Source organism: Hypomesus nipponensis, chromosome 14, assembly GCF_054491055.1.
Source record: "Hypomesus nipponensis isolate SF chromosome 14, ASM5449105v1, whole genome shotgun sequence".
NCBI lineage: Eukaryota > Metazoa > Chordata > Actinopteri > Osmeriformes > Osmeridae > Hypomesus > Hypomesus nipponensis.
In genome coordinates, this window is record NC_140374.1 from 6,280,773 (window position 1) to 6,424,951 (window position 144,179).

At 47.7% G+C, this 144,179-nt stretch overlaps 2 protein-coding genes and 2 non-coding genes across 4 annotated transcripts in view; 2 read left to right on the forward strand and 2 right to left on the reverse strand.

The window, feature by feature from the left end:
• tubgcp6 (tubulin gamma complex component 6) overlaps positions 1-9,614 on the reverse strand; it is a 14,984-nt gene extending 5,370 nt beyond the window's left edge. The window contains exons 1-17 of the mRNA XM_084671364.1: positions 9,294-9,614; positions 8,130-8,947; positions 7,786-7,949; positions 7,415-7,628; positions 7,056-7,217; positions 6,821-6,942; positions 6,511-6,574; positions 5,908-6,017; positions 5,412-5,503; positions 4,397-4,536; positions 3,836-3,985; positions 3,341-3,422; positions 2,504-2,592; positions 1,783-1,898; positions 1,101-1,239; positions 845-946; positions 1-548 (exon numbers count right to left, since the gene is read on the reverse strand). The exon at positions 1-548 is cut by the window's left edge and continues 1,421 nt beyond it. Of these exons, the coding sequence (XP_084527490.1) occupies positions 1-548; positions 845-946; positions 1,101-1,239; positions 1,783-1,898; positions 2,504-2,592; positions 3,341-3,422; positions 3,836-3,985; positions 4,397-4,536; positions 5,412-5,503; positions 5,908-6,017; positions 6,511-6,574; positions 6,821-6,942; positions 7,056-7,217; positions 7,415-7,628; positions 7,786-7,949; positions 8,130-8,927 (3,092 nt within the window). The 5' untranslated portion in view covers positions 8,928-8,947; positions 9,294-9,614. The remainder of the gene's footprint in view (positions 549-844; positions 947-1,100; positions 1,240-1,782; positions 1,899-2,503; positions 2,593-3,340; positions 3,423-3,835; positions 3,986-4,396; positions 4,537-5,411; positions 5,504-5,907; positions 6,018-6,510; positions 6,575-6,820; positions 6,943-7,055; positions 7,218-7,414; positions 7,629-7,785; positions 7,950-8,129; positions 8,948-9,293) is intronic.
• Positions 9,615-9,971: 357 nt separating this feature from the next.
• Positions 9,972-10,042, forward strand: trnag-gcc (transfer RNA glycine (anticodon GCC)). The gene has a single exon. It is a non-coding gene; the product is annotated as a tRNA-Gly (tRNA).
• A 10,743-nt stretch (positions 10,043-20,785) lies between these two features.
• Positions 20,786-108,203, reverse strand: plxnb2b (plexin b2b). Its single transcript, XM_084672118.1, has 37 exons — positions 107,853-108,203; positions 84,807-84,984; positions 41,553-42,679; positions 41,140-41,328; positions 40,637-40,762; positions 40,172-40,272; positions 39,364-39,490; positions 38,678-38,837; positions 38,411-38,522; positions 37,725-37,833; positions 37,331-37,432; positions 36,844-36,939; positions 36,244-36,331; positions 35,807-35,973; positions 34,927-35,075; positions 34,544-34,655; positions 33,973-34,109; positions 33,082-33,264; positions 32,756-32,870; positions 31,186-31,395; positions 30,594-30,773; positions 29,990-30,126; positions 29,595-29,695; positions 29,035-29,264; positions 28,366-28,547; positions 27,736-27,802; positions 27,275-27,421; positions 25,888-26,044; positions 25,659-25,759; positions 25,486-25,570; positions 24,540-24,691; positions 24,127-24,287; positions 22,565-22,712; positions 21,932-21,996; positions 21,742-21,817; positions 21,496-21,570; positions 20,786-20,924 (listed from the first exon to the last, which is right to left on the reverse strand). The coding sequence occupies exons 3-37, from the start codon at positions 42,675-42,677 to the stop codon at positions 20,820-20,822; spliced, it is 5,577 nt and encodes a 1,858-aa protein (XP_084528244.1). The 5' UTR covers positions 42,678-42,679; positions 84,807-84,984; positions 107,853-108,203; the 3' UTR covers positions 20,786-20,819.
• Positions 108,204-113,775: 5,572 nt separating this feature from the next.
• On the forward strand, positions 113,776-113,916 carry LOC146258433 (U4 spliceosomal RNA). Its single transcript, XR_014729829.1, has one exon. It is a non-coding gene; the product is annotated as a U4 spliceosomal RNA (small nuclear RNA).
• Positions 113,917-144,179: the final 30,263 nt, after the last annotated feature.

A 144,179-nucleotide genomic window follows, 5' to 3' on the forward strand; every position in this document is an offset into this window, starting at 1 on the left:
ACAGAGGCCTGGGAGGGGTGTCCATGAAGGCCAGGCTTGTGGGGGGCGGCGATGGGGACGTCGGGGGTGTACTGGCCCAGAGGGAAACTGGACTGGGAGGCCTGGCCATGGGGACTGGGCCTGGGGAGACGCTCCAGGACATCAGAGACGTTTTCCCCTATGGGGATGTGGGAGTCTGAGGGGTGGGAGAGTGGGATGTCTGGCTGAATCATGGGCCCCCAGAGAGCCCTGTTCTGGGGCTGGTCAGGAGCCACGTCTGGGGGCTGGTCTGGCTCCATCATTCCCCCCAGAGGACTGAAGGGGGCGCTGAAGTCATAGTCTACATCTGACTGTGGTTGGGATTGGGGTTGGGTTGGGCCTTCGGGGAGGTCAGATCCAATCTCCTGCAGTGCCTGCTCCACCTGCTGGCTGTCCTGGGGCTGGGGCAGGAGCTGGGTGGGCTTGGTGTCCTGGGAGATGAGGGCAGGGTCTTCAGTGGCAGGGGGGGGCTTGAGGGGAGGCCTTGGTGCCCCCAGGGGGAACCCAGATCCCTCCGGATCCACTGACCCCTGCCCAGGAAGAGCAAAGTTTAGGCGACAACCGATCACACATTCAACGGGCAAACCTACAAGATGACACATTTACTCATGCTAACAACCAAAGATCCGTTTTAACAAACGTGCCGACTAGCTGACGCTAATTGCTAACAACCAAAGATACATTGAATTTACACTCGCAAAATGACATAACTAGCAGATGCTAACAGCTAACAACAGAAGATACATTCAACAAAAGGCTGAAACATGAAAACGGCTAGCCAGCTAATGCTAACTGTGGCCAGCCTGCGTTCAGGAACATTCCACACCAGTGCTGGTTCAGGCTCAGGCTCCTGCTGAGCGGAGGAAGCGGACATTAGAGATTCAGGAGGAGGTCTCGTCTGTCCCAGAGGATATTTCTTAAGCAGGGCCTGCAGAAGAAGGACATGAGAGGCAATCCGTCTTTATCAATTTCATATATACATATAACTTCTCAACCAAATATGAATCATTCAACCATCCTCCAGTGGTGCGTGTGTGTGTCTGTGTGTGTGTACGTTTATGTGTGTCTCTCTGTAGGAATACCTCAGTGTGCAGCTGGTCCTGCAGTAGGAACTGGGCCCGGTTCTCATCCAGTCTCATTCGCTGCACCCTCCATAAGGCCCGCCTCTCCCTCCTGGTAGCCTCCTCCGATAGGTGGCTGTACTGAGCTATAAGCTCTTTCCTGATCCAACACAGAACAGGCTGGATTCAGATGTCTAGAGTAGACCAAATCATTTGAGCATTTGTGGAGTTAATAAAGCATAGGACTATCAATAATCTGAATTCGAAATAGCAGTCTAACAGTCCACAAGGGAACTTGCTGTGTAATATATTTTTATTGGTTGCTTTTTTCCACAGGTACACCCTTGCACTTTTTGAGGTTCATGTTGTTAAATTGTTTAATTGTAACTCATTCATCTACATGCTCTTATGGTTCTTCCCTTTGGGACTTATTTCGTTTTCACAATGTATGCGCTTCATGTTTTGGCTACCCGCAATGTTTGGGGCTATCTCGTTGTTATGATCAGTGACCAATGCACTTTTTGTTAGACTCTCTTTTGGAAGTTGCTTTGGATAAAGCAGCTAAAGGCATAAATGTAAATGAGACGACTGTGTCTGTGCGTGTCGAGTGCGAGACGGTGAGTGTAACTTTGATCCCTGGATGTGTGAGTAAGACTGCCTGTATGTGCCTGTGTGTGTGTGTGTGTGTGTGTGGGGGTCAGACCTGGCTCGTATCTCCAGCTGTTCCTCCAGGGCCTGCAGCCTCCTCTCTCTGTCTCTCAGCTCCCGGGCGAAGCTGTAGTCGTCCTCCTGTTCCTTCTTCTTGGCTGCGCTGTGCCACTGGAAAACACACACACACACACACACAGAAACAACCACACGCACACACACGTCATGTAGGTTTAACGTTCCTGCCGGTTTCAGCTGTAGAGGCGAGAACACTGCTGGGAGGAAGAACGCATTTCTCCTCTGTGAACAGAATGAGAAGGTCGGCACCTCTATTCTCTCCTCTCTTACTCAGATGGATGTAGAAATGGGAGGTCAGGAAGGCTACTTGTTGAACAGTGCCATATGTGAATGCTATTTCCAGAGTAACTCCAGTATGGCCCTGTCTATCACCGTCTCCTCCTGCTGATAATGGAATACCAGGTCAGACGAGACACAGGCGAGAGGGGAAACTTGGACTCATTTTCTCAGCTGCGACATCCATCTCCCTCCATCTCTCGCTGCCGAGGGTCAGAGAGCACACACACTCACCGGTGTTTCTCTCGTGCTTCTTCTCTCTCAAACGTTCGCTCCTCTCTTTCTTTCCGTTGCCACGGTCATCTTTTCAATCGGTCTGTTTCTCTCTCTCTCTCTTTATCTCTCTCTCTCTCACTGTATCTTTGTCTCGGTCGGCCTCGGTTTCTCCCTCCTCTCCTCTCCCCCCGGCCCCTCCCGCTCACCTCAAGCTCCTGCTCCAGGTGCTGTCTCAGTTCCTCGAAGCGCTCCCTTTTCTTCGCCTCCTCCGCCAGACGCTGGGACACCTGTCGCCCTGCAGGAAGGGAGGGAGGGGCAGAGGGAGGGAGGGAGAGAGAGAGAGACTGGTTACAACCTACGCAGTGCACTTGCAAGGCAGACACACCAACCCACAAGACACACATATGGACAGTCTCACGCTCACAGTCACGCAGAGGCAAACATTCACAGTCTCTCTCACACACACACACACACACACACACACACACACGCACACGCACACACACGCACACACACACGCACACGCACACGCACACGCACACACACACACACACACACACACGCACACGCACACGCACACGCACGCACACACACGCACACACACGCGTGGGTCTGTCTGGCTCACTTCCCTTCCTCACATCTATTCCAGTAATAAGTTGATGTGAGGAGTTAGGGAAACTATGTAAGCGATGATTTGATTTCACACCCTGCAGAGCTGGAAGCTGTTCAAAGGCTTCTTCTCTCCCTCTTCTATTCTCGTCTCACCCTATCCTCCGCCCTGTGAAGGATGCTCCGGGTTAGCGGGAGAGCACTCCGAGGGGTACTCGAAAGCTCTACTAGGTTCTAATCACTGTTCTGAGTGATGATTTAGAAGTGTTATAAGAGGGTATAAAGAGAGCGTGTGCGTGCGTGGGAGTCTGGGAGGGTTTGTGAACATTGTGTGACGTCTACTCGAGTTCTGTGTTACAGTGTGTGCGTATAATCTATATGTGTGTGTGTGTCTGTGTCCTATAAGTGTGTGTGTGTGTGTGCGCATCACTCACCACGGATGCTCTCCAGGGTCTTGGCTGCTGAATCTCTGACTTGATTGATCAGCTCCTGGCGTGCCTGCTCTGTTCGTAGGGCCTAACACACACACACACACACGCAGAGCATACTGTTTCTGCTGTCCTCTGGCTTGCCTCTCCACAGCCCTCTCAGCAACTCTGGAAACGCATCCATCAAGCTCCATGCTCGACTGGTGATAATATTAATGTTTCTAAATCAAACCTTTTTTTTTTTTCTTCCTTCCCCTCTTCATTTTTTTACAAGCAACATTACTGAATGGAAAAGGGCTACTTATATTCACTACCTGCACAGATTGATTGGGAAATAACAGCTAGATGGGTGATGGGTCGATTTCCCAAACCGTTTAGACCCAGGCGTGGACAGAAAAACGGTTTTGCAGAATATCTGTTTACAAACAGGTGCTTCATCCGTGTGGTGGTGAAGCGGGTCACAGGCTGGTGTGTGTCACCGGTCGGAGCCCGCTGCAGTACCTGCTCCTCCCTGCTGATGGCACTGTGCTTGGCGATCCTCTCCACGCGTCCACGGTACACGGCACAGTCCCTCTCGATCTCCTCCACTTCCTGCAGGGAGAAGGTGACGGAGATACGAGGCACGGGCAGCTCCGACCCGCAGATGTAGTGCTGCAGACAGGTAGGCAGACAGACAGACAGACAGACAGACAAGCAGACAGGCAGACAGTTTAAAGCTTATGAGTCTAGTCTATGGTCTGGGGGTTACGGAGCAACTGCTTCTACAACATACAAGTTAAGTGTTACTATATACTGTAGAGCAGAGGTCTTCAATCCTGGTCCTCAGCGACCCCTCCTGCACGTTTTAGATCAGTGGTTCTCAACCCTGGTCCTCAAGTACCCCCTGTCCTGCATGTTTTAGATGTTTCCCTGCTCCAACACACTCCAACACACAGGGGGTCCCCGAGGACCAGGGTTGAAGACCTCTGCTGTGTGTATATCCAGTGAGGGTCACGCTGTTACGACACTAACCGAGCCTATATTGACGTACGCGTGCGCGTTGCTGGTTGCCTGGACACTGACCTGGGGACAGCAGACCTTGAGCAGGTTGATGGTCTTGCCGCAGACGTAGACGTCGTTGGCGATGTGCCGGAGGAAGACGGGGACGCAGGCCTCGGCCTCCCTGGAGATGAGGGTGTAGCCCTGCACCCAGAAGTGCTTGTCTGGGGGGGGGGGGAGACACAGCTGTTGTTTCAAGCATAAAAACGAGTGCACCTGGAGAGGGTGTAGACTAGAGAGCTAACGAGGCGCGACTTCACTACTGGGCCTGGCTGTGTGTGTGTGTTTTGAAGGATTTAATCATCGTTGAATCGGGTCAGGTAGACCTTGGAACACGCCTACGGTACACGAGCTCAAACGGATCTCTGATCTTCGCGGAGGAGAGGAGAGAGCCGTGTCGTGTTTTGTCATTTCTACCGCCCCGAAACAACGGCTGAGCAAACCCCCCTCCCAGACGACCTCCGCGTTGGAAACCCCACGAGCCCCGGAGGGGCGCACGACACACGAGTCTCACGGCTCTGTTCGTCGTTCGGGGTTTTGCTTTGTTGTTGCCAGGACAGCTTTGCTGCTGATTGCCTCCCTGGCTAACTGTCTTGGAGAGGAGCGCTGACATTTGTGCGTCCTCCAAAAACAGGAGGGAGAACAGTCGAGTGGGGTTCACTGGCAGAGTTGATGAGGTGTAGCTGATGAGCAAATGAACCTCTACACTAAGCGGAGCAAGGCTAGGGTGAAACGGGGGCGTCCTTGACTCCTGGAATAGGGTGTAATAGAAAAACCCTAAATTTAAACAGGATGCAATTATACCGGCTGATCTCATTAAATCAACCACGGGACTGTTATCTTGCCACAAACAGACAGTGTGTTGGAGTGTGTTGCGTTCTAAACGCGGTTTTTAACCGCGTGTTGTTGAAAGCCCTGCCGCCACACGCCCGAGACAACATGCAAATTGAAATGAAGTGTTTGTGCAGCAAGCCGTCTCCTCATGCAGGACGCGCTGTGGAGCGTGTCCTGTGGGGGACCAAGATGAGGACTGGCTCACCTCTGCAGCCCAGGTAGTCCTCGTTGACCTGAATCATAAACTCCCCATACACATCTCTGAACACACCGCTGTATACCCAGTCAGACACGAACCTGTAAAAGCAGAGAGAGAGACAGACAGACAGAGAGAGACCGAGAGAGAGACACACACAGAGAGAGAGAGAGAGAGAGAGAGAGGGAGAGAGAGAGACACACACAAGATCTCAATCACAAACAGTCACCCAATTTGTCATGATTTAACAGCCTTGGACGGGTAAGTCAACAATGAGAAACAGACATCAGCTCCAGGGTCGAAGGTACCTTGTCGTGACAGAACACTCAAGAAGAGACAGCCATGGACGACTGCGTATATAGGTCCATGTTGTCACACGCTTCAGGGAGGGTGGACTCGTTACCAGACTACCTGCTCGCCTCCAGGGTTTAACGGGGGAGGGGAAAGGAGCTAGATGGCGGGACGCGCAGTGTGTTAGCGGTGTCTGAAGAGCTCGGTGACTGACCTTGTGTAGGGCTCACAGCTGCTCTTCAGCAGGGACAGCAGGACCAGGTAGTTCTCATTGCTGCAGTTGCTCTGGGCCTCGTTGTACAGGCAGGACAGCAGCTTCACTCCCTGGGGAGACAGCAGACACGGGACTTATTCAGAGTATAGCTCAGGTGGTAGTCAGGTGGCTGAGCGGGTACAGCATCGGGCTAGTAATCTGAAGGTTGCCAGTTCGATTCCCGGCCGGTGCACATGACGTTGTGTCCTTGGGCAAGGCACTTCGCCCTACTTGCCTCGGGGAGAATGTCCCTGTACTTACTGCAAGTCGCTCTGGAAAAGAGCGTCTGCTAAATGACTAAATGTAGATGTTATGTAAATGCAGGTGGTAGAGCATTTCACGGATGATCAAGAGTTCGCAGGTTTAAACCCCCCCTCCCCCACCCCCCACCCATACGTCATTTCGGATAAAAGCACCTGCTCAAGGACTACATGATTCCTTATAATCACTTTGAGTCCTTTAACACAAATACATCTAGCTTGAGTCACAGGACATAATATATGAAATTATATACTGTGTGGGACACAAAGTGCAGGCAATACATAAAGCTATGAGACCACTCACCACAGGGAACGTAGCCTGGCCAACTCCACAGGCTCCATCCACACAACACAGCTCTGAGAGGTACCTGGAACGCAAACAGCACAGCACACAGCTATGAGTGGCCGATGAATCTGATAGCAGTGCATTAAGCATCTCTAGGTCAAGGTGGAACGACAAGGGCTCCAGTATGTGGCGATTACTTCTCACTTCAGAGTGCAGACTAACAGCTCTGTTTGGTCCTCGTGACAGATTTCCTAGGAGATTACCATTTCCTAGCGCCAGGCGGCATGGTCTGTCTGTCTGTCTGTCTGTGTGTGTGGTGGGGTCTCACCTGAGTTGCCTGCCCACTTTGCGGAACAGGAACCCAAAGGTGAGCAGGCTGAGCGTGGACGGTGTGCTGAGCACACAGGCCCGGTAGTAATGCAGGTACTTCCTCAGTCCGCCTGTGAAGGCCTGGCGGGGGCAGGAGGAACACAGCTGTCAGGAACACCCTTGTCTAGCGGGACCGCCCCGATACCGACCCTAGCCGGCAGCGGTTTGCGGTTGAACGCGAGGAGGACACCCACCTGGAAGACCAGGCCTTTCTTGTGGGCGCTCTGCAGGGAGAAGCGACTCAGCCTCAGGTAGTAGGTGCCGTACTGCGCTAGATCTCCCAGGAGACGGGACACACTCTCCGGAGACGCCCCCGACACACACACTCCGGGACGCACGTCAAACTGCACACACACCTGGAGGGGGGCGGGGGTGAAGGTGAGTCATTACTACTACCATAACTAACGCACTGACCCCCCCCCCCCGCCAAAAAAGGTACTGCATTCCATAAAATAAATCTATACACGTCTACTTCAGATTGGATAAAACAGTATTTCAGCGCAGTCGGCTTCCTCGGGGCATGGGTCTGAGAGATGCCGGGGCAGGGTCGTACCTGGTTAAGGGGGAAGGTCGTGGACGCCACACCAATCAGAACGTTCAGGAGGTCACCGACCAGCTGGGTCTGAGAGTCCAAGGGTAGAGGTAGGAGCGGAGAGGGGGTGGCACAACTGACCACCCTCATCTCCCCCTCCCACAGTCTGTAGAGCTGGTCAAAGGCCTCACGACCCCCCTCGGAGAGGTAGGGGGCCTCCCTCTTGCCTGGGGGGCTGTGGCCATTTGCAACATGGAGGAGGAGAGCAAGCGGAGAGATCCCTGTAGTTATACGTTATACTTTTTTTGGTGAAAACTTAAATATCACCTGCTACCTGTGCCATTTCGCAATGCTAGTTTTGACTACCAGGTCTCAGATGAAGCCTGCCTTACCAGCCGATGCGTTCCCAGCAGCGACGTCTTCCAGGCTCAAAGGTCCTTATGGCCTCCCAGACGTCGAGCTCGGGGCTGGGGCTCGGTTCCGACTGGGAGTCTGGGGTCAGGTTTGAGGCTGACTGGAAACCCTCGTCCTCAGACTGGTCCAAATAAGGTGGCACCTGGATGGAGACCCGATAGCATATGACATGATATTCCATTCATTTAGCCAACACTTTGCAACAAAAGCAGGGTACAAATCGTGCATATAGATAGTACAGCAGAAGATCAAGGATCAGAGGTGCAGTGCTATACTTTTAGCGCTAAACAGATAGGGACAGGAAGGAGAATCAGTCTCTTACCCGTATGGCCAGCCCAGTGACATCAACATTGCTGGGCACAGGCGGCAGGTCCAGTCTGATGTCCAGATCGGAGGTTCGGGTGTGCAGAAGCGCCCCAAACAGCGACATCCTGGTGTCTCTCTCAAACTTCTCTTCCACCTCGGCCCTCCTCCCAAGAGCCAGCAGGCCCGTTCCTGGAAGAGCCTCCATCAGCCCCAGAGTCCCACACATCCCTCCTAAGGAGCCCCACTCCTCCCCACACACCAGAGCCCAGGCCCGAGCCTCCAGCCTCTGGAGCTCCTCACTCTGGTAGCCCCCCAGGGGAGGCCTGCGGAGCACGGGCCTCTCCCTACGCATGTAGTCTCTGCTGAAGGAGGTGGGAGGTGGGGCTGCCGAGCCAGCTAGCTGCACCAGGAGTTCCAACACTGAGTTGAGTTCCCCGAGTCCTGACGCGGGTCCCTCTGCCAGCCTGTCGAGCTGATCCTCCAGCCTCTCTGCTTCGTCCTGGCAGCCAGCCACCCGCAGATCAAAGGAGATCATCAGAACTTTATTTCTGGGCGGCGTGGTGGAGCTTGCATAAGATACTGACGAGGAGGGCCTTTTCAGGGGTCCTTCCAGGAAGAGTTTGGAGAGTAGTGCCCCGTAGGCTTGCTTTCTGAGGGAACGTCGGACTGCATCTCGGGAGATGCCCCCCAGGGCGCGCCGTTTCCATGACACCCCAGAAAGGCTGCTGTCACACAATGCACCCAGCAGTTCGGTAATGCTGGTGCTGCTGCTATTATAATTAAATGGGAGGGAGATGTTAGAGCAGGAGTCCATGGTGACTTTCTTCTTACGGCCTGTGGATGTCAAAGGCGTATCATGTTAGGCACCGCACCACTAACGATAGATAAATACCTGACTTTCGTAGCTAGTTATGAAAAATATGAAAGTTAACTGTTGCATTCAACTAGCTACCTTGCTAACATGTTACCTGTAAAACATGTTTTTTTTGAAGGCCAGTTAAATGAGCTAGCTAGTTAGTTAATACTGCATGTTTACAGCAAGCAAGTCGTCAGTCTACTTCTAGTATTCAATGGGCTTGGCCGATGTTAGCTAATGGCCTAATATTAATATGGAAGTATTCACTGAGCTTGTGACATTGTATACTATAATATGCTCGTGTGGTTTCTTTGCTAACGTTACCTTCAATTCAGCACAGCCAGTGGTGGTTTAATGTTGACAGGTTAGCTTGCACCACCTTCCATGTTAGCTAGCCTATTCTAGTGACGCTAGCTGTTCTGTAGCTAGCTAACTGAGCATCCAATACTAGTCGGGCAATAGTGAACATACTGCACCGTTTTGTAGTAAACAACTATACACTTTACGAGCTGTAGGCTATCTATATTCGCAACAATCTGCCCTGCTTCGGGCAGGTGGATATAAAAGCTTGTAGAACAGACAGCAGTTTACAGTTGATATCTGTCTTCCATTGTGCTAGGGCTAGTTGCACGAAATATCGCCCGCCCACGTGAAATACGATTGGACAATTTAACAGAACATTGTAATCTATTGGACAAACTTCTATGACAAACTTCCGGCAACACCATTAGCGCGCGGCACAAAGCACAGTCACCGTCGAAACAAACTGATTGCGTGCAAACTGCCATTTAGGGAAGTTCGACGACGGTAATGTTCCAACTATATCCACACTAGAAAAACAACACGTCCTGGTAAGAGCGGCACGCTATCTAATAAAATGAGTAGTAGCCTATCATGCCTGTACGATGCGAAAAACCAGCACAATGACTGAACTTTGTGAGATTACGCATTTTCAGATGCTATTCTTCAAAGACTCATAATGACTCGCAGTAAAACATCAAAGCATTGGTGGTTCAGTGGTAGAATTCTCGCCTGCCACGCGGGAGGCCCGGGTTCGATTCCCGGCCAATGCATGACATTTTTTAATTTGGAGATTTCTTTCAGTTAGATGAGGTTGATCAGCTAGATTCTAAACTCAACGATTTTATTGTTGTATCTTTCTCACCTTTTCTGTTTCAGCTGTGCTACGTGTGTCAGAGAAGTCTCGGTAATACCATCTGCTTCTTTACAAGGCAGTGCACGCCCGACTCAATAAACAAACAAAACATTTGTTTAAGGTCACATGACATGAAAACTTCATTTTAGGAGGTTATTTAACATTATTATGAGTTCCCCTAGCCTGCCTTTGGTCCCCCAGTGGCTAGAATTTTCGATAGGTGTCAACTAAGCCCTGGGTGTTCTTCTCCGCCTTTGACAAAATGAAGGCTCAATTGCTCTGTTTGAAAATGTCCTCCGAGTGACGTAAATAGGAGGAAGGTTACCTCCCCTCTCTCTGCTTTGCCCGCCCATGAGAAACTGAGCTACCGCCGTGCAAGGGCAAGTGCGATATTGTTTTTTCCTGGAGAGACATCATGGCGAGCAAACAAACAAAGCATAAAAGTTGCTCAGTGCTTGGATGTACAGATGCAAGCACAAATCTTTATTTAGTTCCTTCATCCGAGCCTCTGCACAACCAGTATCTCAATTTTATTTTCGCTGGAAATGTGCCGACACAACTTCCCAAAGTTTTGCACGTCTGCGCCGAACATTTCAGCGACAACTGTTTCCACAACTTGGGACAATACAAAGCTGGCTTTGCTGGCCGTCTGCAATTAAAGACTGGATCAGTACCAACTCTCTTGGGTCCAGCTACAAACCTCGGACAAGTAAGTCAACTAATGTTTTACTGTATATGTTTACCTAGCTTGTTACCCTTAGAATGTGGCTGTAACATGAGCTCTGCGGCTAGCAGCTAACAGCCCAGTTACTGTTGCTAATGTAAAGGTAGATAGCATGAAATACCGTATTTTCCGGAATATAAATCGCTCTGGATTATACATCGCACAAGTCACACTGGACTATAAGCAGCAGGACCAACCAAACTATCAAAAAAAGTGTGACTTAAAGTCCGGAAAATATGTGTGTGAATACACACTGTAATGCGAGTGTGGTACCCTTCTTTGTTATTTGGATAGCCGTTCTGCTGTTGTTGTAATGGTGCATGCCATGCCATGCCATATCCACCATTCCCCTCATTGAAATGACTGAGTGTGCACCTTTGCAAACCAGGGTGATCAAATGAGACTAAAAATGCTTAGCTTCTATATTCTTGCACTTGGAATATATACAAAGTAATAAATGGATTACTATGTTTTACTTGTTGTCTCTACACAGGCCAGCACATCAAGTGCTTCCAATCAACTGTCTCTCTCACAGGCCTGCCAGACAGACCACCTGGAAACACGCACTGTAGGCACACAGCTATCCTTGAAGACTCTCCAGTCCCACTTTAGGAGTAGTGGTATGTACTTGCCACCTTCAGTAAATTTACTTTTGATATAATTAGTATCTGGCATTTCTCTTAGCTTTCATTGTGTGTTGTTTCATTAGACTTTCCCTAGTAAAATTAATTTTGTTCACAGGTGTTCAGGCAACTGTCTCCTGCAAAGATGTTGGTGTTGGGACGTCCAATGCAGACCCTTTGTGCCTGTCATCGACACCTATAAAGAGACCACCCAAAAGACCTCGTCTAGACCTCGGAATAACGAATAATAAGGAATAACGACCCGGCATTCTGCTTCCAAGGAGGCCCCAGCACCAACTCACACATGAACGATAGGAGAGATACCAGTAACGACTGAAGAATTGATTCAGATATTTAGTCCTGCTGAGATTTCTCTTTGTTTGTGTTGTTATCTAAATAATATTCATATGCTATGAATTCTATGGTTCAGCTTCAATGCTTGTCTTGAGATCATTTTCTGATCAATCTTGAAACTGTCTACACTATTGAATGAATATAAGGCACAAGATTTGTTGGTGTAATAAACAGTCAAGATTTAAGACAAGACTTTTGCTTTAACTTTATTACCTTTTGTAACAAAGCACAACTTGTGTATTCCTCTCATAGTTGGAGGACCATAGTCAGCTCTGTGTATTTGGCTGGCATTCTGCAGAGAGTAGACATTGAGGCAGACAGACTCCAATCCAGGATGGTCAACCGTACATGTGAGCTGTTCTTTGACCTCCAGTAGTCTTCTATTAACCTAATTAGAAATGGTAGGTGTCAGTATAATTGGTTGTCAAATGAAGAGACAAATTTGTTTCTTATTTAGTGGTGAGAATGCTACCTGAGGTATCTCCAAGCAGCAAATGTTCTCTGACTGTTGGCATGGTAGCACGTTTTCCACAACGGCACATCCAAACAGGTACATGTAATAATGGCTGACTAATGTAGTGGCGCTGATATTTTATTTATATATGGCAGGTATTGAGTAGAGGTAAATCTTCAGGAGTAAATCATGGATTATGTGAATCAGAATCCAAAGGGATTTTATTTGCCATGAATGTTTGCACAAACAAGGAATTTACTTTGGCAGGGAGGTGCATACATTACACATATAGGAATATTGAAACTTAAATATGTGGACTAACTATACAAAAGGAGCAAAGTCTAGCTAATACTAAGGGGGGTCTAGCTACTACTAAGGGGAATAAAATAAAATATAAGTAGTCATAATTTACAATCTAACCAAAAAAAAAAACTGATAGTGCAAGAGAACAATACAATAGTGCAAATTGCAATGTGCAGGGTGTCATTGTGCAGCTTGTGGTTTAAAGTCAGTGAAAGTCCTTGGCCTTGTTAAAGTGGCCAACAGCGGATGGGCGTGAGGTTTTGGTCTTGATGGACCGCAGCCTTCTGCCGGAGGGGAGTAGCTGGAACAGGGAGTGTCCAGGGTGGGAGGGGTCGGCCACAATCTTCCTCACTCGCCTCAGGGACCTTGAGGTGTGCAGATCCTCGAGGGAAGGCAGATTGCAGCCGACCACCTTCTCAGCAGTGCGGATGATACGCTGCAGTCTGCTCTTGTCCTTGGCAGTGGCAGCAGCATACCAGATGGTGATGGAGGAGGTGAGGATGGACTCAATGATGGCTGTGTAGAAGTGCACCATCATTGTCTTTGGCAGGTTGAATTTCTTCAGCTGACGTAGGAAGTACATCCTCTGTTGTGCTTTTTTGGTGAGGGAGCTAATGTTCCGTTCCCACTTGGGGCCCTGGGAGAGGATAGTGCCCAGGAAGTGGAAGGACTCCACAGTGTTGACTGGGGAGTCACTCAGGGTGATGGGGGTGAGTGGGGCTGTGTTCTTCCTGAAGTCCACGACCACCTCCACTCTCTTAAGAGCATTGAGCTCTAAGTTGTTCTGGCTGCACCAGGTCACCAGGTTGTCAGCTTCCCACCTGTAGTCAGACTCGTCCACGTCAGAGATGAGCCCAATGAGAGTGGTGTCGTACGCAGACTTCAAGAGTTTGACAGACGGATGACTCGAGGTGCAGCTGTTGGTGTACAGGGAGAAGAGCAGAGGAGAAAGGACGCAGCCCTGAGGAGATCCGGTGCTGATGGACTGGGAGTCAGAGACTTGTGTTCCCAGCTTAACACACTGCTTCCTGTCAGACAGGAAGTCTGTGATCCACCTGCAGGTGGAGTTGGGCACGTTCAGCTGGGAGAGCTTGTCCTGTAGCAGAGCAGGGATGATGGTGTTGAAAGCAGAGCTGAAGTCCACAAACAGGATCCTGGCGTAGGATGCTGGGGAGTCCAGATGCTGTAGGGTGAAGTGGAGGGCCATGTTAACGGCATCATCCACAAACCTGTTGGCTCTGTAGGCAAACTGCAGTGGGTCCAGGAAGGGGTCTGTGATGGATTTGAGGTGTGCAAGCACAAGGCGCTCAAAAGACTTCATTACCACAGAGGTCAGGGCGACGGGTCTGTAGTCATTAAGTCCTGTTGGCCTTGGCTTTTTGGGCACAGGGATGATGGTGGAATGTGTAACATTACTTCAATATTAATGGTCATGGATAACGTTGTAATTGAAAATTAGACAGAGTACAGTCTTCTATAAACTACAAAGATTACTGATATGACTGAAATACATGCTAATATAGCTTTGGAACGATGGCAAATCAGAGCAACATGAAACGCCAACAAAGTAGGCTAGCGTTAGCTACATGATAATAACTGTAACAGCATACATAAACAAACTAAAGTAGGCTATCGTATCTAGACACGATATTTAAAACTAACCATTTGTAAACGTCCTGCTGTAGCCGCTGACTTGCAGCTTGTTCAGGTGCTTCTCCATCTTCAGGTGCATCTGGATCAGATTCTGGGTCAAACTGGAAAGCTTGAACAACTGTGTTTCTACGAGCCATTGCGAAACAACGCATGGTACCTGTCCGTAATCTGTTGAATGCCACACCCCCACCCTCCATCGTGCCCGCCACTCCGCTCCTCATTAGCATTTAAAGCTACAGACACCAAAACATAGCGTTCTGAGGAAAGCTCATTGTGGGACTACTCTTAGTGGCTATAATTCTGCACCATGGCTGAATTTTGGGAAAGCGACTTCAGATACAGTATTATTAGGGGACCACTAAGGCCTATATAAAAGCATCCAAAAACAGCATTTCATGTGACCTTTAAGGCCCTGCACGGCCCCGACATTTTGTAAAAAAAAAAACAACATTTTGCCAATCAGGGGCACCCTACACTTTTTTTGTTTAAGGCCCCCAAAACCCTAGGGCCAAATTACTAATTTACTAATTAGCAATTTATAAAGCCATTTTTACAATGGCTTTAGAAATATTAGACAGCTTCTCCCTGTACACCACCTCACTTGGACCGATCATCACCTCCCATGACTTCTCCTACCACTGCTACGCTGATGACACGCAGCTGTACCTGTCGTTCCCCCAGACTGATCTGGGGATCTCAGATGCAATCGAGGCCTGCCTCACAGACATCTCTGCCTGGATGAAGCACCATCTCCAGCTGAATTTTGCCAAGACAGAACTTCTCATCATCCCGGCCAAACCCTCCATCTCCCATGATCTCTCAATCACCCTGGGATCTACGATGGTGACCCCATAATCCTTTGCCAGGAACCTTGGGGCAACCATGGATGACAAGCTCTCCCTCACAGCCCACATTGCTGCAGTCTCCCGGTCATGTAGATTCACCCTCTACAACAGGGGTGTCGAACTCCGGGCCTCGAGGGCTGCTGTCCTGCATGTTTTAGATGTTTCCCTGATCCAGCTCACCTGATTCGAATTAATGGTCGTTATAATAACGCATTTAATTGAATCAGGTGTGTTGGAGCAGGGAAACATCTAAAACATGCAGGACAGCGGCCCCCGAGGACCGGAGTTTGACACCCCTGTTCTACAACATCCAGAAGATCAGGAGATACCTGTCTGAGAATTCCCCCCAGCTGCTAGTCCAAGCACTTGTAGCCTACTCTCAAAGTTGGACTACTGCAACTCGCTGCTCGCCGGTCTCCCAGCTTGCGCAACACGCCCTCTTCAGAGGATTCAGAACGCAGCAGCCCGCCTGGTCTTAAATCTACCCAGACGCCGCCATGTTACCCCGCTCCTCATCTCCCTCCACTGGCTACCCATCACGGCCCGTATAAGATTGAAAACCCTGGTACTGACCTTCCGAGCTGTGAACGGGACTGCATCCGACAAGTATCTCCTCCAGCCTTACACCCCCACCCACCACCTACGGTCTTCTTCTGACAACCGTCTTGTGGACCCACCTCTCAAGAGCGCCCGCTCCCAGCCCAAGCTCTTCTCCTGTCTGGCCCCCCAATGGTGGAATCACCTCCCCACCTCCATCAGAGACACTGACTGTCTCCCCACCTTCAAGAAAAGGCTAACGACTCACTTGTTCCGGGAGAATAACGGTACTTAGGAATGATTTTTCTGGATTTGATGTTAGTTTTGTTTATTTCCTCCAGGAACACAATGACTCTTATTGCTCTTGTTGGTTAATTGTAACTGATTTAACTTACTGTACTTACTTGCTTGTACTCGCTGTGAATTGTATTATTGTTGCTTGCTTTCCTACAGGTACACTCTAGCACTTTTTGAGGTTCATGTTGTTTAATTGTAACTTGTTTAACTGCATGCTCTTATATTTCTTCCCATTGGCACTTATTTGCTTTTGCAATGGATGCTTCATGTTTTGGCCACCTGCAATGTTTTTGAGGCAATCGTTAAACTCATTGTTTATGATCTCTGACCTATGCACTTCTGTAAAGCTCTTTCTTGGATGTCGCTTTGGATAAAAGCTGGATGAATAAACATAATATAAATATATATATATATATATATATATATATATATATATATATATATATATATATATATATATATATATATATATGCTTGAGCAAACCAAGACGTGGGTCATTGTTCAAAAATTTTGCATATAGCACTTATGTTCATTATCTAGACTTAATTGACATTCTTTGTAATAGACAGCTAGTGTGCAACAAAATAGCAATTGTCAGTGTGTGACCATGCATAAATTCCATGTTAACCACAATTACACATAATATACATGACGTTGAATTGAAGAACTAAGATAAAATATCTATTCACATCACCCCCCACCAACAATCAATTCCTTATCACCTGGTCACGCCCCAATGCGTCATTCATCTGGATATCTTTCTGAAAAAGAAATTGATTACAGTATCACTATTTGTATTCATTTCCACCAAGGTTTTCTCCACATAGCATGGGTTGAAGCCCCCTCTCCACCCACAGGTCGCAGAAATCAAAGCCCAATAATTACGTCGTATGTAACTGGTAGACAATCTCCGTGCCGTGCTGTGGGAGTGTTTGGCCCAGTGTTGTGCTCTGTGTGGGAGCCAGGAGAACAAGGGACGGGAGCATGCAGATTTTAACCCAATTCCTGATCCGCCAAAGACACTGTACAAAAATGCAAATAGAAAAGTTTATGTTTTGGAAACCTATGCGTGGCGTTTTGGGTGCTATGGGTGGGGAGGTGAATGCTCATTTTCTATCTCACATTACCCAGGCCAATCTTAAAGCACCCTGAAATCGTGTAGACATCCAAAAGAGAATTATGTACATATTTAATCAGCTATCTCAAATACAGTACATACATCTAAAAGTGGGAGTTATCAGTGATAGTACAAGAGCGTGTTCAACATGGGGGCTGGTGATAATGAAGGGTAATCAGTCTAGCGTTGGCAGCAGCTCTTGGAAGTTATTCTCTGTGTTGATATCTGCAGATGAATCTCAGAGCAGTTACAGCCAGGCCTCCATGGAGAGCAGAGCTCTCTTTGATATCCCCACCCCTGCTTCGAGGTTTGTTAAGCAACCAGATGAGGCAATTTTGTCTTTCATCTTTCTCTCCCCAAACTCATTCTTAGCTGTCAGGGTTTTAATTAATGTTTTCACAGCAAATTCTAGTTTTCACTAGAGGGTCTCTGAACACTCTGGGGCAGTTTATATGACCAACTTGTGTATCCAGAACTTAGTCTTGTTTGTGTCTGCAGATTGGTTTTGGTTCAGATGGCTGTTCCCAGCCTACGTTGATAACATCTGTAGATCCTCAAGATTGGTGGAGCAAGAATATGACTTATGGCTGTGTAAAATACATCAAGAATCTTTATGAAAAATATCGCCAAGCATATCCCCTGGAAATATGACCGGTCTGGAGTCTGTTCATACACAATATACATGAAGTGTACTTTATTAGTGTTTAAAATGGCCATAAAATGTACCTGTAGTCTGCAGTATTAATCTTATTCAATTGTACACCATTATTAAGCATGTCGGCCTCATCTTGAGTACACAATGGATGATTCCAGTTGTGCTATATATAGTAACCATTCACATATGAAATCCATTGGTTAGTTGCACCAATACATCACCTTATCCACACATATGAAGGTCGGGTATAATCAAACACAGACCGAGGGCATGGATGTCTCTGAGAAGTTTATTCATGGGGGAGTGTGTGATGCAATGTGTGTGTAACTGCCCCATACACTCGCAACCTCTGAGAAAGAAGTAATCCAGTTCAAACATGAAGGCAGGGTCGATTTCTAGCCAGCTGTCTCACACAGAGAAAAACGTTGGCATCCATTAATGTCCTGCTCTGGACTCCACTGTCCCAGTTTCTTGCTTAGTCACGGCACATTCACAAGGAAATGAAATGATCTCGACAACAGCACAACAAACAGGATATTTTTTTTCCCCCAGGACTCGATGCATAGGAGTATACGGATAGAATACAGTATTTCAACATATCTTTACAAAGGTATATGTTATAGGAAACCAAAAAATACAAATAATAACTGCACAGCAGTAAGAAAGGTAATTGTCGAGTATAGATACAGTCGTTTTCCATACACACAGTGGAACATCAGAGAAACACAGGCAAAAAAAAACACCACCTGAACAATTTTGCTCTATACTCAATACTCTACTTGTGTTACCTTTTTAGCCTAGACCAATTTAAGGGAAATGTAGGGAGGAAAACCTTTAAGGTTGGCCATACTGCTTGACATTTATACTCATTTGGGCTGCCACCATAGTCCTACTAAACACACACCACAGACACCCTAAATTGAATGCACACATCAAAACTGCAACCATAAAAACTCATACTGAAATGTGTTCAGCCTGCTGGCAGAGCAAGGCTGCAGCAAAGTCCAAGCATTTTTGACAGCGCACAATTATCACAAGAATCGCAAATACATTGCTGTGTCTCTATTTACTATAAATCGCCTCTATTCACGAAATGACTCAAAAAAGATATTCTCATTGCTAAGGCACATTTTGGTTAAAGAAAGGCTTGAAAGAAGCTTGCGCGCTCCTGTCAGCGGGGTGGCGTTTGCGGTGCACAGCTGAGGCTGCGACGAGGATGGAGCCCGCAAAGTCTGCATGCAATTACGATCAAAAGCATCCCCCGCTGGTTCCATTATGCAGAGTGCCACTCCGGTCTGTGCTGAGTGGGCAGCGCCAAGTGCCGCTTGGTCAGGGTACCATGATGCCAAGCTGTGCAGGCAGGCATGTGGGCAGGCAGGCAGGCAGGCTCTGTGCAAACCTCACTCTATCCAAGGCAGGAATCACCAACATTCTGGGGTCAGGGACTCTCCTATATCTGTCAGTAGACAGAGCCAGATACAGGGAGCCTATGCCCTTGGGTAAATATCTGTGGTCAAGACATTTGCGGTTTGACACCGACACCCACTATGGAATGATGTGCAGTGTACCCAAGTGTGATAGAATGGCCAATATTAATAATAATAATTCACAAAGCATTTCAGTCACCATCCATCCATGTGAACTTAAAAGTATGACATACTGTATTGATTTTGTAACTAAGGACTCACACCTCCATAGTACCAGAAGAATCATCACTTAGCGAGAAACAGAACAGCCATATATGCTTGTTAAGCTAATATTGAAATAGTTCCAACTCATAGAATATGGCACTACAATAATAAGCAAAACACTAATAACAAAACGATGGTACTATTACGATGATGCTAGTTGTATATTGTGAGAATGCGTGGATTCTCTCTGTCATACAGTCCAATATTGCTGCCTGGCTACCGTAGATGACATGACAATTTCTTCTATATAAAATCCATTAAAATATAGCTCATGGTATTCTGATATCTTATTGCAGGGCTGTTACAAGATTTGCTTGTGTCAGTTCCACAAACAGTGACTAACATTAAAGCTTTGAAACATAATAAAACATTTGACTAAAGGGGAGCAAAACTGTATAACTGGTCAAAAGTGCCATAGCCAGCTGTTTTAACCCCCTGTTTTAAACATCATTTCTGTGCTTTACTTCTGAGTGGAATGTATGGCAATGTAACACTTGCGGGGGTAAGTGCTGTGCTATTAGTTTCTGCAGCCATTAAGCTCAAAGCTAAATGAATGAAAAGGAAAAAATAATACAATTAAAACATTAGGAAATGTCAGTAATTGATGCTCCTGTCATTTCCAAGAGCCTGTGCATTGATAGTTAGCCATAGTCCGAGTCATGACCCTTTGGTCTCTGTCAAAGAGATTAGAGGGAGTGTAGACTCCTGGGAGAGTGAAAGAGATTAAAATGACTGATAGGGCCTCCCTGTGCCCTCTAGTCTGACACCAGGCATCCACGTACACACACCAACACACACGCACAAGCCACACACACCCACAGACACACACACCCACACGCAGACAGGCGGGCTAATAGAAACACTATTCACACCACAAAGCGGTCCATTTCAAAAGATAATCTCCTTATAAAGCTTTCCGCGTAAAGACTGCACAATAATAAAAAAAATATAATACAATTCTTAAAACCTTTCTACGCGAGAAGAAAAACACAACATCTGATTATCTCTCAGACCAGTGTTCCCACAGGGGCTTCTTTCTCCGTGATTTACATTGTCGCACTTTGAGAACAGCGGGGCAAGGCTGAGCAGGGAAAGCCCACTTCAGTTTGGCAAGTGAGCTTTAAGGCATTCCGTACCATGGATGGGCATAGCCCACCAATTTCCTCCTCTCCCTTTCTCTTCTCCCGCCTCCCTTTCTCTCTCTGTTTATTTCAGTGTTGCACACTGCTCCACTTTGCAGACTGGCTCTCCCTCGCCTGTACTTGTCCACATGCGTGCTCTCAGGTGTCCCTATAACCCTCCCTCCCCCCTCTTCCGCTGTGTACCGAGAGAACGTAGCCCCTGTGGACACTGGTGCACCGTACCATCTCTGTCCCTCCCTCCCTCCCTCCCTCCAACTGTCCGTCCATCCCTCCCTCCCTCCGTCCCCTGTCCATTGGGTTAGAGATCTGTCACTTTGTGCTCGAGGGCGGCTGCTATCTGCTGTAGCCGCAGGGTCAGCTGTTTGCTCTGCGCTGCCGGGTCCTCGTCCAGGGAGGCGATGATCTGGAGGGAGAGGACAAGGTCATTCCAAGGTCACGCCACAGGCTCAAGCCACGGTGTCTGTGTGTTTTGTTAATGTAAAAAAAAAAAAAAAAACATTTGATGATACGATATGCTTCCTGTCATGCCACTGTCATATTAAGGTGTCAAAGTAATGTCCCAGACAACACCTGGGCCATGCAGGAAGCCCACTAGGAGACTGACAACCCCTTGTCACACTGTCATTAGATCAACCGTTGCAGCATATTGTTTCTGTCAGTGTTTCAGTGCCCCCTCTGAGAGAATGACAGGATATTTGTTTATCTAACTCATTCATTAGTGTTTGTTTACCCTATTTTGTGGCATAGAGTGCTACGAGATGGATGGACCATATAAAAAAAAAATATATATATATATATATTCCCCGGGCAATTTCCAGTTGCAGGCACCACAGAGCTACTTTCAATTAAAGTTATTCATAATCACTCCAGCGGAGATATCCAACTTGAAAAGCTGTGTCTGAAATGATGTTCTCCCTCGTGTATAATACAGAGAGACGAGAAAGAGAGAGAAAGAGAGCGAGAGAATGCCTTACCCCGTCGTAGTATTTGCTGGCGTACTGGTAGAGCTGATGCAGGGCCACTTGTGTGTTGAGCTTGTCTGTGTGTGACTGCAGAGGACACAAAGCAGGGTTTACACTTTCCCCTCACAGCCTCTCTCCAACAGAATTAACATTCCTCCGGACCAGAGGCCGCGTTTCTAGTACGGAGATATCAGCTGGGTGTAAGAAACAGATAATGGCGGTGGGCAGAGAGAAAGGATGTGGAGGAGGTTGACTTACCCGAGATACCTCTGCCAGATGAGTATTCATGTCCTGGTCACTTACTGATACCATCTGCCTGACGCCTTTATAGTAACTACACACACACACAGACACACACACAAGCTGGTTATCACTGTACACTGGATATTGACAAGGCTGTAACAAGGTATCAGCATTGTAAGCAGGGCAAATGTGACAAGACGCTTACTCATCCACCATCTTCTTGTATGTGGAGATCTCCTTTGCATAGAGTAGTTTGTTACTTGGGGAGTCCTGAGTAGAACAAAAACAAAAAGTGGATTCTGATAAATTGATGTTCTTATATGGGCAAAGAGGGATATATATCTATCTATCTATCTATATATCTATATATAGATACTGCTCAGCCACCTGACTCCTTATATCTATCTATATCTCTCTCTCTCTCTCTATATATATATATATATAGATATAAGGAGTCAGGTGGCTGAGCGGTTAGGGAGTCGGGCTAGTAATCTGAAGATTGCCAGTTCGATTCCTGGCCGTGTCAAATGACGATGTGTCCTTGGGCAAGGCACTTCACCCTACTTGCCTCTGGGGAATATCCGTACTTTCTATAAGTCGCTCTGGATAAAAGCGTCTGCTAAATGACTAAATGTAATTTATATATATATATATATATATATATATATATATATTATATACACAGTATATGGTGCAGGTCCAACATTCCTACCACAGACTGCATATGGCACCCCACCCGTCCACCCGCCCACAAAAAAAAAAGAAAAAGAAAACACAGACACACCTACACCTCATGCCCACCCACCCTCCCACCCTCCCTCCGTCCGTCCTTCCTCACCCGGCTCAGCTTGTGCTCGCTCTTGGTACAGGCATCCATGAAGGTCTGAGCGATGACGGACAGCGAGGCGTCCACCACTTCTGTCACGTGGACGTCGAAGATGAAGTGGGGGTTCTTCAGAATGTTCACCCAGAACCTCAACGGCAGGCTGCAGCCAGACAGGAGACACAACAGAACCCAACTGGATGTTCAACACTACATTGACTCTTATCCAAAGCAACTTACAAATAGTGCATACAGGAAGTACAGCAGAAGATCAAGGATCAGAAGTGCATAGTTCAAACAGTATTTTGGTGGTCAGAGCCAAGAAACGGTCTGTATTTAAGACGCACACTGCAAAGTTGCATTCCTTCCGATATCCCTGACATCGGTATGCCACTGAAACTATTTGGCATGTCTAGATTAATTAATTGTAAACAAGAAACAGAGCGGATGTGGGTTGTCTTTAGATCTTCAGAAGTTACTTTAAAAGTAGTATTGAAACTTAAGAGAATTGATTTTATATTGACAGATATTCCCACGTCCCATGTAGTAGTGTAGACATGTGGTGGATGGCTGAATTTCCACATTTTTTGCAGATACAGAAGTTGTCCACAGAACTGAACACACATTAGACACGCTATACTACGCACAAAAACGTTCACCTTTCAAGTGCTGCCTAGCCTCGCAACACAACTACAGCCTCGTTAATGAATGTTTAAGTCAACAAGCGTGCTCATTCTCATTCAAAGCATAAACACAAAACTTCCACCGCAACTCCATTGCAATTCTTACGATACAACCCAATGTTGGTGGCTCGGAATATCAAGCAAGCCGAAAATAGATCCTGACTGATGTGTCTGGTGATCAGTTTAAAAAAGAACTAACATAAGCATTCTTCCTGCATGGACCTGTCACCTCATGGGAAAACAACAGGCAAAGGGGGGGGGGGGGGGGACGACGACGACGACGACAACAACAAACCAGGCAAAACAATGAGATGTAATGTTACATTTATATTATCTAAGGACATGTTTGTTCCTCGTTATGGCTCAGACACACATTGATCTTTCCTTATGCGATCTCAGTCGTGCTCGGCAAACACAGCAAACATATGCAGATCGCAGCGCAGAGTCACCAATTAGTTCACTCTGCGTCCCGTTTGCTGGTGTATCCTCTCCCGTGTATTCTTTGGCCCGTTTGCCAATCCCTGCCATCTATATGCAGCGCATTGTGTCGACAGCTCCGCTCTCAGTCTCAGTAGAGTTGACGTTAATATATGCACTTAAATGTCACACGGGAGCACAGAGATTGCCGATGCAAACGATGTGGGTGGGCTCATTTGTATTCAGCCTTCAGTCAACTTCGCAAGTTTCTTTGTTTATAGGCGTTCTCTCCTTTCAAGTAGCGTGTGCGTCTGTGTTTTTGATGTGTGTGTGCCCATGAGTGGGCTTGTTTCTAAATGTATGTGTGGGTTCTGTATCCTAGATGTGTTCAACAGAATGAATTCATGCATGCCTGTGAGTATGCACTGGATGTCAAGCGTTTGCCTGTGTGCGCGCGTGCGTGTATGCGGAAAGTACCTGTTGGTCTTCCAGATGTGGATGGTCTCTTCGTCCACGTTGTCGTGCTTCAGTGCCTGCTCATCCAGGAAGTCAAAGAAGTACTTGACGGCTGGCGGCACCACGGCCCCGGAGCACAGAACGCCCCGGAAGAAATCGTCCACAAACTGCTGCAACGTTCCCTGGGAGGAGACAAACACGGATGGACATGCACACACCCAGGCACACACGCAGACAGCCATACATGCATAGGACAGAGGAGGGGAGAGAAGACCATGAAAAGGCATTAAGGCACTCTGAAGAGAAGTCAGAAGAAATGACGAGAGGAAGGATAAAGGGGCAAAACTAAAACAACAAAACAAACCACAAAAATCTATCAAAAAGACCGTGGAGAGAAGCGGGAGAGAGAGCCGAGCACAGGAGAAGCCTGGTACCTTGACAGAGAGCAGTCTGGTCAGGTAGATCTCCGTGATGGCTTTGGTCATGGACTTGTCCTTCATGCTGCCTCGCTTAGACTTGATCTCATCCAGCTCATCTGCTGGTCGCACCAGGTGGAACACCTTGTCATCCTCCAGCAGAGCGTTCCCTAGGGCGAGGAGAAAGTTAACCCCTTAAACAGCTAGCTAGGGAGATAACTTAGCCCCATAGATACCTTATACAGCTAGCTAGGGAGATAACATAGCCCCATAGATACCTTATACAGCTAGCTAGGGAGATAACATGGCCCCATAGATACCTTATACAGCTAGCTAGGGAGATAACTTAGCCCCATAGATACCTTATACAGCTAGCTAGGGAGATAACGTAGCCCCATAGATACCTTATACAGCTAGCTAGGGAGATAACGTAGCCCCATAGATACCTTATACAGCAAGCTGGGGAGATAACTTAGTCCCATAGATGCCTTATACAGCAAGCTGGGGAGATAACTTAGTCCCATAGATACCTTATACAGCTAGTTATGGCGATAACTTAGCCCCTTGATACCTTATACAGCAAGCTAGGGAGATAACGTAGCCTCATAGATACCTTATACAGCAAGCTGGGGAGATAACTTAGTCCCATAGACGCCTTATACAGTTAGTTATGGCGATAACTTAGCCCCTTGATACCTTATACGGCAAGCTAGGGAGATAACTTAGCCTCATAGATAACTTATACAGCAAGCTGGAGAGATAACTTAGCAGTCCCATAGATCGATTATGTCAAGTATACCGTATTGTGTATGACATATCAAACAGGTGAGCTAGTAGAAAGACTACAGTTTGTATTGCTGAGATGAGAACAGCTCCAAATGCCTCCAGCTCCATGCCAGCCCTGCCTGCAGACCCCACCCCTGAGTGAGTCTCATGTCTGGGCATGGTGGTGCAGCATACATACTCTCCTCGTGGTTGTCCTGGTTCTGGTCGTAGTTTTGTTGAGTGTGAAGGACTCTAGACAGGACCAGGGTAGCGTTGTCTCGCACCTGAAACACACACCGAGGCGTGAGACCCTGCACGCACGCGCGTGTGGATTGGTAACAGCTGCAGATTCAGGGTGAAGGCAGGACTCACGTTGTAGTGGGCCAGCGTGTTGATGCGCTTCCACCTTCCCTCCTTCTGGGACGTCAGGTCCAGGTCAGACAGGATTTGCCCTGTGGAGCCAGGGCGCCACTCTGTGGTGGAGGCAGGAACAGCAGGCTCCAGTCATCCATGTGTTTGCGTGTGTACTACATGTTTATGTGAAGTGTGTGTGTGTGTGTACAGTATGCATGTGTGTGTGTGTGTGTCCGTCCAGTCTTACCAAGCGTGACACTGTCCACCTTGGGTCTCTGTGAGTGAGTCAAGTTCTTGTAGACCTGCTCGATGATCTTCTCCTTCACCTGGGAGATGGTGTCACAGTTCAGCACCTTGACGGGCGTCACATCAGGTCCCTCTCCATGGACCAGCACCTGCAGGGTCTGATGGACGCACACAGACACACACACAAAACAAACACAAACAGGCATGCAGACACACACACACACACACAGATGGACAGATCAGAGGACAGACAGCGACAAGAGAAAGAGACAGCCGAGATCCGGAGGGTGGGGGGTTGCGCTGCCATGGCAACGCCGGCAGCACAGACTGACAAAATCACAAGAGCCTGTGCGTAATGTCTGTGACACCTGACAGTGAAGTGTCACCTCCACTGGCTAATGAGCGGGGCACAGCAGGGGACTCCTGTGACCTGGTGACACCACTGACAACGCTCTCCCCACCTATAAGAGCCTCCCTCTGCCAAACCCTGACCACCGATACCATACCTGCTGCACCTGCTTCCTCCAATTGTTCCACTTCCTGACTGAATGAAGAAGCTTTTACGGGGGAGGGAGTAATTTCTGTCTTATCCCCATTTAATTCAATCACAGGGTGCACTCCATCGCAGAGGAATCTGTAATTCCCTTTCATTTGATAATTGTCCTTGACCAAACGGCATTACCCCTGGGCTTCTCTGTCTGCTTGCCATTTCTACATTTTCTTCTTTAACCGCAGCTCTGCAGGAGGACTAACCCTAGCATGGCTTCATGCTGTCTAATGAACATTCAATCATATAATAATAATAATGTGTCATAATAATGTATTCATTTCGTATGGGGGGGGGGGGGGGGGGTTAACCTGAGACTTCTTGATCTGCAATCAAGTACTATAACCACTGAGCTTTCCTCTCCCTGATGGGAACAGTAGCAGAGGAGTGGAGTTCCTGGGCAGAGCATTGTGTAAGAAGCGTAAACATCCGACAGACTTAACAGCAGTGTTTTTTCGCTAGTTTTCTAATCGAGCATTGAACACTGGAAAAGGCTGGCGAGACCAACAATAGCAGCTCAGACAGAACACATGGGCTGGTGGCACTGGAAACCATGGTAACGGCAATGTGTGTGTGTGAACATGTATGTGTGTGTGTGCATGTCTGTCTGTGTGCATTGCATGTTTGCATGCATGTGTGCATTGCCTGTTTGCATGCATGTGTGCATGTGTCTCTGGACGTCTGCATGCATGCGTGTGTGCATTGCATGTTTGCATGCATGCGTGCGTGCGTTTGTGGCTGTCTGCATGCATGCGTGCGTGTGTGTGTGCATGGTTGCATGCATGCATGCGTGCGTGTGTGGCTGTCTGCATGCATGCATGCATGCGTGCGGCCAGCTCACCAGGACACAGTACTCCACGTCGTCCCCCAGCAGGCCCGTGTCGTTGAGGGTGTACTTGGCCTTCTTCACACACGCATCCACAGGGCCCTTCTCTATCTGGTGCTTGAGTGCACGGAACAGTTTGTACAAGGGTTCCCCCGCTGAGTCCTACACACAGAACACAAAGAGAGAACGGTTCCTTCACAATCTTTTCGGAATGCTGTTTCATTTGGAGGGAACTGTGGCATCCATCTCTTTCTACCAAACTCTCTTTGCTCATAAGGACATACAATAGTAGTATTGATGCAGTTCATGCAATTAGATCAAAAGTGTACTTTCAGTTATAGGGTGCTAAGTTTAGAAAACTCCATTTGTACTGAACACAGAACATACTGTGGCATCCAAATTCCCAGCCAAAACAATATCTAATATCAGGCTTTGCTTACCAATTACAGGCATATCAACCCATTGATCAGACTTACCTTAAGGAACTGGTAGAGACAGATGGACATCCAGTTGCACAGCATCCTCTCCACCACAGTCTCTGATCTAAGCAAGACAACACAGCAACACCAAACCTTAGGGCTAAACTTAGCCTTCCTACATTGCAACACCCATTGTTAGCCATTAGCACATCTAATTGCCAGTCATGTGTATGGAGGTTGATGTTAGCACAATGGAGTAATCAGCATAATTGGCCTCGCCATTGGGGAATAATTACAGACGTGTACTTGCATAACACCCACTCAGAGATCGGTGCTGAACAGAGTTGACAGTTGAGATGAGTTAACCTCGAGACGTGCTAGACAATAAGAAAGCAACTTTTTTGGACAGCCAACTGGACTGTAGACAATCACAGGAAATTGGAAAGGGGATCGTCCAAAGCAACGCATTCCAATGACAAATATGGCTGGAATGTTTCATAACAATCCCAGTAGGAAAAAACAAACAAATAAGCAATATTATTCCATGACTATAGTGTGTAAACTATTTACACACCCCCAAAAAAATGTCTCGAAAAACGTCCTCGGGTATTTCTTTAATCGTTTGCAGGAGGAGGCTAGGTGTGGGGCTCATGCCGTGTAGGTATGTGCGCGAGGGTGTGCGCTCACCTGCGCAGCATCAGCTTGGGGTTCTTGCTCTGAACATACTCCTCCATCAGCTCCAGCAGCAGGGTCCTCATGATGTCGGTGTAGTACTCCAGCTTGCCGTGGAGGGCCACCGTGAGCAGCGAGGCGAAGTACACCTTGGCCCTGGCGTTGAAGTCAGGACGGCCCTCCAGCGTGCGGATGAACTGGGGAGGGGGAACGCGGAGCGTGAGGCGGGCAAAGCGCCGTCGAACGCGGAGAGAGCGGACGGGCGACCGCCAAGGTCATGCACGGTCATCACAAGCTGACTCCACATTGGCAGATATCCACAGGATGCATCCTCATTACATCACAACTGCCAGACAACAAGGCCCTCAAGGCATCAACTTCCTGTCACCTGACACCGTCAGGGGATGGAGATGACAGTCTTGTCTGGCAGTTGTAAATGTGATGATGATGTCAAATGGGGATAGCTGGGAATGTGGGGTGGTGAGGTGATGACTGAGGATGTTGTCCTACAGCAACAATTAACACAAAAGTAATAACGAAAGACGTGCGGCTATTCTCGGAACAACATTTTTTTTTCTTCCCCACTGGGACTAAACCGAATGGGTTGTTAAGCAAGAACAATGTTCATCTCAGTCAGGGTTAGGGTCAGTGGTCAGGAGCATGGTTAGGGGTCAGGGTCCTCACATTGATGAGGAAGGTCTTGCTGTTGAGCAGGTTGGAGAACTGGTTGAGGGCCTGGGCCACGATGGCCTTGCGGTTCTCAGGGATGTCTAGCTTGCCCGTGATCATGACGTCGTTGGCGCCGTCCTTGGAGGGCAGGAAGAAGACGCGGTCGGTGTAGGTCTTGTAGTCCAGGAATGGGATGCGACCCTCGCTCAGCTCGTTGGTGTGGTCCTCCATCTCAATCATCAGGTCTAGGTGGGATCAGGAATGGTATTAGGCCTCAGCGCAGTCCCAGAAAACGTGCTTTCGTTTCGAGACGTCAACCAAATACACCAATATATTCTCTTAAGAAATGAATTGCTTGACCTCTTAATCATTGCAAATGCATGTATACTTGTCTTTGTGACTATGTGCTTTGTGTCCTAATGAAAACACGGCAACATGGAAAACATAGGGGTTGTCCGTATGCCATTAGCGTGACAAAAGCGCTGCCAGTGCCTGCCAATTACTATCCGTTTTCCTTGTTGTGGCGCATTTGCGTGCGTGCGTGCGTGTGTCAGTCTGCGAAAACAGCGGCCGACCTGTGAACTCCTTCTTGCATCGGTCCCGGACACTCTCCTCCAAGTTCTCCAGTTGGTGTTTGACTTTCTCATACTCCCTCTCCGCCTGCTGGCTCTTCCTCCTGCACACAAACACACACAATACCAAAATAATAGGTAGGCGGCTGGGCAAGGCCTGCATGAGGAACCTGACATGCATTCATGCTCAGAGCAAATCGCCCACATTTCCCAGCTGACTCTTAGAGGACAATGAACACCGGCTACTGTCAATATGTGTCAATTACTGGAGCTCAAAATGGCAGTCTCTGAAGACGACCCCAAGTTAACAGCAGGGCCCCGACAAACTGTCTATACTGTACATCAATTATACATACTCCCCACAGGAAAGGAGCGTATGTGTGCGCGCGCGTGTGTACCTGTAGCAGTAGACTGAGATGGCTATAATGAGCAGCATGGGGATGATGACGGCAGGGATGATGATCAGGAAGGGGACCTCGTACTTCCTCTCGTAGTGGACAGATCCCACCACCCACTCTCCGTTCCCAAACTTGATCTGGACCACAGGAGGCAGGGTCACATGACCACAGGCGTCACAACATGCCCGCTACTCTCACGACCCACACAGGGGGATTGTCTGCTCAGTGAGACAACTGTAACATATAGGAGTTCTACTGCAATGTATTTGCCATGTACCGGTACCAATGGCCTCATTTAGACAGATGATACACAAAGAAAATTGAACAATAGTTGACAGACATGAAAAAGGAAATCAGCTAATTGTGTTGCTAACTAATTATAATTAGGCCTACAGGCTGCATAGCTAATGTGTCATTAAATGTAATTATACAGAGTAAAAGAAGCTACTCCCAATGCATTCCAAATGTGCTCTTGTTACCCAAAATTATAAAGGCAATATCTTCAAATAAGACAACACTAAACTGTGAGGGTGGTGCATGTGTTGGTATGTGTGTGCTGTAAGCCTGTGTGTGTGTGTGTGTGTGTGCCTGTGTGTGCGCTGACCAGCAGGTCCAGGGGGTCAGAGCTCGTGTCCCGGCGTTGTCGTTTGGAGCGGGCCCTTGGCTGGGTGGAAGGAGGTTCTAGAAACATCTTGTCGTCCTTCAGGGTGTTGACCACACAGGGGACGTCCCCGACAAAGGCCTGGGCCTCTTTCTCCGTCATGGCCTTGGAGAACCCTTGTCCCTGGGGGTAGAGGTGGAGGCATCAGCGCTCAAACACACGTCTCCCGCTCGATTACAGACATGTCGGTTTTTTATGGTCACTTAGTCACTTTGATGAGTACTTGTCAAAAAGCATGTCAAAACATACCCAACATCCTTTTTCTACACAGTACATTTCAAACATACCCAACATCATTTTTTTACACAGTCCATTTCAAATATCCCAACAGCCACTGATCAGCCTGCACAGTTTGTTCCTATTTCAGCCTAAAGTGACAGGGCAACCACATACACAAGCTCGTAAATCCCCGCTCCCTCTCCTCTACCGCACCGCGGTAACCATGGCTGCTGCTGCTGCCGAGTGGCACCGTTTCAGTAGCGTTGTTGTTTCAGCGTGAGGTTGCTGGGGAGCGGGGGGGGGTCTGGATACTCACGGTGACGATGATCATGCTGCTGGGAGTGATGACCTTCTTGGTCAGCTCGTCGAAGGTGGGGTCCTGGTGGTAGTCGAAGGGTTTGAGTTCCCTCTCCCAGTTGTCCAGCAGGATGAAAGTCCTGTAGTCCTGGATCTGGTAGGAGCTGTTCACCCACGGGGACTGGAACTTAAGCATGGTGTCATTCTTACTGTGGCACTCCTGGATGAACTGGAGAGGGGGGGGATGAGGTGAAGAGAGAGAGAGAGAGAGAGAGAGAGAGAGAGAGAGAGAGAGAGAGAGAGAGAGAGAGAGAGAGAGAGAGAGAGAGCGAGAGAGAGAGAGAGAGAGAGAGAGAGAGAGAGAGAGAGAGAGAGAGAGAGAGAGAGAGAGAGAGAGCGAGATAGAGAGAGATAGAGAGAGAGAGAGAGAGAGAGAGAGAGAGAGAGAGAGAGAGAGAGAGAGAGAGAGAGAGAGAGAGAGAGAGAGAGAGAGAGAGAGAGAGAGAGAGAGAGAGAGAGAGAGAGAGAGAGAGAGAGAGAGAGAGAGAGAGAGAGAGAGAGAGAGAGAGAGAGAGAGAGAGAGAGAGAGAGAGAGAGAGAGAGAGAGAGAGAGAGATACAGAGACAGAGAGAGAGAGATGCAGAAGGAGATGGAGAAATTAAAAAAGTGGGAGATGGTGAGAGAGAAATGAAAACAAGAGAGAGGAAGAGGGTGAAGGAGTGTGAAAACCCAGAAGGGAAAGAAAAAAAAAGGAGAAAAGGGGTGAGGTAGAGTAAACGTCTGACTGACTGTTAAATCCCAGATAAAATAGCTATTCACATGGATAAGAGATAACATCATAGTGGCTAGCAAATATCTAAGGGGAGCCCACAGTACATATGGAATGGCTTCCCTTGCTATTGTAACTTTCCCCAACATACACTGGAAATATACCGCAACCGGAACCGGAGTCCAGTCACTCGAGTCTGACAGCCCCAGTGGCCCTGCAGCCCTCAATCTTTAGATTGGTTTAGTCAACAGAATGGAAGCCACTAGGAGATTAGGAATGTGACACAGACGACTCTATCATCCGGCAGTTTTGCGGGAACCCCAGCCCCCTCTGCGGCCCCTGCTTGCCACCCAGAGAGTGAGCAGCCTGACCACATAATCCCCAGTAACCTTAATGCCTGTATTAAATTTAGCCTGGAAATGAAATGGAATCAAATCGCTGCTTATCCCGCTGGAAGGCATGAGGGGGTCGTAGCAGCGGCCGGCCATGCCCTGCCCGGGACGAGCCAGCGCTCAAGTCCAACCCCTCCATTCGATTATTCAGGGAAGGAATCTGATTATTTCCGGGCGGAGAGGATGAGAGGATGAATGTGAGCTTCTTTGAGCAGTCTTACAGGTTTATGGACTTATGGATGATAAGTGAGCAGGACAGGATGGACAGTAATGCTGGCTTACAGGCTGGGCTCGTCCTGATCACTGGAAGTTAGTTCACGAGGGGAGGGGGGCCAGTGAGGAGCGGACAAAGACGGAGGTTCTGGGACGGTCCTGGATGAACCATGGTGGTGGTAGGAGAAGAGGGGTGTGCGTGTGTGTCGACTCACCTCAGATTCCTTATGGGCGATTCCAGACCAGTCCTCCCCCATAGCTTGGACTTTTATGACGGCACTCTGGATGATGTCGAACCCTGAGCCTGTTACTACAATCGTCCTCCCACCACTGGAGACAAACACACACACACAATTAGAACTGCGCACATCCGGTCCTTGATTGTCTGCTGCACTTGCTACGTGTGCTGCCTGTATGTGGCTTTGGATAAAAGCATCTGCTAAATGAATGAATGTAAATGCAAAACACATGCTTTACAAGACGGCAATTAAGATTGATTATTCTAAATGTGTTCATTTAAACAGGGGAAAGGTCTACACACCAGACAAAGCTGCTTTTGGGGTCATGCTCCAGGATGTTGGGGTTCTCCAAGAACTGGAAGGCAGTGGGGATGGTTGTGGTCGTCTTCCGACCGTACTTGACCGTCATGGTCAACGGGCCGGACGGCACCTTCTCAGCATTGTACTCCCCTGTTTTGCAGATGATCTCGGGGCCGAAGTGCATTCTGCAGACACAAACACACACGCAGGGCCACGTTTCAATACTGTCAAACCGCACCCTCAGAGGAATGGCTGACCGGACGCGTCTCGTTCTGCTACGGCTGCAGAGTGGAGCACAGGCTTTCCCCTCGCCGGCAGGGTGGGGGACCAGAGGACGCTCGCAGGAAGGTAGGAGGACATGTTGGAGAATTCAAACACGGCCAAGGACACAGGTGATGGCGGAGGCTTGTTTCGCGGATAAGGTCACAGGGGTTGCGGTGTAGGGGAAGGAACATGACAAGGCCCAGACAGCCTGTTAGTTCCAGCCAGGCACGTGGCAGGCCTTTTATTTCATGTCACCTGCGCTCCAAATGTCACCTCAGGTGGCCTTGTACACAACAAGCTCTACTCTCATGCTCTGGACGTTGTGTGAATGTGGAATTTGGGCAAAGTTGTCCTTGAAAACCAAGGACAATCAGGTTGAAGTAACACAATATAAACTGTGCATTGAAAAGCGGACATTAAAGTTCCCACTGAACATGGCCTATGAATGAGTTCAAATCAATGTATCCACCCTTCTCGAATCGAACCCCTTCAGTTAAAATACCCGTTATCCGCGCATTTGGAATTTAATAGAAATTTAACTCACCAAAGTGCAGTGGGAAATGATAAAACCCCTTCAGTTCAAATGGCTTATCTCCCCGCCCTAATTACGTTCCCAGATGTGAACTTACACGGTGCACTCCACGGCTCCGACGGTCACTTGAATGTCGTTCTTGGTGGCAGTGTCCAGGTTGGAGCCCGATATGGTGATGAGTGTCCCCCCAGCTTTGGGCCCCTTGGAGGGGTGAACCACCTGGGGGATGGGGTCCTGGGGGGGGGGGGGGGGGAGAGTCGAAGTCAAGAGAAACACTCAAACACTCATCTAAAGGCTGCACAAAAAGACACATATGCATACTCGCACACATGGTCAAGAACAGCTAAGCAGGCAGTTAGTCACAGCTGAGGCAGTGAGAGATATGGGAAAGCTAGTTAAGTGGTTACAATGTAACCTGTTAGAGAGCAAGATACCACGTGGGCCTCAGCTCAGCACTTGGCTACAGTGAAGTAATGACTCCATTCATCCTTATCACATAGTGAATCCTCCCCTAATCCAACAGGACCATGCCGGAAGGGTTTACGCTCAAGAGAACATCTTATAAATGTGCAACAATAAGGGTCCTTCGACAACTGTACAGCGAAAACGTCTCAAAACAGTTCAAAATAGGCTTAGATTGTACAACCAAACTAGCTGGCCAAGGTTACCCTGTATGTGAAGAAGACAGAAGAGGTTCCTCTCTTCCCTCCGGCCACCTCCACCTCTACTTGGCCCCAGCTGGTACTCAGGGGGGCCAGGGGGCCAATCTCACACACCACACTAGGAGGAAAACCGGAGAGAGAGAGGGAGAGACACAGACAGAGAGAGACAGACAGAGAGAGACAGACAGACAGAGAAACAGTGATAGAGAGAGAGAGAGAGAGAGAGAGAAAGAGAGAGAGAGAGAGAGAGAGAGAGAGAGAGAGAGAGAGACAGAGAGAGAGCAGGCATGAGTGTTTGTGTGTGTTATGTGTGGGTGGGTTGTGTGTGTGTGTGTACTCTGTGGTGTTACTAGACAGGAGACATGCCCAGTGTGATGCTGGTGTCTGACCTGGTGGAGACGGTGTACTTGTCATCCTGGTGTGCGCAGGGGACCCCCACCACAGTGATGCTCTTGATATCCTCCTTGTGGATGCCTAGGTTGGAGCCCCTGATGGTGACGGAGATGCCACCCCCCATGGGCCCGAAGCGAGGGATGATCTGAGGGGGGAGGGGGGCGGGGGGCTGATTTAGGACGTGCTGAATTTATTCAAGAAACTCCATGCACAGAGATCATGAATCATCAATCACAAGATTGTGAATCATTGAACGCACAAGTTAGCTGGCTGTCTGCAGTTTGTATCTGGGCCTTGTATATTTCATGGTCTTGCCATGGGCTTAGGTCCTGCTTGAGTCACGGAAACTCACAATCATTTAGTATAAAGAAATTTTAAAAAAAAGACTTTTGTGGCGAGCTCTGAGAAAAGCCCCCAAAAAAGGAAGGAAATTCCAATGACTTAAATAATTCAAACTCAACCAATGCAATATAGCTAGAGCGATGTAACATGTGTATTTGCAGTGTGCTGGAAGAAACCTAGTTTGTGCATGGGTGTATTTACAAAGTGAGGGCTTTGCGATCAGATGTGATTTGGTGTCAAATATACGCAATGCTTTTGGAAGCGCCGACAACTATGGACATGAATAACTAAGCTGGAGAACTCGATTTGCAGTTAATGAATACAAAATAAACGCAGTACCGTCACATCAGCATAAAACACCCTTCAAATGAATTCCATCCACAGTCAGCGTGCAAAAAAAAAGAAAGAAAGAAGCCCGTTCGACGAACCGATCGTCAAAGCCAACATGCCAACGATGAGAAGCCATCGGGCCAACACGCCCTCCGGGTCTAAAGGTCACCAAGGTAGGAAGTGGAGGGCGGCGGTGAGACTCACGTCGGAGATCTGGGGGTCAGGGCACTCCGTGTCCTGGGGGTTTTCGGAGCACAGCTTCTCGTACACGCACGACTTCCTGCCGGTGCACCACACACACCGGTACTTGGGGTCGGCGTTCTTGCACAGGCTGCAGTCTTCTCGCCCCATGGAGCAGTTGTACAGAGTCACTAAGGAGCGTGGAGGAGGAGAGAGAGAGAGAACAGACACTCGTCACTTGAGACGGTCTGCGTGCTTACTTGCCGCAGGGTCAATCCTCACGCTACTGATGAGGAATTCAGCTGGATGCTTTGACCAACGCAATGCTTCAAATCGGTATGGTGCTGAGAATTGTGTAAAAAAAATAACATCTGAAGGACTGTGTACTGAAACACACACACACACACACACACACACACCGGGGGCATTATCTGAATAACTAATTAAAATGTAAGCCTTACCATTCAGTGTGCTGTCTATCTTTTTGCCCGAGTCTCTGTCCTTCACATAGAAGAGCACGTTGGTCTCCGGTGACTTGTCGAAAGAAAACTAGAAATGGGAACAATATGAATTATTAATACAGTGTGTGAATATCTAGTGATTAATGACACTTCAGACTCAATGCGTGGGCTAGGCCATGCTAAAAAAGAAAAAGTTTCACTCCACACAGAGTCTGGCAGACGTTCAAAACCACCGAAGAAATCAATGTTGGAAAAGAACATCGCTAGGGGCTAGGTGCCGTTTGAGTTCTCCAATCCCAGCGATCGGAGAACTTGGAGGAGGTGAGACAGGAAGTAAGCCGTTTGTCCATGAGAGGGTGCTGTTACATCGATGAGCCTCTTGTGGTATACCAGGTCAAGAGGACGAGTTTTCCACAAACCAAGAAACACCGTTTCAACAATGTGCACGCACCTTTTCACTTTGGGTATGCTATGTGAGAGCTGTCGGAAAAATAAGCAGATGGACTGAACTGGATTCGGAGGAGGACAGACGCGTGAGAAAGGAGAGCGCGATGGCTGAGAGGAGAGAGAGACGAGAGGAGAGTAAAGTGTGGTACGCACAGTGAAGCCACTGAAACTGTAGAAAGGTCCATTCTCAGTCCTGACGTCCTCCTCCGCGTTCCTCATCAACTCGGTACCGATAGAGAACGTCCGATCCTTAGAACACAGGAGCAGAGGGGGGGGGGGGGGGGGGTCAACCCTGACCTTACTATATGCCACACAGGTCAATATATGTTGCTTCACTGTGCTCATGGTTAAGAGATGTTGCTAAACTGTGCTCATGGTTAAGATATGTTGCTACACTGTGGTCATGGTTAAGGTACGTTATTACATTGTGTTCATGGTTAAGATGTTTTGCTACACTGTGGTCATTGTGAAGGTATGCCATTACATTGTGGTCATGGTTAAGGTACGGCGTTGTATTGTGGTCATGGTTAAGAGATTGTTTGGTGGTTAACACAGAGGATTCAAAAACCCACGAGAAAGTAGAAACACAGATGAACAACAAAGAAAACGTGAGAAACGTAGAAACAAGACACGCGTGTACCTTGTAGAGGTCCAGGTTGATGCCCTCAAAGCTGATGGTGGTTTTGAAGCCAACAGGGATGAGGACGGGGTCAGGGTTCTCAAACTGAGGACACTTTGTCATCTAAACCGAAAACAAAATATATATACGCCGGTTTCAGTCATCAGCATCGCACAACATTTGCATTTACATTTGAGAGCCACTTAGCAGACGCTCTCATGCGGAGAGACAAGATACAGTATCAGCTGAACAGCTGTCTCTTCAAAAATTCATATCCAAATCCCCAAAGACGTCAGGTGCGGGAGATGAGATGTTGGGATACGATGCTTGAAAAGCTGTGGACCGGTTAACCCTTTGGGGACAGGCAGAGGGGGGTGGGGTCAGGGGTGAGGGGTCACGGTTGGGGCCGGCTTACCTGTTTGTGTCTGATGATGTGGCCCGTGACCGTGTCGTCCATGTCACTGCAGGTGTGGTCCTGGGTGTTCCACTGGCAGCCCCATGGACTGGCCACACAGGACATGCACCTGCCATGAAACAGCCCACGCATTTATGCACGCACACGAGCACCCACACGTGCACAGCCGTCGAGCAAACGCACAAACTTGAGAGCAACAGCAACAGAAATCTAATTTGTGACCCCCCCCCAAAAAAAAAATCAACAAAAGAAAACATGCAAACTCATCATGAATCCACACAAAGAATCCATGTTGTTGACAGTAAAATATGTCTCTGTAACATGAAATAAACAAAGCTCATTTATCAGACATTTCGCGGGATGAAAAAACAGCACAGAGTACAAAAAGAGGTAGAAAAAAAGAACGTGGAAGATCGACCTTCATTTTTTGATTAATGAAAAGGAAACTAAAGCAATTTCCTCCAGGTTGGTTATGGAATTGGGGAAAATGCAGTAAGTGCATTCAATCCTGGGACCAGTCATGCATCACAATTTACACAGGAGGGCTTTCTCTCATTGGTTGGCATGCTGCAATTCATTTCCATCGAAGTTGTCATCAAGACTCATCGGCAACAGCTTGGCCGCACACAGAGAGTTAACAAACGCGTGGGCGAGCTAGGGAGCCCGCTAGCGAAGAGCTAACTCACGGTGTGTTTTCCGCCTTCTTCACTGTGGCAGAGCAGTTGTAGAACTTAAACTCCCTGGTCGCCAACTCCACTGTCTCGTTCACGTAGATCTTCACTGGCACGGCGACAAAGTCTGTGAGGAAGACGAAAAGGAGGGAGGAGAAGGCAGAGGGTTGGTCGAGAGGAGATCAGATAAGGGGGTGGGGGGCCTGCGTCACCTTAGTTCACCATGACAACATAAGGTCAAGCTATGGACACTGTTGTGGAGGAGGCGCATCGGGGTCATACCCTGGTCCTCCGGTGTTGGGGGGAGAGCGGCAGGGTGGGGGAGCGAGCAGGTCACCTGACCAGAGTCAGACATGGTGCCGTCGCTTTGGTAGGAGCGGAAGACACAGCGCAGGCGGTCCGAACCCCCGATGGACGGGAGGGAGGGAACGTTGATCTCCACCTGAGAGGCAGAGAGGGAAGGAGATGGAAGAAGACAGCGTGAGGGAGAGGGAGACAAAAGTGGAAGTGGTGTGTGTGAATCAAAGAAAGAAAAAGAGAGTGTGTGAGAGAGAGACAGAGAGAGCGAGAGAGCGAGAGAGAGAGCGAGAGAGAGAGAGAGCGAGAGAGAGAGAGAGAGAGCGAGAGAGAGAGCGAGAGAGAGCGAGTGAGAGAGAGCGAGAGAGAGAGAGAGAGAGAGAGAAAAGAGGAAGTGGTGTGTGTGAATCAAACACAGAGGGAACGAGAGAAAGAAAGAAAGAAAGAGAGAAAGAAAGTATGAGAGAGAGAGAGTAGAGAGAGCGAGTCAGACAGCCCTGCGAGAGCGCCAGCCTGAATACGTCCCAGGTATAATAAGCTGGCTTTCTAGTCAGCTTCCCCAATGGATCAATGAACAGCCGACCACTGCACACTGTTCGACAAGTCACACCGGAGACCGTTTTCATTGGCAAACCCGAGAGCTAAAAAGTGCTACTAATGGTGTCCAGTACCTGCTGGGTCTTTGTACAGCTGAGGTTGGGTGGGTGGAAGGACACAATCTTCACACACTGCTGCCGAGGGCTCCACAGCCAGCCATTCTTCTCCTCTGCTCGCCTGCAATCAGATCTCCTAGTACACCTGGAGAGAGAGAAAAAACGCCAACTCCCATCAGGCACTGCTCCCGCAATGCACTCACAGTCACACCACTTATCCCTTGCAGAGTGCCCTTCCTCCCAGAACAGAGATCATTAGAATGAGTTGCCTTTGATGGTTCCGTTCAACCACCTCAAACTCAAGTTCAGTAGTATATTAAGTCGAGTCAGTTCAACAGCACAGCCTGTGTATGACCCAGTTCAAAAGTGACCTTCGACCCAACAAGCGGATTATCTAGCACAGCTTCACCATAAGAATCCAGACCCTGGCTGGCAGATCTAACTGCCCCGGAGCTTTGCAGACATGGTAAGCAGAGCAGGAGCACAATGGGGGTGCAGAGTTCTGGGAGAGTCAGCAATAAAACAGTGAACAAACACAGTGCTGCTCTGGACAGATAAAGAGGAGCCGGGGCCAAAAAGGGAGGGAGTGACAAGGTAAAAGGACAGGAAAGGAGGTTCTTTGTGTGGTGTGCGTATGTGTGTATATATAATATATATTTTATTTTTATGTGTGAGTGTGTATGAATATGTATTTCCTGTATACATGCCTATACTTATGTGTGTATGTGCAAAGTTGTTTGTGTGCATTCGATTATTTACTGTAGCGTGTGCGTGTGGGGGCGCGTGTGTAGGTGCGCGTGTAAGGGAGAGAGAGAGAAACGCTCACCTGCCCTCCAAGACACACCAGCCACAGTACGGATCCTTCAGAGCCGCACAGGACTGGCAGTCCTTCTTCAGATGACAGGCTTGCACTGGCACCTTGGTGATCTGTGGTGGCACACAGTCAGCAACACACACACACACACATAAATAAACACCACTAGCTCCCTTGCGGTAGAGAGAGAGAGATTCACAGTGAAACAGACAGCTTTTTTTGATTTACGGCATGCCCCTTATCATTTCAAGTAACACACCAGGCACTCCAGAACAAACACGCCGGATTTAATTCATTTATGGTAATGCTCTTGGAGTGCAGAGTGGTACACAGGAACTTCTATATATAACAAATATATAATACTTCCTCGGATAACGTGGCATTTAGTCGGGATAAACAACGACACGATCTACGTCTTGGGACTACTAATGAAAACAACTGGGGACGCGTGCGTGCCGGTCGTCGGAGGAAGCGGACCTTTGTCTCAGTGGTGATGTACAGGTGGCTTTGGCTGCGGTCGAAGAGGAGGTTCTTGTTGACCTTCTCGCCAGTGGTGTCTCCCGGGCCTCTGCTGTAGACCTCTGGGCTGCTGGTGAGGTGGGCCTGAGAAGAACGACACAGTCACACCTCGCAGTGGGGCACGACGGGGATATTTGCTCCACTATCCTGTGCACTATTTGAGGTGTAGATGTCACGGCTGCACTGGGGTTGAGATGAGGTTTTTTGGGGGGTTCACTGTGCCCAGTAGTTTCGTGCTGTGCCTCGTGAAAACAGACTGTTCCTTTGACCATTCCTCAGACCACCCAAAATACTGGGAATACTATGGCCTTCTGATTCTTGATCTGCATTACTTTCTACATGCACTATTTGTATGTAACTTTGGATCTGGTAAAAAAAGTATTTCGTTTACTGTACTTACATTTAGTCATTTAGCAGACGCACTTATCCGGAGCTACTTGGTTTCTTTCCCAGCTTCTTACCTTATACACTTCGCCCTGGCTGTTGCCCAGGAAGGCGATGGTGTGTTCGTTCTCCACGGCAACGGCCACCGCGGTCAGAAGGCCCTTCCTGGTCACCGTAGCCTCCGCCGTCAGGGCAAAGTTGGGCTTACTGGCCAGAGGAGCAGGGAGGAAGTCCGCACCGCATTTGAAGCTGTTCACCATATCCTTCTACGGAAGACAGCAAGACATAGAGAGGATGAAGACAGGAAAACGAGAAAAAAAATTTTTTTTGAATCCAAGTGTCGAAACCTCAAAAGGCCAGGAAAAAACAAAAGGGTGTCATATCTTGCATTAATGCATTATTGATTAAAGGGAACATCTCTTTGAATCCCACATTTCCGTCTCATTGCTGACGTGTCCTTTGAAGAGAGAGGGGGGGTGCGCGTACTCACGCTGATCTTGGAGGAGCAGAACTCCTCCGTCTTGGACGAGTAAGGGATATCCACGACGGGCTTGCCGGCGATCTTGCCCGAGTCGCTGTAGCAGGCGCTGATGATGTCCACCAGGCGCTCGTTGATGGCATTCAGCGGGTACATGCAGAGGGCAGAGTCGACGGGGTCTTCGTCAGGGCTGGCCACCGTGAACAGGATCTTGTGCCAGGGAAGCACGGTGCCGTAGTGGCCCGTCTCGGTGATGCTCCGCGCCAGCTCTTTACCAGGCGCCGCTACGTAGGCAGCCTGCACCTTGTTGTAGCGGTTTCCCTGACCGCAGTTCAGCTGCAGCTCAGTATGGGAGTAGTAATGGTCGTCGTTCTCGCAGAGGCGCGACACGAACGTGTGGTTCTTGTTGTCCGTGCCGTCCAGCGTCCGCGAGAACAGGAAGTAGGTGAAGCCGTCGTCCTTGAACGCGTGGCGGAAGTCGTGCATGTACTTGGGCACGAAGGGCGTGGTCTGCACCGTGGACGCCTCGATGATGCTCTCAAACACCACCCAGTCGCGGTAGTCCTGGAGGATGCGCGTGCTGATGAGCTTGGTGCTGTCCAAGCTGCCGTAGCCCTTCGCCACGAGGAACACGTCAAAGTCGCGGTCGTCCTTGAAGAAGGTGGACATGACGCCCACCACGTTCACGCCCTCCTCGATGCTCGCCACGTACGTCTTCTCCCCCTTCCTGTCGCTGTAGTACAGCAGCTGGTCCACCTTGGTGAGGTTGAGCAGGGAACAGATGCCTCGGTAGAGGCTCCCGCACACGATGAGGGAGCCGTTGGCCTGGTGCACCAGCAGGAGCTTGTTCAAGTTGGCCATGTCGCTAATGCCCTGGCAGTCCGAGGCCGGGGGGGTGCAGCCCCGGGAGTCCTTCAGAGGCCCTGTCCTGGCCCGGGCCTCCAGCTGCAGAGACGCTCCCAGCTGGAAGATGCTGTTGACCGCCCCGAGGTAGATGCGTCCGCTCTGGGGGTCCTGGGCCACGTTGTTGATGGGGGTCTCAGAGGTGAAGTCCAGGATGGAGACCTTCTCCTGACCGTGGGACGAGGAGAGGCAGAGGAGGAGGAGGAGGGGGAGGGGAGGAACCCAGCTCGCCATTTCTGAGGAAGAGAGAGAGAGCGGGGGGGGTTAGAAGGTTTCTGGTTCTCACAGGCAAGCGCACGGTTAGGCCTATCAGATGGAGTGGCCTCACCGCAAGTCAGTCGTTAGTTACGTCCACGAGACATAGAATGGGATGCACGCAAAAGAACATGGACATAGTGAGGCTGTAAGGCCGATTTTCTGTATACATGTGCAGCCTGAGTCTCTGTAAGGTCAAGAGGTCCCGCAACGAGGCCCTCTCTGAGCAGAATATAGTACACAGCCCAGACAGTTAGGAGACAGTAAGGCAAAACATGTACAAACATGCATTCTATATCTGTACTGTCCAATTCGTGTATTTCAGCATGGCTGAGAGACAGAGTTCTCACTCATGCCATCAGTTTGTCTTGAACTGAACTGTATGATCTGGGCGCTCGACCAATAAACCAAAGTCAAAGCCCTTTCCTTTGTCGTGACTCCTCCCGGCCTGCCTTCTTCAGAATAACCTCCTTATCAGATGCTCTCCACATCCACAGTCTCCCTGATCATGTGATGTAAATCCTTGTTCCGGATTTACCAAGGATGTGTTATTTTAGATCTTAATTGACTTAATATCTTGAGGAAGGAAAAGATTAAGGCCAAGAACTCGATCTGAAACCAAAACACAATAAAACCTAAGCTTGGCGTCATTCCAACGCGTCTTTTCCTTGCTTATTACGTAAAGTCAGATGCAGTATGTTCAGGAAGAAAGGCGCTTTGTTTGAGAAAACGGGATCACACCACACAGCATCCTTTGATACGCGGAAGCAGCCACACTCGCAAACAGCAGGTGGAAAATACTTCCTCACTCTCTGCTGATTGCCCATGCTGTGGTTAATGTGAATCTGCAGGTGGCTGAAGATGCAATGGCACGCACACACACCACACACACAAACACCACAGTTAGCTGTGTACACACACGCACACACACACATCACGATCAGCTGTGCACACACCCTGCAGACAACTGTACATGCACACAAACCCACACACCAGCGCACATTGCAGACAGCTGTACATTTGAGCGCGTACACACGCTACATCTCGATCAGACACATTCACATGCCTGAATTATAGCGTCCACAAACACGCCATTAATCAAACACACAGACACACACACACACACACAGACACACACACATGCGCCACACACGCGCCACACACGCAAACACACACACACAAAACCTCACGCTTATTGCATCTAGGCATTTCAGTAGGCCACATCCACTGACTGTCAGACTGAAACCCCTTGATGAAGCTTCCCGGGAGCCTGGCCCGTGAAGCTGTGTTTTATTATGTTAACCTGCCTTCCCTCACACCACTAAGTGGGGGAGAGGACTGATTAGACATTTCGCCCTCAGGGCCCAGTTAATTTCAGCTCCCTACCTCCATTTGCATTAAAAAGTGTCCAACTCTCTACCCACCCCCCCCCCCCCCCCGCCCCAACCTTATTCCCCTGATTTTATTTTTCTTTTCATTTCGCAACCCTCATTGCTTTCCTCGCTGAACCCATTTCTCACGTGGGGCTAAACGTGTCTACCCATTTTAATACATTCCCTTAAACAATTGTATTAAAAGGGAAGCCGAGTTGTAAAGTAGACTGACTTTACTTACACCCTGAAGGAGGACTAGCACAGTGCTCGCTTCCTCCAATACTAAGGAAAGATGGGGCAATAGCTTTCATCGAAAGGTCATCTCATGACTGTCCTAGACCAGTCGTATCTGAGATGAGGACGTTTTAATGCGCCAACCCATGTTTCCAAGATTAGTGACACTGGCTGGCTGAAATGATATTTAACAGGGACACGCTGGACCCTGGACCCTCTCTAGACATGACTCAGTGTATGACGACTAAAGCCAATGAGGCGCTACGGTATAATGGTCATTGATGGGATTCACTCTAGAAGACGATTAACAGGAAGACAGTTCACACAGATGCTGCCAGACTACCTGTGGTATTGTTGCAAGGCAGTAGTTTTTTTGTTCACAGTGCCTGGTATCTGGGATGTGGCTACGTCGATCTGAGGCTGGTAAATAAAAAACGTTCCTTGACTCTGACCAACGAGATACTGTAGAACTATGCACTTCTGATCCTCGATCTTCTGCTGCTTAAAATGTCAGGTGGCTGAGCGGTTAGGGAATTGGGCAAGTAATCAGAAGGTTGCTGGTTCGATTCCCGGCCATGACAAACGATGTTGTGTCCTTGGGCAAGGCACTTCACCCTACTTGCTTCGGGGGATTGTCCCTGTACTTACTGTAAGTTGCTCTGGATAAGAGCGTCTGCTAAATAACTAAATGTAAAGTTTAGTCTATAGTAGTTGACATAACACATAACCAAGGACTTGCTTCCCTGACTTGAATGCATATACTCTCCTTCAGTTGTTTCAATATAAAGGCTGTAGGTCTCATTTTTCAATCGAGTCATATGTCCATAATCCAGTGACAGTGACAAATTGCTGAAGCACAAATTTCAAATGAAAAGATGGGATTTAAAAAATGAAAATAAATGAGCGCTACCGTTTTTTCTAGCTCAGGAAACCTTACAGTTCCTCCGTGACTACCCAACACACTGTGTCTGAGCACTTCCTACAGCTGAGATGTACAGTACTGGATGAATTGTCTCGGAGCGCTCATTTGGTTGACAGAAAAATTCAGCTTGACTTACTTCCACGACTTCAAAGACTCTTTCGCCTATTCATGCAAATCTCGAACTCACGTGGGCCAAAAAAGAAAAAATGGAAATCTGCTGTTGTACAAATTTCTCTCAGATGTTGCGTTGTGGGTCACTGCAGAGAAATCCGGAGCATTTTTCAAAGACGTATTTTCTCTCCCAGGATGGCTCCTTCTCTCTCTATCGCTTTTCATCCTTCTTTCATGGGCTTAATCCAGAACACTGGAGTTAAGAAGGCTTCAAAGAGGCTTCCGGAGGAAGAGACATCCCTCAGCAGTGACACAGGTAGAACCCAACCCTCCAGTCCCCCCAGATCCCAAGCTCCCTTCCCTGCTCGATAAATATCTCCACACCTTGTTGTGGGATTCTGGAAGCACCAACACTGGGCCATGCTGAATAAATAAAAAGAAGCTAAAATTAGCGTTTGTGCGCCATGTTAGCTTGAGCTAACGAACCCTCCAAGGTTAGGGAGAACTAGTGATGAAACAAGGATGGATATATTGAGGCGCGAAGGAGAGACAGAGAAAGGCTTGTTACATTAATAATGTCTGACTGGGTGAAATTGGTAGTTTTCTTGGAGGAGAGATAACAAGAGACAGTGTTACAACTAGTGCTGTGATGTGGCTTTGCAACCGGCTGTCTGGATTTCACCGTATCATATTGGTGTTAGGAGGTAGTCTGTGGTATAGAGATGCAGAGAGGCGGATTTCTCGACGACATACAACGTGCACAGGCCCGAAGGGTAAGGTAAGCCAGGGTGCGTCTTCTCCTCACTTCTCTGTCCGTCTCTGTTCTTCCTCTAACTAGCAGGATCCAGCCGGGCATGTCTGAACAAGAACAGCTCATCTCAGCAGAGGAAGTGAAAGATAATTGAAAACTGGCGGTCATGCATGCTGTACTAGGACACACACACACACAGACAAACACACCAGGACACACGATTACAAACACACACGCACACAAGGATGCACAATGGCACAAACGCAATGGCACACAGTTACAAACACACACAGACACACACGGAACACAAACGCGCACACACACACACCTCGAAGTGCTGACAAGATAATCCCCTCCCACCAAGACCCACTTTTCTTCCAGACTAGCACACAGCGCCACTCTCGCACACGGTGGAGAAACCAGCATGGAAGACCTGCACTCCTTAACCCATGACCCCCCCCCCCCTCCTTCCAGAACAACTGCTCTGACCGCGTTTCTTCCGAGTGCATCTCTGCTACGCCAAACAGACGCTATGCTGCTGATCTGGCATTCTGACGCCGGCATGAAACTTCCTCGTCCTCATTAACTAGATAAAGAAGGAAAAAAACACAGAAAATAAATACCCAGACACCCCACTGCAAACGTAATAGCATATCACCCCACACAGCGACAGCCCGCACACACATTTATATTCAGCACTTTCATATCGGACACCGCTTCAACAGATGCCCGCTCCGACTGTGGCGGGTGAAGTCTTCATAACAAAGCCTATTTTTTTCCCCTTCAGAGGTAAGCGCTGATAAAGGGGATTGGCCATTAAATGAGTTGCCCGCCTCCCCCCCCAGGGCTGGACTGAGGGGGAGACAGGGGTTAACGCTCGATGGCCCGTCATGCCGCATCTCTCTGTGGCGCTGCGTGGGGCTCGACTGCGGGGCGGCGATAAAGTGAGTACCGGAGAAACGACAAAGTAGGTTAACGCCCGCACATAGCCCCATGCCGGGAAACAAACGTTTCCGTCGGGAGCTTTCCGGCGACTGCCGGAAAGGCTTCTCGTTCTTTCTTTTCTCCGCCGAAAGGAGCGAGGGGGCACATTGTTGAGATGAGGAACGGAGTGGAGAGCACTAACGGCCTCTTTCCCTCCTTGTGTGAGCTCCCTCATGCGGCGAAACTGTTTTAGAAGTGCTTAGGAAAGCGTGTGTGATGACGGCAATCCAATTTCCATATGAACAATTACCACGGCGTCGGGTCTGGCAGTTCATTTATTTCAATTTGACTGACTTTGAGAACCACTCGGCCAGGCAATCAGGCCGGCCATTGTGTTCCAAGGCCCTGAGCACACCAGCTTTATACCACAGGAGATCTCAGCTGATCAGGGTTGAAAGAACTAACACACGCACATTGTCCTAGTGACCAACGACCCGGAAGTGCACAGAACACATATGGGTCTCCAATCAGAACACTATTTGTGTGTGTGTGTGTGATGTATGGTGCCTGGTGCGGGATCAAAGGTCACAGCAGCCCCCCCCCTCTCTATCCGTTCAGGTACAGCACTTCTTCCTCATTAGGACTGATAGCCTGTTTGTCTGTCTGTTTACCTCTCTGTCGCTGGTCTCCAGGCTCCAGCTATCTGTTCCCTGCCAGCTGGACACTGGAGCGGGGGAGCCCAGCCCGCGAGCAGACACACCGCGGCCACACAAACAATACAGCAATCACATACACCGTAGCAGAAGGTTTGGGTTAATAACACACCCACGTGCACACACACACACACACACACAGAGCAGGTTTGGGCTAATCTCCCAGAGCCTGCAGCTCTCCAGTGGGACAGAGGGTCTATTTGCTGTGGACACAGCTGGTGGACAGGGGACCTGATTAAACTCCAACCTCACAGGAGGAGTGACACCTCCACCTGCCAAAACTATTCCAGCCAGCCTTCTCGCTCCATTCCACACTCTTATCAACACGCGCAACGCCACACACACACACACACACACACACACACACACACACACACACACATCCACCCCATACACAACTCCAGACACGCTCCATCGCCAAGTCTCCACACGTTCATCAAGACACATGACCACATGATGGAAACATTAACCAACTCCAAGCACACGCGCGTCTTGAAATGAAGAAGTCAGGGCGGATCCTGGGGAGGGAATCTATTACACAACTTGTTGGATCTAATGATTTAACTCGCCTGCATAAACGTCAATGAGCCATGAAGGTATCTTGTAATACAGTTTACTCTCCTCTAATCTGCGTCTGTGGCTTCAAGGGGTATACTGATCTAGTCATGATCAAACGCGCCCCCTCTATACCCTCACCAGCCAATCACATCACTAAAATGATCTAACAGGTCACATTGTGTGGGTGGCACCACAACTGGATTCAAACTGTTATCCGCTGATTATTATTGAAGTCATTTACCAGACATTTTTATCCAAAGCGACATGAAGTAAAACGGGGATTTGAACCAGCGACCTCTCGATCTGCAGTTAAAAGCCCTCACTGCTGAGCTTTAGCCTTCCCAGTTACAACCAAAACCTGCCTTTCTTTAATCCCCCCCCCCATTCATCTAGCTTTGTGGGTACTCAAACCCAAAACACAGGTAGACTCTTACAATGACTGCTGTGTTCATTCCACAATGCGGTGCTGTGAAAGGCTCCATTATCATTAGAAAGAAAGGGGAAGTGAGAGGAGGGAGAGAATTTGTGGTCTGCCCAGACTTGTGGAAGTGCCTACTGGGAGGGACGGGGAGAGAGAGAGGAACTGTGTTACAGTAGAGAGAGAGAGGGAGAGAGAGGGAGACAGAGGTAGAAAGAGAGAGAGGTAGAAAGAGAGAGAGGTAGAAAGAGAGAGGTAGAAAGAGAGAGAGAGAGAGAGACAGGGTTGAAGGGCAGCTTTGTGTGGGCTTGGAGCTGTCTATCACAATCTCTGCATGAGTCAAGTATTTGACTGAGCATTGTGTGTGTATGTGTCACTGGATTTGATTGAGCATTGTGTGTTTGTGCATGTGTGTTACAGGATCTGACTGAGCATTTTAGGGAGCAAGAAAGAGATATTGTATCAACACTGGCTTTCTCAACACGCCAGCTTAACATTCCAACAAGCAGACACTTTTTATCCAGGATAAACACTGCAATATATTTCACAACTTTCCTTGTGCCTAAGTCCATGACATGCATTCATAAAAAAATACATTTTTAACAAAAATATTCTTATGCATTCATTTAGCAGATGTTTTCATCCAATGAGATGTATGGGAGATGTATGGGAGATTTGAACCTAAAACCTTTTGATCTGTAGCCAAATTGCTGTACCACAGGGTGCCCTATCACTGCCCTTAAATGATAAGAATTATGAGTGTAAATAGTTAATATGAATTAATTGCCTTAGTCTGATCCGCTAGCAGAAACCAGGCCTTGTGGGTTACTGGTTGTTCAACAAAACGCTAACAGCTTGTTTAACAGCCAAAGCCAACGACTGAAGAAGGTGACTCGGCCCTATCACAATGCATGGTACTGTTTGTTTGATTTGATGAGGCCATTACCACACTACATAGGTGTTCTGTCTCTGAGTACAAAGTGCTTCAGGCCTACTCTACTCTACAGTTACACCTACCATGCTACCATGATCCTTTATGTCCTGCATAACTGCATCGTGCCTCCTCCTCCTCCTCTCAGTAATCCATCATCTGTCACCTCCCCCCCTCCTCACTCTCTGAAGCCCCCAGAGCATAGCAGCTTAACAGGGCCTGACTAATGGCTAAACAAACACTGTTATTTGGCCTTGATGGCCCCTGACAGACAACAATCCAGCCAGACAACCAACCAGCCATCCATCCATCTATCCACCCAACTAGCTAGCTGACCCGACAACCAGTCAGCTAGCCATGCAGCCAGTCAACCAGTCACGTAGCCACCCAGATAACCAGTCAGTCAGAGATCAATGGAGCGAGTCAGACAGCCAGCCATCCTGGCAGCAGAGAGAGGAACACCCTGCTGCTGGGTTTAGCTTCATGAATGCCTCGGTCTTCCTCCTTCTCCTCCTCACAGTGCACCATCACCTACTGTGAAACCCATACTAGAGCACTCGAGCGTGGGGTCAAAACAAGTGGCAGGGAAGGTGGTGGGTGGAGGTGGGAATGGAGAGCCGTGTCAACTCTGTAGTCGTCGGCAATTAATCAGTGATTTAGCACGATGTAGCCACTCGCCGGAGCTCTTGGATGACGCTGGTGTGCGTGTGTGTGCGTGTGTGTGTGTGAGCCACCTGACGCAGAACAGTCTGCCACTGAAAGTGTACACCGACATGACCCTGTAACTACGGTGTCCACACACACACACACACACACACACACACACACAACTCTGAACACACACACTCACACACTTACAAACACTCCTACACAAGCAATCACAAGCTTTTTTGCTTATTTCCTCTCCCACAAAGAAAAACACGCACAGTCACACACAGTTACACGCACACACACACAGACAGTGTGAGCGAATGAAACACTGTTGAGCGCGAGAGCTGGTGATTAGGCCCTGGGAGAGCGATCCTGACCTTTTCCTCTAGATCAACTCGTATGTGTTTTTATGAGTCAGTGAAAGCTAGGCTACTTCACATGAAATGTCAGGGGCTTAAATGAGCCGACGACAGTGCGACAGATGAGGGTGGGAGAGAGAAGTGGAGCGAGGGAGAGAGGGGTGCATTAAGAGAAAGACAGACAGGCAGGCAGTCAAGCAAGCAGGCAGAAAGGCAGGCAGGCAGACGGGCAGGCAGGCAGGCAGGGAGAGAAAGCGTGCCAAAAGAGATGGAAAGAAAGATTAAAGGAAAGATAGATAGATGGATAGAGAAACAGGGAGAGAGGGGAAAAAAGAGGGAAAGGAGAGTACTGTCACCAGTCAATCTGAACTCCAGCTCTGAGCTGACCTCATTTGCATTAGAAACAGCCAAGCGTGGATATTTCAATATTCCCCAGTGGTTGTGGGGAATACAGACAGACAGACAGACACCACCCCCCCCCTCCCCCCTCCCCCCATGGTTGAGTCTGCACTTCTACAGTCCCCAGACAAACAGACAGACTGAGTCAGACCAATGGAGGGCAGGGGAGTGGGGTAGGGGGTGGACAGAGGTTTGACCTCTGCTCTCGGCCCTCCCTCTCTTGGTAGCTCTCTGGTCTCTGGCAGAAACGCACGTCACCATATCACCCAACCACACCGCTGGGTGTCCCCTACAGCTGGTGCCCCCCCCCCCCGCGTCACGGTTTGAGGCTGAAATATCTTCCCGACAGCGTTGCGTGGGACTGGCTGCGACATGACATTCTGTCTCCTCTTTTCTTTTCCTCCTCCCCCTCCTTACTCCCCCCCCCCCCCCCTCCCTTCTTTCTCACTCCTCCCCCCTCCCTCTGCCTCTTCATCGGGCGCCCCAGATCTCCCGGGTGATACCGCCGAGGAGCGTTGACGGTGCCGGGCGGCGTGTGACGCCCAGGTTAATTAAGTTTGAAATCAGGGAGATGATCACCAGCCTGTCAGTCAGACTCTCTGTTCTCAGTGCTGTCTGCCCGTCCCGCCAGCTGCCCACGTCCCTGCCTTCCACTGCCTGTCAGACACGCGTGTGTGTGTGTGTGTGTGTGTGTGTGCGAGCGTGACCGTGTGGGTGTGAGCGTGTGTGTGCGTGCGTGGGCAGAGACAAGGAATATGACAGACTGCACCTACACATGTAGGCTCACGCACACACACACACACACCTGCACACACACACCCTTTGCCCTCCCTCCGTTACCGACACAGAAATGGCACACACACGCCACCACACACACCGGCGTGGGCAGAGGCTAGTGAAAACACAGCTCTCTCGAAATCCCAGTCAAAGACGGGAGGGCCCAACTCTAAGATGATTGCTCTGTTGCCCAGGAGAGAACTCGAGGAAAAACCCAGACTCTGATGATTACTGATGGACTCCTCATTGGCATGTGCAGCACGTAGCCTGGTCCTAATCCCTGAAAAATGGACTGTGGTATTAGTGAGACGCTTTGAGGAAGGAGGCATTTCATAAGGCTCCACAGACACCTACCTGTCCTGGTGAAGGCTTAGGCCTTTTATCCCTAGGCTCGAGTTCAAACACTCACTCTGTCTGGGTAAGAGGTATGTGTGTGTGTGTGGTGGTGGTTTAGGGGTGTGTGTGTGTGTGTGTGTTTGAATGTGTGTCATTCCTAATCAAATGGCAGCAAACAAAGGTCAAAGTAAATGAGCACCCCCCCCACCCGCCCGTCCCCACCAAAGTAAGCTACTTTAATCAGTCCCCAGATGGATTGATTAACTCTGGGGGGGGGTGGGGATCTGAACCGCGGCGCTGTGGCATGGCTGATGCATGTCGGAGATAGCATCTCCGCCTTGTTCCAAAAGGTGACACCACTGTCTTTCATGTCAAGAGAACACTGTCAAATCCTGGGCTTGGATTCAGCCTCGGGGCCCCAACATCAAAGCATGGCTTTTGTTGCCAGTGGTCTTTTAGCACCCCCCCTCCTCAGGGATACAGAAGCACACACACACACACACACACGCGTGCACACACCTGAAAATGACCAGTGTAGCAGAAGTGGAGTCTACTGCCAGTAGTCCTACATTCCAGCCTCTTAATCTCTCCAGCCTTCTGTTGATAATTACACCCTGGCTGCCAGACCAGCCAGCCATCCAGCCACTCCAACTGCCAGACCACTCAGCAGCCAGGGGCAGAGATAGAAGAATTATCACCCGTACTCGTACCCAACACGGGGACAAACCTAAGGTCAAGCCCCCCTTCATGCAATTTCCCTTTTGATTCTAGTCCACATTGCCCCTCCACCTCTCTCCTCTCCTGCCTTCCCCCCCCCCCCCCCCCCGCCCTAACCTCGATTTTCAGAGTCCCAAGCTGCGACACTCATTCATTTCCAATTCCACAGAGCGGCCTCCGCTGAATGGAAATTGACGATTCAATTTTTTCCGATTGAAACTCTGGGAGTTCGTCTGGAATCGCCTCCCACGCTGCCCGCCTGCCTGACCCGGCATATCTGCCCGTCCTGGTCTGCTGACTAGAGCCAATTTCTTCGCATCTGAGTACCAGAGATGTGGGTGTGACGTGATGCCACTCCTCTCTCCCTCTCCCTCCCGTGCCTCAAACCAACACACACTCCTTCCACAGGCCCCCCCACCAGCCAAATCCTGTCCAACCAGAATCCCCCTACAGCCCAGCTGGTGCTCAATACCAGGGGCCTCTAGTCGGCAGACGTCAAGCACTTTTTTAAAAAATGATCTATGCAAATGTAATTTCGCTGCGTGTCGTCCGACGCAGCCAATTAATGAGCGAGGCGCTTTTTGAACCCGACCATAAATGAACGAGGCTAGATATAATAGCGAGATTAATGTGTTTTTCTTGCGTTGTCTAATTGCTCGGAGACTCCGGTGGGGCCAATACACGTCGTTTCATTTCTAAGTGTGACAGAGAGAGACTGGATCGGTTCCTGCCACACAATACTTCACCGGGGGAACTCGGCGTGTTCCCTGCTCCGGTGCAGTGGCGAAGGGGAGGACAGTCACGCCGACTTCCTCCGCGCGGGCTGAGAGACGGGCTGAGAGGCTGGCCGGCTTAATCGAATCGGAGCTGCTGCCGCGGTGGGGTCAGAGTTCAACTGTAGCAATATCACAAATGCACTCCTACAGAGTGGCTTTATGCATATTGATGCTTATTAATTTATGAGCGCTTCCAGGGGATGTACGGAGGGGGAGGGAGAGTGGGGTATAAAGAATGTGCGCGCACAAGAGAGAGGGACAGAGAGAAACAGAGAGAGACAGAGAGAGAGAGCGCGAGTGAGGGATGCCTCGCTGAGAAGTGCATTGGGAGGGAGAGTGAGCTTGAGGCCCAAACAGCACATCAGCACCAACAAGGCAGCCCATTGTTTCCTCCTCTCCACCAATTGTTCTCCCTGCCCAGGGTGAGAGAGCTAATCCGCCACGGAATGGGGACCCGGCGGATTTACTCTAAGTATCTTTATTAGTGGGAACTCACCGATGTCGAGGGGTATGGAGGAGAGCAGGAACGCCTGGGTGTGTGGGTGTCGTGTGTATGCAGAGTATGCTCTAGGTACTGTATAAATGTTTAATGCAGGGGGCTTAACGGAGTGGGAATGGAGGATGGAGAAGGCAGGGAGAGGGGGAGAGAGAGAGAGAGAGAGAGAGAGGGGGAGAGAGAGAGAGAGAGAGGGGAGAGAGAGAGGGAGAGGAAGAGAGAGAGAGAGAGAGAGGGGGAGAGAGAGAGAGGGGGAGAGAGAGAGGGGGAGAGAGAGAGAGAGAGAGGGAGGGAGAGAGAGAGAGAGGGGGAGAGAGAGAGAGAGGGGGAGAGAGGGGGAGAGAGAGAGAGGGGAGAGAGAGAGAGAGAGAGAGAGAGAGAGAGAGAGAGAGAGAGAGAGAGAGAGAGAGAGAGAGAGAGAGAGAGAGAGAGAGAGAGAGAGAGAGAGAGAGAGAGAGAGAGAGAGAGATAGAAAGAGAGAGAGAGAGAGAGAGAGAGAGAGAGAGAGAGAGAGAGAAAGGAAGAGACACAGAGGGAGATCTCAGAGGGGGTTAGCGAGCCCTCCTATCACAACACTCCTGATAAGGAGTGAGCCCCCAGGGATCAAAAACCAAATTCATCACACTTCCTCGGCTAGCGTATCCTTCTGAGAGACGTGCAAGGAAAAAGGGAGAAAAATCCCCTATTGTATTAAACAAACACCAAGGGGGACCAGCATGAAGATAAAAACAGATAGGAGGATTTTTCCAGGTGATAATTTCCTAATTGTTTCACTAAATACACATCCTGCCTGAGCCCTGGCTATGCCGCATCATGGTAATTATGAGAGAAAGACCCTAATTAGTAGCATTCGCTGTACCACCGGCTAACTTGCAACCCAATTAGACATCAATCAAAGCTTCGCTTAGGCCTGTACTCATTCCCTAACCCTACTCCCATAATGATGAGAAAGTGTAGACAGGGCCTTTTCAACCCATCGAAGTTCACAACGCATCAAAGTCACCCATGCACTTTTGGAAAAAAATAAATAAATAAAAATAGATTAATTGAGTAGGTGAGCCAACCGTGGGCTCAATTCCGCTTGGTCCCGTTTGACACCAAAAGCCGGCTTTTGGGGAAACAGATTGAGTTTAGTCCCGGACTAAGATAACATTTTGGGAAAGAACTAGGCCTGATCTGTGTGAAGGATATAGATCTTAAGTGGTCCTACTGGTCAGATCTGCTTTAACGGGGGGGGGAAAGGACACGCGTGACGCTAGGAAAAATCGTTGGTGGTCCAATCTTGGTGTAACCAATACTGCTCAATACGCTATTCATAGGCATCATGTGACAACATGGGGATTAGCACAGCAGAAAGGGGGCTCAAAGGTTGCAGCCACCAGCACTCTCACTAGTGGAACAATCAATGGCTTAATTCACTGGGAGATCCAGGGTGTGGAGTGTATTAGTGAGAGCAAGCAGCCCTGATTCCTGGACAGATTGTCTTTCAGCGGCGTTGTGGAAGTGTTTGGCAGTCTCTGTTCAAATGCATGAGAATGAGAGAACATTGTGGCCAAGAAGCCAAAGGGGATAGCTAAGAATGCATCAAGCTTAAAGCATTCCCATCTGACCACCACTTTGTCAACTTTTACCTACTGCAGTAGACAGGAACGCCATCATATTGCAATGCAAAAAAAATACAAATTCAATTGTATCAGTATAGTCCCTTTTAGAAGCAAGGGCGCCGAGGGCTTCACAGATGCCCATAAAAACATAATGGATACGATGAACACCAGCACTTAACGAGATTTGACCCGTACAGGTGCCAGGAGAAAGTCTCGGAGGCTACACAGACATGCTTCACGTTGCACAACAATGAAACCAGCTCCGGTGTCTCTCCATCTGTGGCGGGTTTGTCAGGACTGCCCCCCCCCCTCCCATCCCTCCCACACTTAAACGTGTCTCAGATGGGAGCTAATGGTCTCCCACGGCGACACGCGGCTGAGCCAGGCGACGGGGTTTCATCTCGGCGTGTTCCTCTGGTAACCGTTGCGTCCGCCGACGACACTCCCCCACTCCGACGCACCCTACAGGGACGAGAGGCAGCCCCCCCCACTCCCCCCGCCCCCCGAACAACAGAGTCAGTTGATCGTCTGTATGATGTCCTCCAAAGCCACAATTACAGCTCCCAGACTAGACTGCTCTCCAGAGGCGGCTGCGCTCTCTCGGCACACAAACACAGCTGGGAGCGTTTCGTCACCACAAAGCTGTCGAGAGCCTCCCGTTTTGAAAGACTCGCCACAAAAAGAGACTAAGAACATTTGCTACAACAACAAAAAAGGTTCTGTGCAGCCTCTGTGTGTGCGGAGCTCATCTTTGAGTCTGCCGATGAACGGAGATCAGACAGTCAGCCAGATGTGTGAAGGGGGCCTGGGTACAGTGCGAAGCAGCAGTGTGTGGTGCAGCTAGTCTATTTCCTTGATTGGTCCACTTCTCTGGAGCCATTTCTCCCACTGCGAGTGAGAGGCACGCAGGCTGGCTGCATAGCAGGAGGAACGCACGACTGGCGGTGACAAGTATCAGCTGGGGGTTGCTAGCGATTGTAGCCATGGCGACGGGTTCCCGGGATCAGGGGGGTTATCAGATGGCGCGTGACTCCTGATAGCGGCATGGAGGTGACATGCTGAAGCCACGTGCCGTCTCAAGCTCCACAATCTCCCCTGGCCATCATCTCGCCAGGTGTGCGGATATGTTTGTGTGTCTGTACGTGTTTGGGTTCATGCGGAAGCCCATCTTGTCTAAGCCCCCCCACCAGCAGTGAATGATTATGTCCTAAGCTTCCACGAGTGTCTATCTTCTTACAAGGTTGGGTGGGCTCAGCAGAGAATATACCAAAGGACACTCATGCTAGACGTCCATCATGATTCCAGGGGCTAATGTCAAATAACAGAAACATTATTATTAGCCGGGGGCGTTAGCTAAAAGTAGCAAACATCACCATCAGTGGGTGTAACCCTCTTCCGTTCCTCGTCCTAGTCAATAAGCTAAATCAAGGAGGGCTTACGCAATACTTGCGCATCCGCATTGCTCTGAAATTGCTCTCAAATCAATCGTCTCGAGGCCTCAAAAGCTGCCTCAACACTGGTCAGAGGGAGACGGGCGGGACGACTCGCTCGCGGCCTCCACGCCGACTTTTGTCAGGAGACGGTCCGAGACGAGAAGGTTTCGAGTTGCGCACTCGCTCTGGGCCGGGTGTGCTGTCGATGAAGCAAGAGTTTGTCTCCATCCCAATAAATAGGAAAGGCCCATCAAATCCACAGGAGGATAATGGAGGAGGCATGCTGGAGTGAGAGAATGGAAAGACGAAGAGAGAAGGAGAAGAAGAGGGAAGGAGTTGTGTACGAGCTGTGGTGAGGCCGCTGAACAGAATGAAGGCAGAAGGAAGCCTGGCAGGGTGTCTGGAGGCGGGGGCGGGGGGTGGGGGGGGGCAGATGGAGAAACCACAACCATTCCACATACTGTACACCATCACATTCTCAGCGTCAAAGAGGCCGACCAATAGCTGAGACAGCTTCTCTACAGGGGTAACACACACACACACACACAGGCCTGGTTTGGCTAACACCAGAAAGAGGTAGGTCTCCTATTTCAAACAGCGAGAAAAATGGAAACAAAACAATCCCCAGACGTATATATGGGGTCACGGGGACATGTTTTTTTTTTACAGTGCGTTTAATCTAAAATTGTTTATCGAGTTCCCTCACATGTTTAATCCATAATTGTGTCGACCCTCCCCGCCGTTTTTTTTCCGTAGAATGTTATTCGGTTAAACCTGCAATCAAATTTCCAATTTGCTCCTAACTCCACATGTCTGCCTGAGTAATCATCACTTGTGTTACTTCCACCCTAATTCTCTATCACTGCATTATCCAGTTTCAATTTAAGTAGTAGAAATGACGATGGTATGGTTTATGGGTGGAATGTGAACACATTGGTCACAACACACTGTGGTCTGGGGTGTTAAACAAAGTGCAATCAAGGTCAGAAATACTGCGCAGATCCTATCAAATCCTTGCTCAATCCAATACAATCATGTGTTCCTTTGTTGATATGTTGCTGTGTTTACAATGCAACACATGTTTGCCATCTTAAAATCCAGGATTGTATGGATGCCCAAAGGGATTATGAGACCGGGTTGGGTTTTTCATTACAGACCTATCTCAGAAACAAAAATATCAATAGGGGGCTTAGAAAACTCCCTCCCACACCACTAAGACATACAGGATATCAAGGCAGATATATATCCTGATTACCCAGTAAAAACTCTTGCTTGCAGCCAAGTAAATATTCAGTGACCTGATGGGATGGCAGCCTTTATGTTTTCAGTGTACGGACATTGCCCATATGACGCAAAAGAGGCAGATGAATCTGGGAGAGGCTTATTGCTGTGGGCTGACGTCACATATTTTAAGCTATAAATGTTTAATATCTAAGCTTTTTATCCTATATGCAGTGGAAATATGATTTCGTTTGACACCATAAAGGCTTGAATCCTCTTACTAGTGTCTTTACGAGGTCGTGGAGGAAATGGACAGAGTTCAGACAGATGGGGCTAGGATGAATGAGAGAGAAAAGAGGAGAGGGGGGAGAAGATGAGGCTAAAGGACGAGACAGGGGAGTGTGAGTGGGATGACAATAAGAGAAGGGATTGGAAGAGCGAAAGAAGAGACGAAGAAAATGAGAGAAACTGGGCGAGAGAGGGAGTTAGGAAAGGAGAAAGATAAGTGTTGAGGGTTTATGTCGCGCTCTAAGAAGCCCCACTTCTGTTGCCTTCCTTTTCGCATTAGAAGATTAGGGGAACGATTTCCTGTCCCTTCTCTAAGCAATGGAGTCACAGAGAGGTGCACCTGCAATCTAGCCCAGGCATCTCCTCTTCAACCAAGATGGACTACATTTCCTCCTTCCCTCCAAACTCCAATACCCAGTTGGCAGAGGTGCGCCCACTGAGTCTTTTTTGAAATCACGGGTCACGGTCAAGCTTTAACAAGAGAACCAGGAAGGAAGAAGATATTCTGAGAGCAAGGGCCCCCGACAACAGCATTGGAAGCCATTCCTCTCCTCTGGCTGCCGACAAAGAAAGTGTTGATGCTAACAAAATGTCTGACAGGCTCTCACTTATGTTGGGGGAGCACGCACACCCACACGCCTCCACCTCCCTGCTAAGAGTTTGGGTTCATTCTCAATCACCCCCTGTAACATCTGAACTTAGCAGTCTCTGGAGTGGGGGCCGACTGACAGGGAACGAGACAGAGGTTTGAACTCTTTGTCCCGAGGAGGGATGAGCAGGCAAAGCTGAGGACGAGAGAGGATGAGATGAGAGGACGAGCAGGGAGAGAGGAGGGACGAGCAGGGGTGGGCTGAGGGAGGGAAGCGAGATGGCAGAAGGAGAGGGGGTGGGGGGTGGGGAGAGGAGAGACGAGGGGACTCTGGAGAAGCCGCACATCAATATTCTGTCATGGTTGCCTGGGAGTGCTGGCGTGTTGGCAAAGCGGAGATAACATAATACAGACGAGAGTTCACTTTCTTGTTCTCCTTTTTTTTGAGCGAAGGTGGTGGTGGTGGTGAAAACAACTGGGGAAAAGTTTCATGACGGTCTGGCTTGAGGGAAACTCGTGTGAAATCTCGCTCACATAGTATAAACACCGCGGACACGTGTACAGTGATCAGAGAAGAGCAATGGCTACACAATGGCACCAACAAGGACACCTCAGACACCACGTCTCCTAACTCCCATTATGGGATGACAAAGAAGTAGGTCGTAAATCAAATCCAAATAGAAAGACAACAGAAGAGACAGTTTTACACGATCTGTCCCTGGCAAACAGGGAAGACATGTTACGTATACGGACAGACTGTGGTGGATTTAATCGCTTCAGCATTGGTAAACAATGGCTCAAGGGAGAGTAAATTATTCAAAGGTTAAGAGTTTTACAGACTGAAGGATACACATTACCCAGACTGTCCACTCCAACTAATCACGTCATGAAAGCCCAGTGGCTTAAGGACTTCCAAAGAAAGAACTGGAAGGGACACGCCTTCATGTAGAAGAGTGTCATACTGTTTGGGATGATAGTGAGGGTGTGAATTTTCACTTTCACAAAGGTATAGTCACACCATAAGTTAAAGGAATAGCTTTTATCAGAATCTTTTTTTACCAATCTTTTTATGTTAAAACACCACTGAAATGTAAATCCAGTCAAGAGTACAGTATTTTGATCTCTAGCGCTGTTCTCTCTACCTACTAACACAGATGTTATGTAGCCAGTCAGATGGATAAAATCATGCTTTTTCAGTTTTCAGAATTGTTCTGTAGATGCATGATATCTCGACGCTACTCTTGTATTCAATCCAAAATGCAATGTTTCATCCATACCAATTGGCTACCAGGAACAGATTGAGAGCTGGTGATTCCGGAACCTTCTACCTTCCTAGCTGTCACCTCTGAGAGGAAGTGCAACCATGATTCCAACCACTTCAGCCTCCATTAAGAAACACCCATTACCCCGTAGATGCGTGCTGTCAATTTGACACTCTCACATACTCTCTCTCACTGTTCAAATCCCCACCGGTCCTATTATGTACTTCATGAAATAAAGACATAACATCTTTATTTTCCCTCATATTGTACTTCATTTCTGTTCCATCTGACCAATCTCTCCAGAAAACACCGGAAGAAAGATTGGAGCCCTGCATTTGTGGGAGAGTTCCAAGCAGTCTATATAAAGCTCTGTGTGTTTCCCCTATATCTCAGATAGTGCATCAGATAGTGTGGGATGGAGGGACTCCCTCTTCCACAACAGATAGTGCTGTTGTTCTTCCTCCTCCCCCGTTCCTTGGCATTTGGCGAAAGAGTCGGGATCCCACGTTCAGGCAGAGCAAGTCTGAACTTTGGAGTTTCTGACTGTATCGTAGCTATGTGTAGGCCCCATGGCTCATGCTACATAAGATGCTTTGCCCTCAAACAAGTTCTCTCAGGACACATTTTCCAGACCACTAATACAGCCCTTTTGGGATGGGATGTTAGCCATACATTTCAAACTATTCCTAGGACATCTTTGGTCCTGATATATCAGACACTTGTTCTGTGGCCCTTATGTAGGTGTAATGTTGTCATATAAAAGAATCAGTTAATCCTTAGATGGGTTACTAGGACCAGTGATCTGGTTAAAGAGCTGGATATCAGTTTGTGTTTGTGTTTGAATTTGTGTCTACAGTAGCTACACGTGACTTTGAGCAGTCTTTCCCAAAAGCTCCCCCGATGCCACTGTAACCGGACCAAAGCTCAACCGCAAAATGACTACAACACACCTCTGCCAAACTCCACTACCCATCCATACCCTCACCCTCCAATCAGAAGAGCCAGAGAGGCCAAGAAGATCGGGACAATTATTCCTGCTAATAGTGTAGCTCTGTTTGAAGGGTTGGAAAAGATTAGGTTTGTGCAATTTAAGAGAGTTCATATTTCTCAAGTGTGAGGAGCTAGTTGATGCGTACTCAAGAGTCAATTGACCGGTGTAGCACTCGCACACAAACCCATGACCAACCCCCAGGTTCTTTCAATTCCCCATTCCAGCCAATTACACTGCCTGGGAATCATAGTGGAAAAGTGCAAGATATAATTTCCCTCTCTCCCCATCGCCCTGGCCTTTCTCTGAATAGCATGGTCCAAACACCAGACAACGCTGCGGAGGATCATTTAATTGGAAAAATCTACAGAAACGCTCTGAGAGAGAAGACAGGGAGGAAAAAAGTAGGTTCAACTCAAAGCTATCTGGGCCCCTTTGATCAGAAGGAACCGTGGATTAGAAGGGATTCTCCAGAAGTTTCCACTTAATCTCCTTAACATTCTATAAACCCGCTAGTTGACGTACAAGCGAACTCAAGAGCATTCCCAAGGTCGGATTAGACCATTACTTCTTCTTCACCAGGCTACCTTCATTCCCACAGAATAGGATGGTTTCAAGTCTAACTCGGTCTATGTTCCATGGGCTTGTCTGAACCCTTTTTCAATGAATACCATCTTTTTCCCCATTTGGACAAGTTCCTATTCTCATGTCTCAACATTGGGCCTTGGCCACTCTTCCACCGGTGCATGATGGGAGGAGAGCATCAACATTTTGGCAGAAACAGGAAAGGTGACAAGAGAGACATTTCCCTGGGCGGGGGGTTCCTGTTGAGGAACCTGTGATGTTTTTGCCCGCCCCCAGCTGCTTTTGAACTTTAGGTGTCACGTCTTCAGAAACCATTTCTGATTGCCTTTGTGCAAGCGTTGGCCCCTTCGAGGCAGTGTATTACATCTGTGTGTGGGGGAGAGAGAGTGAAAGTGATGAAACTCACTGTGTGTCGTCAATCAACCGTGCGTACTGTAAATGATTTCTCCCTCGTCCCTGAGGGTGATGGATGCCTCAAAAGGGAGGGAGGCAGAGGAGGAGCGGCAGGGGCTGGGGGGGGGGGGGGGGTACCATGTGGATTAGGTGCTGTGGAGCAGCTGGGAGGAGGTAGGGGGGTGCGATGTGGGGTGCAGCCTCACTCAAAGATTTTTTTTTTCTCCCCCATTTGGGGGGTTAACGCTAACGTGGTGCTGGAGGCAAGACTGTGATGAATTCCCGTGCCGCGGGCTCCCTGCTCTCCGTGTGGAGCATCCTGGGAGAGAGAGGTGGAGGGACGTGACGGGGGTGAAGCTCCCCCCTTGAACGTCAGTGGTTGCTGCCAAATGGAGCCCACTCACCCTCTTCATCAAACCCAGTGATCCTGGCATGGGGGCTGCCCCGAGCAAGCAGCAAACCGCTAGCCAAGCAACCCATCTGGGCACCTCTCACGGGCCTGCGCCGTGCCCAAGGCAACCAGAGGCGAGAGGAGAGGAAGAGGAGGGGTGAGTGCCCTCCGACTGCCGAAACTGGCACCGAACGCTCCTCCTCTCCCATCCATCCGCGACGAGCAGGAACCAAAACAGGCCTGCGATGACGAAGGAACAGGGCACAGGGGGAATCTGAGAACAACCGTTCTGCCTCTCTAATCCTCCCCTCAACCCACCCCCCCCCCCCTTCCACTTTCTTTTATTTTTCTTTTCTCCATCTCCATTCTCTTTCTCTGTAAGTTCCTTTCTATTTTCAAGAGGCATAATTAAAGCCCACTACGTTGTTTATAGTCAATTAGTATGATTCATTCGGGTCCCTGGCTGGATGACTTTTCCTCAGTTGATGGTTTTCCCAGCTTCCTCCCCCTCGCTGTGTCTCTGTGTCATCTCGCTGTTGATCCATAGGAGGTATTTGTTTAGAGTGCTGTGTGACATTTACTTTACTGTGCTGTGCTTGCCACTGCTTGGTACCATGTTTGCCAACGCTAACAAGGGACTTTATCTTGTCACTTACCCTCCAACACTTCCCCCTGAAAAGGTACGCGTCTCCCCTCATTTCCTCAGCCACCAGACCCAAATGATAGACATGAAGTCTACACGAAGTAGCGCTGTCCCAGCATGCCATTCCGTATAATTAGCAGAACCCACTACAATCCTATAGGGAATGACACAGACTGGAATAAATATTTACTCAGTCTTTCCCCGTTTTGGTTTGACTGGAAAATGTAATATGGTGCCAAATCTGTCTCCAGTCTATCAGAGTGACTAAGCCCATATTTCTCCCAAGACACACTGAGAGACAAGGCAAGGCTTTCAGTCTTGAAGCAGTCACTGTCTGAAGTTTTATCATAGTAATCATGCCTTCATGAAGGATTCCATTAAAGAAAATCTGTCTCATTAGATTATGGAATGCAATCTGCAAGAGGGCAAGATGAAGTGGCACCAGGTCACGCTCAATATCGGCCGTTATGTAACAACGGGAGGTGGTTTTTGTGGTGCGTCCATCAAATCTCCCCCCCACCCCCGCTCCCTAGAAGATAACAGTCAAACTGGCAGTCCTCTCATCATCAACTCACAACAAACTCAGACTAAACTGCAGCCACAGCAGATACAAACTGGGAGTTTGTGCCCGAGTTGCAGAAAAAAAACCTAAGAGCCTGCTCCAACACACTTCCTTCAACCCCTCTAACTGTCTGTCTTTGTCTCTCTCCCCATCCCTCCCTCACTGACTCCCTCTCTCTCAGGTCAGTGCTCTTTGAATACTAATATCTATTTAACACTGTATTGGGCTTAATAGTACCAACATTAAACACACTACAGACTGAAATGTGTACAGGAATAACTGCCTGCGTTACTTCCATTTTAACAAAGAATCAAATCTGCAATTTCTCACAATGCCGAAGTAGAGTGAAACAAAATTTTGTGTTCAATGATTGTTCTTTGCCGAGTGAAGAAAATGCCATGCAAATGGATGTTCCCTCCTGTGTTCTCCACAAACAATCCCTTCAAATACAGCTCGACAAATCACTTAATGCAACAGGAAAATGAGCATTTCAGCGTCTTCATACAGCCCCCAAGATGGAGTAGGAGATTGTCACAGTGTAATTCCACTGTATGCTGCTGTGCCAGAAAACCAGCTCCCAAACATTTCAGCAGTGACTCGAGGATAAAAAAGATTCCCACTGCCTCTTGTTTTGCTACAAAAGTATTTTTAGCATTATAAATGGAAGAGGAGAGAAAGAGCGCACGCGAGAGAGGGAGAAAGAAAGGGCTCCTTGCAATAGCAGTGGATTATTGGCAGCACATGAAATCCCATCAGAAAGGATTGGGTGGAACCAGACCACTCAGATTTACATGGGGAAGATGAGGTTTGCACGTTCCACTGCTATGCTGTCAGTAGTCTCTCCCAAGCCCCCCCCCACCCCCACCCTCCCCCACCCCTCCAGTTCTCTCCTCTGCCTCAAAGTGGCGAGCCACTCCCCGGGAATTAACCCCGACGTCATTATGGCTGTTAGGGTCACTGCCTCTGTGGCATGTGTGGAAACATCAGCGCAGTTCAGCCGGTGGCTGGAGGCGGCCCCCCATGCACACACACAATCATCACACAAACACACGTCTCTCACACACATACACACACACACACACACATTCCAAACACACGCTTACTACACTTGCCAGTTGGTCCCTCAGCAAAGGCACCAAACGGTCCAACAGTCTAACAACACAAAGTGAACTCCACCCAGGGAGTCAAAACACTACCGAGTGTCCAAAATGTGAGTTCACAAGGCCAAACACATCCACTCCATCTAGACTAGCAACCAGCTGGCAGAAGTGACAGTGCGTTGCAGTGCAGTGGCGCTAGGCTATCAGCTAAAGTAGTGACAGTGCGTTCCAGTGCAGTGGCGCTAGGCTATCAGCTAAAGTTGCGGCGCTCACACAGGTGCACTCTTAACGAGTGCAGGCTCAAACAGTGTGATGAGGACGGACAGGATAAACATGGACTGGCTGGGGCAGCTGGAGACCAGCCCGTCAGTTTTAATTGCTCCATCTTCCGCTCTCCTCTGCGGAGAAAGGGGGGGGTGTAGGGTCTTTCTGTCAAGTTAAATCTGCATTCTGTCATCATACACCCCCCCCACATACACACACCTGCGCAAATCAAAGAGATGAAAGAATAACCGATTTTAGCACCCCTTCACTAAGTAAAGTGTTTGGCGAGACCGGTGCAATTGAGCATCCCACCTCTGTTGACTGGTGGCGCAAAGAGCCAACGGACATTTAGATACCGCTTTGCCTTGGGCGGCCAATCATTATCCAACACAGAGTTGGTCTGCAAAAGTAATGGCCCCACACTTTATAGTACCTGCCTTAGGGCCCTTGTCTATATCCCAGTGGGGAAGGATGTAGGCATTTACAGGACACTGGAACACTGCCACAGGCTTTTCTGTGGGATTATGAGTGAACTGGCGATGAATGAGAGAGATGGGGGGTGGTGGTGGGGGGGGGGGGGATTTTCCCCATGTTTTCTAGTGGTATAACCGTACTGAGTGGCTGTGGCCGTGCTGCAGTTGTGCTGCCAGTTCCCAGAACACAAGCCTTTTTTCTTGAGCCAATCACAACCAGATGTGCCCTGGCCTGTTTAAAAGAATCTTGATCTCTCACTCCACCTCCCTCCCAACTTGACTCACATACAGCTGACATACAGACATGGTGTCACGGACACTAACACACACACACAGGCCAGCACGCACTCTGCCTACTAAAAATGTAGACAAAAGAAATGTAACCATTCCCAAACGCCCCAAAAGGAACAGCAAAAACAAGAATGGCTCCAACAAAACAGGTTTTAAATGTGAACCCTTCCAATTCCACTAGCTCCTGTAGTTCCAGAAGATTCCAACTGAGATTTACGAGGTGTAGACACAGGGTCGTTTTCTGAGAGATACAGAGCACTATCAATGTGATGCAAAGGCCCATCAATCATTCACTGGTAAATTTCCATTCTTGAATTCAACAGGTTAATGCCTCCAAGAACAGAGCAGCACCAAGTAAACATTTTGCTGTTGAGCAAAAGTGTAGCTCTAGGTGTATGTCATATAATGGGATTGCTTTCCTTCTTCTCCTACAACAGAAAACCATATAATACCACACATTTAAAATAAACTACATCTAGAGACTCTGTGTGTACACAAAACACTATAAAGCTTATTTCCAATTACTGATCGCTATAAACATCTAATTAAGGAATTACCAGGCTAGTATCAGGGGTAAGTGGATAAGTAGGACTCTGCTTGATCAACTCCATCCTCCACCCAGTTCCAACCACTGGTCTAAAAGGTACCACAAAGTTATCTAAACTCTAGCTTAATATTAATCTAGCTAATAGAAATAAGTTTCTACTGTATGTAACTACCTAAGCTAACTGTTAGCTGCTCTCTAGCGAGCTGCTAAGCTAACTGAATCTCGAGCTCATCTCCATCTGAATGTTGCTCTGCTACGGAGACCTACCCTTCCAGCGACGCTATCAACTAGCTCCATCTGTTGCCGGCAGGCGAGTGTAAAATTGAGCTGCTTGAGCGTTGTCTGATATCGATCTATGGCGCATTAATTTAGTAATGCCACGTATGTCCCCATTTGTAATCTCTACATGGGGAATTTGTGAGGCTTTTTTCTGCTGAGCTCAGTCTGCGACTTTCACACAGAGTGCGGCTGTCAGATTCACAAACAATTCTATCTATGAGGAACGCAGGGGGATCTTGGTTCCAATGGGGAAGCACTAGGACAATTTGAATCAGCATCGGGGACCATTCCTTGATACCAAATGACTGCACATTTTGTATTGCTTTTAGGTAGAAGGTGAGAAGAGCATGATTGCATACTGAACAGTCAAGACATACCATCGAAAATGGTCTACTACAATTTGCCAGTGTCAAGCCGTCGTATCCTCAATCTGCCTTTCAACAAAAACACTTAACACCACCCAGCCTTGGATTTAGCCTTGCGCTGTCATCTTTGGCTAACGACGTCAGCTAAAACACATTCGTTACTTTACAGCCAGATGTTAAAAGCGCATTATATCCTAATCTCTTCCTGGGTTGGCTAAGAGAAGGGAGGGAATGAATAGACAGACATACAGACACACACACACTAAGAGTTGTGCAGCAGTTGTGGAAGTGTACAGTGTGTTAAGCAGTGTGCCGGGTGTGGTGGTGCTGTACTGGCTCCTCTCTCCCGGACAACCCGGATGGCGGAGATCGATAGACCTGGTCAATAGATCATTAGGCAATCCCCTGCACTGGCGTAATAACACAGGGATCAGAGGGCCGATAAGAGCCAGGGTCGATGATGGGAGGTGTGCAGAGAGGGAGGGCAGGATGGATGGAGGGAGGGACGGTGAAAGGGATGGATGAAGGGTAGGGCGGAGGATGGGGAGGGTGGTGTGCAGTATGGAGAGCAGCAGGGTTAGAAAGGGTGGTCCTAGCTGTCAGAGGGTTTACTTAAAAGGACAGGGTGGGGCTAGGGTGAAGATTTGATGTTAAGGGCATGCCACATTTCTCAGGTATGAGCTCATATGTAGGTGTGTGTGTGTGTGTGTCCTTGGCAGTCCCTCTCAGTGTCTGTTGGTGGGGCCCTTTGCCAAACCAGCAAGATGATGGGCCAGATAGGAGTCACAAAGGGTAAGGCTGTTCGGAGGAGCTTGTGTGTGTGTGTGAGAGCGAGAGAGGTATATTTGGGAGTGGGTTAAGGCAGTGTGCACAGTGGGATAAAAGCATAACCCTTTCGAGCTTACACTACTAATGATTATTGCTCCTGTCTTTTCAATCCACTACAGCAGATCGCTGCTGCTTGCCAACTTATTAACATCAATAGAGGTGGAGCCACTTTAATAGCACCCCTTCATTAAGCTGCCTCTGCTCTGACAGGCTTGGTATATGTAAATCAAATGGCAGATTTAGTCAGATAATTATGCCGAAAGCACCATAATGTTGTCTAAATACCACCACAAAGCTCATTTGGCGGCATTAGTAAGCCAACATTAAGCCGTGTCTATGAACACACAGGACAAATCAATATTTGTTCATTTGAAAAGGGCAGATATCCTGCTAAAGATTATGCTTTAAACTACAACCCATGCCCGCACAGAGGTATTAGGAAAGGTCACATGGGGCGTGTATCAACTTCTCGTAGTCAGACCGTTTTGTTTGGAATCGTCTCATCTGGAGATTCCATCTAAATCCCAGGACTGTGCTCTGAACAGGACATACCTGTTCAGCTGGGGGCCGCTCCAATGACCGAGCAGTTTCTTATTACGCTCCAATCCTGATATTAAAACAAACAGGACAGGGGGCTTCGAGAGCTCGTTTCCTGAAGCGCGCACCGACCCCCCCCCCCCCCCCACCAGGGAGACGGATCAGTGGGTTCTTCCTGAGGCGCGTCAGGGCCATGCTGGAGCCGCTGGGGAGCCCAGGAGCGTCTGGAGGTCTAGGAAGGAGGGAGGGGGGGGGGGGGGGGGGTAGAGCGCCACGCGCTGCCGGCAGCCACCGCTAAATGAGGAACAGCACGCCGGCCCCAGTGGACATCTGTTCTCACAGGTGCGCTCTCTCGCCGTGTGATTAAGACTGGCGATACGAGGCGCCCGGCGCGGGCTGAGCCCTGCCGCGCCAGCCCTCCGCAGCGTGGGCACCAGGGCGCCCGCATGCCAAACAGTTGTGTTACACTGGGCAGATGGAGATGAAGAGAGAGATGGGAGAGAGAGAGAGATGGGAGAGAGAGAGAGATGGGAGAGAGAGAGAGAGAGATGGGAGAGAGAGAGAGAGATGGGAGAGAGAGAGAGATGGGAGAGAGAGAGAGAGATGGGAGAGAGAGATGGGAGAGAGAGAGAGAGAGATGGGAGAGAGAGAGAGAGAGAGAGAGAGAGAGAGAGAGAGAGAGAGAGAGAGAGAGAGAGAGAGAGAGAGAGAAAGAGAGTGAGAGGTGGAGAGAGATGTGGAGAGAGATGTGGAAAGAAGGGGGGTTGGAGGGATAGAGAGTAGCCAAAAAGTCAGTGAAGGAGAGAGAGATGGGGAGGAGAGAGAGATGGGGGGGAGAGAGAGAGAGAAAGAGAGAGAGAGAGAGAGAGAGATGGGGGGGAGAGAGAGAGAGAGAGAGAGAGAGAGAGAGAGAGAGAGAGAGAGAGAGAAAGAGAGAGAGAGACTCTCCCCTATAAGAACATAAAGCTCAGCTCCCAGTAGAACACCACTCTTGGGAGGGTCTTTATTTAAGAAACTGGATTATTCTAGATTACGCTCCTCTTTTCAATTTCAAAGTGAGGAGGAGAGAGAGCGATCACATGAAAGGATAAAGAACAAGTCACACATGGGAACAAACAAGCCGGTTTAAAAATAAACACCACAATCACAACAACGCAAAAAGAGCACAACATTGCAAATGTTTCACCAGAGCAGCCTGTATACAGATATAGAAAGGGAATGCTAGTGCTTTCACCCCTACAAAAGCCCACTTGCAGCCTAAAGGGTAGAGGTGGGCTGTACTTTTGGCAGATCTGTCATGTCTATGGTGGTGCCCAATGAAAAGACGAGCTTGCTTCCATGGCAACACAGGGGAGAGATTGCTTTCTGTACTCCAGTGGGCTACTTCATGCTTTAATGTAAAGCGACAACTTGGCGGAATTAATTTGTGCGGGGAAAACAGAAAAGTCCCCAAATATTACGTTAGAAAATTGTTTTGAAAAGTATTTCGTTTAGTTTGAAACATGTACACACAGTCTTTCTCCTCTCCATCACGCACACACATATACCCACAGCAGGCTTTCTAGAACTTTCAACCGACCATTTCAAACGCTCTCACACCCGCCTTGTACCAGGCAGCAACATGAAAATCTTTAACGAACAAGAAAGCAATTTCATTTCCCAGCAGTGAGAAATGACGGTGGAGGGAAGGAGGAAGCGAGGAATTGAGAGAGCGAGTGAGTGAACGAGAGTCATGTCCCCTTTCAGTGTGTCATCATGATTTTATGATTATTTTGTTTCTTGTTTCATTATACTTTATTCGTTTTTACAAATGAAACGTATCATATATGGGATCCATATCTCAATTAGCACTCAATAAAGCACTATTGAAAGGGACATGGAAAAAGAGAGACAGAGACCGAGAGATGAGGGAAAAGAAATTGTTGAATAAAATCATCTCAACACATTTCCTTGACATTAGATGACAATTCAAACACCTAAACCATCTGTATTCGACTGCAATGGTGAAAACACGAATCCCCTGCATTGGGCTGACAGTGGCATAAAACTTGGTAAAACAGCTGGAGATGCAGTCTCTCTCCAATCACAACCTATACATCCAGCAGCGTGGGGTGTAGTTTCTGTGTGTGTGTGTGTGTGTGTGTGTGGACTCCTACAGGTAGGTACTGGTCCCAGGAGGTCAGGGTGTGTGTCTGTGAGCAAGGCCTACCCCAGTCTCTTCCAGAAAATCGACGGTTCAATGAATTAGCAGCAGTGGTTTCACAATCGGCTCTTGGCCCACTGTCTCCTGGCAACATAACTCAGGGAGGGGGGTCGGTTTGACTCTCTTTCAAACAGCCCTGTGTGAGATATGTTTGTAAGTGCTAATAATGCTGAGAAGAATTCTTGGCCCGCACCAAGACAGATGGTTCTCTTACACACAGATGTAGAGACAGAGAGGGGGAGAGAAAGAGACAGAAAAAGAAAGAGACAGAAGGAGAGAGAGAGAGAGAAAAAGAGACAGAGATCACAGAAACTTTTATCCTTCCTATCCCTTCTTTCACTCGTCTCTCTTTAAGGACATGAGGATCACAAACACACACACACACGCACACATGGCTCAGTGTGTAAAAGCAAGACAAATCCCTGGTGGTGAATTGAACAGGCCCTAACAAGGGCTATCAAAGTGGCACATCTTAAGGGGATCTCTGAAACTACAAGCCTCTGGAAAGCTCCAGAGCTTTGGGAGGGAGAGAAGGGAGACTGTTGTGGAGAGAAGAATATGGAAGAGAGGGAGGAAGAGAAGAAAGGAGAGAAAGGAGCTCAAAACGATAGAGAGAAAGACAGACAGAAAGACAAAGACAGAAAGACAGTGAATCTGGCCAATGACCGAGGGGGAGGAAAAAATGACATGGAAATGACTTGTACGTACGTTATTAAAAGCTCCAATCAGGCTCGCCGAGAGTGTTTTGCTCGTAAAGCACACACAGCCAGCGCAGATTAATTGATACAAGCAAAGGCCGAGTGAGCTCAATTTATGAACTGGGGTGCGGTTGAGTGTGACCTCGACTGTGCATGTGTGTGGGTGTGAGTGTGAGTGAGAGAGAGGAGCAAACAGGGAGAGAGGAGTCCCATTTTTTGATGGGGGAGGGGGGAGAGGGATTTCATGTCTTTATTTGGTGTTTGTCTGCTTTCCTCTCGGCTCGGCCAAGGGTGTCACAGGAGACCAGGGTCAACTGGAGGGCAGGGGAGTTTAACACACCGCTCACAGGGAGCTCGACGTGGTTACACATACACAAAGACAAAACAACATACCGTATAAGAATAACTTTCACATACACACACACACACACACACACACACACACACACACACACACGGTCCCTCATCGCTTCACGATGAACTCTCTGGGTCACAGCCGACCGGGTCAGACAGATCGAAAGCTCCAACACGTGTCTTGTAATGACATCCAAACATGTGCGTGCGTGCGTCAGGCGTGTAAAACAGCTTTGCACGCTGTCTGCAACTCTGCCGCGCTCTACTCTCACGAGGACCTTAGAACTCCTCCGCACCCGCGCCGACCTCAAACGAGGGCCGCGAGCCAGCGTGGCTTCCGAACGGAAACCCGTCCGCTTTTTGAAGAGGGGAGGGAAGAAAAAAAAAAGGTCAAGCTAAAAGTTGGATTGATCAAGTTGTCCTTCTCTATGGACACAGAGCTTCCTTTGTGCGGTTCGCGCCTCTTTGACCTTTTTCGGGCCGCTGCAGAAGCCAGTCGGAGTGGGGCGGAGGAGGGGGAACACAGGCTGTTTTGTGTCGAACACACCGGGCACAGATTGCAGAACTGGCATGGCCAGGCGGGCACCTACTGCAGACCTGGGCACTATCCTCTCTGCCTGACCTTGGTGCCCACGTTCCTTGGTGCCAGCGAGGGCTATCGGCCCGGCCCCAGGAGCCCCTCAGACTCAATATCAACAACATGCTTTGCAGAGGCTCCGCAAACAGAGAGAGGGATGGAAAGTAAATGGAAATAAAAGAATAAACGAGGGGATAACAACAGGGGGAAGATATGGGAGGCTGGCAGCCATCCACAGCAGCGACAGCTGGCAACGACATCCTCCACAAACCTGGCAACGCAAACGACATGGGAGCACTCTCCAGAGTCCGGGGAGAGCGAAAGAGAGAGAGAGAGAGAGAGAGAGAGAGAGAGAGAGAGAGAGAGAGAGAGGAGTGGGAAGAGCTAGAGTGAGCAGGAGAGAGCGGAAGGCAGAAAGTGCGAGAGACAAAGTGGGATACAGAGAAAGAGTTAAAAGAAAAAGAGAAAATACTGGAAAGGGAGCAGTGAGAGAGAGAGATAGAGAGATCGAGAGATCGAGAGAGAGAAGTTTGGGGTGTGGGGTGGGGGGGAGGTGTTGGTGGAGATAACATGCCCGGGTCTCCAGACGCCTGTGCTAATTAACACAGTTCCACACACACACACACACAGGTCCCCTGCCTGCCGAGTGGGGCCAACAGGCAAGGCGCCGGGTTTGTGAGGGTGTGTGTGTGTGTGTGTGTGGGGGGGGGGGTCGTCGGGAAGGCAGCAGCGACGCCTGAGGGATTGAAGGAGGTGAGTCAAGGCTTTGGCCTCGTCTGGAGGTGAGTCTGCGCCCCTGTGCCCCCCCGTCTAGCCATCCATCTGGCGGGAAAGGAAGGGAGAGAGGAGGGATGGAGGGATGAAGATGGATGGGGAGCGGAGGGCAGAGACGCTGAGAGCCTGGTCAGGGCAGTCGGTCAGTCAGATGAAGAGATGGAACAGAGGAGAAGAAAGGGGGGGGGGCAGAGAGACAGAGGTAGAGGGAGAGAGGCAAAGGAGAAGAGAGAGGCCCAATGAGCCTGCACAAGCGCGGTCACAGCACCATAGACACAAATCTCAGTTCCGACTCATTACCCTGGTGGGCTATAAATCAGCCTAGCCTGGCCTGGCCTGGTCTAGCCCGGTCTTGAGAACAGATAGAAGGCTGGAGAAGACGAAGGCAGAGAGAGCTCTAGCACACAGAACCGCAGAGAGAAAAGTACTCCTTCTACATCTTCCCCCCTTCAACAGAAGCACATTCATTCACAAGCCTGGCCCGCCACACAACAAGGACATTTTTCCATTTGAACTATGTCAAGCGGTTTACTCGCTCCTTCTCAAGCACTTGATTTCAACCAAGTGGCGTAGACACCGGATAGCAATCTACCGAGCTTCAAGGGCACACTGTAGAGCTATTTGGTTGGGTCTGGAACAGGGCTGCCATTGGAACAAACCACTTCTGAAGCCAGAAGCTAACCGCTAGGCCGTCTAGTGATAACTCAGAGGCAAGCCCACCCTGTGCTTGCTTGTTCCTCTGGCTTACACAGACGCATGAACCGCTAGGAGAACGCATCACCCCTCTACGGTCTGAGGCACCGCATGGGGGTCGATTTGTAAAAAAAACTATGTGATTGGCAGTGGGGCGTGGTGTGTGCTTTTCCGCGCCGTGCGTCAGCGTGTGAGGGCCGAGCTCCGGGATTCTGGGGAACAGACTCGCAGGCTGGCGCTTCTCGTTTGCCGAGCGACAGGTTGAGAGAGAGAGAGATGCAGGGTGAGAGAGTAAGGCTGCAGGGTGAGAGAATGAGGCTGCAGGGTGAGAGAATGAGGCTGCAGGGTGAGAGAATGAGGCTGCAGGGTGAGAGAATGAGGCTGCAGGGTGAGAGTGAGGCTGCCTCCCCTCTGAAACACACACAGCCGGCTGAACCATAGGAGCCCCCTCCAGATCACTGTTAAACTGTGACCCAATTAATTTCCTCTCCACACTCCAGATTAGAACATGAAAGAACTGAGAAAAGGGAGGAGGTAGGTTGGGGAGGGAGGAACAGAGAGTTCGAGAGCGAGAGAAGAAAATGTGTGAGAGAGACAGAGAGAAATCGTACATTTCACCATATCTTACATTAGACTCTGCATGGGGAGAGAAAAAAATGCAATTACACAGGTTTGAGGATGACAGCACAGGCTCTCTCAGGCTTTCAGGCAGGACCAGCGAGCGGAGCTAGGGTGGCGAGGCAGGGTGTGCCCTGTGGCAGCCCGCGCTCCTGCTCTATGTTAATGGACACTTGTTCTGCACTCGGCAAGGATGTCTCTCTGTGTGTGTGTGTGTGAGAGAGAGAGTAAGTGAGTGTGTGTGAGAGAGTAAGCGTGGGCGTGTGTTTGGGTGCATGAGAGAGAGAGAGAGAGAGAGAGAGAGAGAGAGAGAGAGAGAGAGAGAGAGAGAGAGAGAGAGAGAGAGAGAGAGAGAGAGAGAGAGAGAGAGAGAGAGAGAGAGAGAGAGAGAGAGAGAGAGAGAGAGAGAGAGAGAGAGAGAGAGAGAGAGAGAGAGAGAGAGAGAGAGAGAGAGAGAGAGAGAGAGAGAGAGAGAGAGAGAGAGAGAGAGAGAGAGAGAGAGAGAGAGAGAGAGAGAGAGAGAGAGAGAGAGAGAGAGTAAGGGAGTGTGTAGTGTGTGTGCATATGAGAGATAGTGAAAGGAGGCGTAGGTGTTTTTGTATGTGTGTGTGTGTGTGAGTGTGAGAGAGAGTAAGGGCCTGCTATCCTGACTTTGGTATTTGAGAATAGCAAAACTCTGCAGGGACTTCAAAGCAACAGCTCACCATTTTCTCTGCTGATTGCTTCTGCGTGATATACATGTACACACGCAAACACACACACACACACACGCACACACTTGCCTAGCCAACTAACACCACTCCCTTGGATGGAAGTGCTAAAACAGTATACCACTAAGGCAGCGCCCGATTTTCACATTACCAAGCTTTTAAAAGTTGTGTCGCTTCCAGCTCTCCAACCACTCATCCCTCGTCACACCAGGGTCATGCAGTCATGCAACTATAAAACCCTGATGCCCCCACAACAGCTGGAAAGGTTAACAACCATATTTCACTTTCCAAAAAGCAGCTTATGGAGGAAAGAGTAAATGAACCAAAAAGCAAGAAGAGCAGCAAGCCCAGGGCTGAAGGGCAGATCAGAGGCTCTGAGGAGTGACGTGATGTCTCCACGCTCTCTGCAGTCCCGGCCAATCGGGGAGGCCCTGCAGAAACGCACCAGCCCTGCATCCTCATCCAGGAAAGGGAGGGCCGCACAATATAAACATGCCCGCCATGGGGTCTCTCGGGCCAGGGACTCTATGTGCTATCTGCGTTCTTATCTCATCTGGCATAACTTTGTTATGAGGGGCAGACTGCCTGCAGATGGCTGGGTGGTATGGGGGGTGGGTTGAGGTGTGTGTTTTGGGGAGACTGAGTGAGGAGAGTGGACCGGACACACATCTGGTTTTACTCAGGATGCCTTGGATTCCATGTCTGGCTGTTTCGTATTTCTCGCTTAACCCCCCCCCCCCCCCCCCCCTTTGGCTGCTTTGGGCAGCGTAAAAAAAAGTGCACCCCTGCACACAAAGCAAACCCTTCTTTTCAAACAGGACTGTAAAGGGTGGAGGAGGAGGAAGGTGGGTGGGTGGGTTGGAGGGGAAGTCAGGGGGTGGAGGAAGGAAGGGAAAAGAAGAATGGGGGGGGGGGGGAGAGGGCGGGGGGGTCAAGGAGGCAAAAAGTGACCCCAGAGGACATTCCTGAGCGGCTTTGGTATGCCCGCTGCCCCCCTGCCGAGTGGAGGGGTATCCCCGGGGGCCCACTTTGAAGGCTCCATTGGACTGGGGCAGGACCTTCCTGCGTCAGCCCCCAGCCTTGATGATGTCCACTGAGGGTAGGCCTGTGGAGGAGAGGGTCAGGTCTCTGGAGCTCAGGACTGCAGAGACATACACCGGGACTTGGGGTCAGGAGACGGCCAACCCTGACGCGTCCTCCATCACGTGCCAAGGCTATGGACCACAACTGCTTCACAGAAGAGAGGGGCGGGGGGGATTTTTTCTGGACAAACTCGAACCAAGAAAGTTTGTTTAGGATGTCAGAGGACCGTTTGTTATAGTCTGGACCTAGTTATAGACCTGGTTATGGACCTAGTTATGGAGCAAGCCATTGTGACTTTCTCAACAGACCACCCTCCATCACTCCTCCTCATGCAGTCAAGACACCCACGTAGCCATATTAAAAGCCATCACTGCACCTCATCATTTCCCTTTCAGCCAAAGCGACAGGCGACCGCTACTTCCGTTCCCCTGGCAACCGAGGGACGAGTGGCAGCAGTGATGTCAGACAATTCAATTAGTGAGCAGCCAAAGAGGAGATCAGAGGTAGAACTCGCCCACGCCCCTCCTCCTTCCCTCCAACCACACCCCTCCCCCCTCCGGCCGCCCCTGCCCCCCAGGCCCCGGTTACCGCTGACAACGCTTAGCCCGGACCCACTCTAATGGCCCATAATATGATTTTATGCCGTGTTTCAGCTCCTTTTACTAGCCCTAAAACAGCACTCTGTCATAGAAGCACAATAAAAACAGATATATTTCTTTATTAGTCCCCGTGAACCGTATCGTGTGTGTATCTGCGCTCTCTGCCTTTCTCTCTCTCTCTCTCTCTCGCTACAAAGGAAACTAATATTCAGGAGCGAGGCCGTTTCTTGGCTGGTTGAAGACTAGACTACGAGTCATTATTACCTTGAGCCGTCGCCTGCTCCCCTGTGTCATTCACTCAGAACCTAATGGATGTTTTATTATAATAAAATGAGCACAATATCTTGCTGCCATAAATAGCCTACTTAAAAAGTCATTTTCCGGGGCCGCCAATATGTTTGAATGTCCATCACGCCCGGGGCGGTGCGCTGCCAACGCTGATGTTTAATTCAGGGACAGTACAATTTACACAACGCGGGAAACAGAGACTAGAGGTGTGCAGGAGACGGCAGGCGTCCCCGTTTCAACGCCACCTGTCTACACACCTCATTTTCCTTCCCCGGCCGTCTCTATCAACGCTATTTCACGTGTATGATCTTCACTTTATCTCGGAGAGCAGAGAGGCTGTTAGGTACAGGGTTCCTACAAACACTCTGCTTTCCAGGTTAATGGTCACCATCCGTGGCCCGGGAGATGGATAGTACTAGTTAGGTCCCATGCAGGAAGGATTTCAGGGTTCCAGGTGTGAGGGATGATTACCCTCATAGCTGGGAATGAACGTATGTCGCCCTATATACTGTCCTACAGTTTTATATGCACCTCCGATTCTATACAGTCCAAACCCCTGTCCATCCTGTCGATTTAACACAACAGCACGTCTGTTTGTGAGTGTGTGTGTGTGTGTGTGGGGTGTGTTTTGTATGCGCGCGAGTGTCATCGCGTGCGTGTTTTGTGTATCTGTGTGTGGTCGGGGGAAACGAGAGAGAATCCAATCTCTCACACAGAGGAGCAGAGACAAGCAGGCAGATATGCCGCGGGCCCACCCTAACCCTGGAGGTATCCATGAATGAAATGACAGGATTACAGGGGTATTAGAAAACCCACTGAGATGGTTGATAATGCTGTTTATGGTTGGGCGTCACACTGCTAGCAGGGAAAGAGTCAAACTGTTTGACTAATGAAAATATGGACGCTCTTCTCAAAGTAGCCAAGCAGAAAACTGTAAGCCCAGGGTTTGACGTCTGGTGAGGAGACAACGGGATTTGAGCATAAATGCTAGCTAAGATAAAGCTTTGAGGAAATATCTTAAAAACTGGAGGTGGTGAACGAAAACCAAACTATCCGGACTGAGTATGGGATTATTGTTGTGTCAACAACCCCCACAGATAATAGTAATTACTGTCCTCGTTGCATCCTATCAGGCTGAAGCAACGACTTAGCTGGCTGACAGGCTGCTCCTAATTACCAAGAACCGCCAATTACTAGCTCCATTTCATTATTTATATAGCTCTTCAAATCCAAATAAAAAGTGACTCGTGACTCCCAGCAGTGTGATAAGGCTGGAAGCTGCATTGAGCGGACCCTCTGTGGTCTTTTAGTTAACTGAGTGGGGACTGCAGCGCTAGTTAGCATGCTAACTACTTTGACTGCATATCAAATGCAAATTTAGAATGTCCTGTTATGCTGGCATGCTTTCTAACTATTCGGACCGTATTCGGACCCTCAGCTGGTCAGATATTGTACCCATTATACTTGTAGCCATAAAAGCTTGCTGGCTTGAATTCTGCAAAGTGCTACAGGATATCACTCTGTTATTTTTTCTTACTGTGTCATCCACACAAGCTAACTGACTAAACACAAAAAATAACTATTTTCTGACATACTATGCAGAACAGTAGTATGCCATTTCAGACTCAGCGTCTGTCTTCACAAGGTCAATTTGTAAATGGAGGGCACAGGAGGTCCATAGGGGTTTGACATTACTTCCTGTTCAGCTTGCAATTACTTCCTGTAGTTTCCTAGCAGGAAATGCATTATCTTGTCCTCTCCTGTGTTTTTTTTCCCGCCAATTTCTAAACACAGTATTTGTTGAAAGAGACAAACAATTTCAACACTGCCTGAGATTTCACAATGTTCAAATAATATTTAACATAATATTTAAATCATTTATCTTTAAAATGACTGGTTTTATTGTTATCGACCCTTCTGCTGCCAATGTAAAACACCCCAAAAAACTATGTCTTTCCATCTCTGCACACTTTCCATCACACAGCTGCCAAGTATAGCGTCCTGTGACGGTTGAGGAGAGGTAAGGGTGGGTGGAGAGGCTGAAAATTTGACAGTTTCTGCTCCAATGAATCCTGCAGGAACTTGGCATGGCGCTGGGAGATTTGTATGTCTCTCGAACAGACATAAAACTATTTGAGAGCCTTAGCCTGGTGTCTCTCGCTCAGCAAGGTCTCTCCCTCTCTCCGTTTCTCTCTCTCACTCCGACAAGGCTGGGCCTGTTTAGCTTATGTTCCCATAAAGCTTGACGGCCACATTTCTCAACCCCCGGAGTGCAGATGGCCGATTAGTTCGCGAGGCGCTAGTGTCCTTTCTGGAAGCACAGGCCCAGTGATAATGTGAAAGATAACCAATGCAACACTTTGTTGCCCCAGAGAAATATGTCACAAGCTGCATTGCCATATCCTTACAAGGCAACAGAGTCCCTAAGATACACTGAAGCTATATCATTGTTTCAACAAAGCTCTCCAGCCCGGACATTCCACCCGTTTTGCAGTTTTTTTGGGCACGGAAGTTTATCCTCGCGTCCAGAATCGCACCTAAACATCGTTTGTTATGGTCATTCTGAAGATGGGTTCTCAACATAGGTCTCGCTCACAGCTACTGACAAACAACAAAAACCTCACACGTGCCACCCATTTTAGGTGGGAATTTGAGCTCTAAAGCCATCTGTTGTGTCCTGTACCTTTAATGCAGCACAGGAAGTACCTATACAGGTTGTATACACATGAAAAAGTGACACTTCCAGGAGATGCCATGTTAGTTCTGCCCTGAGTAAAGTACCTGTTGATTAAGCTCTGCCTACTCCGTCATTTCTCATACATTTGAAGATTACAAAATTGGCAACAAGATTTATTTTACTTGAAAGAAAATGACGGCTGCAAATGTGCCTTTCCCAAGTCTTTTACTCCCATGCCCCGGTGAGCCTGCTGTGCCATTTAAAACTTGGATTCAAATCTTTCAAAGATACCTGGTCGTTATCAACGCGACCGGAGATGCTTGGCCAGTTGCCAGAAGAAGAGCTGTTCTCCTACACTGCCTTGGTACGGAGGGACAAAGAATCTTCTACAATCTTCCTAACATGGGTACCACTTATGCGGGTGAGAAACCCATTACATGTTCCTAAAGGACACAGGAAGTTCAGTGATCCTCTGGCAATAAGCAAGAAGATTGGTGAGGGTACATACAGACTGAGTAATGGAAATACCCGGAATGCCTCCCACCTTACTGGCTTTCCCATCACTACACACACACCTCCACACGAGGACACTAAACCACCTGACGAATCACCTGAGCCTAGCCCATGAGAGATACTCGTCAGCCTACCTGGCTGCAAGACTTTGTTACTAAAGAATGTAATGCTATACTGTGATTCTTGTGATACATACAATTGTTTCACTTGCACTTTGAATCAGTGACCATTGTTGAAATTACTATATGCACTAGTTCTGATACATTGTTACTGTAGTAATTGCACTGGAGTTACTTTAATTGCACAGTAATGTTAGTCAAAAGGGTAAGTTGTTCTGCATACCGATGTGTTTTCTATTATACTTGTACGTATTTCAGTAGGGTAGTTACTCCTTTTCTACAAAGGGGAAAATGTTGTGTCCTGTACCTTTAATGCAGCACAGGAAGTACCTATACAGGTTGTATACACATGAAAAAGTGACACTTCCGGAAGATGAGCCATGTTAGTTCTGCCCTGAGTGAAGTACCTGTTGATTAAGCTCTGCCTACTCCAACATTTCTCATACATTAGAACTTTACACTATCCACACTTCAAAAGGATGAGCGCTCACACAAAAACCTGATACGGTGTAAAAACCATACTACAGATCCGGAGAGGCGGTCCAGAGCGCTTAGCATTCAGATGACAGGTGCGCGGGGCAGTTCATGTTTGCAGGGGCTTGAGGGGAGGAGTGTTTGTGGCCTGGAGGCCGGATCTGTTCCAACCACGCCCTGGCATGAGACACAGGGCACTGTCAGGCTCGACAGCTTGGATATTCACAGGGGGTGATGGAATACTGGAGGGTTGGTGTACCATGGTGAGGTTGGCGGACGGTGGGAGGCAGGGAAGGATGGAGGGAGGGATAAGGAGGGGAGTGGATGGATGGAAAGAGAGTTGGAGGGAGGGATGGAGTGAGGGTGGGTGGGTAATGAAGGAACAAGGTGCTTTTTGTGATTTGGGTACCCCAAGGACTTGGCATTCACAGTGCAAGATGCGCAAAATCTATATGTAAGCTCCAGAAGGCCTGAGAGAAGCATGTTCCTGCCTCGGTTCAGCCAATCACAGCTCAGGTGTAGCCTGGGGGGGACGGTAACGTTTGCTTGTTTTACACATTCTGAATACCATGTCTAGATGACTGCTTGAAATACCCAACTTTGGTACTGTTAAATATTTGATGCCCAAAATTTAATTATACATAGATTGCCTTGGAGCAAGGAAAACAGAAACAGCTATCTACTATAAATAAATCACAGCCACGTACATTTTCACGCCTTTTTGACACACACACATGCACCAATTGGAAGTGTGTTTTTGCAACCAATTTTACAATAAATGTTTAATCCATGGATACAAGCAGTGTACTTGTCACTGACGGTACATTCATGCAGCTGTGCTTTCCATACTTGACATTAAAGTATGGGTCATCGTCACTACGATTCCGTGTAACCAATGAATAATTCACTCAACATCGGGGATGCATTTTGTACCGTGAGTCATTCGAGATATCATAAAGAGGACTTTTGATGTCGGACAGCTTCTTTCCACACGATTAACCTGAACAGACTTCAAAAGTGTCATGTCCCGGGGGCTAAACCCAAAACAAATGCAATCCTTTTTGAAAAAACGGCGAGAACATTTGACTTCCCCTTCCGAATATCAAGCACTAAGGAGGAGACGACGGCTCAAATAACCGTCTTTTACATAATTTTTCCTCTTCTCTTTGTCAACGTTAAAACAACTTCTTCTCTGGGGGTGATATCGTTCTGCGCACAGGATCACAGAGTCTTCAGTGTGGGGGTGACAACTTCCAATGCCAAGTCTCAAACACACGGAAATGTGTCGAAGAAAGGGCCACACCATCAAGCTGATTTAGACTAAATACCCTCACACTTGCTTTGTGGACACAACAGCTGAGGCCAAGGTTATCCCCATGGGAGCCACAAGCTAAACGCCCATCAGATTCAACACTTCGGAGAACAATAGATGGCAGAAAAATACAAATACAATTATTCGCTCTCATGCACCCAAATTCATTCATCCCCAAACACCTCTTTGCTCCGGGGCTCTGCAGAAGCCACACCCCATGGGGGAAATGATTGACATTGCCTAATCCATGCCCGCACAACAAAGCCCCGTGTCATTAGCATGACATTTCCATGATCATCTGGGAACACAGGGAGGGGAGGATGGGCTGAACAAGAGAGAAACACAGAAAAAGTACAAATTGTTAATATGGTTCTGTTTTTGGGTCACAAATGTAGCTTTGGCACCTCGAGCGACTCTTCACCATATCCCCTCCTACTCCTCCTCCTCCTCTAATAATTCACCACAGGCAGCACAGACTGGAGCCACCTGAGGTAGCCTACATTCCAACACACCCATGCATCGTACGCAAGTAACACAGCCAGACTACCCAGGCCGCGAAGGGGAAATATGGCTGTAGAAAGTGGAGCACTGGGGATCTCACCTAAACAAACAGCCTGATTAGGAGAAGCATTAGGGAAGGGGCTGCCGTCTGGTCGCTAAGCCCACCGCAGGTGGACCAAGACCTAGCTACGGAGCCAGAGGGAGGGGAAGGGTCGGTTCTGTGGCTTTACAGATTTCACAGCGAGACCCGCGGGAAAGTTAACTGAGGTGGTGAGAGACTGTGGGCTCTCGCCCAAACACAACCAACGTTAATGACAACATTTGTCTTTCAGCGCCGCTGTGACTTGTGGGAACTAAAGTCATTTGCAGTCAGAATAAACGAGAGCTAAATAGTAACTGTGGCAGCTGTCTGTCTGGGATAAAATAACATTTATATGTACAGAGGAAACTTCTTTCAATGAGAACGGGTCTATATATAGACATCTAATCCCTGAGAATTGGAACTTTTATTGGTCTGAGAAGCAAAAACGTATTTAAAAATTTACGCTAACCTTTCTGTCCTGCCAAGAGCGGTTATATAATTAGAGCTTTTTTTCGAACTAGACCTATGCTGACCTCCCACCCTCAGGGCCACACTGCTATCGTGTCAATCAAAATGGCCAATCAACAATAAGTGCTGGGTTAGTTGGGCCATTTAAAATCGGTCAAATTCCGTAACGTTTTCCTATTTATGTTTTTGGGTCACAGAAGCATGAGCTGAAATAATAAAACATTTAAAAACGTCCGAAAATAGTTTTCAGAGCCTTTTGTACTTTTTTGCCAACTGAATCACATCATGGTTGTCATGCAGTTGGGCCCCAGGCTAGAGCAGGGAGGGAAAATATCCCAGGTGAGACAGCACATCTATCCCTGCAATGTGGCCCGCTTCCCTCCCACCCTCTCTCTCTACCTTCCTACCTTCCTCCCTCTCTCCCTCCCTCCCTCCCACCCTCTCTCCCTACCTCCCTCCCTCCCTCTCTCCCTCCCTCCTACCCTCTCTCCCTCCCTCTCTCCCTCCCTCCCTCCCAACCTTCCTCCCTCGCTACCTCCCTCCCTCCCAACCTTCCTCCCTCGCTACCTCCCTCCCTTGAGGCTGGCCTCCCCACTCTCTAACTCTGGCAGTGACAGCTAAACAATAGGGGCCAGAAAAGCCTTAACGAGGAGAAAAAGGAAGGTAAGCTAATTATGGCTACCTCCTATCTCTTCTGTCCACCCCCCCCCCTCCTACTCCGCCACCACCCCCCCCCCCCTCCCCTAAACAGTGTGGCTGAGCCAAGCCCATCGTGAAAGAAATGAGGCTGGAAGTTGGTTTTTCCTGGACGCAGGCCAACAGGGTACCGTGGAAATTGCCCAAATCTCAGCGTGGCGAGCGAGGAGGAATAGTGTGAGAGAGGGTGGCGAGAGTCCAGCGGTGAACGAAAGGCACTTTAAGTGTGAGGAAGACTAAAAATGAGAAAGAAAAGAGAAAGAAAAAGAAAAGAGAGCGATATAGAGAGCAGGAGAGCCAGAAAGAGAGAGAGAACACAAAAATTGAAAAATGAGAACGCGTGAGAGTTCCAAGTGAAAGTGTAGCTTCGGATGTGACGAGGAGAAAATCGTCAGTTATGACTGGGAAGTGAAAGGATCCGTCAAAGTGAGAAAGATGGTGAGAAGGGGGGGGGGGGAGGGGGGCAGGACTACGTACGGCTGTAGATGGGGGGGGGGGGGGGAGCGGGAGTCGAGAAAGGATACATGGCATAGAGAGAGAGAGGGAAGGAGACAGAGAGGAGAGGGTTGCCGTTACTCACTAGGGAGAGGCGGACGGAGGCGCTGTGAGCGGGTTTGCCGCTGGAGCGGAACAGAGCGAGCCGCGGCCGAGCAGACCCTCGCCGGACGCTTCAAACGCAGGCAGCCAGAGCCCCGGGCAAAGCCAGCCAATTAGCAGCACACCGCCGCTGACCCTCCGCTTCATTAAGGGCCTGGGCTCTGGGCAGGGGAGAGCAGGAGAGAAGGCTTACTGTCAGTACTGTTCAGACACAGACACAAGGCCAATAACACGCACGCAAGGCCAAAAACACACACAGACACGCGCACACACACACACACACACACACACACGTGGGGGTAGGAAACGTGTACACACACAGACGAAACCCAGCTCGTCTGTGCCTGAAACACATCAGTAGGCTATTATTTCTCCAATAGGAAACATAGACACCCCCCCATCTCCTCCATCGTCAGGGCAGCGAGAGCCAGACTAGACTAGCCGAGCAGGGGTCCTGACCAGGCCAGAGGCTCTCGAACTCACACACACACACCCTACTGACAGCAACAGGTGCGGTGGCCGTCAGCTATGCAATTATCAGAAGCCCTCTCTGACCCCTCCCCCCCCCCCCACCACCACCCACCTTCCTTTAATGTCACACTGAGGGAGGGAAGTGAAGCTGAGAGCTGGTGGAGGGGGAGGGTGGGGGGGCAGGGCGTGGGGATTGAAAGCTAGACGAGGCGACGGGAGAGGGGGGAGAGACAAGAGAGGGAGAGAGATGGAGGGCGAGGATACCAACTCTGCTGTTGGTCCCTGGCGAAGGGAGCGATTTCTACTCGCTTTCTTTTCATCTCAAATCCCTCTCCGGCGGAGCCGAGGTGTGCGCGTGTGTGAGCAGTAAGCAGATCAAAAGGCGCAACACCTACAGTCCCAGCCCAGCCCGCGCACCACAGAGAACATCCTTGTTCGGTGGTCCGGGGAGAGGGCTGCGCTGCTAAAATACCGTACGCAAAACAAAAATACAAAAGGATTAAGCGGGGGGGTAAAACAACCCTTTTCATTCAGAAGGGGTGGGGTTGTTCGACGAGCTTTGAGGCCGATTACATTCAATAAGCCTAGGCAGCAGTAGTTGTCGTGTGTAGTGTGTGCGCGCGCGTACCCACACATGCATGTGTGTTTGAGTGCATGGATTCACATGAGGACCCATCGCTTACCTCACCCTGTATTGTTCTGGTAACCTCAGAAGAGCACTCTGAGGCAGAGGGGGGGGGGGGCGAATTGCGGGGGGGGGGGGGGGGCGAATTGCGCTTTCTCTGCCTGTCCGCGTGGCTCTCCTATTACACCCTTCGATCAGCCTAAAGTGGCGTTTGCGTGCCAGTCGCCACTGTAGCAATCACTGCTGTCAGCGCTGCTACATGCTTGGGCGGAGAGGAGATCGCCCTTTTATTTTAAAACAAGCGGAGGGTAAAAAGATCAATGGTCCATTCCAGTCCTCCTGGACGGCAGGGACAGTTTCACAAACATAGTGGGGATCACGAAAGGACGGGCCGGGGCGGTGGAGGAGGAGAGTGGACGGAGAAGGGGAGGAGAGAGTGGGGGCCCCCATCCAGCTCATCTGGGTTCTCGCAGATTATCGATCGCAGAGACACAGAGCCATTCATCACGGGCCACTCAAAGCCCTTAGATAGATAACTCCTCTGATGGTGCTCTGAGCTGGGAAGCTGCAACCGGCTCCATCCATTATACCCCACAATGGGGGGCTGGAGTTGGGGGCTGGAGGATGGGGGCTAAAGGCTGAGGGCTGGATGCCTGGGCTGGAGTTGGGGGCTGGAGGCTAAAGGCTGAGGGCTGGATGCTGGGGCTGGAGGCTGAGAGCTGGATGCTGGGGCTGAAGGCTGGGGGCTTGATGCTGGGGCTGGAGTTGGGGGCTGAAGGCTGGGGGCTGGGGGCTGAGGGCTGGATGCTGGGGGCTGAAGGCTGAGGGCTGGATGCTGGGGCTGGAGTTGGGGGCTGAAGGCTGGGGGCTGAAGGCTGGGGGCTGGAGGCCGAAGGGCTGGGCTGCAGATGGAAGCAGGAGAAGCTCAACTGGGAAGCTCCTGCATGCTCCTGACAGCCAGTCCAGCGCTGTGAAGGGGCCATTTCCACAAGCAGGAGGGAGAAGAAAAAAAGAGAACAGGGTGCCATTGTTTCCGTTTCTTGGCCAAACAGTATTAGCAAAGCTGTTTCATAGCAGATAGCACAGCACCAGGCAACAGCCAGCTCAGAAAAAGTGCTGAGTGGAAGGGTGTGTGTGTGTGTGTGTGTGTGTGTGTGTGTGTGTGTCAGACACTGGGCAGGTGGGTGATCCTCCGTAATGAGCCAAGAAGGGACACAGAAAGAGTGGGGGAAGGGGGTCAAAGACTGAGAGGTGACGGGGGAGGGAGAGAAGGAGGGGGGTCACGAAGGAGGGGAAGAGAACAACAAAAAGAGAGACAGCACAGCAGAGAGACAGAGAGCTGTGAGGTAGACGGTTGCCCCCAAAAGAGCAATTACAGGAGCTCCGGAAAAAAAAAAGGTGTAGGTCCAAACCACCCCCACAGAGAGAAACACAATGACTACACACACACACACACACACACACACACAGCCCACAAGAACACAGAATCCATCAAATTCAAACATTGACAAGCAAGGAACGGAAAGGGCAAAAGTGGGAGAGAGAGAGGGAATGGAGAGAAATAGAGCAATGGAGAAGGGGGTAGGGAGGGAGTGGGGGAAAGTGTGAAGGCAACCCAGGTAAAGAAAGAGAAAGCGGTGTTTTATTAAATCCATGAACACGACCAATCCCTGCTTTCCTCCACCTCTCCTCAAGACTACAACCAAACTTTGTTTTCCTTCAAACTCTTTTCCTCGGGGCTAAAAGCAAACACTACAGCCGTAACGGCGGGGCTGTCGGGTCAATGAATCTTTGAAGTCGCTGGCGAGTCGTGTGGGGAATCCTGAAAGCTGGACGTCAGTACGCAGTGGCGCCAATCGCCAATGGCGAGGCATAGACGGTTTCCGAAATCCTCCGCCTACCTACCACCCCCCCCCCCACACCCCCTCACCGAGAGTCACGTAGCAGATCGAGAGAGGGGGAAGGTGGAACGAGAGAGAAAGATAAAGAGGGAGGGAAAGATCTGCAAACAGATAACGGGGGGGGGGGGGGGGGGGGGGGTGGGAGGAATTAAATGAAGAGAAAAGTTCTCACACCCGTATGCACCATTGATTTCCTATTGTCTTGGAAACATTTAATGAGCTTAAATAGGAGCCTCGTTTGACACGGGCTGGGAAACAGTGAGAACCATGCCCGGTGAGAGGAAATCGTTCAGCAGCCGTGACGGGCTAGGAGTGGAGGGGGGGGGGGGGGGGGGGGGGGGGGGGGGGAGTTGGAGAACAAGAAAGAACAACAGGAGGAGGAAGAGGAGGAGCGGAGAGACCGGCTTCCAACAAAGCGTGCGCCGGACACGTTCGGAAACGGTACTGTTGATTGGGACTGTTCCTTGCACGCTCGGCGCTCAGATGGAGAGAAAAAGAGGAAGGGGGGGGCGGGGGGGGGGGGGCTGGGAGTGGGGGGGGGGGAGGACAAAGGGAGGCATGGTGGGCGAGACTACCTCAGGTGAGTGACCCTTCAAGTGTCGGATCGGCGCTTCTCCACTCCACACGGCGCACTTTTTCGAGCTGTCGCCGTGACGGCCGAGTGATTGACAGACGCACGCCGGGAGTCTGTGCTCTTAATTGCCTCGAGCGTCGCATCATTACCCCCCGGTGAGAAATGTTCCAGGCATTCGACTGCTCGTCTGTTGCAGGGGCAGCCATATCGTCCCTCCTCCCCTCCACCCGTCGTCTGTCCCGCTCTGTGTCCCCCTCTCTGTGTCCCCCTCTCTGTGTCCCCCTCTCTGTGTCCCCCTCTCTGTGTCCCCCTCTCTGTGTCCCCCTCTCTGTGTCCCCCTCTCTGTGTCCCCCTCTCTGTCCCCCTCTCTGTGTCCCCCTCTCTGTGTCCCCCTCTCTGTGTCCCCCTCTCTGTGTCCCCCTCTCTGTGTCCCCCTCTCTGTGTCCCCCTCTCTGTCCCTCTCTCTGTCCCCCTCTCTGTCCCTCCCTCTCTCTGTCCCCCTCTCTGTGTCCCCCTCTCTGTGTCCCCCTCTCTGTGTCCCTCTCTCTGTCCCTCTCTCTGTCCCTCTCTCTGTCCCTCTCTCTGTCCCTCTCTCTTCCGCGGGGTACGGTGCAGCGATGCCCTCCCGTCACAGATTGTGGTCCACCTGGGAACCAGGGCACGGTGTCATGAAGTTGTCTGGCGGCGGGGGAATGTATTCAGCGTAGCACCAATCAGCCTCCCTGTGAGGTGCTGAGGTGATAGAGATGGAGTCAGGCCTGGGCTGCTGTCACAGGGGATTCTGTCTACCCAATGAGCTGAGAGGGGTGTGCGGGCGCCCGTGCCTGTGTGTAAACTGACTTTGGAATGTGTATGGAGAGGGAGGCGGTAGATTTCCTGGTATTTGACGGGACAAGGAGCATTGGTGCGTGGGCGTGCGTGGGCGCGTGAACGTCGGTGAGCGGGCGTGTTCTGCAAGCTTCTGACCCCCAGCTGTTTATCAGATTAGTTCAGTTTGTCAGTCAAACCCAGGAGTCACTGTTAAGCACCACAACAAGACGGATGCAGGGCAGCAGTGTGTGTGTGCGTGTGCGTGTGCGCATGCGTGTGTGTGTGTAGGAGGTTGCAGAGCAGTGAGCAGGTTTTGTCGGGGCTATCGAGTGTGACTAGGCTGAAAGTTGGAGGAGTGTTTTGGAGGGGAGCAGAGCGGTGGAGAGCAGGCCTGGATAAGAGACTGGCCTGTAATCCTCTGGTGATTAATTACAGAGGGGTTAGGATCAGAGCTGGCCAGGCCAGCCACACGGGAATACCCAACCACCTCCTCCATACCAACACACCGACATGTATATACACACACACACTGACATTTATACACACACACACACTGACATTTCTACACACACAAACACACACACGCTATCGGACATGTATACACACACACGGACGTGTATGTATACACACACACACACACACGTACACACAGTCACACACACACACACCTTCCAACTTACAGTACACACAAACACAGTCACAGTCACACACACCTTCCAACATACAGTATACACAGACACAAACACAGTCACAGTCACTCTACAAGACATTCTGTGCAAACTTCCATGTGGGTAATGAACATCCGTGTGTGTGTGTGTGTGGACGGATACTTGAAACTCTAAACAAGGGCAGCTTTTATTCCTGAAGGCTAGGAGACCGTTCCAAATGACCCTTTTACATAGTTAACCAGCAAGGAACGCTGCCAACACGGACTAAAAGGGCTCCATTTCATAATTGATCAAACCATACCTCTCTCTTCAACAAAATTGCCTCTCCATACTAATCTTTCCTCTCTCCCTCCATTTCTGTCTCCCACTCCATCCCTCTCGCCCTCCCATCACTCTCGCGCTTACTCTCACCGTATCTTTCTCACCCTCCACCTCTGCCCCCCCACCCCCCACCCCTCCATCCCATCTGTTGGCCCTTCTGACAGCCCATACAGACTCTGCCTCCCGAGGCCCCTCCATTAGTTTGTGCGTCGAGAGCACATTAAGCAGACAGGATAATCATGCCGAGCAGGGAGCAGCGATCATCAGCCGAGCCCCTGCACCGTCTCCGCAGGCCCCCGGGAGACCCCGACGCTTTTACCCCCTCGCGCCGCGGCACCTCCCGTGAGGCCACAATTAGCACACACCCTCCCCGACGCTCCCGAGTCCATCAGCCGGGCGCTCGAGGAGGAAACGGAGCAGACGAGCAGGAAGGGCGGGCGGGCGGACGGGCAGACGGCGGGCACGACGGAGCGCGCGGCGTGCGCTCTGAGGAAGGGACGGAGCGGCTGAAAACAAGCCTGTCATCGTCATCATCATCATCACCATCATTTACATTTAGTCATTTAGCAGACGCTCTTATCCAGAGCGACTTACAGTAAGTACAGGGACATTCCCCCCGAGGCAAGTAGGGTGAAGTGCCCTTGCCCAAGGACACAAATGTCATTTTGGCACTGCCGGGAATCGATCGGGCAACCTTCAGATTACTAGCCCGGTTCCCTAACCGCTCAGCCATCTGACTCCCGTCATCATCATCGTCATCAGGTGGTCTGTTTGTGTTATGAGCTTAACAATATGAAGCGTTTTCCAGACAAGAAAAGGAGACTAGCGCTCCTGCAGGTAGGACACGGGGGGGGAGCTGTGGTGTTATCAAGGAAGGAGAGGGGGGGTCGTTTAGAACAGAAAACCATGCGCAGGACTGGAATGTCTTTCCTGGGAGGGGTTAAGCGGAGGCGGGAGAACCAATAAGAGCGAAGCCCCCGTTCGGTGGTCATTTTGCGGCGCGCTGGCAGAGGGAGAGCCAGATAAGGAGTTTGGATCGGTGGAGGCTGACACCGTGTGATTATCTCCGGCGGTGGAATTGACCGGCCATCAATCCCCGGGCAAAGGGACGAGGCTGGACGACATGATTGGAGAGCCAGACAAGATTTTGTGAACCAATGACCTCGAGTGGAAATGTGTCGAAGACTCGTGTACAGGAGCGCCGGCACACACCAACACAGAGACAAATATGAATACACTCATATATACACAATAACACCAACACAGAGACAAATATAAATTACATACACTCATACACACACACACCAACAGGGAGACAAAACACACAAACACACGGGTACGGAGCCAAACGTGCAGACAATGGACACAGAGTTCCAGCACACTAATACAGACAAACACGACACACACACACACAGATGCAAACATACGCGCACACACCAACAAGGCCAACAAACAGACACGCACACGGAGACAAACAAACGTTACAAGAAGCAAAACTGCGGCTGACAATGTCCGCGAGCACATACGCCCTCACAAATACTCACACTTTCGCACCTGCACTCACACGCACACCCATGTCCCAAATGCAATCACACACACACACACACACATTGACACAGCAACACCTGACATTCCGGAACTCCTCCCGTAGTCTCCATCTGCCTTCCTGCCTGGTCTCCACCCACCCCCCACCCCCCACCGCCCACTTCCGGCCCCCTCCTCACCTCCCCCTCATCGCCTACTGCGTTTTTTGGCCCTGAAAACGAGCTTGTATTCAGGAGCGAGCGGCGGGAGGGCGAGGGGGAGGCGGGAGGGAAGGAACGGTTGAGGGAACAAGGGGAGGGGGAGAAGGACTGTGTCAGGAAGTGGATTCTTTCTGCTGAGCGCCATCTGGAAGTGGCAAGGTAGATAAACAACGACAGTCGCATCCCTTCTCCTTCCAAACCTACACACACACACACACGCACATACAGTACACTAACACACACACACACACTAAGTACACACACACACAGACAATACACAAATCGAGTGGACAAACACACGTTACGCTGCAATCGCCGCTGATCCTGTATGCCAAGAATTGTGAGGGATTGGGTGTTATCAATGGCGAGCCAGATAGCAAGCAGAAACACAAACCCACAAAGAGAGGAGACGACAGAACAGGGGAATGACAGGCAACAATGGAAACACACATGACAGGATGGAGAGGAGATTTCTCCTCCTGCTGGCATTCTAATCTGGTCAAGCCTTCACAAATCTCTGAAATCTCTTCCAGGGAGCAGTGTGAGAGCGTGTGTACGCGCGTGTCTCTCCGGTCTATTGCACAAACTCGTTATGGAATTGGATGTCCTAATATGGGGCTAGATTTGTGTTAATACAGCAGACTACAACGCCTGTGAAATCTGGTTAAGACACACACAAAAAAGTATCCCCTAGCATTCCTGTAGCTTGCACAATAAGCTTGGGGGGCAATGCTACAGTCAGATCCTCCCGCTTCTAGGCCTTGACACGCAAAGGTGCCGGGGGGGGGGGGGGGGGAGCAACAGCTGGAGCAGAGGTTCTCACTGGAGTCACACTGTCTGGGCCGGGGTGAGCTGGGGGGGAGAGAGAGAGGCAGGCAGGGAGAGAGCGAAAGGGGAGGGGAGAGCGGGAGAGATGAAGGAAGAGGGGGAAAGGGGAGAGAGGAGGGAAGAGCGGGAGAGACGAGGGCACATCGGGAGAGAAGGAGGAAAACAGCGAGGTAGACCCTCAGGCCGAGAGAGGAGCCACACCTGAACTCAGAGCTCAGTCCTGTTCAGTTATACTCAGCATCTCTTCCTCTCCCGCCGTCTCAAGTCTCCCTTTCCCCTCCTCCCTCCCTCCCTCCCTCCCTCTGCTCCACACGTCTGCCCAGCTGCCCAGCCTTTGCCTGGCTGGCCCCAACGCGGCAATGGAGAGTCAGGTGGCTGGAAGGGGGGGGGGGGGAGAGTTGACAAATGAGCCTCGTCAGGTAGCATCCACAGACGTGAAGAAGACAGGACAAAGGCAAGGAGGGAGGGAGGGTCTGTCGGCTCATATCGGATCATTAGCTGGAGTGAAAAAAATCCTCCTGTTCGGATTGGGACCGAGTGTGGTCGAAGAAAATCAAGGAAGGAGAGATGATAGCTGAGGACTACTCAGCTAATGAGTCAATGGCATGGCTATGATAGAGAAGAGAGCGGACAACGAGTTAAAGAGAGAGATGCAGAATGATATCCGTCCCTGGACAGACGAGAGATGGGGAGAGGGAGACAGAGAGATTGGGGGAGGCAAAGAAAAAAGGCAGAGATTGAGGGAGGCAGAGAGAAAGCAATAGTAAAGGCTAAGAGAGGGAGCAAAGCTCTACACTGAGAACATTCCGGTACATCAGTATTTAGTGGAAAGCTATGAGCTCAGACTAAGCATTATTTGGCCTAGGTTTGTATAGACGGTCCGTGTCTAAAATCTTGTAGAGGCGTTTGGCAAAATGAATGTCTCTTCTCTGGCTGTATTTAGACCTTGATAAACACCTATTGTTAAGCTCTTAAACACTTGAGAAGCTGGTGTGATCCCTGTGCCAGGCAAAACTAATTAAAGCACGACGACAGCTGTGGTTGTGGACAGCAGAATGACCCCCTTATCCACACACACACACAAGCACAGCCCCTCCACAGCCCCTCCTCCAACACACACAAGCACAGGTTTACACACACACACAATCACAGCCATACATCTACAATTACACACACATACACGTCCAATGTCCCCCCCCTCCAAACGGTGCCAGCTTCCACTAACTAGCTCATGTAAACATAATAAACCGCTTTTCATCATTAACACAGAAACACAGTATTGTTGGGCTGCCTTGTGGGTGTGTGACATTTGTCACAACTCAACAGGTGAGGCTCGCCTTGCAGTCTTTTTGCTATTCTCTAGTATTTCTGAGGTGATGATGAGTTCTAGCACTAACAGAAAGCAATTAATCTTTCATGGCACATATGTGCACTCTTTTTCTGTCTGTTCATTCGGATGACTGCACCTGCACAATAAACCCCAACCCACGATCTCCGCTCAACCCCTCCTCCCCCCACCTCCCACCCCTCCCCCCTCCCCTCCTCGATCTCCACTCCACATTTGCGCGTACCCAGCTGGGAGCTTAGCTTGTTCACCGCAGCTATCATTACCAGTGAACCCGGCTGGCGTGTTCACAAACACGGGTGCACAGAATCCAGTCACATACAAACTAACTGGAGACTAAATTGCATTCTACAAAGATAGTATAGTAACGTAGGCGGCGTGCCCTTTCAGTAAAACACACACACACACACTACATTTAATATTACAGTTAGCCTCGCTCATCCCAGAGTAATCACCTAGATCTCTGTTTGTAACACACATTAGCAGTAATTATATTACATACACCAACACCCACACACTCACCAGTGTGATTAATCACCCATCTGGAGCAGTTTTTTTTCCAGGTCTGAATGATGCCCATCCCTACATATAGGTTAATGCCCCCTGGAACAACAGGCTTAGCTCTTTTCACAGTGACGTTGGTCAGTGGGTGAGCTGTGGCGACCATGAACAAGCACAGACAGGATGCTGACATCACAGCTCAGGAGATAAGTTAGCTGTTAGTGGTTAGCAGTTAGCGGCTCCAAGGGTTGTCAACAAGCCAGTTGTGCAAGCGAAGGGCAGTGAGAGGGCAATCCATAAACAGGAGGAGAAGCCATTATCATGTGGCTAGGTCATGAATTGAAATACCTTCTGTGGCAACTGCACCCTGCACCAAGCTCTCCTTGTAGCTGGTGGTGTATGGCAAGGGACTCTGGCAGGTGCTAGCTAAACATCTTGTTCCTGGTCTGGGCCCCTCAAACAGCCCGAAGCTTAATCCCCAAACGCTTCTTGAAACATTGTGGAAAGAGCTTCCCCACCGCTGGCTGTTGGCTAAAGGTATCCAGGTATGTAGACGTGGCTCAGTTTAGCGAAGGAGGCCGCAAGGTGGTTAGCTGGATGGAGCTGGATCAAGGCCAGATGCCATTAGCCAAGAGGGTGCAAAACATCACATTTGGAGAACATTCGACTTTAGATTGTACAACGTTATACATAACGTTTATAAGATACAGATTTCAAATATTCACACACTTATTGACAACTTTCTTTGTATCGTATGAGAATGTTTGTATGAGTGCTTCTACTTTGTAAGTATACTTTAAGAATCTCTTTAAGAAATCTTTTTCACTCAAGGTCTGTCAGTGCACCCTCTACATTACCCCTCACACGAACGGAAGGAGGAAGAGGATTGACTCATGTACAGCCACCGTTAAATAAAGATGAGTCAGCTTCTCTAGACACCACTGCGAACACTAATACCCCTCTTCAAAGTGCAGAGCAGCAGTCGGTATATGAGTGACTTTCCGACGTCTCAACATTCCTTCACTGGTTGAAGTCGAGCAGGCCTGGGCCTGATTCGACCTTCCACCGCTGGCCTTCGCAGCACGTGCCAAGACTAACCGTCGCCAAGAACACCCAGGACACACATGGGGAAGGCTCACACGCCATGAAACCACCTTGCTACGCTCAGTGAGCAAAAGACCCTTCTTTTAATTGGTTCTGCCACAACCAAATAGGGCTGGACGAACAAACATGTCAATGATAATTGGCATCAAACCCGGGTGTCGTAGAGTTGGAAAGTGTGAGTCATTCTCTAAAGATAGAAAAATCAAAAACATGATGAGAAATATTCTAATCATGCCGGAAGCTGGTTGAAGACAGAAGAGCTCAACTGATCCTTCACGTGAAGGGTTCTGCTTGAAGCTGGATGACAGTGTGCGTCTGCAGGGCTGATTGCACACCTCTAGGTAAGAGCTTTCTGTCTCTCATTCTCTCACACACACACACACACACACACACATTGCCTGAGAAGACTGCTGAGAGGACCACAACCGTGTCATTACTAGAGAGAGAATGGCCCCCACTTTGGGACTGACATGAAAGCTTAGTGTGGGCCAGGGAGAGCTAGAGAGAAAGCGAGAGAGTGTATGTGTCTGTGTGTCTACGTAAACATCGTGTGTGTGTGTGTGTCAGTGTGTGTGTGTGTGTGTGTGTGTGTGTGTGAGCATGTGTGTGTGTGTGTGTGTGTGAGCATGTGCCAGTCAGTATGAGCTCCAGTGTTACTGTGTTTGTGTGAGTTTCTTTGTTCACACGACTGTGTATGTGCTAGTGCCAAGGCCTACTCTGGTGTGTGCGTTAGCCATAGAGATGTTTGTCATTCCAGAGTGGGAGCGTGTCTGGACTGGGATAAGACTGAGCGAGGCTGATATGAAGCCCTCGAGGTTGTACTACAGCACACATTGGTCTCGCTGTATACACACACACACACACACACACCACAAACAAACACACCAACACAAATGGGGGATCTCAAAACCACAGACTATTAATAACATTAAACAAAGCGAAGCCCAGACGGGTATGGGGAGGCTAACAGGGTAAATAGCTGGCTTTATAAACCCAAAAGTAACAAATCATTACCAGCCAGAGACAACAGCAGCCCACAATTGGTTCTAATTGCTTTTTTTTTTCTCCCTGTGTGACATGACTGCAGACAAAGTGTCTCTTAATTGATATTCTGAACTGACTTTGTCAATTAATGCATTGATTGTTTCACTGGCTTGGACAACCGGGGGCATTGCAGCGGCCTTTAAAATGCAACCGTTTTATTTTATTTGTAAAATAAACTATTCACAATTCCTAGGAGCTGTTCCATATGGGGCACAGACGAATGGTCATATCGGCCAGGACAACCGATAATATCAACAAGACAGAAAAAAGCAGGAGATTGTTTTCCTTTTGGGATGCTCCCCACATTTCATACTATTCAGTCACTTGCCTCATGATATATAAAAAGTTTCTTTTTTTTATTGATTGGGAGAGGGACTGAGGGAAACGTATAAAGTAGGGTGTCTGGAGAGTTCTGTACCCTGCTTGTTTTCTATCTCTGAGAAATTGAGGCCAAAAAGTTACATCAACAGAGATAAACATCCATAGACTTCGACAAACTGAACGAAGAAAGCGCCACAGATGACACAAATAAGCCCTAAAAAAAGACCATCGAAATCCTCTCATAGGAAACTTTAAACTGAGACTTGCCTTGTAATTACAGCATATCTGTGGAGCGGTTAGGAGGGAGGGAGGGGTTGGGGCAGGCAGGACGGATCTGTAGGGACAAAAGGGACCTTCTCTCTCTCTCTCTGAGGGAGCCCGGGACCAGGCTATACAGGGAGACTAGTGAAGACAGGCCGCTTAATGGAAGTGACAGTCAGCAGATACACACCAGGCAGCCAGCCTCACCCCTCCTGCCTTCTCCCCGCAATAGCCTCCCCTCCCTCCCTCAACACAATCATTCCCACACCAGCACCCGGGCCTCAAGAAAACCACAAGCCTTCCATTACTGATTACATGCAATACACCGACAGCACAGAGAGAGAGAAAAACTGAAAGTGAGAGAGAGAGAGAGAGAGAGAGAGAGAGAGAGAGAGAGAGAGTGCTGCCAGTGTCTACTTTTAGATAAAGTGTGGTTATCTGTGGGAAGGAGAGGGTGAAAAGTAGAAGTTTTCTGGAGTTGTTTTATCTGGACAGGCATTAGACTCACCAGGAACGTGGAGAGGGAGAGAGAGAGAGAGAGAGACACAGACAGACATAGAGATGGAGCCCATTGAGAACAAGTTAGGCGCCAATCGTCTTTCAGAAGTCTTCTGTTGCCCAGTTTCTCCTTGGATGATAGTGGGCTCACGGTGGGCTCACGGTCACAGCCCTTGATAAGGCCTTGAAACGCTCAGTGACAACCCAGGAAGAAGACCGTTCCAAAGCTCTGAAGCCTGATATGAAGGGCCACAGGGTGAAAGGGGACGCGAGTGTGCCGTTTCATAAACCACTCAGGAGAGGGATAAAAACCAGCAATGGAAACCGACAGCTGATTAGGGCTTGGACATGAGAGAGTGGAGCACGGGGGCGAGAGCAAAGGGGGGGGGGGGGGGGGGGCGTCCTTGTCTGGTGACCGTGAACCTGTCTGGGGCTGGGGGCGGGTGTCGTGGAGGTGTGCGTGTTGGGGAGAGGGGGGGGGGTTCCAGTGGCCCTCAGACCCGGCTTGGACGGGGATGAGAGGAGAGGCCCGGGGGCCGGCTAATCAGACAACTTAGCTGCTGCCCCTCCACAGGCGCCGAATCCTCTAATGAGATTCACACCTTTGATTCTCCAAACCACCTGGAGGGAGGGACAGCATGCGCATACTCATCCACACACACGCACCTGTCCTCTACCACTGGACGGACGCGCATACACGCCAGTTCTCTAGACCTGGACACACACACAAACACAATCCCCCCCCTACACACACACACACACACACACACACTCATTCATACGCATAGCCATAGGACAACGCAAACTGAGTTCAACACTTACATTCGTGGACAAACACACTCTCCACCACACGGCTTTGGACATGCACTCATACCCAGATACAAGCTGTGCACGATTGACCCATGTACACTACATGATTATAAACACATTCTTTATGCACCGGGGTGGTGGACACACACACGCACACGGATGGATACACACACACACACCTATAAGCCCAGCCTGGCTCAAGGACATAACGCCCACCTTGTTAAGAGGAGGCTGAGGGGAGGCGCAGGTGAGATTGGATCCAGACATGCTTGCTCACAGATAGAATTGAATTATTGATCAGCCGACAGATTGCGTTATGAGGAATTCATGGATCCATGCCTGTGCTGCCCTACTCCCTTAGGCAGAACGCGCATGTGTGTGTGTGTGTGTGTGTGTGTTGTGGTCCAACTTGGGCTTATTTTCCAGGGCCAGAGCCAAGGAGTGTGAGCTTGCGCACTCAGACAAGACAGAGCAAACAGTGAATCGATCAGGCTGGGGAGAGCAGGGCTGTGTTTGTGTCTGTCAGGGCCTGACCCAGACACACAGGTCCAACTGGATGGAACTGCTCAAGGAGAGACTCCTCCCTGGCACTCATGTATACATACACACACCTCCAATAAGGAAAGGAGAAATGGGATTTGCATTTGTCTGTTCTTCCTGGGGGTAAGGAGAGGTTGGCCATTATTAATCCCTGAAATTCACGCACCTCACCATTAGCATCGCTGGATGCTAGGCGAAGTGCCAACAGTGGTTCTTTTGCTGATAAAAAAACATGGCTGTATTTTCAGCTGCTCTTTCGAATGAGTAAATTGAGCGTCCACTCCGGAGTCCTTCTATCACTTCCCCAGAGGATGAAACGGCCAGACTGACACCATGCGTTTCACAGCACATCACTTTCTTCCCCGGCTTAACCCACTTCTCAGAAAGCACTCTTTGTCGAAGGCCAGGCCTCACTGGTTGCCCTATACTATGTAAGGACACTTTAGCATGACTCACATCTCAAGTTGTAGCCTACTTTAAAAGGCATGGGTAAGTGTAGGTTTATTCAGGTTTCAACTCAAGACACCAACAATACACAAAGACACGCAAACAATTGGGTAGGTAATAGTGGCTTTACAGTAGGCCATGGAAGCGTATTCCAACCCAGGTCAGTCTTCTTAGAAAGACTGAAGTCAAACCAGTGTTAACCGGTGCAGTGTTAACCCAAGCTTTATGTTGCAGTGCTTCTCGTGTGAAAGTCTATAGGACCGTTCACTTAACTCGCTCACAAGTTTGGAAAATACTGGTCTACATGGATCAAATACTTGATCCTCCTTGATCAGATTTTCTCCTCAGCAATTTTATTTTAAACACACGCAAACACACACAATAATCGAGAAGATTTGGTGATGAGGATTTGTGTTGTTTACATCTTGCATGTGGAACAGATGTGCTGCTTTAGCTCTCCACTCCAGGGAGAAGCGCATTGTTGTGTCTCGGTGTCCGTGAAGAGGAGAGACGTGCAGTGAGGTCCAACTGCAGAGAGACAGCGAGTTTCCATAGCTCGCACAGAGTCCGTCAGACTAAAGAATTATTCCTAAACACTCAGGAATGTCTGTACTGATGTCTGCACGGCTTTCAGACAGAGAAGTGAAAGAAAGCAGAGCTACTCTGGACAAGGGGAGAGGGAATGGACTTGTCACAAGAACCAGAACACAGGAAAAACAGACAAACGCAATGAACTCAAACAGACAAAGTACAAACTAGCACTCAGAAAGGTCTTTTAATGGAACTCTCTAGAAGGAAATAAGAGCATAATCTGACCCTGCCTAGTCACCCAATAACAACAGAGATGGCAGACACAAAGCCTAACACTTTGCCTCAATCTGCTATTGAACTCCACACACTTTCCCTCCATTTCCTATAGAAAAGTGGAGTGCTGGAAAGGAGAAAAAAAATATCTATTTATCCGATTTAGGGATCCAATTTGGCAGTGTATTTTCTGTAAACATTGTAACTGCTGGGGCATCTGTTGTTTTCTGACGAAGAAATGTAGACGGAGAGAGACTTGGTCTGGGTAATAGGGTACTCTAACCCTGGCAACAGCTAACCTTCTCTGGCTAATGACTGTAATTAAAGAACTGAGCGCCACTAAAAGATCAATGACGTGGAATCGGGCGAGACACAACGTAAAAAAGACGTAGCTAGCACCACCAGGCTGTAGCATGTCAAGAGTGGGAGTGTGTGGTTGGGTGTGTGTAAGCCAGTATAAGAGTGCATGGTGACAGGGCTTGTAAACATCTAGGCATTCTTTGGAAGGCATCTGGCAAATACCATGATGCCATTTCTCTAAGGTCTGCAATTTGGTTGGCTTGAAGGCAATGCAAACCCAGTGCAGAAGAAAAGAGAGATAGTGAATGTATCCATAAACATATCACATATGCATGTTTTCAGTAAAATGTAGTTGCAGGCAGAAAATGGAATCTGTGTTTTTCCTACTTTTCCCACCATTGGAGGGAAGTTGAAACCAAACAGAGAGTTGGGATTGGAGGACGTCTGGGGCTGCCCAGATGAGTCAGTGAGGAATAATGCATGACATGGCTGGGTCTGAATAGCAGAGGGTGGCTGCGGGGGACGCGCACACACCAGGACGCACTGCTGTAGTGACATCTCCCCCAGATCTGCATTTCAGCAGACAGCTCCCAGCCTGGGGCTGCGGTGAAACACGAGGATTAATATCCACACAGGCTAACGCTGGGAGAGAGAAAGAAAGAAAAAGGGAGACAAAGAAAGAGAAAAGGTTGGTTGAAAAAAGTTTGGGAATAAAAAAAACTAGGAGAGGAAAGCTGTGGTGGTAGAAAAGAGAACTGAAACCAAGTCGGAGACAGAGGTGTTGAGAGTAAAAACAGGAAGTCGTAAACGCTCAAACGCTTGTTTCCGTTCCCAAAGTCCAAGTTCTCCTGCCTGTTCCCTGGCTCTGCTTGGGTAATGGGCATAGCTGAGATTCCTAAAGCTTACTACCGCTCCACTAAGGAACACTTTTCTGCAGGCCTGTTATCCAACTAGCACAGGACTACCCGACTGTTACCGTGAGCCTGGCTCGCCTTAATGAAACAACTCCTGGAGGAACCCAATGTTGAGTTTATGTTCATTCTTTGTTGTTAGTATGCAACTCAAAGGCTGAAGGTGGAGCCCAAGGGCAAGGCCTTAAAGATCCCATGACGTGCTGTTTTTGGATGCTTTTATATAGGCCTTAGTGGTCCCCTAATACTGTATCTGAAGTTTCTTTCCTGTAATTCAGCAGAATTACAGCCACTACGAGCAGTCCCACAATGAGCTTTCCTCAGGACGTGCCGTTTCTGTGTCTGTAGCTTTAAATGCTAAGAGGAATAAAGAGACGGGGCTAACTGCCATGATTTGGTCGTTTGCAAGCTATGATGTCCCGAGGAAAACCAATACCTCGCTCGCACGGTTGTAGCTCATTTTCTCATTGGTGGGCCAAATTCTCAGTGTGGGCAAAGCAGAGAAAGTGGAAGTAACCTTCGGTTTTATGACGTCATAAAACCAGCATTTTCAAAACCGAGCGTTTCAGCTTTTATCTCTCAAAGGCAGAGAAGAATACCCAGGGCTTGGTTTACACCTATCAAAATTTCTAGTCACTGGGGGACCAAAGGCAGGCTAGGGTGAACTAATATTAATGTTAAATAACCTCCTCAAGTGAACATTTCATGTCATGGGACCTTTAAGTACTGGTAGCCACATCTGCGCGTGGCAGAGTGTGCAAACATTCTTTTGAACGTGCAGTGCCATACAGTACAGGCTGTGGCATCTAGGGACATTGTATGCCATAACTGAATGAAATTGATGGTTTCTTTCATTTTTCATTTGAGTTACCTGTTATTGAATATATGTAAAACAATAAAATTATCATTTGACCAACATCTACTCACCATCTTTCATCTGTCCGCATCAAGACAATCCAAACTCAACCACCAGCAGTACTAAACCAGGGACAAAGGGGGAAATGAAAATAATGTTACAACTCCCTAAGAACCCACACTCCCCTGATCACACCAACCGTTCTGTATTCTCTGGAAACTGACTTCTGATAGCAGCCTCCTGTTGCAGTAATTAAGTGTTTACTAGACAACAAACATCAGACGCTGTTGCAAAACTACAGTTGGTCAGCATGAGTAGTGTCCACATGGGAGGCAGATGATGCTGATCCTGTGACATTTAGCCGGAGGCACAGTAACTTGAGGAATTCCTGTTGGGGTCATTTTAATGGGTCCCCGTTGGGCCATAGGCTACTGAACGCCCTTGCTTAATTTATGGAGACGTGGACATGGAGAAGTTCTCCTGTGGGGTCATAAACAACCGTAGATCTTTTGAGAAGCACCAGTTACTTCGTTAAAATGTAGGAGTCAGCCCGGCTTCTCTATCCCCCTCTCTTCTCTCTCTGGACTACGTAAGTCCTTCAGACTTACTTTGCCAGTTCAGTGGTCCATCACTCCTTCCATCTATCTGGCCATCTCTCCCCCTAGCTTTACTCTCCCCTCCATATCTCCCTCTCTCTGGGTGGAGTGACCTTCATTTCCAGCTGTTGCCATGGCACTGACCCCTCCCGCATCTGTCGTACACCAGCCCCGTTTGGCCAAGGCCCACGTCCACTACTTCATAATTAATCGCCCAGTGAACATGCAAAAAAAGGGAGGGCAATATCCTAACAGCCACTACCATATTAGCAACAACCAGCTGGACCTCCTATTAGTCACATAGTCGAGGTGATAATTAAAAATGATCTTGGCAGGAGGAAATTGGTCTGTTTGAGGATTAACTGTGACACTACCCACATGGATAAAAATGGATTGCACCCTGCAGCGCCTCTGCTAGGATGAAATGTCACTCAAATTGGACCCACTCTTATTTTAAAAAAATAAATAAGAAACCAACTGAAAAGCAAAGAAAGTCATTATAGGTAGTGAGTGGCTGCAGGTTTTCAATTATTCCTTAACTTTGAGACTGCTTTCAAACCAAAACCTCTTAAAGAAAGCCATATATCATCCAGATGTCAATTCCTGCAAATGCTCTTTCAATTTACACTGAAATTATGCGTCAACTCATCTTCATTAAACTGAAAAGTCTGAAAGATCCCATAGTCTTCCTTTTTTCATAAGACAGACTCAGACTAAACATTGTCAGTCAACATCAGCCTGATGGAAACGGGCATAAGAGACTTTCTCTGAAGTCCTAAATGGATAGCATTTGACTAGCACGACTTGCCAGGTTCAATTACCAAAACAAGAAACAAATTGGGTTTTCGTTCCCTTTTTCTCAAGCCAAGATGTCTCTCTGAGAGAGAGATCTGACCAACATTTCCTAAGCAAGCAATAAAGGTGACCTTATTCACATTTCTAGCCAACTGGAATTCTCATTTCTCCATCTCTCCGCCCTGGGTATCATAATATGAGCCTCTGCCAGCGGCCTAGACTAGCAGGTTGACACCTCTCCAATAAGCCAGCAGCTTCGAAAGCTCATCCATTGTGGGTGTCCTGTCAAGTCTGTCAGTCGTCAGGTGGAAGCCAGACGAGAAGGAGGACAGCAAGAAAGTGAACACCCAGGACTGTATTGTACCTGCAGAGTTCTCAGATACATTTCCTCAGGGTTGCTCCTGACAGCTTACACCACCGACGCTCCTAATACCATCTTTCGAACTGCGACGGGGGATGTATTCCTCGAGGCTGACTTTGTGAACATTACTCCTTCCCCCGCCTCGCCTGAAATCACGACCACCATCGTCCTCCTGACTTTCCCTGGGAGATAAGCATCTCTGGCTCCCTTTGCATAAAAAGTGCCTGTCCAACCTTTCCAATCCACCAATTAAGTTGCCCTATCTCCCACACTGCCAGTTTATTTATCTCTTCCAAGCACATTTCTCGACACATTTTCACTCTGACTGATGTGCAAACCGTTGCAAGAGTGGATGGGGGATCGTCTGTTCAAGGTGCCAACGGAGACAGAGTGGGGTGTGGGTTTAAGTCGAGAGAAGCGACTTAAACTCACGGGTTGGGAGTTGCGTGGAGAAGAGAGCCGTGGTCGGTTGAGAGCACTGTGGAGAGTGCCAGCGAGGGATGAAAGGTGTAGTGTGTGGGTTGAGAGCGATTCAAGGTTGTTTGAAGGTGACACAGTGAACCCTGCAGAGCTTAATCTGGCAGTAATGGTAAAGGTTGAGGAACAGGAGCTGGACCCCTGCGGTAGGAACCAGTGGAAATGGCTGGGAAATTCCCAGGGAGGGGTCCTCAACCTCTGGCCAGGCTATGCTGATTGCAAGGTAGTGGGAGTTGGAGGGCATGGCGGGGGGGATCAGGAAGGCATGCGGGCCTGCTCGCCCCGGAAAACAGGACCCAGCCGTGCAGCCAGCTGCTGGTAGGAAGACGTGAGAATGATATGATCTCATCTCAGAGGTAGGCCAATCATTACCACGCTGGCTTTTTCATGAACTAGGAGTGTTGAAGAGCAGGGGGGGGGGGGGGGGGAGTAGATTTAGGCTATAGGGGTATGTGGAGACCAACTATAGAAGCAGTCACATGATAAAGCCTGAAGGGCACAGGGGACGAGGTGAATTGTAGGTTTGGGATCGGGTATGGACAATGGAGACCATGGGCTAGAGTAGTAATTGGATTGGTAGTTAATTGAGCTTCCACAGTACAGGAATGATAGGTTTGGCACGCGGCCTGGATTCCCTGGTGTCTGATAGAAAGAATACAGGGAGAATGTAGCCTGAAGGGTACAGGTGGTGAAGGCAAGGTTTGGGACAGGACCTTGTAATCCGAGAGTGGCAGCCATACAGCCCAGAGGCAGATGAGATCACTCAAATCCACCTCAGCACGCCACCGCCTCAACACAAGATAATCCCCCCTGACATGAAAAGACAAATCTCCAATCTGAAGGAGATCTCCAATCTCCATCCAACCCCACCCCTCACACACACACACACACACACACACACACACACACATTCTCTAATGCCAAACTGACACACCGGCAGCACGCACCAACCTCTAGAAAATGAATGAGACAAATACGCTGCATGAAAGTAGGAGCGTTTTAGGTCAGATGGTGCCACGCCCTTTTCAAAGAGACGGAGATGCAGCATTTGGTTCACCTGGGTTGGGATGGAGAAGAGGATGCTTCGGCAGTGCCAGATAGACAGTGAGGCCGACACTGCTTACCGGGATTATGGCTTTTCTTCATAAATTGAAAAGACTAGGAGCTCACTAATCCTGTAAAATGAAAATAAGAACAAAGGATCGATTCAACCACTAATGACCTTTAAAACTCAAATACTTGTCACGCTGTAAGACATACCAGCAGATGAGACATGACAGAATAAACCATTTGGCAAAAAGACTGAGGAGAAAAACAACAAATGTGGTGTCCCGGTGACTGATGACCTAGTAAATACGGGCAGTTGAGAGGGAACGAACAAGAAACCGTAAGAGATGTTTCCACATTTTGAAACTTTAACTAGGTTAAACTTTGCTTTTAAACATTTGTTAACATCCGATAGAAGACCTCACCACAAAGTAGACCAGATGATAAATAATTCCATGACTCCAGCCAACACAATCATGGTCATTCTGTAACTGCAATGTCATCTATTCATTCCCTTATGACTAATGAACTGAGGTAGGACGATGAACAGGGCAAGTTTCCTGAATTAAGAAATGTTTGCATGTGACTCAAATGGGTAATGCAAGTCTCTAAAACACCATGAGAGGATCATTTAGTTTCTGATGAAGGCAGGCAAAACATTGATCACTGTTTTTCCACAGAGATTGGGTGTCTATTTATTCACACAGCATGAGACTAACCCTGAATGAAGCACTGTTAGGCAGACAGACAGAAGGAGGGTTAAGGTAGAGAGACACCGTTTTCTGTTGTCTGTCTGTGTGTGTCCCTGTAAGCAGATGGCTCACATTGGAAACTCCGATTCTCTCTGTCAGGAGTTTGGGTGCTGACCCCCCCCCCCCCCCACCACCACCACCACCACCACCACCACCACCATTTAAATACACACACTCCCACCTCTAAACTACCCCACCAGCCATACTTCCTCCCTCCACATGCCCCCCTAACCACCCCCGACCCGGACTAATCCATTTCAACTATGAGAACGTTTGTTTAATACCATTTAATGGGGATAATCCACAGAAGATGGAACATTGCATGGACAGTTGGTCTGTGTGAGGGGCAGGAGATACAGGGTTAAGGAATAAAAGGAGGATTTAAACAGCCAACAAGGCTGTACAGTCAGCCGTGAGGGCCGAGCCAGGGACAGAGAGACACGGACTGACAGAGCAACTCTTGAGATTCACTACTGACATGAATGGGGAAACTGTCTCCACAGCAAAGACAAAACGTTAACAGGATGCATTGCTCACTACCAAATCGACAAACAACGTATCTTATTCCCGTTGTATCAACAGGCAGGGGGGTGATTCACACTCACATTACATGAGTCTCACAAATATAGACATATGTTTGTTCATGCATGTTACGATCTGTCTGTGTGAAGCCCTCATAACCCAACCCAGCGAATCAGAACAGCTCAAGAGTCCTTGAGACGACGTTCCTGGCATTATGTCTTGACTTTATATCCAAGTTTAAAAACCGCCATTGACACGTCCATACTGTTAAGAACCGCAGTTAAAAGATTGAAATACGAAGTTTGTCAACAAATTGATGAAGGGGCAAACAACTTCAACATTCTCTTATGCCTAGTTAGTTAGGCCATGTGCAAATTTGCAAGAGGATTGCAAATCGTCGACCTTTGAAACTATTGTTGTAATGGTTTAGATCTTATAATGCAAAGTAAAACAAATAATCCGCGCCGCCCTGCCTCGACTTCCATTTAAATTCGGCCGTTAAACAGCACACCTTCACCTCCATGTACGATAGCATACTGTTTTAGCCTGTGGGGTAACTTTTCGTAGGAGTGTGACGACTGATGTTAAACATAAAAGTCCCGACCCTCGTGTAGATACAGTACAGACATTTATCTATACAAGTCGCAAGCCATTTTTCCTCTCGTCTGATAAAAATGCGTAGCGCTTTGTTAAGTGACACATGTAAAATAACAAGCGACTTCATTTGAATAGTTCTACAGAAACGGAAAGCATATAATAGACTGAGCTTTAACTGGTAAACACCCCGAACTCACCTTGGAAAAAGGAACAGTTGCACAAATGCGAGCAGTGAAGATTTCGATGCCCTCGTAACAACAACATATAAGTCCACAAGTAATAGCCTACACGTAAAGTTCACATTTTACTCTTCCAACATGCGCTGAGACGGTTGAAGAAAGGCACTATTCCGTTCAAATACTGGTGTAGCGCTTGACAAATCCAGCAGAAAAAAATGATCGCTCAACTCAACAAAAGAGTCAGATAATAGCAGGGACTTTTCTCCACGCCCAGGTACAGGATCACATGGTGATTCCAGGTGTGTTTTGTCTTGAGCTAGGGCTCAGTTAGCGACACACCTGTGAGTCAAACATCCGCCTCGGGTGACATTGCATATGAGAACCAGGAAATTAAGGGAAATGCGCTCAGAGTGAGACTGGCGCAACCGGGAAGAGTGGATTTCTCCTCCCCCTTCACACAGAACATTTGGTTGCCGAGAGATCGATCAAACGAAATGAGATTACTAAAAACAAAATAGCAAGGTTTAACATTGCGTGCTTCATTTAAAATGCCCGATAATGAACTGATAAAAAAAAGAAATTACAGAATATGCAATAGATGATCAGCGTTCACTCACAGCTGCAAATAATCTGGGATGCTTCTTTTATAACACATACATCTTAAAGTGTTTGTATCCTAATCCGTTACAGATTAATGTCTAAATTGAGATTTGGGACGTTTCATTAAGGTTCTATGGTTAAAAACACACAAACCATTCTATCGATCTAATAGAGACTTAACTGTCTTGTCATGATTTAGAGACTGGTTGTTTCAAGTCTCAACTGTTTAATTCAAGCTTCATCAAGTCACGTATCGATTAAACATTTTAAAATAGTGCTTACATTCTACAGTCACCAGTATACCACAACTTCACTCTTCAGCAGATAGCACACTGGGCAATTACACTAGCCTACATTTCCCTATAAATCAGGTTTATCACATAAATCCAACCATTCCTGACACATTCCAGGGATGAAAACCTACCTGCAGGGGCTCTGAACATGCCTGCACATGTAGAATGAAACCCACACCCACCTTGTCAACAACACGAACCATCACCAAGATTTCCAAATGACATTCGGCATTCTCCCTACCACAGCTCACGGGAGTCAGATGAAGCTGTGGTTGGCACATATAGTTTTGTGGCCCTGTTGCTTATGTTGTGCTGTACGGGTTGGTTGTCACTTTGTGAGTGATTTATAACCATGCAAATGAGGCCGTCCGTCTGGGGAGCGATGTGTCTTCTTTTCCCAAGGGGGACGGCTGAGGGGGATTGTCGGGGTGTGAGTCAGCCCCTCGTTGCTGACACAGCCTGAACAGTGGCAGAGAGACACTCAGGGAAGGATGGCCTTCACAGGTCCTCACAATGACGGATGACATCAAGGAGAAAGTAGGCCATGCCAGACATGTGTCAGGCAAAGACACAGAGAGATAGAGAAGAGAGACAATCTCTCCCTGGGCTCAAGTAGAGGATGGGGTGTACGAAAAGGAAACCAGCCAGGTAGAGCATAGGTGGTTTAGGTTGCTTGACTTCAACTTGTCTGGCCTGTTTGTCTGAAGGGTAATGATTAATAGACTTAGGTAGCTCATAGGATGTTGTCTCGCCTCACAGGACATTCATGGTTAAATGGACAGTTACACTTACACAACATGTAATAACTTGTCAAACACAAACAAGGAATATTGTTGAGCCACTGGACCACAGTCTGGTCTACATTGAGTTTATATTTTGATAAACAATAGTAACTGGATTGTCAACCATGGACAACATTTGAGCCTTTTGTGAAACATTCTTACACAATGACTGCACAGCTTGCTCCTTGTACCCAATGAGAAATTACCTTTATTACATGTATTCCATGTGACGTAAATCAGTCTTTGTTGATACTTAATTAGTTTTGAGAGGCCAATTCCAGGTCTGATCTGAATTTGACGTCAAGGGGCTAATTTGTGTGTATGGAGTGCCTTCTACTGGTTGTAGATGGTATTACGTAATTCCTTCCATGCCCTAAACTGAAAGTACAAAATATGTTTATTACCATACAATAAAGTGATGGATTCTCCATATACAGTATGAGCAATATATCTAGGCCCAGGGGGAATTATTATTTAATGAGAGTAATTCGTATTTAACCATTTTTGAAACAGAAACCTACTCTCTCTGCAAGTCTGAATATATTGTCTATCTACACTGCAATCTTCGTGACTGCATATTTGGTGGTCATATATAGGACCAATATCCAGCCAGTATATTAAAGGGGTCAGTGTAGTTCTGCGTAACCAATATTTATCTGGGTAGATAAGATACCGCCCTGCCTTTCCTTATAACACTATGCAAACACATTCACCAGCCCACCCTTGGTATGCAGCACTATCATCTAGAACAAAGACACTCTATTACTCCTTTTGTCAGTGGGTGAAGGTTGCCAGATGTAGTGTGCTGGAATGGAAGACTGAAGACATCAGGATAACAGATGGAGTTTCCTACCAGAGATGGGAAACTGTCATGGATTGGTCTAGGACGGTGAAAGTGTGAAGACAGAGAACAAGGGGAAGGTTATTTAAAGCATGACGAGCAGTTTGATTTGAATGGCACCCTGACCTGCTGCCACATCACCTGTCTGTCAGCCTGACTTATTAACTGTGAAGGAAGGAGGTAGGAAAAGCCTAACCTAACGGGGGGGCAGAGCTCAGTGGTCTCATCAGGAGCAGCATGTGACTGGAAGAATGAGTGGGGGGGCTGAGGGATAGAGAGAGAGAGAGAGAGAGAGAGAGAGAGAGAGAGAGAGAGAGAGAGAGAGAGAGAGAGAGAGAGAGAGAGAGAGAGAGAGAGAGAGAGAGAGAGAGAGAGAGAGAGAGAGAGAGAGAGAGAGAGAGAGAGAGAGAGAGAGAGAGAGAGAGAGAGAGAGAGAGAGACAAGCTGGTGTGACTGTGCTATGCTATGGGAATAGGCACCGGGAATAGCAGAGTGGCAGCAGTGTGTGGGTTGGTGTGAGCTGTGCAGCGACATGGGGGTTTTGTGTGTACGTTAGATTGTACACAGTGTAGAATACGTGTTGAGGAGTCACGCTCGCGTGTTCAAAGACGCTATGACTACCTGGGTGTGGTAATGTCCCTGAGCTCACACTGACTGGTGGAGTGGGACTCGAAGAAATCTCATGTGACGTTTATCTCTGTCCCATCAGGTCTGAGATCTCCTCTGCCTTGCCTGAGCTAACAGCACTGTCATTTCAACCAAGACTAATGTCACTATGCCCCCCCCCCCCCCCGCACACCCACCTTTGCTTTCCCATACAATCTAATCACTGTTTACCCGACCAAGCCTGAGTCCAGGTGGTCCACACTGAGGGACTCTCACAGTCAATATCTGTCCCAAACCTGATGTGAGATGTAACACACCACGCAAAGTCATACACACTGGCCTAGTCCAGATTAATCATCCATCCGCGATTCAAGGAGACTGACGTCTCTTGGAAGCCTGAGATTTGAAAATGTGTGATTAGAGACAAGGTACAGTATAAGCTGGATCAGCCAAGTTGGCACATTGGCAGTCTTTGGGCTTTACCAGAGTAAGCTTACATTACCCCTTACCCCATCAAATACATGAACATATAAATATGATACTTACCCTACTAGGGGCTGGTCCACATGGCATAAACTAATCCACAGACTGGATGTTGACCTGCGTAAAACATTGATTTTCAGAGGGTACAAAAGCCTTGTGATTGATGGTTGAAGGGGAAATGGCTCAGTGTGTTTAAGACCATGGACTGCCACAGGGCCCCTTTTGGAAGACTTTGTGTTATGTGGGCTGCCCAGAAGCCCATGTTGAAACGGCGCCATAGCCCAGCCATCTGCTGCTTTCTATTTTCATCTCTGTGCCCACTGGTAGGACGCCCAGGGGCCTAGGGACTGCACACACATGGCCCTCTTATATATACAACACATCTTTGTTCAACAGGTCCAATCTTAGCCTTAGGGACAAGAAGGCCAGATCTCATTTGTGACTCATTCCAGATGAATACTGAGCTTACAATTCACTGAGTGGACCTAGGATTGGGGTGTAGAATGAGTCAGAGGCTGGACAAAATGTTGATGAATGAGGCTCGAAAAATAATTCAGCAGGAATATTTATTGTTGATAATCTCCAAATGAGAACATTGACCTGTGACCACGGTCAATAAAGTAGCTGTAGGTCACAAGAGCTGTCAATGTTTTTCCTTTTGAATTTCTGGGTTGTGGGCTGGAAGGGTAAATACATGGATTGCCGGGTTGGAATGAAACAGAAGCTAGCAGGATTCATTTGAGATTATGTGGCCCAAACACAGTGTAATCCCTTTATCTACATACTTACCTGTCCCTGACGGTGATCCTTGTTGCCTCTCTGGGGCATGTTGGCCTGGCTGTCAGCAGTAAATCCCCCCTAATGTGTCAGCACAGGAGGCTTTACACCTGGCGCGACTCTGCTTATCTGCTCAGCTTCCAAAGCACCTGCGTTATCCCAGTGTGGCTTTACAAAACAAGAAATGCTTTCTAGAACTACACTAATGTTTTGGGGGGTTACACACAGCTACTTGTGTAATTGGTGTTCAATTGTCTTGTTAGACCTGAGAGAGACGTCTCATGAGACCACGTGTTTCCCTTTAGTATTAAAAATAATGGAAGTACATTTTTATTTAACTGTAAGCTCAATGATTAGTATGCTATTTAACTTACTTGTGTTAAATGTTGTGTTACTCATTTTAATTAATTGATTATGAAATATTAGAATATTAAATCACGTTAATGTGCGTTACTGAGCCTTCTATTTCCGTTCTACCGACCACGACGCCTGCCTTGATACAGACCGTGAGGGAAATTCTTGCCGATTAGGTACAGATTGCGCTCATATCAAATTGAGAATAGTTTTCGAAAGAACGTACCAAACTAAATCGACTCGACGGTTACTGTAGCCTATCTGTAGATCCAGTAGAAAGAGATTGAGTTTTACGGGCAAATGGTGTTAACTAACCAACCTGCTTTGAGCACAACAGATGTAGGCCTACGAAATTCTGTACAAATGCAAGAATTTAACAGCCCAAGCCAAGATTGTGAGAGGCGCTGACCTATGGGAATTTTAGAACCTTATCTTGTCGTTTGCAATTGGGGCATGTAGGTTGAGGGGTTCCACATACTGTCAACGTTTTCACCGTGTGTGCAAATGTTATGGGTGATACAGCTGAAAGGCGGAGAGGTTGTCATCTAGCGGTTGAAAGAAATTCGCAGGGCAGGGAAAAGAACATTTGAAAATTACAACATTTGCTTAATAGTGATTAAGCCATTAAATGAAATTCAGGCTACATACATTTATATAAATAAAACCATATTTGCCAAACAGTAAATGTGCAAAAAATGTCGGTTCCAGTTAAATTACAATTGTAGTTTGTAAAACTGTTAAAAGGAAGTATGAGTGGAGAGGGTTTTTACCACCAGGTGTCTATGTTATTGCGCGCTTTTTGTGGCCACCGTAGTTTTAAATGTTTCAAATATGTTTCTTTGTAACATTTTGAACATATCGGATGTGAGTTATATTTATACTAAGCAATCACACTATTCGAAAATAAACGCCTCAAGGCAGGTAGATGTGAACATTCTACATTTAAGTAAAATTATTGTTGACAAACTCGCCGTTGACAAAACCAGTGCATCCCACAATGCATTGTGAGTCGTTTTTCTATTAAATGATCAAAAACAATGACCGAAACATACTTTAACGAAGTATTGTTTTGCCACATCACTTAATGTATGGTCTATGTAATTTGAAAGGACTGTATATCTACAATTAGTAAGGTCTCGATGCAAACCATCACTGGGATGTTCATCTTTCAGATATACGGTCTGTCCGTACACCGGTTTAAGGTTAGCTTTGCGCAGTGGCAGTATCGTAGCCTATGAGGTTTATCCGAGGCGCGATTATTGCTAGTTGAAAACTTTACCCAATACCCCGCCGTGACGACTTGAAATATAGTCGGCATTGGCAATTTTTGACGGTCTCTAAGGAGACTGACTATGCTTGTGAAAGTTAATAATCAAATATGAAGGAATAGTTGCTTTAATATTTGTGTAGGCCTATAATTTATTGACTTAGGTCCACCTATTGTATAAAATGAGTTGGGTGTGACCAAATCAACAATCTAATCTATCTATAATTACTTACCACTGTAAACGTGGTGATCTGTAGAGGTCGCATTTAACCAATGTTGGCGCAGTGTTAAGATTATTATCCACCAGTAGAGGGCAGTGTTGTATATAGATGAGGAGTTGTAATGAGGGCTGACACTTAATCTGGCAGATGGGCTCCTTACAAGATTTCGCTTCGCGTAATACTGGTAATCAACATTTATTTTTGTTCTCTGTAGCTGCTTTAGGTGTCTTCCACGTCGAGGCCACATATACATGTGCACGCAGTCACAATGTTTTATTGTTTCACATGTGACAGTTTTTTGAGTCTCTGTTTTGAGTGGAGAACAAATTTGTTTCGGCAGACAGAATCTATTGGTGATTGCTATCACCACAGTATAAACAAAACTAGGCCATGGAACACTGCCCTACGTTAACTTTTATTATTATGGGCATTGTACGGTTGTACTTCCGACCTGCTTATGGCCCAAGCCTTCCACTATGCATCCAGTAGCCATGAGTCAGTCTCAGGTGGGTGGGTTTCCATGGTAGATAATATAATACTGTCTCTGTGCTCCTGTTGGCCTACATGTGACCCATCCATGGATGCATTATGCAACCATTTCCTGTATTGGATTTGATTAGCTAGGGCGGCGCCAGATAATTTGTAATGCAGGTGCTGAGGGTGTGCTAGATCATAGACAGGGGGAGCTGCGCAATTACATATATAGGCCTATATGATATATACATACTATTAATAAATTAGCAAAATTTGGCTACTCGTGATGCTAATTTGAATGGAACTGCAGTTGGGCTGCCGTCTCTGCATCCGCGGCAAATGCATCAGCTCCGTGTCAAACTCCGTACAATTAACATCCGATTCTCCGATTGGATTTTTCAGAAATTATTTTTGGAGGTGCTATTGGGGTGCTTTCGTCTTTCATGGGGGTGCTGAAGCACCTGCTAGCCCCTCCCTATTTCCGCCTAGTATTGAACCCTGTTGAACTATAAATCCAGGCAATGTAGAACAGGATTATGTGTAAAGGCCTACCAACTACTTGATATGTAAACGCCCCCACCCCCAAATATTTACACGTATTTGTCATTTGTTAGTCTGTTGTCAAGTGCTTTAGAAATATGCCCATGCATTCTTTAACGGCTGTATTCCATATTTTAGTTGTACATGGAGGCGTGCCAAAAACAAATGAATAGATTGGCCAGCACCACAGGCCTGGTTCCTAGGTAACCATGTGACACTGTCGACAATTGCTATGGTAACTGGCAGTGCATCCTCACTCAGTTCTTTGAGAAAACGTGTAAGAATATTCTCTTTGTGTGAATTGTTTTCACTCTCCAAGGCAAGGCTTGTTAGTTGCAAATATCAAGATAGTATGTTCTTGTCAAGTTCTTTCATAGGAAAGCCTTATCAAAGCTCTGTCTTCCAGCCACCTGGGGAAAAAATGTTTGTTAGAGGCAACATGTTGAAGACAAGTGTAATATTATGAATTATTATGTATTGAATATACAGGAATGTCCAAAGAACATGAACATTCATGGCAATGTATTCACTGCAACATTTCCATTCAGTCATCAAGAAATGTAAAATAATTAATAGATTTTTCTAAATAGGACAAAACAATAGCCTAAATCATTATTCATGCAATTCTATTCAGTGACAACTTTGTGAACTGATGGGAAAAATCTGTTATTTATTAACAACAAGAAAACATAAAGATCAGAGAGCGATGCTCTGAGATGGTGCAGTGTGCATCCAATTACCCCCAAATCCTAGCATCTCCCAGATCCAGGAGATTCAGGAGATTCATATCTAAAGAGCCCCGTTACATAGCCTACTTACAAACACCTGTGATTTAAAGGTTGAGATGAAAGAACGGAAAGATCCCCACAACTGTCAGTTATTCAAAATGAGCCATTTCTGGATACGTGGTTCTACCCCCCCCCCCCCTCTCTCTTTTAACGTTTTCCTAATGACCTCATACTACAAGTGAGGCTGTGCTCATTTAGGTGCTTTGTGTGTCACCGTGAACGCACCGCCTCGAATTACCTTTCAGTCCTCCCTGTTTGAGATGATTGTGTGTTATCTCGACCTTCCTCTCCTGCTCTCTTTCTCTTTGTTGGAAGTGGGCTGAAAGGTGTTTGCTGATATGGGCGAATTATAAAAGAGTTGTCAATCAAGATGCAGCGTCACAGCTAGCAGCCCTGTTCATCCATGCCAGCTTGACAGGACTGACCTTTACACCCAGAGATACTGTACTGTTATTGTGGATCTCCATTAGGCTTACTGTTACAGCTGAATAAAATGGCGTCCCTTCAGAACAAACAGGTGCATTGTGTTTAAGTTGAGGTGATGGCGACTGCCCTTGGTGCATGTTTTCCCCTGGCGCGTAGAGGAAAAGAAATCCCAGATGCAGCTCTCTCCTGCCGTCACACTGTTAAGACCAGAGACTCTCCAGACGGCTGCAGGCGGCGGGGTTCTCAAATGACTTTTTAAAAGGTATCGGCCTCGCCGGTTTCCTCAGGGCCAAGGTGCTTTTAATTGGATTCCTTTTACAAGATTATGGTGAGAGAAGCACTCAGACATACATGCTTCACACAGTGTATCCCACAGCTACTGCAAGACCAGAGTGGACTTCACAAATGGCAATGGCTACAGAGTTAGTTTTCATCATGCTTTTCCCAAATGTTCAATTCCTCTGATGCAATTCGGGGCAATGGACTGCGTATAGAATGTGTGCGTCAAAAGATAATGGGTAGACATTTAAAGAATGTGTCTGCCTGTAGGCATACATATTTGTCCCGTCTACATGGGAATTGTAGGGAAATGTCTTCATTTCAATTTATTTTCAACTTTTTTTACTTGATTTATATCATCATTGCTTCCCTTTCATGCTCAGTTTTAGCCTACTTGTAGAAGAATATATGTGAGCAATGCTTTGTGCATCTAGCTTTTGTTTAATGGCTTTGTAGAAAGGTTAAGGAGTGAGTATGAACGTTTAATAGAACGTATGAATGTTCTATAAAACTGATAATATACTGTGTATAAGCTTCATTTCTGCACTTTTGGCAAATGGAAAAAATGCTATTATTCCCTTGAAGTAGACCACTCTGAAATCATTCAGCCTTCTTAAAAGGACTTTTCTTCATGGAGCCTTTGACACACACCCAGACCAACCAACCCCATTCCTGTCTCAGAAAATCCCATTATTTCTGTAAAGAGAAGGTCTAAGCAGGTCAAGGCTTCTAATTCATATGGATTGAGGACAATCTCCTTCTCTGAGTCAGTGCTTGAGTTTATAATGAGGGACCAGGGAGAGAGGACGATGCTGGATTATTGCTCTACACAATGTTAGTAACTGGCTTGAAAGTGTATTCTGTGACAGAAATATCACTTGGCTTATGAGTCTTGTAAATGTGATATGGCTCAGAGATCTCATGCCACAGCCATGTGCTTCTGTCTCAGCAGTACACACACACACACACACACACACACACACACACACACACACACACACACACACACCAGAGCTGATCAGGGTATTGCCTTCAGCGTCGGCGTCAGACAGGCAGGCAGAACAGTTAGAGCTGTCACAGCTGCCAATCGTCTGTCTTTCCCTTCAGGTCTCTCCTCCAGTCTGGTGTCACCTGTTCCCACCCTGTGGCCAACACCTCGGCTTTGCAATCCAACCTCAGACCACAGTGAGTCATGAGAAGCTAGTGGAATTTGCTAACAAGCTAAAGTCTGAGCCAAGTTATTGTCCACTTGTTTGTTGTTTTTTTCTTCTTCATGACACTTCGAGATGGGAAAGATTCAACGGGATAGGCCTCAGTTCTCAAAACAGTTGAGTCACTCACTGCAACATTTCCTATGTGACACAGCTGTAGCCAGTGCATATAAATCTGGACTATTTGTATATATATGCAAACATATAAACAAATATATTTGTCGCTTTGGGCAAAAACAACTGCTAAAAGAAGACATTTTACATTTATGTCAATGATGAACTTAGCAGATATTTTCTATCCAGAGAGGCGTGCAGAGAGAAAGTATAATGAAAAGGAAGTCAGCGTTGATAGTGTGCTTAGTTACCACAGACAAACTGTGATTTTTTGAGCCTTTCTGTCCTTGTGTGTACTTAGAGGTCACATTTTTTCACTGGGCAGACATGTATATGATCTTTCCTCCCAAGTAGATAAGTAGCTGTTTCGAAAGTATGCATCCGGTATGTATCCATTCAACTTTAAAGATCAGATGTGTAATAGCTTTAATTGGTTATTTTATGTATCTGGTTATCTGTGATGTGTTTCACCAGTGAATGTGAATTAGAGGACTCCTACGCCCGCTATTTAATCGCTTCTTGACTGAAGTTTATTTTCCAGTTGTCTCTCTAACTGCTGAATCATTTTATGCTTTTAATTTGTTCCTGCATTTGTTCTCCCTCCTTTTCTTGAAATATGAGTAGGCAGACGAGAATGATCTGAGCCAGGGTCAAACAATAAATGACTCATAACAGTTAAACATTTTTCATGGAAAATTATTCAGGAAATGATTGTTACTGTGAAATAAAATATTATGTGGCGATTCTGTTGGATTGCTTGACACTGAGGCATTCTGAGCGACATTTTTAAGACTGCCACAGAAATGGAAGCAAGCTGACAGGCTCGTCGTGCAAACCCAATCTTCTAAAAAACTTTATTGTTCAGCTTTGTCCAGGCAGTGATGGAGGGGAAGTAATCAGTGACACTATCAGTTACAGACACCTCCAGTGATACAGAATCCCAGGGTTGATCTAAACCAAGATCTATTGACACAGGGAACAGAGAGAGGTTAAAGAAATGTCAGTAGTCGAAGCCAGGGAATCACAACGCTCTATTGGAGGATTTACCTCCCAGCTTCCTGAACTAGTGAGCCCTGCTCTTATTTCCCAGAGCAGGTGCAAATAACTGATTAGCGTCTATCTCTAGCTCTGGCAGAACTTTCACACACACACACACACACACACACGCACAAGCACATACACACACACATGGGACACACGCATGCTCACATGCACTCGTATCCTTGCACACACATGCACACACACAGGATACAGGAGAGATGGAGCGTCTCCATGCAGTCAACATCCATGACAAATTCCCTGTCGGACAGGTTCTCCTTCCACTGGCTAAACACTCAGGTCACTCATGTCAGCCCTACATGTAGGCACTATACAGGACAAACTGGAGCACACACACACACACACATAAACACACACAGAGCACGGGTAGCAGTCACTTAAAACCCCAGAAACAGACAACAATAACCTCATCGGTAATGCAGTATCACACAGTCTGTGATTTGCATTGTAGGTGATGAATACAATTCCCTACTCTCAGATGAATTAGAATCTACATCCTTAGGACTCCAATTATATTTCTAGACTGGGAATAGTATAAACAGTAGGATGACGTGTTACTCTACAACAATTGCATAATTTGTTTTATGTATAGGATTCTGTGAAGTTAGATAAGGCTGAAACCACATTTCTAATGCTATCCTGAGAAACACGTTTTTCATGCAGTTTTGGTTGTAGCTCTACAAATGAATCTGATAAAACAAATGGAATGGGTATTTAAATGTTTTGGTCCATCAGTTAACTTCTGTTGTGGAGATGAAAGAGTAAGCACATGGTAATTGCCTAAATTTTCATTAAATGCTCTCTGAGTATCTACTCAGGAGAATCCCATTTTCTAATTGAGGAATTGTAATTAATATTTAATCAAGGTACGATCCAGTCCAAATTTAAAAACCCAAATTTTTTCACACTTATTTACACACCATCCTTATCAAGAAACACAGCTCAGTGGCGTTTCTATCATACGAAAGCCTCCATCAACAGAAATCTGAAATTCTAACATGAGACAGTTTAGTTATTTCATAGAAATCTTAGAGGCTGTCCAGGCCGCAGGCTTTTCTGCAAGGGTAGAATGTTTCCAGCGTAGGAAGAATGAAAGGGCCACACTCGTGTCATGTGGGGCTTCCTAAACAAAACAATCAACACACTCAAACACACAATCAAGCCCCCTTGGGTGTCCACAGCCATGCTAATAGCTTCTGTGGTACTGGGGCTTGTCTAGACCCACAGGCCTCTTTCAAATGCATCTAACGTGTCTTTGTCTTAACACGGCAGCTCAAGAAGAGCTGCGAGGAAGAATAAAACAATGAATCCCAGGTGCACCTCCCATCAGATTGTGAAAAAAAGCAATTTATTTAGAGTGAAAGGACTTGTCAGGACTTGTCAGCCAGTATTGTGTCTAAAGTGTGCTAAGGCAATTCTGAAAACGTCTGACTGTGTGGAGAAATCTCACTAGGGCTCCTGTGTGTAAACAGATAAGAGGGTCATCTCAACGAATACCATCTCAAATAATACACTGAGTGAGAGTAACAGAGAGGAATTCTCTGCCACAAGGGTAATATCCTGTGTGAGTGAGCTTCTGTCCACCTATCTGATCGGCTGAGGTGGGGACAGACTGGTCCTCCCTCTGCCTCCGGTCCCCAAGTGTGTGTGCGTGCGTGTTTGTGTGTGAGAGACAGACAGAGCAGACAGGCAACAGTGTGTTTCAGGGCAATTAAGATTCCAATCAACATGGAGACCAGCTGGCTGAATAAGAAAACTGGGTACTATTAGTTAGGCACAGTAATTGTCTTTTACTTTAAAACAGATCAAACGTGGAACATTCTAACACCCCCCACCTCTATGCCTCACCTCGAAGGATCCATCGTAGTGACCAGACTGCTCCCAGTGGAAGGCAGGGATTGGAAAGAGCAGAGTGCCAGTGCGTTCCTGTCGCCTCTTGTCTGATCCTGGTGCAGAGTAGCACCCTCCTGGAGGCATGCCATCTAGAGCACCAGTCTGGTGGGGAGCAAGACCAGGGCTGTCTGGCCCAGTCTGCAGCCTCCTGGAGATGTCTGCCATCGCAGCTGACACACACTCACACACTTGCACGCACACACACACACAAACAGACAGACACACACACACACACACAGACATACTGTAGTGCCAAGTGCTTCTCCACAGGGATCATGAATAATTGAAGATGCCAGCAACGGTTGTTTGATCAACCTACCAGCCAGCCAGCCAGCCAGCCAGCCAGCCAGCGCTGTTGTCGCACTTGCTGATGGATAAAAATGCAGCATCTGGACTGTCTGAGGCGACTGTTGATGTCTCTTCTTCCTGTATCTTCGGATCTTCGGAATCCTCACGACTCCGTGATCTAGAAGGTGAAAATAAATCTGTTAACATCTAGCCTAACCTTATGTATTAGACCTTATGTATTAAGCTTTATTTGTTCTTAAGTGTGTCACTGTTGCATCTCCATTGCCGTCTGATTTAAAATGTAGCTGTTGCTGAAAACACGTTAGAAACAGCAGTTGCCAGGAAACTTGATGTACACATGTGTGATGACATCATGTGGGGAAATATGATCATTTGTGAATAATTGACACAATATTGTGGGATGAGGAGCAACCTCTATGTCACATCTCCAAATGTGTCACAGCACAGGCGCCTGCCAAAAGAGCAGCACCAGCAAGATGTCAGTCAAGACAGATGAGAAGCCACTCAAACCTCCAGATTATACCACCACACCAGCCATCATGACTAATAATCCAGATTACACCACCACACCAGCCTTTATGACTAATAATACAGATTACACCACCACGCCAGCCTTCATGACTAATGGTCCATATTACACCACCACGCCAGCCTTCATGACTAATAATCCACATTACATCAGCACACCAGCCTTTATTACTATTAATCCACGTTACACCAGCACACCAGATTACACTCCCACACCAGGTTTAACTTAATTTTTCCAGATTAAACCACTATTCTTAAATTTCAGACCCTTGGCACATAAAGTGAAAGTACAGTGCAAAAACCATGCAACTAGCATGAAGGCAGCTGCCACTACTCAAAGACTGAGAGATCTGTTTTGGAGGGGCAGATTGACTCTAACGCTGACCCATGTGTTTTTAACAGCATGAATGGCTCATTGTAACTCATCCAGCTGATATGGAGTGTAGAGGCAGTGGTTAATATCCACTCACCCAGCAGGCACGTGCAGCTTGACCACAGTCAGACACATGAAGAGACTTTGTGTCCACACTCGACCTTCTTCTTCAGAGGAATGCACATTACAAGGACGAGGCGAAGGAAATGGGATGACGTGGGGAGTATGAATGTTTAATGTTTACTAACAGCCCGCGTGCGCTGCTCTTTTATCTTCTGATGTTCGACTTAAGCACAGCTGGGTGCCTTGTCATCAAGCAGTGAAGTGGCTCTGAGTTAGGATGAAAGTGAACAAAAGGCAAAACGATTTATAATCAGGGCAGCGAGTTGAACTAATACATGTTCTCGCAAACACACGCACACAAACCACTCACCTTACATAAATGTTTGAACTCACACATGGGCACCTTGCATATCATTGACCTTGCAGTGAAGCTGGGGGCAGGACTCCACTATCCTGTCCCTCACACATACCTCTCTATCACAGCAGACAGACCTCCTAGGCTGTGGCTGTCCTGCTGTCTGTCACCAGCCCTGCTCTCGATACGTCAACACTTCCTCCTGCCAACCGGCCTCTCTCCGTGCCCCTTACTTGTTTACTCCACGTCCTCCCTCTCCCTCCCTTCCTCCTTCTCTCTCTCCTTCTCCTGTTTTTCCATTAAGCCCCAAACTAATGGAGTCAAGGGACGAAGCGTAATTGGGATCAACTGCTGAAAAGAGAGCCACTCTGGACAGTCCCTCGGGAAAACGACTAAAGCGGGTGCCAGAGAAAATGGTGGGGAAAGAAAACATGAAATGATCCTTCCTGCTTGCGTTCTTTCCAGACATTGATTTTGAGATTATAAACACAGGGGCTTTTAAGTTTGCTGCCTTCCCCCTTCAATTGTTTCTCATGTAGTTGTTCCTGATCTCTTTCACAGTCCTAGGGCCCTGGCGGCACTCACCGACAGGAAGATATGACGTCCTAGCGATGAAATAACAATTGGTGACATTTGGCAGCAAACATCCTCAGGGTCATGGCGTCTTGGTGAGCTTGTGTCGAGGCAAATGTCATAGTAATCATACTTATGACAAACCATTGCAAGAAAATGGGTTTTCTTGGAAGCTGTTTAGGGCCTTCGGTCTATCGTTCCGACTGATCCGGGGATCTAAGCTAGAATTGAGGCCTGCCTCACAGACATTTCCACCTGGATGACCAAGCACCACCTCCAGCTGAACCTCGCCAAGACAGAACTTTTCCTCATCCCAGCCAAACCCTCCATCTCCCCATGATCTCTCAGTCACCCTGGGATCTGCGACGTTGACCCCTTCATCCTCTGCCAGGAACCTTGGGGTTACCATGGATGACAAGCTCACCCTCACAGCCCACATTGCTGCAGTCTCCAAGTTGTGTAGATTCACCCTCTACAACATGCGGAAGATCAGGAGATACCTGTCTGAGCATTCCATCCAGCTGCTAGTCCAAGCACTTGTCCTCTCCAAGTTGAACAACTGCAACTCGCTTCTGACCGGTCTCGTCTGGTGGACCCACCTCTCAAGAGCGCCCGCTCCCAGCCCAAGCACTTCTCCTGTCTGGCCCCCCAATGGTGGAATCATCTCCCCACCTCCATCAGAGACACTGACTGTCTCCCCACCTTCAAGAAAAGGCTAAAGACGCACTTGTTCCGGGAGTATAACAGTACTTAAGAAAGATTTGTTGGATGAGATGTTTGTTTATTTCCTCCAGGAACACAATTACACTTATTGAGGGACTTGCTGCACTTGTTGGTTAGTTCTAATTGATGTAACTGCTCGTACTCACTGTGAATTATATTATTATTGCTTGCTTTCTTCTAGGTACACTGTAGCACTTTCGAGGATCATGTTGTTTAATTGAAATGTGTTTAACTACATGCTCTTCTGGTTCCACCCATTGGCACTTATTTGCTTTTCACAATGTATGCTTCATGTTTTGGCTACCCACAACGTTTTTGGGGCGATCTTATTGTTTAGGATCATTGCATTACACATTATCACATTACTTTTTCAGAGGAAGCTTTTCAAGCACCACAAGTCCCAAGTGAAATCATACCATGGACAGCCTGGTACAATGACTGTGTAAAAGACAGTTGTCATTTATAAATCACCTCAAACAGGGCCAGTACAAGTAGGGTATGAAGAGTATAACCTTTTTCAGTGCAGAATGAAAATATTGAGATAGAAGGAGGGATTGAGTGATGGCCTTTTATGAAAATGACAGTTGAGGTAAAACACAACATGCACACACACACACACCCACCCACACACACACACACACACACACACACACACACACACAGGACATGTCCCGTGGGCAGCCCTTCCTCCTGTCAGCACTGATGACATCACATCAGTTGATGGTTGAAGGTCAAGGTCCATCTTCCCCTTCATGACTCAGTTCTCTCAGTGGAGCGGTGCAAGATGTTTCCGCACCACTCAAGTCATCAAAGAAAACAACACCAGGAGACAAGCTATCGATCGCCACACACAAGAAAGGATCTTCATGTAGAAAGACTTAACAGTAAAATAAGGTGTCGTCATACAAACCCATGCTGGAAGATTCACAGACAGTAGTGTCTGGTCTTCAGTCCTCAGGTAAAGATTGACCCAATACAGGATTACAATTACCCGGAGAAACATACTATAGTCTAATAGATTATACGCCTACAAAAGTATTTTTGTGTCTATCTATTGATCGATAGATACATACAGAGGTACATAAATAGATGCCTGAGTGCAGAACAGTGCACAGATGGTGTAATCACCTTAATCATGTTGAGTCCACAATCTCCAAAGTGGCTGCAGGCTAGAAATGTATTTCCCTTTCGGCCACTGTCTCCCTAGGAAGGAATCAGAGGGGATTCTAATCCCATTAGGGCACGCCTTGAAAACTTATAGAAGCATCTCTGTTTCATCTCGGAGCTGTCAGTAGTATTGCCTTTAATTGGAGCCTAGTGTTTTTTCAGGCTCAGCGGCAACAAAGAGTATTTCTCACGAGTAAGTCTTCTCATGACTGATGGTAATGAACAAACACCAATCTGTCACAGAATGTATATAGGGTTGAACAATGTTCCGAGCAGTATCGAGAACATGGTGCGTGAGAGAAGCATGTTCAGGCATTGCACGAATAGTGCCTGTCCTCAGCGTCAGAAAGGAACTGCATAGTCTGTGTTCTTCTTGCAAAGCTTACACATTTGGACTCAGATAAGACAAGGCCAATGAAATGAACAGGAACCCTAGAGACGTCAAACTAAAATAAAATCTCACAAAATACAGACGACACCTTGAAAACTATAAACGTGTCCTCGATTGAAAACGTACCATCTTTGCAGAGAATAGCTTGACCATGATAAAACAATCCTTATCAAGTGTCAGAGTAAGATAACGCCTGATGGAGTGGCCTATGGAGTGATGTCTGCAGAGGCTACAGCGATAGCATGGCAGCTGACTGCTTTGGCACCAAGAAAGTCACTGTCCTGGTTGCACACTCTAGATAATTAGCTCTTAGGTAAGTGGAGTGTCTTGCCCCTTTAGGCCAGATTGTTGATCAAAGAGCTTCGACACATTCCCTAATCCCCATCCATGGCAACCCTGGGGGATAGTGTGAAAGTGTGGAGTGGCAGCTGACACACACAAGGTATAGCCTTTCCTCCTGCGTGGCACCATACAACATCCCTTAAAAGGAAGAACACAACAGGAGCATAATGTGATGAAGCTATTTAACCTTGGAAATCTTCAAATACCACAGCCTAAATTCATTAAAGGGAGAACCTCGTAAATATATATCGATCACTCTTTTCTCTGTTAGCTCTATAAAGTTTATTAGTAATACAAATGTTTTTTGTTCAGGGGGGCTCAGGGAGATAAAAAAAAATAAAAAACGAATGTAAAATGGTTGCCAAACCCATAGGGAAGTTCCCCCTTGTGGATCTATAGCTGGAGTCGGGGGAAATCAAATCAGGTTAACCAAGGCCTTAGGCATTTTCCCCCTGGACACTACATGCACTGGCCTGAGAGAGCTAATGGCTTCTGTGTCGTGGGTGGCATTAGTCACTGACAAAGCTCAACTCTAATTAAAAGAGGAAAGATTGGGCCCAGTTTACTTTGGAAACAGTGTCTGTGATTGATGTGCAGGGTAGAATGTACAAATCCCTCATGACTCACAGTTTAGCTCCGTGGACCGGAGGATTGCCACTGATGACTGGAGTCTTAAATGGAAATGGTAACTCCACTATTTTGTGCTTACAAAGTTTGGTCTTTTGGGAGATGTGGGGTTATGCAGCTGTGGTTGCGGCTCAGTAGGTATAAAAAAGTGGTTTTGTTGAGTCAAATGGAAGGGGTTTTCTTTCTCAACTCTGAATGTTACTCCTAAACTGAAGCGCTCTCAGGATTCCTCTAACTAAATATCATATTACTGACAGGATATTTCCATGCTGGCACAAACCTATATAATGAATAAAGTAGCTGCACTGCAGACACAACTAATACAAGATCATTAGGTTCAGAATGATTCATCTGTGGTGTAACATTTGGTTTGACAAAAGTAAGCTTGGGCAAAAACAAAGAATGTTCAAGATAATAGAATGCACTCAGATGGAGACTTTACCACTTACTCACCCTCTACAGCAGCAAGCCTGTTGTGCGTGTGCGTTGGCAGAATCTCCCTGTAATCATGATAACGAGAACCCAAGACGAGTTGGGAAGAAGGAGACGTAAAGAAATGATAGTGAGGCGAACCATGGGGCGACAATGATCTGTAGGCGAGAGGTATGTTGTTGCCAAAACAGGGAGACAAATTGAGACATGGAGAGTGGGCTCACAGCTCCAATTAAGGCCCATCATGGAAGGTGGGACATTGGTTGGCTGGAGCCAGGCGTGTATTATTCTCATCAGAGGGTGTTTCAGTTTTCACATTGCGATCTGCCATAAGCTATCCAAAAGTCCCGATTTAGCCATCGTGCCGTGAGATGTGTATAGATGTGAGCCATTAGCTGGGCTCTAGATGTGGGTTGCTCAAATGATAAACAAGGACCCAGGCATTGGGGAAGGATCAAGGTGCTTTATTTCCAGAGTGAGCAGGATTCAGGCAGACAACTTGTGTTATGAATTATCCAAAACAAAAAGTTCAACAAAAGTCACTTCAACAAGCACCTTCAACCGAGGAAGTGGCTGGCGGTTTCTCACCCCAGTCCAGTTCCAACTGCCTGTATTTTCTCTAACACCCCCCCAATAGAACAAATGTTTCCTTTTTAAAAGGGTCTATACCATTAACTAGTCCATAAAATAAACCAATAACAAAAGACCTTCCCATGATTAATTAACAACACTCAAAAACTGACCAATGACATAAAAGAACCAACCCATCCGTCAGCCTACCAACTCAACCGCTGGGCTACTCAGCTGTACCTTGTCATGTTGGCTGATAGAACTACTTATTGGTCCTTTGATTAATGGTGAGAGATGGCTCCCTCTGCTAGTGAGTGTCGCCACACCTTTGACAGCACCCTCTGGTCAGAGCCGGAGCTACGTCACAATATATATTACGTTACATTTACATTTAGCAGACGCTCTTATCCAGAGTGACTTACAGTAAGTACAGGGACATTCCCCCCGAGGCAAGTAGGGTGAAGTGCCTTGCCCAAGGACACAACGTCATTTGGCACAGCGGGGAATTGATCCGGCAACCTTCTGATTACTAGCCCGACTCCCCACCGCTCAGCCATCTGACTATATATATATCTATATATATATATAGATATATATATAAAATACATTTAGTAATTTAGCAGATGACGCTCTCATCCAGAGCAAAATATGAAGTTGTTCAATCTGAACATATCTGGTTTACACACAGTACATGTAAGTAATGACCAACACCCACAATCACCCCTCCCCCACCACCCCCTCCCCACTTTTGTTGCCTCACACTCCAGAACCCTTCACGTTCTAATTTGAGGTGGAGGTCACATCAGATGCGAGCATAAGTAACCCCTGTCCCAGCGAGATGTTCCGCGGAGTAATTAAACTGCTCAGATGCGCTCTCCTTAATTACAGCTCGTCGACGCGACACACAGAGAGTCGTCTGTCTAATGAGTTTGGAGGGTGAGCGACAGGGTTGAACCCCCGCTGACTGGACACGCCCACTTCCCCCTGCCTCCCCGTCAGCTGTCTGTCTCCAGGCAGAGAGGAGCGAGCGTCAGGCTGGCAGGAACACACTCCCTATGGCAGCCATATTGCTGTGGCACAGCTGGGCAAATGATTTTGTCTGACAACGATCCCCACAAACAGAATGGGGTGTCATTTAAGTCCACGTTTGTCCTAGTAGTTCAATTGAATTTAGAGGACAAACAAATGATGACGCAAATGTTAGCCAAGGATTTTTAACACTAGACACTTCAGCCAGAGTTGCAGAGAACTTGGCATGGCTTTGCTGTTTGTGCAGTGAGTCCAGTCCACCCTGTGCCCATTTAACATGAAATGGAATGAAGAACGTCTACTGTGAGCCCAATTCCAGAACCATATCTGGCAAAAACACACCATCAAGAGGAGTACCTGGCCATGAGACCCATTTGTTTGCTGCATCAATTCCCTCAGACCCAACCATGAGTCGGGCTCCTCAGTCCTATCTCTCTCTCTGTTTATGGCCCTGCCTAAACACAAGTGTCAGTAACGATGTGTCTGAGCGGAGAACCACCCAGTGCCTGACAGCCAGGACAGTCCAGGACTGCAGCTTGGGGGCCTCTGCCAGGTCACATGATCACACCAGAGAGACACAGCGTACAGTCTCTAGAGAAACCGTTTTGCAGATATTTGTGAAAATGCAACGATTGGATTGAATTTGATGAAAATACATGTTTTATAAACCACAAATAACTAAATGAAGATGCGCTTTTTTTCACAGATTTATGTTTTCATTTACTTAAATCCCATTGGCACAACCACAATAGAAAAAACTATTTTGTCGATCTCGACAAAAACAGACAATGAATTGTACAGTGAAGAAATAAAGATGTCAATCTAGTAATAGTGCTAGCCCGCCTGCTCACACACACACACACACACACACACACACACACACAAACACACTCAATGCTGCAGCATATCAGTCTATCCTCAGCCAACCCAACTAATGTCTCTGAGCATGACTCATGTCTCCCCTCCTGGAATAAATGTGTGGGGTCTGACCTTTCGCTGGCTCAAATCATTTACACAGATTGTCTTTGTGCACAAAAGGCCGTCCTCTAAGCTCTGTGACATCTGAATCATGATGCTCCGACTGGGGCCACAATATAGCCATTTCACACAGCCTCTGCCATACAGTTTCAAAGGCAGGTAAGGGAGAGGGAAGTGCCAAGACCACATCCAGCTGAGATCCTTCTCATTATTTTATTCCACGTGATGAGAAGTAACCATGTTGGTTTCCCAAATACACATTTAGACAAAATACGTTTTCAGTTGAATTAGGAATCATACTTGAACTTTGTTTGACCAGCTTCTAGCTTGTCAGATTAGCATTTGTTTCGCATTTCTAAAATAATGGTTTAAGGATTTGATGCTTTCATTTCTACTCCTCGAAGCCCCAAAAGATCAATGAAGGACCTTATATGAATCACCATGGAGACTCAGCTGTCGTCCGTTTTCCTTCTTCCTGCCACGCTCACTTCATGACTGATAGCCATCAGCTTCGCCAATAACATCTAAAGGGAATTCAATCTGGGCTGTGGATCAATGGAATATCCCATTTCTCCCCGGGGCCCCATCAGCACCTGTTCCTTGTCTCTTCAGCTGCTCCCTGACCTGGACTGAGACCCTGTCGAGAACACGTCCTGTTTAATACCCTGTAGCGGGAAACCAGGAGCATTCACAATCACATCATTTGTAGTTTTATCTAAAGTGACGTACGACTAGGGCATTTCGAAGGTACAGCAGAAGGTCAAGTATCAGAAGTTCATAGTTCCAGCGGTATTCTGGTGGTCAGAGTTGACAAACAGTCTGTGTTTTGAGTTCACTGTAATCCTAAAGGGATCAATGTGAGCGATATATGTGAGGTCAGAGGGACAACCGTTCCTGACGTGTCCAGTAGGGATAGAGCAAAGGGAGGTGCCATCAAAAAGACTGAGGTCTGCATTGAAGGAAACCTACGTCTGGTCTGTCCTACTGAATCCAACACAGCAGTCTGCATACCTATATTTTGCAGTGTTATTGAAGTATGTGTACTGTACTGTTTAAGCTCACCATCAGCCTAGCTCCGCCAGTTCCTTCACCCCAGACAGACTCACTCCCTGTGATAACCAATGACCTGCCAACTCAGCGTGAGAGACAGAAAGGAATAAGTTCTAGCCTGGGATATGCCCCCAGAACACAAATGTTCTCCATGAAATGAGTCAAACATGTAATCTTCCATCTTCCACCTAATGTCTAGCACGTGTACACAATCAGCGAGCGATGCTGATGTTTCTAAACAACATGCAGGGCAGCAGAGTCAGTTACTGTACAGTTCACTCGTGTGGCAAATGAAGCCCTGACATAAGTGTGCAAACTATGTAAACCAAACTCCTGCCCTAGTGGTGAGTAAAATCTCAAATTAAACAACTTTTTCAAATTGTGTAAGCTTCATTTTGTTGACATGTCGTCGCCTGGGGTCAAATTGTTACTCAACCTAATGAGTATCACGGGAGGATTGGTGAGTATTACCATATTAATAATGTGCAGTCCTCCATATCAAGTTGTGAGGATGATTTAATTCCCCTCCAACGAAAGGTCAACCACAGCAATAGACTTCTAAGTAACAGGAAACAGAGAAGGCATGCCAAATAGAAAAACCAAAAAATGCCGCTTTCTTTTTGCAATAAAGTAGTCGGGGTGTTGAGTCAAGGTTACTTTTTGTTCAACTGCCATTTGTAAGAATATAAAGGACACACAATATAGTCTTCTCAATGACCAGTTATTATGGTTTACATGCCCCTGTTTCCTCAGCACACGACTACTAAATGAAACGGCCTGTCTTTGTCTGCGTGACACATTCACTGCCTCGAGTGGTTATTCATGCTAAAGCAGAGGCATGAAATACATTTTACATGAGCTCCAACTAATCTGCGCTGGGGCTGATTAGGCGCTAAAAAGGGAGTAATTCAACAGATAATAAATACGCCTCTATGAAAACGTTCTGCAAATGTCAATGATGACACATAATCCCTCAATAACTGTCACTATTTCCCCCCCACCTCTTCTCCTCCTTCTCTTTTGTGACTTTCAAGTTAGTGTTTCTACCTCTGATGTGAGCAAATTAAATGGTTCACCGTGACATATCTGTAGGGAATATACAGTACGCTTTCCAATTTCCAAACAGTAAATCACATCTACGGAGTTGAAAAATCTAAAAACCACTTCTCCGCGCATGGGGTACTGGGGAACATTGATGGAGGTGAACCAGAAGACAGCCAATTTCCGCGCCTAACTTGTGTCTGTCCATTACTGCTATAATCGCTTCCACAGAGTACAATAACAACCTGCTTCACACTACACCTAATGAAGTAAAAAGAGATAGGGTAGCCAACACACCACTCACACCTGAACAAAGGGATATTTCTGCGGGCGAGCGAGTGATGGTTGGGGAGGAGAAAAGCCCAGCAGGTAGGAGGGAGAGGGAGCCTTACGGTTGGTCGCCTGAGAGTGTGAATAGTTGAGATACAACCCTCTGTTATGCCCACCCAGCTGCTCAAATACAAACATACAGATGCAGGCCCACACACACAATGTAAGATACAACACTCTTATCTCCACACACACACACACACACGGCAGCAGTGTGTTTGTTCTACGTGAAGCTGTGCCACTAAATTGACACGAGGACAGTTGCCATTGTGTGCAAACCTTGAGGTGGGCTGAAAGACAGAGAAAGAGGGGGACTCCATTAGGAGGGAGCTAAGAGGTGCCAGTCGCAGCCATTATAGGTCTGTCAGTGGGTTCCTGTCTGCCTGCGGTGGCATTAGCAGACGTGGCATTTAGCTGCCCGCTGCCCTGCTGACCACTGCTCTCAGAGAATGAAGATTGGAACACAGCAGAGCGCCTCCTCGTCAAACGTCCCCTGACATCAAACACCGAGTGACCTTTGACCTTTCTTTCACAATATTTCCCCACCCCCATTTGTCACAAACGTACAATTTGCATTGACTCTCTCTCTTCTGAAACAATACAAGAAGAAGGATTTTTTTGCTTATCTATTTTCACTATTTTTGTCCTTGGAGGAAGAACAAAGAATCGAAATGGAAATGTCAGCTATGGTTGCTGCTTAGTGGCGATGCAGGGCTGGTAATATCAGATGAGGAGAATTTTTAATGAGGGAATCCATTATCTTATCAAACAAAAGTAAAGGGAGGTGAAAGAGGTGCACAGCAAAGGCCCTGATCTACATCTCAATGTGTTTTGAGAAAGGAGGGGGTGCAGGGAAACATTTCACCCTGTAAACATCAACCAGCCGTAAAGCCTCACTGGTCCACTAAGAAACCTTTACCCTTTGAACCTGCCGCAATGAAAAACAGCCATTCGGAATGAAACTTGCAACATGACAACGCTTGTGCTGGTTGCCATGGTGTGCGGTTGATAAGGGTATAGGATGTTGGCACGGGATGTCATAATGAGGGCTTTATGGTAGAGTGACACGCCTTCTTGGCTGTAATTTAACTGCTAATTCCCCCTGGAGTAGTGTGTGTCAGTCTGCCATTTAATCCTAATCTAGGAGTTCCTTATCTTTTCATTCAACACGTTCCATAGATTCTCTCCTGTCGTGTCTCTGGCTCAGTGGAGCAGAGAGGACTTTTCTGTTGTAAATTTACAGACAAGCTACGACAGGTAAGACAAACCTGCTGTGAAGACAGGCACCAAGCTGAGACTAAATGTGTCAACATATCCCTTCTCGGGGTCCTCTTCTGGGATTCTCCACACACATTCTTCATTCCTAAACTGATTCTTGATTGCCGTATTGGTATTCATCTTACCAAGTTCCTTGATCCACAAGGACTCCTTTTAAACCCCCAATCGTCTTGTCTGACGCAACCCTACCTTTTTTTAAATCAGCTTTCTTTTCAATATGAAGATTGAAAATTCTCAAAAACGATGGGGTGGGTCTGCTCTGCTCTGCTCTATATCCTCTCGTTTCCCAAAAGCCAACTCTGACCACAGAGCAACACAAAAGCAGAGAGGGGGGGGGGGGGAAGAGAGAGAAAAAGAGAAGAGAAAGAAAAGGAAAGAGAGCGAGAGAGGGGGGAGAGCAAGAGAGAGCAAAAGAGAAACTGCAACAAGCCAAGGGAAGACATTGACTGAGATTCAAGTCATTAATATGAGAAAGAAAGGAAAGAGTTAAGCAGCCCAATATAACATGGAGTGCATATTAAAAGCTGTGAAATTGGGCTGGGTTTCTCACACTCTGGGATCGATAAGGAAACACCATGATGGATTTCCTAATATAGACACCCACTTACAAAGGCCCTTTGATTCTTTTCTAGTGAGCTTTTCATAGATTTTTCAGATGCCAGTTTGTTTGTATAGTCTTGATGTCATGAAATCATCCAATCGCTGGGTAGCAATAATACTATGAAGAGGATCATGCAAGATCTTTGGTCTGTCTAATTTGTTACATTTAAAGAACACAAGGGAGGAGTTAACACAATATTTTTTTCTGACCGTTTGACAGTTGTAATGTTTATGTAATTTAATATTTAACAATAATATGATACCAATGAGAATGTTCTCATTACTATACGGATGATGAGTCCTTATTATAATCCAAACTATTGTACTGGTCCAGAGAGACAGAGAGGGGGGAGGAAGAGAGAGAGAGGAAGAGAAAGAGAGAGAGACAAGGAGAGAGGGAAACCTCATTTTTATCAGAGCTCCGGCGCTCAACAAGGGCAATCCTCTACACTGCTGTGTTGTCATGGCAACTTATTAGCCATTGCTGAAATAAGGTGAAGAGGGGAAGAGAGGCATCTTTCACCATGAGACCAGGTCATAACTAATTATATTAGGCAAAGTGCTTTTCTTTGCCCTGACCGATATTGGCAGTGGTTGTCTGCTCCAGAGCCCATCAGTGTGTCCATCTGTAAATATTGTTCTCAATACCCGGCCAATGAACTGCTCTTGAGGTTTTGCGTGTCATTCGGTTGGGTGTTATGAGATTGAGGTTGGTACAGGGCATACTCTAGGCAAGCTAACAATGCCACCTGGATCCTGGCTATGGGGACACGTAAACAAGCGTAGTTTGTCACAGACAATCTGTTTTAACATGACACATGCTGACGAGTCTGATGTGCTACACTTAGCCCACACAGGAGGGCAAACAATGGATCATGGAACCAGATGGTGACCTACACTGTCACATGACCATGCCAGGCGGGCCGTGATTGGCACTACCTGGTCCCTTCAGGGGGGCGCCGATGCTAAACTGTACATGTAACAACTAGGTGTGTGTGTGTGTGTGACCCCAAATGAAAAAGCGTTCATCCGTGTGCTACTGTTGAAGCTTAAGAGACAATGTGGTGTAAACTCTGCAGATCCATATCAAGATGGCTTCGTCACTTATTTCATTCTTCATGAACAGTATCAATTTTGCTGAGCAGGTTTTTCACCAAATGTAGACGCAGATGAACCCAAGCAGTCCTGCAGTCCCTGCGGCCGGACCAGATCCAACGAGCAGTGATCAGTTTCGAGGCAAACGCACAGCACAGCTGCTAATGTATATAATTGCAGGGGGAATTTAGAGAACTCTTTGTCCAACTTGCCATGCACTATCTCACTTTGGACAGCAGGCTGAGGGAGGGCGGTTGCCATGGAAACAGTGCGTTCTGACGTTGCAAGGAAAAAAGGGGAACCGTTTTATCGTGAGAAATCGAACCCTGCAAGAAAATAAGGGGGTGGGGGGAATACTGATAAGATCTCTAACATTTCTGTCATATCAAAGTCTACAGTGTCTCCTTGTAATATGCTCTGGAAGAAAGCTTTTTAAACGTTTTATATTAAACTATAGATTAACAGTTATCTATGCAAAAGTGTGGGCAGACAGTAACAATGGAGGCTGTCTTACTGTAAACTTTGCTTGACCCCACTGAAATTTCTGTGAGATATGACTGTTTCAGTGGTCTAACTTGTATGTTTGGCTAATATCTAATTGCTTCAATGTTTGTTTGCCAACAAGGGCTGAAGACCGTGTCTGAAAATGGCCGTGAGGCATGGAGCCCAGTTATTAGATATAAAAATATACAAAAATGCTTTTTACGACCAGGAAAGTGGGCCGGCGCAGCTGGTTCATATTTCCTCTTGCCTTTGAACTCCCACTAAACTTTCTCTTCTTCTCTTATTCTCTCTCTTTTTCGTTCTCTTTTGAGGGGCCACGATTGGAGACCTAATGACGGCTTGAAGAAGGATCCAGGGTTAAGGGAGTACATAAGGCCTACTAAATCACAACCAACACATCCACAAACAAAGCCATATTATGTCTGTCCCTGTTTTATGTTGAAAATGTTAGTTATTTATAGAAAAGTCACATGGAATAATGGGGGAGAGTATCCCTAAATCTAGTTAAAAGCGTGGGCAGGGACAGACAGTCACATTTAATACCTTGTGATTACTTTCTAATCTTCCAAAGATTGTAGGGCGCTTTAACCTTAGCAAGAAAGCCTGAAAGCCAAATTGCATTTCTCATTAAAAAAGCCCTTTTAGAATCCCACTCCCAAGCTGGATGATCCCTTCAATGATTATTAGCAGGGCTGGAGGGCCTGTAAGGACACAAATACCTTAAACACTTTGACCGAGAATCCTTGGACTAACTGGAACTTTTAAGACCCTGGATGCCATTTTATACTTTATGGACACACACAACTAAAGAGATTAGTATACTTCATTGGATGTGTGTGCATCTACATGACACCAGACTTGCGTCTACTTATGAGTACAACTTTTAAAGATGGCTGACAAGTTGAACATGTGAAAACCCTCACCAAAAAGGTTTCCGAGTCATGTCACTCAAAGCTGGTTGATTGGTCACTGCCACCTGTCTCCTCTTCATCTATCATTTCCACAAACAAACCATGTTGTTCTCTTTTCCTCTCCTCTCTGTCACGACTGCCTTCACCTCTACAACAAAGGCTATTTCTGGACTAATTGATGACTGACGGATCGCCGTGGCTTTCCTTTCCCCAGCCCTCACACCAGGTGTCTATGGTTCCATGTGTCTGATGCTGGCTCCAGTGTTCTTAGATGACAGTGTGTGTTACATGGTTCTTCGGAGCCACAACAGAGAGCATGAGTCTTTGTACTGAATGGTCTCTGATGAGTAATACCCGCCCAATTCATTTCAGTCTTTCATGGCGAAATGTACGTTTTCCAGCATGGTAAAATATGAACAATCTATACAGTATGTGCACTACACTTTCTTCCTTTGGACAGTACGCTGTAGTATACATGCAATACCTCGCTCAGTATTTACAGAAAGCAAATACAAAAACATGATTCTGCTTTTCTGTGAAAATAACTCTGTACTATATGTGGACGTTTTCTCTGAGCAGATGAAAGCTTGTCGAAGGGTCCGGGGTCATCTAACTAACTAGCTCGCTCTCTGACCCTACATCCTGGCACTTTGGGCGTAGTTCCAGAACTTCATGCTCACCCCTTCCACCCCAGCCCCCACCACCTTGACCCCAAGGACACCTGCCCCTCCTCTTATCTGCCCTGAGTGGCAGCGGGCTGAAACAGATCTACCAAATTACCTTGAAGGGACTCTGGCTTTGCTGAAAATAACAACCCCTGCTGTTTTTTTCCGTGAGTCTGTCTGTGGCCCTATCTCTCTGTGCGTCAGCCCCAGCCATGGCAACCCGGCTGCCATGATGACATAGTCCTTCCCTCCCTCTCCGTCTTCAAACATTTCTCTTCATTAACATCAAAGAACCATTGCTCACCCACCATTGCTAATTGCATTCTGTTTGCAGCGCAATAAGCAATAAACACACTCACACATGAACTAACATGCTAACACACTTGGACAAACACACACACACACAGCCATCTCTAGTTCTGTTTCCCAACCACATTTTTTCAATTAAACCAGATGAAGGTTAATACGGTCCTCGTGAAATTAAATGTGGATATTAATTGAGGTGTTGAATGTTCCTCAATGAGATTATAAAAACACAGAGGCATCATTTGGGTTGATGACAAACTGTATGACGGCACTCGTCCTGCTCACATTACGCTGCTCATCCGCAACGGTACAGTCACTCATAAAATGTCTTGGAAGTCTGGAACCTTCCCTTGAACACCTCCAAGGGCCTCCTGTACAGTAAATCTGGTGAAGACGCCGGACGGATGACCTATTTCTGGAGAACTAATCGGATTCTAGCCTCGTAACGTTGTGATGGATGCCCTGTGTGTACCGCCCCTGCTCGTTTGTCATCTGCTCTTCACACTTGCTGCATGTCGTCCCCCAGTCCCCTGTCTGTGAGCGTTCACCAGCAGATGCTGCCTAGCCTGTTGACGCTCTGAGCTGCGTGTGTGTCGTGTGAGAAAAGCTCTGTGTCTCATATTGACAAATCAAATCCACCTAGTGAATTTTTTCCTGGCGCCTTACTAACTTCTCCACTGGCAGTTAACACACACACGCGCACACACACGCGCGCACACACACACACACACACACACACACACACACACACACACACACATGGTGGTAGTTCCATGAGAGGTATGGAATCGTTAGAATGGAATCAGACTGAGACAGCAGAATGGTAAGGTGACAGGCATGTGCTCTCTATGTGATAGAAGCTAATCTGCCAATCCTGCAGGCAATTGCTGAGACAGAAGCTTTGTCATGGCTCCCAAACCAGACCAGTGTATAAACGCTACTGAGATAACAAGGCCATGTTTGAACTGGTGGACATTGACACTGAGAATAATTTCAAACATTATTACAGGAAGATAGCAGAGATGGATCTCTCTCTCTCTCTCTCTCTCTCTCTCTCTCTCTCTCTCTCTCTCTCTCTCTCTCTCTCTTGCGCGCTGTCTGAAGTAGACTATCTTCTTCAGACAAACGTTTTATGTATTAGCCTGTCTGATCATGTGCCATTGAGTGTGTTCTGTTCTGTGCATAATGTGTTTTTGTTTTGGGTAATTACCGTAACTTTCAGTTTGTTGCCTATTGTCTTTCTTGTCCTGTCAGTTATTGTAGCTCACCTCTGGTTGCCAAGCACTGGGAGTTGTTTCTAAACCAACAAGATGCTGCATTGTACGTAAACCAAGGTCATTATTCACAGGAAAAATTGTGTGGGAGTCTGCATTTGGACATGGTAAAAATGCAAGAAAATATCGACTAATGTGAAGAACAATCACAGACAGAATGTATTGGTGACTTTCTTTTGGAATTTTTTGGAATACTGTTGTGCAGTAAAGAGAGGAGCATGACATAAAAAGAGACACTCATCAGGTGCAGTGTGTGTGACACTGATTAGATTGCATTCAGTTGTGACAGACCAACACAGGCACGCATGCACACACACACACACACACAGATGGGTACACATGTCTGACAATCAAATTGATACAAACTGACACAAGCACGCGCACACACAGCTACACACAAGCACATACTCACACACACAGAAGGGTACACATGTCTGACAGCCCAACTGACACTGGCATGAGCACGAACACACACGTACGCGCGCACACACACACAAACACACACACAACCACACAGATGGACAGCATGTCTAGAACAGTAACTAGTTACCTCAAGCAAGGCTGATCAACAAGGCAGTCTGTAGTCAATACTACTGAATAATTCAGTCAGCCATACAACCTCCAATAACCTGGTGTTGCATTCATTTCCAACTCAGGGTCTTCCATATTCTCTCATTCCAAATGATGAATGAGAGAATAGCACACTGCTACTAGCTCACCGGTGATTCTGTGTCTCACGTCTTCATCTGGAAGACTTTTATAGATTGCAAAATGTTTTCTTCTGCTCCTTTGACTAATTCTCAACATGTACATCTCCTGTCTGGGTGCTCGTGATTCTAATCAAAGGAAAAAGAGGACTGTATGCCTGTTGGTTCAAACAGCTTGTCAGCTCTATATTTCAAAGCACTGCACAATTGACTCAGATCCTATGTTTTGATTTGCCTGTTTAAATATAGACTATATCTCTCCCTTGGGAACCTAAACATTCCTAATGACTGTATCCCAATAACAGATATATTCTATTGTTCAGTTGAATGCTCTATGATAACTGTGTGTGTGTGTGTTTGCGTATAATGTATGTGTATGTTTGTTTGTGTGTGTACGTACGTGTGTTTGTGGGTGTGAACGTGTGTGTGTGTGTGTGTCTGTGTGTTTGAAGGACAAACTTGCCCAGGTCTCATCAATGTGATTGACAACCTTAGCAATGAAAGTAAGCAATCAACAAAACATAGACTGGGTCATTAATATGGATGGAGTTGAGCGTTAGCAACTCCCTTGTCTGGAGAAGAAACACACACACACACAAACACACGCACACACACAAATGACTGACTGAATGTCAAAGGTCTCGTGATCAGTCATTCTGCCTGTAGACGAGTGCGCACTTGTAATGTTCATCATCCACCAAGCTCTCAGTTGTAGCTCCATGGTAAGCTAACAAGCCATCACAATCAGGAAGTTCATACACTTACGACTGATTGCTAATAAGAGTGTGCTCCATCAACCAGAACGAATCAACAGATCAGTATCTCATGATTGTACTTGTCTTGTTTTTGACGTGTTTATGCATGTCGGTGTGTGTGTTCAACGGTGTGTGTGTGTGTGTGGACAGGGTGTGTATACAAGTTCAAGGCAGAACGTAGACCCCTTTTTATTTTACACTGTGATAGCAAATTAATAAAAAACTTGAAAATTAAATGAAGAACTATGCAATATGTTTTCTCCTTCTGATCTTTCTCATTCCTTCTTGTGAGTCTCATATGATTAAGTCTCACCTTGATTTACCCTTCGAAAAAACACTGACCTGTGCCTGATCTCACACACTTCGGAATAAATAATGGACCAGTAATAAAATATGATGTACAGGGAGAGATAATATGACAGCATGAGTAACATAAGCTCCTTCATTGCTTCCACCACTTATTGACCTTGGCAGGGCTCCCTGTGTAAATGCTCCTGGATTGCTCCATTTTGATCAAAGGTTTGATATAGGAGGTCGTTATCCGGGACGGATCTAGTCTTCATCCCCTAAGAATGTTCCGGGTCAAGGAGTCCGAACGCGGTGAATCACCACGAAGATGCGTCAGCCAAACAGGTTGGCCGGAGGAGCCAGACATCCAGGTGGGTTAGATTTGACTCGGGCAGACAAAACAAAAAGCCCTGTGAGTCAAAGATTTGTAGCCTAATGTTGCTTTTAAACATTTTTGTGCTACTGCCAACGACAAGGTTGTAATTCAAGCCTTGTTGTAGCACTGGATGTTCTCCTTGGTTTGATTGTTGAACCCGTACGAGTGGCATGTGTGTTGAACTGGGCATTGAGGAGAGACATGGAGCAGGTATAGTACATCTACAGTGCAGAGTGTCAGCAATTTGTTTGCTAGTTTCAAGATGAGTTACTGTAACTGGTCCATTAAAGAAGCACAAGGTAAATCAACAACCTCAAATTGACAGTCATCTAAGCAGCATGTCCTCCTATGCATCCTCCCCCCCACCCCAACCTTTACACCATATCACACACCTCTCCTCCTCCTCACCTCTCTCCCTCCATCCCTTCTGTCACCCCCTCCCTCAACCTTCACACCCACATCACACACCTCTTCCTTCTCCTTACCCCTCTCCCTCCATTCCTTCTCCCCCTCTCCCTCCATCCTTTCTCTGGTTACCACCACCCTGGGGCACTTTTCTAGTATGGCGTAAAATGTCTTTCGAAACAAAACCCTTCAGGGCGCCCAATATTGATCCGATTTATGTCCCTGCTGGTAATCAATCCTGCAGTGGTGATCTCTGTTCAATCTTGAATCGTTGAGTAACAAAAGAAAATCCATACCTAATACTAGCGGTGGCTGAAAGTCCAGTGAATTCTCAGCATCCTGCTTTCTTTTCCTATTGATTAGCTGTGTCCAAATAGACAACAGTGCTATCAACTTTTGTAAGAAGCAGGTTCTCTCTCACTGGGAACTGCTAACGCCATCAAACAGGATGAAGGAGAAAGGATTGAAGGAGGATGTAGGATGGTGAAGTGGAATAAAATCACACCGTTGTAATTATGAAGATGAAGAATGATTATTGATTATATGATTGAAAATGAACCTCTTAATCACTTTTTTTACTTTTTATATGCTATATTACTGAAAACCAGATGCAAAACTGTTGACTGATTAGTATTGCCACTAATATGTAGAAAATGTTAAGCCCAAAGTGCAAGTCTGGATAATTAGGGGCTGAGGGTGGGAGAAGATTTTGTATATGCTTCTTTCATAGAACCAGAAGGCTCAGCTATCATGAAGCTAATTTACGGCCCTGTGCCCAGGAACCTAGTGCAGCTGGCCTTCAAGGTCGGAGCAGGCCTATGAAATAGGAGATTTTTTTATGCATCTGTAATCTGAAGCCTCTGGGGTAAGAGACCAATAGTGTGGGAAATGCATAATGCATCTGTGACAAACAATATTGCAACAATAGCAACATTACACAAAATACTAAGGTTTTGATATATAAGAGAAATGTCCGGAGAAATATTTTTGTGTGATCCCGGGATCTTACTCACGTTCCATTGGGAATCTTTGTCACTTTAAGGACCCAATAAAACACTTTGTATCAAACTTTGCTGATTTCCAATGCTGTTTTTGAATCTTGATATTGGTTGAAAACATAGAATATTATTCTTCGACAATGGCATGTGTACCCATCTGTGTGTGTGTGCCAAATAAGTCATGCCATCTAAAATGGTCTACAATCATGTTCAACTGTTTTGAACTTTTTTTGTCTATGCTCTCAGACATGCCCATATAATGTTTGAAATCAAAACTAAAATGTGAATGTTTCCGAGACCAAATTTAACGCAGATAATTTCACGCTACATCAAAAATCAAAATAAAACTTGTGTGTTTCTCACACACGGAATTCCCGGAGAACTTGACTGACAGCTCGCTCCCTTCTCCCTGTGGAGATCCAGCCAGCAGACAAATGATGGGTGACAGTGTTCTGAGGCGGTATTGTTTACTCACTGAGGGGGGAGGAGAACACTGCAGCTGTACCATGGACAGCTGGTAAATATTTGATGGGCCTGTCCCTTCGTCTCATGTCTTCTCTTTGCCCTCTCTACCTTTTCCTCATCCCCCATGAAAGGGAAGGCTAACCCCATGTTATTACTGCATGATACAGAGGCCCTGTAGTTTGACAACTGGCTGCCAGGCAGGGCGTTGCATGTATCATTTATCCCTCTGACAGCCTGCTGTAGAGCTACCTGGAACACCTACAACACAGGGACTCTCTGGGGCCGAAAATATTGCCCAGCCGAGGGGAAAGCGGAGAGGTGCTTACTTTGTTTGTGAAGCCGCTGTCACTGCACTAAAGTGACGGGCCGCTCTGAGTAAGCGAAAGATACAACAGAGAAACCAATGAGACAGAAGCGGCCTGAGGCAGGGCAAAAGCTGGCGGAACGAGGAAAAGTAAAAGTCAGGGCGACGCGAGGGACTGCAGCCATTTCAGTAAAAACCCAGGACTTTCCTGTCAGCCTAGATATCGTGCATCTGCAGTGAAGGCGGCCATTTATTACACATGCTGCAATGCCACTGTAGTTTACTGTGAACACAGGAAGGAGTAGGGTAGGACGGAGTCTGCATGTGTGACTGTAGGCCACTGTAGGGTAAAGCCAAAGTTGGAAAAATGAAGAGTGAGGATAAGAGGAGAAAGTCCCACGATATGGGCCTTCTCCTCTCATAATCACATACATTTTCACTCCAACAGGACTGTTATCATCATTAAGAATAATTGGGTCTAAAAACGTCCGTTCGAATTATATTGAGCAACCAGAAATTAATACACCTCCGTGCCTAGCTGTTGGTATGTATATGAATATGCATCCAAATTCAGATTATAATTTTCTCCAGACGGCCAAAACAGTCGGAAAGCAGCTGCAAAGCTTTCGATGAAGAGTTTTCAAAGAGTGAGGTAGTATAACTACCGTCTGTTCAGCAGCGTAGAAGTCTACGCTGTTTGTTTGCTTTTTGGGGAGAAATAATGATCTTAATATTTTTCAGATGGCTGAGCGGTTTATGATTTAATCTTGTAATTGCTGATGTTTAGGGACACCCCATTGATTTCAAGATGGGGTTTACAGCTTTGTAATGAGCAACAATGTCTTCCAGGCAATTAGGAGGACGCACTTCCCCGAGCCAAGGAGAGACAAGCTAAAGCCCTCCCACCGGGGGATCGTCTGTGGGGAAGGCTGCCTCTGTTGTCAGTGGCATTCCCTCAGTACAGAACCAGCACCTGTGTCCACATGACCAGGGCGAGGGGAGCAGGAGCCCTACCACGCCCCACCTGGCTACTTCAGGACAGCTGGCAGATGAGCTTGGACTTACATGACAAGTTATTCTGTGGTCCAAGCAACAACTTGTGTACGGAAATACCTGTCTCGTAAGTCCCGTCAGATAGGAGCATGGTTTGACCTTCAGAGAGCCTGTGATGCTCTGCTCTGAGAATCAGCAGCCATTATTGCTGTCCACATTCATATTGATGGATGATTGCTTTTTAACACAGTCAACATTCATTTTGATAGACGATTGCTCGTTGCTTATTGCAATATTGCTTATTTATGCAAATGGTGAAAAATAGTAAGAAATACTAACAAACACAGGGAATCAGGTTTGCTATCTGTATTCTAACCTCCATGTGACAGGCTGGCAGTGGTGTTTTTGGATGAGTAGTAAATTATTACACATCTTGCCGTCCTCCCTGTGACCTCCATTTTGTCCTTTTCTCCAAAGCCCCAGAGAAGCCTGACAAGAAGATTCCCCTCCCCCTCCATGTTGCCAGAGAACC

Excerpts from the sequence above, each read along its gene's own strand:
- plxnb2b (XM_084672118.1), bottom strand. The coding sequence starts at position 42,677 with ATGGCGAGCTGGGTTCCTCCCCTCCCCCTCCTCCTCCTCCTCTGCCTC. Across the intron at positions 39,491-40,171 it reads TGGTGTGTCTTGGAGGGCAG|GTGTACTAGGAGATCTGATT; the intron begins GTGAGCGTTTCT and ends CTCTCTCTCCAG. Across the intron at positions 29,265-29,594 it reads ATGCAAGAAGGAGTTCACAG|ACCTGATGATTGAGATGGAG; the intron begins GTCGGCCGCTGT and ends GATCCCACCTAG.